The sequence below is a fragment of the Cygnus atratus genome, chromosome 5, assembly GCF_013377495.2.
Source record: "Cygnus atratus isolate AKBS03 ecotype Queensland, Australia chromosome 5, CAtr_DNAZoo_HiC_assembly, whole genome shotgun sequence".
Classification (NCBI taxonomy): domain Eukaryota; kingdom Metazoa; phylum Chordata; class Aves; order Anseriformes; family Anatidae; genus Cygnus; species Cygnus atratus.
Window position 1 is genome coordinate 61,360,898 of NC_066366.1, and position 131,581 is coordinate 61,492,478.

Here is a 131,581-nt window from a genome sequence, read left to right on the forward strand (position 1 = left end):
CACGGGGTGTTTGGAGCCTCTCACAATGTACCTCCAAGGCCCATGAATGATAATGAGTGTAGTTATCAGTGCTGGGCGTTGAAAGATAAGAAGTTCTTCTTCTCCATCCACGAGCAAATGAGTTGTAGTGCAGGTCTGTGGGTTAATATACAGAACGTGCATGGACGGAGACGGAGTTTCCAAAAGATGTTTTCACGTTTCCATAATTGAGTGTGTCACATTTAATTGCAGTAGGCTTTGCACTGCGCAAACCTGGGGACCTCTCCTCTTGATAGCAAATTAGACCTGATTGCCTAATTGCAATTACCTGGGTAATTAGATAGAAATAGAGTATAGCCTTGTGCTGCACAACAGTGAGGATCCACTTCCTAACAGGGTTGGCCTGGCTTCAGTGTGGAAAACTTGGACAGACAGACAGACAACTTAACCTGCTTGTAATGACACAAGAGTAGCCCCAGGGCTTGCTCCCTCAAGAAAATAGTTAAAAATGGCACAAGTCTGGCTGCAAAGAGCCTCGTTTGTGCTGCAGTCTGGATATCAGCAACCTGAGGTATTGGAGAGCAAGGGGGGACACCATGCCCCAGTGTGCAGCTCCTGTGCAGTATCTCTTGGAAGATCTTCCAGGATCCAGCCAGGATCTTGCTCCAGGCCAGCAGGAGATGCTTCACACCTCAAGGCACCAGCCCTGAAGGTGCAGCTTCAGCTCTATGGAAACACCGTGCTGGGAAAGGTTTGGGTGGGATGGGAGGACCTGGGGAAGAAGAATGGAGCCGTATCGCAGGGGTCAGGGCTCGCTGCCACCACGCCTTGATGCTACCATGCCCTGCTGCCACCACGCCTCGATGCCACTGGGCTTTTCTGGGCCTTGAAGGAGAGCTGGCTTTGCTTTGGAGCGGGTTCAAGAAGCAAGAAGAAAGCATTAATAATCCCCCCTCGGCGGGGTGCGGTGCTCATAAATCCTAGTGGCTGTAAGGCTCACCTGGACGCCTGGCAAGACTTGTTTGCCTGAAAGCCCCCTTTTCCCCCCTGCTGGGGACGTGCCAGCCCGGAGCCACGTCCCCATGGGATGGAGATGACCTGCGCCATGCTGCAGCCCCTGGCAAGGAGCGGGAGGAAGAAGGCCTCTCTGCACGGAAGGTGGCTGGTATTTAAAGCAGGATCAGCCCCCTCCCAGCCCCTACACCATCGTTCACCCTTGCCTGGGACAACCTGGCCTTGCTTTGCTCTGAAGGGCCAATTCCAGCCCCGTTCCCCTGTCTCAGCCCTCATCCAGGCCCATTCCCCCCACCCTCACCCCCCACGTCTCCCCCATGGCCGCCCCGACGCTCCCTTTCTCCCCACTTCATTGTGCTGTTTTCTTTTCCCTTTCTCTTTTTTTTTTTTTTTATTCCCTTTCTTCTTTTACCCTTAAAGAGCGAACAAAACAAAACAAGAGAAAGCGGTGCCAATCTGATCCTCTTAGCCCAACGTGCCTACCCCAGGGAGGACTCCGGCGGCGCGCGGCGAAACCCCGGTGCAGTCGTCCTGCTCCTTCCCAGCAACTCCAGCAAATTGTAAGCCACCGCGGAGGGGTGTGCCCCCAGGCACCCTGCAAATCCACTGCCTTTGTCATAACGAGAACAAATCCCACCTTTGAAGTTTTTCCTCCTTGTTACAAGGGGAATGTCTTTTGTTTAATCCATTTTAGCCTTTAATGCCCGACCTGGATCAATCCTGTTGGGTAGATTACACACTGCTCACGCCGACTTTAAACTACCCTACAGGGATTTTTATTTCTCCCCCCTACTTTCCCCCCTCCACCGCCCCGTATCGATGTGAGAATCTCAGCAATAATCAGCATTACACTTTAGGCCGTCGCTCACTTTGAAGGGGGAGACTGTCCTTTAACGGAGGGGTAGGGGGGGACCCTAAATATCAAGCAGATTTAATCAGCTCGGAGGCCTTTCAGTCTCACAGTCATAAGGGATCTTTATTAGTTGTGAAAATCAGCACAGAACTTGGTTGGGCTCTGGGTGTCGCCGTGTCCTCCTTGGCCATTTTGTGCTGTTTGGGACCTCGCAGCCCTCGCGGTCGTATATCTGGGGTAAAGCATGGGAAACACCAACCCAGGACTGCTGCAGACAGCTGGCCAGGGTGTGCAGCTCCCACACCGTGTCCGAACCACGCTGGCCTCCTCCATCCCGCTGCTCATGCAAATGCAAGAGGCTGAAAACTGCCCGCAGGAGGACCCAGGTGCCCTCCCTGATGACCCAGACACGCACGGAGGACAGATCTGTACATGGCCCCATAACCGGGGCTCACAGCAGACATCCATCTGTAGGTGGCATATCTACAGCACCTCTCCTCTTCTACGTCATGTGCTGTAGGTCTCGCTGGCAGTTCAACATGGGTTTTCTTGTTTTTTCGTGCAGTTTGAGGCTAATCTCCAGCCTTGTTCTTGAAGGGGTACAAAGCAACAGGGCCCAGGCTCATGCAGGGCTGCAGGGGCCCTCCAGAGGTGACAGCAGCATTTCCCTGCCCTCCCCAGCCCTGGCACCAGGGTGGAGGGAATATTACTCCCACCAACATTGCTTTGTTCCTGCTGGCCATGAAGCCAGTGCCAGGACCTCTGTTCCTCCTAGCCGGCCTCTCTCCAAGTTACTCACAACATTTTTAGGCCCCAGACTGGACACGGTGCTTCCCCTTGGGCCTGGCAGGGGCACGCGGGGCAGGACAACTCCTGGCAGGGCTCACATGGGAATAAACCCCCAAATGAAGTGTATCTTTTGTACCATATCAGCCTCGGGCTGCAATTTGCTCTGTTTTCACCAGGAGGCATCTCCTTCAGGTTAGCACTTTATGCGTCCCGTTTTCACCCCCCTAACCATACCGTTGAGGAGCCCCATCCTGCTCGCTTCCAGCTGTGGTCCATCGAGGTCATTTGGGATTCCTGTACAAAAGCTCTGGTCTCTCCCTGCCCCATAGCATGTACCTGCTCAGTGTCTCATCCCATCACATACACGGGAAGGCAAATGGCAGAGGTGAAACCACCAGAACATCCCAGGGACAGCTGGTATTGCAGATCTCGAAAAGCCCCAGACATCTCTGTCACTAACAGACCTTTCCCTAGGAGCTGGGAAGACTGGGGACATGAGGACAGCGAGGATGGGACTCCCATCAGAGACAAATGGATGATATGACGAGGTTTCCCCAAAGCCAGGTGACTCGGGGACATCTCCCACCCTCACCCTCAAGCAGCTCATGGCCAGCGACCAGCCGAGGTCACCCCAGCAGGAGGTGGGAGCCATCTGCCCACACCACCATCAGTGGTCCAGTTTGGGGGGTTGCCAGCAGGAGCCACAAAATGCCCACAAGAGCTGGGCCATTTTACAGCCCCCTTGGGAGGGGCCAGCTTTGGGCCATGCCAGCCAGCCCTCGGGAGAAGCGCAGGTTTGGAGGAACATCCTCTTTGGCTGTTTATGAGATTGATATGCTTTGAAACTAGTAACCCTCCATTAGCTCTCCAAATAGCTCTGAATCATTAGGGTCAGTACGTCTGCACTCCTCAAAATGAGCTTTTACCTGAATTAGCATCTCAGAGAGGCAGGGCTCCCTTCCCCTGCACATCAGGATGATTTTCGTGGCCAATCCAGGCCCCGCATCCCAAATACATTCAGGGGAACCTGCTGGCTTGTTTAAAATGTTCTTTTTCCTTCCCATTCTTTACTAAATGGCTATTATATTAATGTTTAAAATCCATTTAAGTTCATCATGGGTGGCTTTGTGAAAGGACACCGGGCTCCGTCATCGTAATTAGATGATTTATTGCCCTCTCGTGGTGACACACGCTAACTAGAGAAGCTGTGACTTAAATTGGATGAGCCTTCCAAGAGTGCTTGAGCGAGAAATAAAAGGAGAATTATTAATACCATTAGGAAGCAGCGGCGTATCCGTGCTAGGGATACACCGTGCTAGGAGAGGGATTAGCCAAAACTCGCTGCTTTGCAGCTGAGCGCTGCCGTAGCGGGTGCCCGGCCTGATGTGGGGCCAACATCTCCCACCGGCTGGCACAGCGAGCAGGGTCAGGCTGGCACGGGGATGGGAATGCCATAAAAATGGAAATATTGGATGAGAGCACGGGGTTTAGAGTGAGAAACCACTGGGAAAGCTTTGCCCTGGGACCTGCTGCTCCACGTGCCCCCAAGCAGGGCCATCTCTGCCCTCCCTCCTTCTCTGCTGCTGGCCACAGGAGGCAGTGGTTTCATTTTCTTTTATTCCAAAAGTTTGTTTCCTCTTTTCTCACTGCTAATAAAAGTACATTACAGGTTTACAAACCTTCTCCCCTCCCAGTGTGCCAGCCTTCCCCCTTGTCCCCGCTCTGGGGAAAGCTGCAAACCACCCCAAGTTAACCCACGGTATGATAATTCCCACCAGTGTAAGGGAATCCATAGCAGCGTTTTTTGCTGATTTAATTAAAAACAAAACATCAACAACAAAAAACAGGCAGGCCTGAACTGCAATAATTTGCTGTAAAACCCAAGTATAGACCTAGCTTGGAGCTGTTATTCAAATGCCTGGGTTAATACAGTGTAAAACCATGAGCACATCCTCTTACGGCGGATCTTAAATCTTTAAGAGTGGCTTATATCAATCTAGTTTAAGTCAATTCCTCACCCAGTTAAGCTAAATTGAAAGAAGCACTCAGACCCCAAATGCCAGCAGAGCCGCTGCCACCTAATCCCCTTGCATGTAGGAATGGCAAAAGAAATACCAGAGACAGTGGCTGGATGCCCTGTGACCACCAGAGGTGTGTGTGCAGATGAGGTCTTCCCAGTGATAAAGGAAAAAAAGCTTTTTTTTCCTACCTGTCACAATTCCTGGAGGCTGCACTTTGCTCCTGAGTCCGACTGCATGAGCTTCGCCATCGAGCTGGGGCCGTGCTGGCTGGCGGCAGGGCCAGGAGCACCCCTGGGGACCTGCACGGAGTTAAACACACTTGCAGTAAATAAATAAAATAAAGCTTTGATTTTTGGTGCAGTCATTAGGAAGCTTCACATCTGGGTCCTGTGAGCACGAGCCTTCGGCCTCAGGCACCCCAGCACCCCTCACCTCTGCCCTGCTCCACCTGGCGCTGAGCAGCAGCTTCCCAAAAGCCAGAGGCAACCCCAAATGCTGTGACCCCAAACGCTGCGTGTGTTCAGCCTTGCAGGCCTCCTGCCCTCCCCATCCTTTACAGACGACCGGGAAGAAAACCTAAAATCACTGCTGGCGAGGTCATCAAACCTCCTGGGTGATCGTGGGGAGATCAAACAGCCACCACCTTGAGGGTCTCGCCAACCAGCCCCATGCCTCCTCTTCCCAGCCCTGGAACTCACTCTTTGAGCAGGCCAAGACCCATTTTTAATCCTTTACCCACTGACACTCATTGGGGTGTGATAACTGGGAGTGCCAAAGCTCACGAAAAAGGCAGCCCCACGCAGAAGTGATCCAGAGCAAGGAGCCCGCTGCTGAGCACCCACACAAAAACCCACTGCAGGCAGCAGCACCGCGAGGACATGGAGACAGCGACCCCAGAGGATGTGACCCGATGGAAAAATTCCCATTTTCCGCACACCTCCCCACCAGGCTGCGGCCCTGGCTATGGGAGAAATCGATTCCTTGGCTTTTGTGGCTGAAAGAGGCTGAGGGGAGCAGTGCCTGCAGGAGGAGGGTGGTTTTCCTACAGATTTTGGGTGTGCTCAGCCAAAAAACCTGACCTAAGGGCATCGGCCACCCTGCAGCCTTGCTTGGGTGCTCTAGGGACGTTATCCCTAAGGGTGTCTGGGGGCTCACACTTGGGCCAGGATTCCTATTTACCTGCAGAAACAAATTTCCTTGGAGAAAAGGGTTTTTTTTTCCTTTCAGCACCCTTTCCCCCAGCTCTGGGCATTAGGTGGCAGCAGCGCGCAGGCAGCGAGGGGCCCCCACTGCAGCAGCCCCCTCCTGACCCTTTTTCGGGGATTTCTGCACGCCAGGGGGTTTTGCTCCTATCATCCCTACAGGGCAGAGACCATTGGGGTCGTCAGCGAGTATTGGGGTGTTTGGGAAAGCGGCTTCGGGTAGTGCATATTGTGGCCGGCGTTCGGTTTGGGGTGGTGAGGGGCAAGGGGTGGGCGCTGCGATACCTGGCCATAAATCTTGATTTTTGGAAGGCAATTTGCAGGAGGAAGAGCAACGCCCTTACGCCAGACGTGCTCCAGCTCCAGCCCAGAGCATGATGGCAGTGAGGTGGGCCGTTTCCTTAAACCCGCTGGCCAGGGAGTTAAGTCTCAGGAGCGACGACGAAAATTGCAGTAAAAAAAAATAAAAATTGAGGAGAGGAAAAGATTTCTTTGCTAATGCTGCAGCTGCAGAGGAATTTATGGAAGGGCGAGGGAAGTTGTAAGGCACAGTATTTATTTTTCTGCCCGACACATCCACTTGCTCAGTCTCGCATTGCCTTATCTACCAACCCCGATAAGAGCCCCGGAGAAGGAAGAAACAGCAGAGAAATTAGCAATCATGAGATATTGCATCGGGTCGGTGTGACAAACGTGGGGACAGAGAACACCACGTCCTTCGCCCCCTCCGAGATAGGGCTGCCTGGAAACCAAAGGGCTGTTTTACCCAACACCGCAGGAGCAGTGTCTTTTCCTGGTGCCACTTCTGCGAAGGGTGGAGGCACCGGTCCTGCTTCCAGCCCTGGTCACCGCGGGGTGCTTGAGAACAAGTGGCTCTCGAAGGAGCCTTTGCTGCAGCAAAACGAGGCATTTTTGGGGCTGCACACTCAGATGGTTTTGCTCCAGAGCCCAGGGGATGACACGGCAGCACCCGGATGCCTCCTGCGAGCACCCTGCAAAGGGGCAAACCAGCAAGCGACAAGCGAGGCTGGGTTAAACAGCTCGAGACTACCCAAATTTAATTTTTATTTAAAAAAAAAAAAAAAAAAGAGAGATTGTCTGTAACCTTCGGCTGTAACCTTTCTCCATCTCGCTGATGAAATTCAGCAGTCTGCCTGCCAAGAACAAGTCGCAGGACTTGCCAAGCGCTATTGAGCAGCGTGCCCCCGTGGCTCAGGGGGATTTCGTGACTTAGCACGTGTGCGCTGCAGTGATTTACACCGGAACGGGGGGGGAGGCAGGAGGTCACATTCACAAATGTCGTGAAAATCCTTAATTACTCCCCCAAGGGCTGCGTCTGAGCTACCAGAGGGCCAAAAAGGAGATTGAAAAGGTTCATTAAGGAAGTTGGCGGACAGATGCGGCCGCATCGCCCAGCCGCAATATGGTCCGTGACCTTAAACCAGCGAGCTGGGGACCTGAGCACGGTGTAACGAGAGGAGAGAGGGGGAGAGCTTTAAAGCAGCACTTGTAACCCGGCATCGTCAGCGAGCTGCCTCGAAATGCTGGTTTTGCTCTGTGCAACGAGCAGCAACGCCAAGAGAGGGCAGCCCAAGCCGCCACATCCACGCCCGGCTCTTCCCAAATCTGCGCACCGAGCCATTAGGATGCTGTGAGCAAGCGGGGCGGGGGTGGGGGGGAATAATTAAATAATAAATAAAAAAGGCATTTCCAAGCTAAATTCCCTGTAAAAAATAAATAAATAAATAAATAAATAAATGCTGGGAAAGAAAATAGAGGAAGAAGGCAGAAGAAGATACAGGGGGAAGCCAGGAGAGCTCCCATCCGGAGGGAGCGAGAGGCTGAAGCCCCAAGGCTGCGACCTGCATGTGACAGATAATTGTAAGAGATGGGAGGCTGAGCTGAATCCCTCTCATAAGGGACCGTGGGGGAGACATGAGCTGAAGCGAGGTGCCCCAGGGCTTTGTTTTCAAAATGTTCTAGGAAAAAAGACGTGGGGAAAGTTTCCTACGCGGGGCGTAACTCAGCCCCACGGAGCGCGTCCTGAGGGTCTCACCCCTTTAGGGGGGACACTGATTTCCCACGCAGATGTCTGGGCTTTTGGTCTCCCCCGAGCCCATTAAAGGCCTCTTCCCTGCAGAATGAGGCAGCTTTGCACATTTACAGTGTCCTTAATAAATAGTGACAATAAAACCCGTGGAGATAGGGAATGGATTGCGTCAACGTGCAAACATCTCTTCGGGGCATTTCCAAGCGAGTCGCTTGATCTCAGCAGCCCTAATTGTGGCTGGGAAGCAGGTGGGGTGTATTACACTAAACACTCGATTCAGGCCGTTTAAACCCAGCATTATTCACAGCCCCGACCAGAGCGCTGAGCTCCTTTCTTCCATTTCAATGCGGATCTGTGCAGCCTTACAAAGCGCGCGCTCGTGGCTCCGGCAGACAATAGCTGCACCAAAACCACTGCTCCCGGAGGGGCTGGGGAAGTTTTGTCCGTGCTCGTGGTGCTGGGCATGTCCCTTCCCAGGGAGAACAAATCCACCAGGCTCTGGCTCAGCTGGTGAAAATCCAAGGCGCTGAGATGAGGATCGGCCCCCGAAGCGGCTGGGCTTGGAGCGGACAAAGTGAATTAATCAGAAGGAAAAAGAATTACCCAGCAAATTCCCTCGACATGTTGTACCAATTTAAAGCAGTGTTAATGTTGATTTATTGATTCAGAAAGGTACTTACATTTATAAAAGCAGCGAGGGCTTGTCTATAGTGCCAATAACGCAAGGCAGACCTTCTGGCTGTCATCGGGCGGCTCTGATCCTGCATCAGCGCAGCAAACTCGTCAGGTGAGGCGAAGGGAGCACAGGGAAAAATCAGGAAACTTTATTTCCCTTGCAAGAAAATATAAAGAGTTAAAAAAATAATAAATAAAGGGAGGGTAAAGGCCAGGATTACACATAGGAGCCAAGTATGCTGTGAAGATCCAGGGAGTTAATGAGGCTGGAAATCAAAGCAGTGATGGGATGGAGCAGCGAGGTCTCCACCAGTACATCTGGGACCCAGGAGGGGTGCACGGGCACCCCCAGCCCCACGGCAGCCCCAGCAGCACAGGGAGGTGTCCCCAGGGCCAGCACTGCCAGGCATTATGGACGGGAACGAGGGGCGATTTGTAGGGTCTCATGTGAGAAGTGATGCTGAACAAAAGCCCGCTGAGCTGTGGGTGCATTTCTGCGTTTGTTTGTGTGCAGAATTTGGTTTCTTTGCCCGGTTTTTGGAAAGCTACGAGGTATTAGGGTAGTCACTCATCAAGAAGACACCTTGCAGTAGGAAGGGATTTGGGGGCACAGGGTTTCTCTGAGCAGCTCGGCAAATCCCGATGGCAAGCAGGGAAAGGTTTTGGGAGCCAAAAGGCCGGTAGATGCTGGGTGCCAAGAGCCTGGCCTGGCCAGGGGACCCTGGGGACAGCACAGGGCTGGGACAGCCACAGCTTCTCTGCCAGGGCACTGCTGTCCCTCTGCTCGGTGGCTCGCCCACAAGGGATCCACGAGCAGGGAAGCGGCAGGAAGAAAATCCCCTTCTGCAGCAAAGGCAAGCCAGCGATCTGTCCCAGGCTCATGCTCGGGAGACACATGGGAATAAAGACGCTTCTCAGAAGAGGAGGAACAACATAAGTCACTGCCCACAGGTCCAGCACGGCCCAGGTGAAATAGGCAGCGCAGCAGGTGCTTGCTTGTGCAAGAAAATCCACGTAAGCTCCCCACGGTTGGACCGAACTCCTTACCGGCTTCTCCTCAAAGCCAGGGGGAAATTGAGCTGCTTGCACGAGCCCTGCCCCGGGGGTTTTCCCAGGCTGGACCGAAGCAGAGAGGTAACACAACCTGGACATCGCCATCCTGGGCAGCTCCTGGACAGGTGCTGGAGCAAAGACCTTGGGGCATCCCCGTGCTCGAGCAGCAGGCGGGGCAGAGAGGGAGAGCAGGGGGTGATTATTTATCCCTGGAGCTGATTTAGATCACAACTGGCCCCTCTGGGCAGCTGGAGCAGGGTCAGGCCCTCTCGCCCCCACACCGTCTCCTTCTACAGCCCCGGCCATCTCCTTCCCCACCTGCAACAGAAAAGAGCGAGGTGGCTCCAGCAGCAGACAAATGGTGCACAAATTGCACGAGCCGCAGAGGTTGTTGCAGTTACTGAATGATTAAAGCGGCTGAGCTCTGGAGCGATCAGGATGAATGTGGTTTAAAAATGGGGGAACGTGGGGAGGGGACTCCTCCGGCATCTCTCCGGGGGTTGTGCCATGGGAGCCCTCCGAAAGAGCTCCAGATAAGTAAGACATCATTAATAAATCAACGACAGGAAAATGAAAATGGAAGTAGATGAATCAGCGAGCTGATCAGGTCACAGATGAAAAATAGCACATCTGCTGCTGCTTTCAGTGCATTAACAGATAAGGCCACTGGATCAGACACACTAATGCTTGGAATAATGAAGCTTCAAGACCGATTAGAGCATAAATCACTTTTTTAAAACGTCGCTGGTCCCTCCCCATCCATCGGGAGACATATTTGCTTTATGCTGCGCGCTTCTGGCAGCTACGTGGCAATGCTGCTGCCCCGCTCTGCTCGGCAGCGGGGCACAAACCCCAAACCCAGGGCTCAGCCCGGTGCCGTGGTCCCTTTGGGGTGCGTCTGATCCAGGCGGTCACCCTGGGGCAGGGACTGACAGCTGACACTTTATCGATTTCTCGATGCCTGGATGGGACCCGAGCACCTTCCTCTGTTCCTGTCGGGTGTGCAGGGATTTGGGGTTTGGCTCAGCTCACGGGCTGCAGAGTGATTCCCCTCTTCCAGCTGGGAACAGGGAAGCTGGGGTCAGACTGGGGGAACTCAGCATCACCAGCTCCCACCAACATCTGGCTCGGGAAGAAGGGATCCGCCTGGATTTTGGGAAGGAAGACAAAGCAGCTTTGCCATGGTCACACAAACCAGCAGCGAGCTGGGAACAGCCCCAGTTTGGCCTGTGGGGCCACGGGACTCGGGGACAGGGCCAGGAGGGTGACGGCATTGCAGGGGACCCCGCCGCAGGCTGGCATGTCCCAGCCCCATGTGGCGAGCTCTCGCAGCATTCTTCCTTCTCCCTGTTCATATTTTCCCATCTCCCTGCTATCAGTCGTGGGGAAGCCACAGCACCCCAAAGCCTCCCCCTCCTTCATCCCCTCCGCACCAGCTGAACGCCAGCCCCAAGCCCACACGCTGTGGGACATTTGGGGGCACAAAGCAGGAGATGCCGGCACCATTTGGGTACCCACGGACCCAGGGGTCTCCCATCCTGGCTGCTCCCCAATTTGTCTCGGCGCATCCCCACCTCCTCCACCCCTTCCTGGGCACAGCGGTGAGATCGATAAGCTCATCAAGCCGCTCCCCTCCGGGCTTGCAAGAGAGACGGATCGTTATTGGTGTTTCTATTTTTGAATAGTGCACGGATATGATAGCAATAGGGTCATCCGTGTCCCCAGCTCTGCCGAATCGTGACCCGAGTCACAGATGGCTGGGTCTGCAAAGAGCTGCAGCCTGGGCGTGCGAAACCCAGCACCAGAGCAGCGACAGGAAGAGCCACTTCTTGGTAACCTCCAGGGGCACCGCTGGAGAAAAAGCCCAGCTATTTCCCCCCCATGTCCCCAAATTCAGGCCGGGCGGGTCGTGCGCGGAGGTCGGGTCGACTCAGAGGTCAGGCAGCTTTATTCCAAAAAGTGGAAATTGCATTTGGGACGAAATATCTGCGCTGCTGCCTTTTCACCGTGGGGATGATGAATTTGTGGCACCTGCAAGCACAGGAGCAGAGCTTCCTCCGCCAGCCCCGTTCAATCCCATTGAAACGAGGGCAGGGCGCTGCTTGGGATTCAGGGGAGCCACGCACGGGATTGCTGCCTGGCAAGATTACCGCCCCATTACGATTTTACACGACTCCGCTATCCCATTACTTAAGTACAAATGCCCCTCCTGCCCGCGCCCATGCGAAATTGCTTCCCATTGTCCTGCCGCAGAGATGGCAAATGCGATTCTCCGGGCTTAGTGCCGGGAGCTGAATTACCAATTTGCAGCCGAGGCAGGGAGGGCCGGCGGGCTGCTGGGCACCGAGAGCCCACGCAAGGGACAGGGCAGTGGTTTTAGCTCAAGCGGTGATGAATATCGGTGAGTTTCCCATCCAAAATTAAGAGGTCTGCTCTCACCGCCAGGCACCCTATTTATTCCGGCAACAGCCGCACGCGTTTGTATTAATATTAAAAGGGAAAGGAGCAGCCAGCTACATTCATTCATTAGGAGAAGCACCACGAGGAAGCCTGCGTGGGCTGAGATCACCTGTTTGCAGGTGATATTCATCACTGAACTGAAAACTAATTACGTGGCTCGCTACCTTTCCCTCTCCCTTCGGCTCCCGGAGACCACCGGCGAGCCCAAAGGAGCTGCGGGAGCGCGGCGGTGGCTGCGGTGCGAAACTGGACCTGGGTTTGTGCGCCTCAGCAGCGCTGCCTTGGCATTAGGAACCGGGGCTGGGTGGGGAGCAAAGCTCCTGGGTCCCCTCCCCATCGCTGAGCCGGGGTGGCTGCGGGGGGAGCCACCGGAGTGTCCCCGATGGGTGTCACCGGGCTCAGCGGCACCTTGGGTGCCTGGCGGGCATGGGGCAGCGTGTGCTGCTCACCTGAGTTTTTAAAGGCAGGCTTTTGCCTTGGGAAGTGTTTAAAAAGGCAGGGTTTGACCTAAAAGGGGCTGGGACAGATCCTTGGGTGCGTGCGTTTGAAAACAATGCTCATTCTTTGAGTTGAAAGGGAAAAGGAAAAGGAAAAGGAAAAGGAAAAGGAAAAGGAAAAGGAAAAGGAAAAGGAAAAGGAAAAAAGGGGAAGGGGAAGGGGAAGGGGAAGGGGAAGGGGAAGGGGAAGGGGAAGGGGAAGGGGAAGGGGAAGGGGAAGGGGAAGGGGAAGGGGAAGGAAAAGGGAAAGGGAAAGGGAAAGGGAAAGGGAAAGGGGAAGGGAAAGGGAAAGGGAAAGGGAAAGCCTGTGGGCAGGATGAGTCCCCGGGGGGCTGGGGGCAGTTTTGGGGTGCTGCCAGCCCCCAGCAGCTTTGGGTTGTGGCTCTCGAGGGGCTGTGTGGCCAGGTCCCTGCGGTGGCCTCAGGAAGGAGCTAGCACTTCTTGCTGCTCCCAGCCCTGTGTCCTCCTCTGGAGCCACGAAAGCACCTGTCAGAAGGGGTTTCGGGCCAGATAAATCCCTGCTCAATTCAGTGCCTGCTACACTCTGCGGGGAGAAGGACGCCCCTGTCCAGAAAGACGCACTCGGCGGTTTTCATCCTTTTGATTTATGGAGCTTCGGGCTGAAGAGATGTTCCTCTCCTCTCCAAACGAAGCCGGCGCTGACAGCTCCATCCATCACGCGGGCTGTCAGAGGCCCGGCGCTTTAAATAAGCTATTAAAGTGAGATCTAGCTGGTTAACAGTCATAACAGACCCGAAATCAGAGAGTTTGCTTACTTCAGCACCCGGCGAAATGAATTTCCTTTTAATGACCGGGGGCTGAGGATGCGATGGCTGCGGTCTGGGCGATGGGAGATATTCCTGAGCTTGCCCACGCTTGCTCTGGAGAGGGAATCCATCTTCGTTCATGATGGCAAAGCCTAATTAAGGGGCTCAGACACCCGTGGAGCTTGGCCGTGGGGACCTCTTTGCGGTGGGGGAGAGCAGCAGAGCCCCCCACATCCAAACAGCGACCAGCACCAGCACCCCCCCAGTGCCTTTTTCTGGTGTTTTGATTTTCTCCGAGCTCCCTGCTGGAAAATCCCAGCGCTTTGGCTTTTTTAGCAGGCTCGGCGTCCTTGTCATCGTTTCCCTCTCCATCCCCACCAGCCTGTTCCATGGGTCCCCACCCGGCCATCTGTCTTGTCCACCTCCTCTCCCCCAGCCCCTCTCCCCGCTGGCATCACTTCTCCTCCGTGCCACAGCTGATTTATTCCAGGGCAGCCTTTTGCTGTGCTGGGCGGGCTGGGACACCTGGAAATTGCTGGGATTTCATTTCCAGCCATGGCAGGGGAGCGAGGGGGCCCGGTCCCCAGCCACCAGTATCTCCAGTATGGGATGCTTGGGGGAGAGCTGCTTTGCTTGGTACAGGGTGTTCAGGTTTCTTTCATTGTGCAGGTGGCAGGAGGGGTATTGGGGGCATTTTGGACACCCCGGCTTGTTGATATATGAATTGGCTTCTCTTTGGGGTTAATTTCATAATTATCTATTGTGTGCTTTGCTTGGTGGCCACTCTCGTGGTGAGCGAGGGAAGTCACGTCCTCGCCAGCACTCCACGGGACACGGGGCCCTCGCCTGCCTCAAAATTAGTTTGTGAACAGGGATTTTGCTGGCATTTGCTCTCAGCCAGGTAAAGCTGCTGGGCAAAGAGTCCAACACGGACCTGCTGTCTCCCACCGCGTCTCAGAGCCTTCCATCCGATACCGAAGAAAGCTGCTTGCCTTTCTCTGCTGGGAGCAGAGAAAATTGGACCCAAGGGTAATCCAAGCCCACCAGTATCTCTTATTATAACTAAAGAAATCTAATTACTGGCCAGCAGGAGCATCGCACTCGCCTGGGCCGTGCCCTGCCCTTCCCCATCTCCGTGAGAACTTCAGCCAACATTTTGCAGGGGCTCCTCGCCCTGCTGCTTGCTGCATAAAAAAAAAAATATTAAAAAAAATTAAAAAAGGGAAAATATCCCAAGTCATGGCACAAAACAGCCTGATCCTTTAGGGAAGGACGGGGGGGCAAAGGGGGACAGGTTCTGTGCAGCATCAGGGGGAGAGCCCAGCAGCAAGGGAAGCTCCCCCAGACAGTGATGAGCGGGCGGGCTGATGAAAAGATACAGCCGTATTTATTACCGGTGGTCATTTCTGACAGCAGCGTGTTAATAGGAATACTAATAGTCAATATTTCTTCGGGAGAGGCTTCATCCATTTCTAGCAGCCTGCTGGAGCCCAGCAGATGAGTTTCTTATGGGCTGTTTCTCGCAGCTGCCGACACGAAGCGATGAAATCTGAGCTCCCCGAGCCGCAGCACGGCGAAGTGGCGCGACTTTATTGGGCTTTCAGAAATCCAATTTTACTGTGTCCGATATTGCGAGTTGATTAAACCTGATTTGAATCGACAAACGTCTGGGCGGGTGGGCGGTAGCAAACTGTGAAAGAAGGGAGAGAGTTTAATAAACAGGCTGGGGAGATAAAAACCTACTTTTATTCCAATAAAACTCCCACGTCAGAAAGCTGATGGCTGTGTGAAGGGCAGGAGAGAGGAAAAAAGAAGTGTCCGAGCCAGAGAAGACTTGAAGATATCAAGAGCACAAGAGATGAAAGCCAAAAGGCAAACACTAGGGCAGAAACCTTCTTGGTTTAAAGGTTTAAGCCCCTGGACTACAGCCCCCAGGGTGCTGCCGATGCTGTGAAATTGCCTTGGGAGTGCAAAAGGAAAAGCCGGCGCCCCCCACTCCTGTCCCACCACACAGGGGAAAGCGCCTTCATCCAGGCTTGGGGTGCAGCTTCTGGGGTGCCAGGCACCGAAACCCCACCGAAACACGGCACCAGGAAATTGGGCATCCCTTGGTATTCAGCCCGCGTCGGTGCCGGTGGCTCTCTCCCAGGCAGCTGAAGATCACAGCCAGGGCTGCTCGGGACGGTCGCTGCAGCTTTGTTCATGCGGAGAGCGTTGTCTAAACCTTCAGGCCTTTTGCAAAAGGCTTGAAATGGTTTTATAGCAAGGGAGTCCAGGTTATTCCCAGTCATCCTGGGGAGATGATGGGGAAAAGCTGATAAATCAGTGCCCAAGATGGTGCTCACGGCTCTGTTTTAACAACAGCACGGAGCAAACTTTGACCAGCACCTCCCATCCCGGTCCCCTTAGACCTTTCCCAGCTTTCTCCACCTCGGCAGCTGGTTCAGATAGAGCAGGGCTCTGGATGCACCCCAGGACCGGCAGGATTTGGGGGCACTCCGCACCTCGTGGGTGGCAGATGGGCACCTCTGCGCCCACCCAGCCAGCCCAGCAGGCTCCCAGCCCCGCTGCTGCCACCCCACCTGTGCCCAAATGTGAATTAAACAGGAACGTGAGTAGCTCAGTGCATCATCACACACCTTCCCTACGGGGTACCCAAACACCCACCTGCAGCTCCGCTGCTTTTAAGGGCTGACCCACTGCGTGACCCAAAGTTTAAGGACTTTGTGTTACGACGGGGCACTGATGATGTTTTCTTTTTGCTGGCACCCGAAGCCAAAGCTGGGAGCTGGCGGCGCTCACACGCCTGCAGCGCTGAGAAGAGGATGGGCAGCCTTCATCGCCCGCTGGGTGGGAGCGGTCCCGGACATGTAATCCCGGCTGTTTTACTGCCCTCGTGGCCATAATAACCTGGACATGAGGCACGGTCGCCCCCCCCCCCCCATCTCATCCTCCCCACCCATTTCCTTCAGAGTAATCTCTTCCCTGCACCGCTTCCAGCTCGCTCCCCCGTTCCCACAAAACCCAGAGAGTTTCCAAAGCCATCGGCTCAGCAGGCCAACACAAGATCAGCGCCAGCACCTAGAAAACACAGCCCAAGAGGGGTCAAAAGGTTCACAATTACGCCTAAAAGTCCATACCCTCCTCATCCCATTGGCACTGCGGGTCTTCAAGATTTAGAAATATGGACGACACGGATGCTCTGCGTGAAAATCCCCCTTTTATGCTTTGCTAAATCCTCTCCGAGTGCCGTGGGCAGCAGCAGGCAGCCCCAAGGGCATCGCTCCCTGAAAGGCAGCCCAGACCCCATACAGCCCCATTACCCTGTGATGGCAAGAGATGGGTTTTAGGTATCCTCGGAATAAAATCCTTTTGTGCCAGGTTGGCTCTGTCTCTGTCTCTGGGGCAAGCAGCTGGCAAAAGGCATTTTCAATGAAACTTTTCAAATCAAACAGTTTTTTCCTGGTGGCTCGCATCCCCGGGGCAGAGATCTCCAAACTGACCCCACCCCATTTTCTATAAGATTAGGGTTGAGCCAAACCCCTACTTTCTCAGGGATAACGTTGCATGGTGGTATCATTTTGCTGCTTTATGGGTTGGGTTTCAGAAAGCCCATACCAAAATCCCTGGGAGGGAAGGGGAAAATTAAAAGAATCCTGGTACATTTTGACCGCAACACTCTGGGGCTCCGATTTTTCACCTCATCTGAGGATGTGAAACCCCATCCCCACCCCATCCAGGCACATTTTCCTGGGAAAGCGGCGTTTTTACACGTGCTGGAGAGCCAGCGCCCTCGGTCCAACCCCAAACCCTTGGAGAAAAGAGAGGGTTGGCTGCCAGGGAGAATAAAGGAGGCGACGGCACACTTGGCAAGCCTTCTGGCCAGGAGGAGCTGCAGGTGTTTGGGGCACCGGGAGGCGTCCCCATGGGGTGGCAGCACAGTCACTGCCCCCATGAGCAGCACCCAAATCCTGCTGCACCCGACGCTTCCCCCCCTGCACAGGAGGTCACTCGGTTCACTTCTGTTTATTCCCTCACTCCATTTTCCAGTCCCCACATCCCTCGGCAGTTTTAAGCCAAATCAAAGCCTTTTTTTTTTTTTTTTTTTTTTTTTTTTAATTACTCATAATTAAGTGATTCTTGGCAGGGAGGCCCATGGAAACAGCATTATCCCACAGACAGGCATTCAGCTAGGAATTTCCTCTCGGCCTCCTAGCCCGAAGTACATCTGGAAAAATGGCTGATCGCTCTATTTACTGTTGCAACTATTTCCTTGCGCACGCAGCCCCCGCGCAGCACCCCGGGACCTTCAGCACGGCACCGCCTGGAGCTGTGCCTTTCTATGGCCATTTGTCAGGCTGAGTTTTTCCTCCTGCCAAAATCACTGGGAAAAAAAACTCTGCTTTTTTTTTTTTTTGGGGGGGGGTACCCTTTTTCGGTGTGTTGGCTGGTGCCAGGCAGGGATGCCTGCACAGGGATGCGCTCTGCAGGAGCCGAACCACCGCGGAAAGCTTGGTGCTGTCGGTGCAGCCGTGCCGATGCTCTCCTGCGAGTTACAGCAGCAGGGACACGTCCCCAGCACAAGCAGCACGGCAGGAAATCCAGCGAGTAAAACCTCTCAGAGTATCGCTTCTGAGAGGCCGAAGGGGGTCTGCAGATGGGATGTCGGTGCGCTCGGGTGCTGCGGTGGTTTTCCCTCTGAGCAAAGGGGATGCTGTGGCCGAGCAACGTTTCTTTTGTGGTCTTGCACCCAGGACCGGCAGCTCTCAACATTCCTAAGTCATGAGACTGGCTTCAAAGTCAGCAGATTGTTAGAAATCCACTCATTCTTTGCTATTATTTGTCTGAATTTTATTTTTTTTAATGTTCTATATTTGGCTTTCTTTTGATGTGCTTTCAGGTTTGTGTCTCTCCCTGAAACCAGATGGGCTTTAAAAAAGGAGAAACAGCGGCAATTCGGATACGTTCACCCAGCTCCAGCTGTTAAGCCTTACAACAAAGCAGCTGTGGAAAATTTGGGACAAGGCCACAGCACCATGGCTGGTGGGAAGCCCTGTGGACCTGCAGCCACGTCCGAGGTCCCGTCTGCGTCTGAGCACGGAGGCAGGGACCGTGATGGGGCTGTTTCGGGTCCCTCAGTGCTCCAGTGGATTGGCATGGGGATTTGCTAGAAAAGCAGATGATGTTTTGGCTTCTGCAGCCTCAGGATCTGTCCACACGTCAACAGGTAAAATCCCAGAAAAATGCATTTTTAGGCTGGCTAAATAAGTCAGAGCTGCTGCCAGGTGCTGGATGGTGCTGGATGGACAAGGTGAAGCCCCATTTCCCACGGCCGCATCCTGCCCCCTGCTGAGGCAAGAAACCACTCTGGTTCCTGCTCCTGTGGGGGGAATTTAAGCACAGCCCCACACAGCAGCCTGGTGAGCATCTCGGGGAGCACAGCAGCGCCCACCCAACCCTTTGCAGCGCTCCCCAAACCTGCACCACGATGGGCAGTATCCCAGGCATCTATTTGATCCCTCATCGCCCAGGAAAACACTTTGCATAATCCGGTTAATAAAACTGAGGTGCTGCTTGGCAGGGAGCAGGGCCAGAGGGGCGTTGGGGCTGGGGGCTTGGGAATTCCCTGTGCCAGGTCACGAGAGATGGAAAATGCAGAAGAAAATGCGTAAAAGCAAACACCTGGGTGGAGAGTGTTCGTGTTATGACAGACTGGGTGGAAAAAGGCATTTATTACTGGGGCTAAGGGCAGAGAAACCTGGAACTGAGCAGCAGCCAGTGCAGTGCTGGAAATACCCAACTGATCACGTGCGTCAAGGCAGCTCTAGAAGCATGGAAAGATGGCTTGGAGCGGGACCGGGATCAGACCCAACGAGGGGGCTGACCGGGGCTGCCCCCATCCCTCCCAGGCAGAAAATCGTGTGCATCTCTGCAGGATTCAGCTCACGGGGAACAAAGAGATGCAAAAACAACTGGTTCCACTGGGTGGTTTTGTAGGAAATAAGCATTAAACAAATGTGCTCTCGTTCTTAATGAGATAGTGCTCAGGTTACTAACTCGGCAACATGCTGCGGGTAATCCAGGGAGGGTCCTACGCCTGTGCCCCAAGGAGGACCACAGCAGCAAACAGCATGTGCAGACTGGGTAGGGAATTAGAAAAGCAAGGAAGAACACAGAAATGGTTTTAAGGCCAGAGAAAATAGCATGCAGAAAGGCTCATAAGGATCTCATCCTTCTTAAGCTTACAGGAAGGAGGGAGATAGGGGCTTGAATCTGTCAGCGCACCTGAATGAGAAGAAAAGGAGGAGAACCACTCAGCCACAAAGACAGCACACAGGTTGATTTTGGGGAAAGCAGGAGATCAGCATAAATATACGGAGCGCTTGCTTTGGGGTGATGGTGCTTTGGCTTTTTCCCAGGCAGAGGCTCAGGACAGCTGACAAGGAAAGCAGGAGGCAGCTCAGTGTGCATTCATAGGTCAAGGGGAACAAAAATGAAGCAAAACATGATTTTAGTAAAAAAAAAAAAAAAACAAAGGAAAAACACACTGAAGTCTCAATGTTTTCTGTGATTTTCTGTGACTCTGCCCCCGGTATACAGCAGCACACAGCTCCATCATGTCCCTCTGGGAAGAGCAGCCGGGGACCCAGAGCTGGAATCTCTCGCTGGCTGCTACCTGGTACACTGCAGGAAACCCCAGCCCCACAGGGTGCCAGAGCCAAACTGGGGCTATGGCAGCCATCAGCTGCTCTGCTTTCACATTGATAGGAGATTTTTTACCCCAAATCCAAGGTTTAATTAATTTTTTTTTTTTTATTTTTTCCTTAGCAAAACCCATCAGTGCGAGGGTACCGTCAGTGCAGAAGGGCAGCACCACCTGTTTTTGGTCAGGACCATGGCTGCCCTACGCCTAGTGACACTGAAGGTGCTCCCTCCTTCCAGGCCAAAGGCAGTCATGCTGCCAAGTCCTGCCCAAATCCCCCCATTTCCAAAAATTTCCCTTAAAAAAAAAAAAAGCCAGACTGGGGGAGATACTGTGACAGCAGCTTCACCAGCATCCACACCCAGGCATGGATTTATGTTTGCTGAGATTAGGGGCCGGAGACCTAGTTTGTAGCAGGCTCTGCACTGATTAATTGCAGGCCTTGAATCCAAAACATGCCAAGTCTTTCAACTCTGCAGACAATGTCTGGGTTCTGCTCCCAGCCCGCTTGTTGTGGTGAATCACTTGAAAAGACTTCGGGCTTTTGAGGAAATTTCTGGTGTTTGCTGGCACACATGGTAATTCCAGCAAGCAGAGCCAAGGGGGAATCATTTACTTGAACATCTAAATCCCTCTGGAAATGCTATCCTACAGATGCTCTCAGTATTTTAATTCATTTGGTTGTTCTAGAAGGAGTTTAAAATGCCAAGAACTTCCACGGAACAGAAAATTCCCAAAACTTCTCTTCAGAAACAGCGAAGGAAGAGCGATGTTTGTTTGCAGAACATACTCAGAGCAAACTTGAGTTTTCTCAGTGGGGGAAACTTTAACCGATTCAGAGGGTTTTTGTACTTAAAACAATCTAACAGGGGAGCTTTGCATTTGTGAGCAACCAACAAAAAAAACTACCTTCCCTGGAAACTGGAAGAGGGAAGGAAGAAATGAGGGGATGAGGAAAAGCAAGCTACTCCTCTGCCTCAACTGCAATAGGCATCCAGTGAGGCTATGGATACCACCTCTTAACTGCCAGGCTATGAATTATTTAAATTTTAATATGAACCTCTTCCTCTTCAGCCTGCAAACTCTGTCCAAATAAAACCAACCAACAAAGATGTCCTACCTCGCAGCACAGGCGAGGTAGGACATCTGGCCCACACGTGTGCAAGGGAGGAAAGATTTCTGCCTTGCAGGTCAGGGACTGCCTGTAACACCTGCCGTTCCCGGCTCTCGAGGCTCTTGGCTGTCTGGACGCTCTCCATTACATGCGCTCAGATCCCTGGGAGTATGGCCTGAGGGCACCGGTGGGGCCTGGTGGGAAGGGAGAGAAGCCTGCCCCTGGGGACTGTGCCCCCCCTGAAAACAGCAGGCTCCCAGGAAATAGGCACATTAAATAAGGACATACAAAAGGATGTATATATAGATATGTTTTCTGCTGCTTGCAAGATGAAAATAATTTTTATTTTCCATCAGAAAGCGCTTAAATCATTGTTTCACACCTCCAGGCAAGGCAGGGCTGGGCAGTCCTGATTCCCATTCCTTAGATAGGGAATGGCAAATTAAAAGCCTCCTGCCCAAGGTCAGAGCAGGGAAAAGCCAGGCCCAAAGCCTGCCGTCCTCAAGGCTTTGCTGCTTTCTCTGGGACTCAGTTATTAGCATTATTAGGCTTTAGGTGCCTATGCTGCATTAGCTGCCCTATCCTATGAGGGCTGTGTGGGCTGGCACAACTTTCAGCACAGACCTAAGTGGTCCCCTCCCTGGCTCCTCTCTTCCTATTTAAGCAGAGAAAGAGCAGAGGGGACACACCACAGACCTGAGGTCAGCCAGATGCTGCTCATTGCTCTCACCAGCCTGCTGAGCTGGATCTGTGGTCTTAGCTTGACAGACAGTTTGGCCCAAATCCCAAATCGCCCTGGAGGCTGAGCCTGGCTCCTCTCATGGCTAACCCAGCTGGCCATGCAGCTGTGTGTTGCTGGCTTTCAGCAGCATGCAGTGCCTGCTGCACCTTCCCCTGGCAGGGCACAGAAGGATGCAGGGGAAAACATCCCTCCCTAATGAGGTCCAAAGGGCCTCTTGCTGCTGAAGCCCCTCTATCAGAGCAAGGGTTCAACACAGAGAATCAGAGAACCATCCAGGCTGGAAAAAACCTTCATGATCACCAAGCCCAGCCATCAACACAACCTACCAAGTCCCAGCACTAAGAGTTGTCCCTCAGTGCCATGTCCCCACGTCTCTTAAATACCTCCAGGGACAGGGACTCCACCACCTTCCTGGGCAGCCCATTGGGTGCTTGACCACCCTCTCCATGAAGAAATTCTTCCTGATGTCCAGCCTAAACCTCCTCTGGCACAACTCAAGGCCGTTTTCTCACATCCCATCACCTGAGAAAAGAGACCAACACCCCCTTCGCCGCAGCCTCCTTTCGGGTAACTGTAGAGAGCGAGGAGGCCTCCCCTCAGCCTCCTTTTCTCCAAACAGTCCCAGTTCCCTCAACTTCTCCTCATAACTCATTTTCCAGCCTCTTCACCAGCTTCCTCACTCTTCTCTGCACATTCTCGATCAACTCCCTGTCCTTCCTGGATTGAGGGGCCCCAGCTAGTCACAGTGTTTGAGGCACATGGGCCTAAGCTCTCCACAGCTGGCCCTAAGCACCTTCAGATTGCTGGGCCCAAGGGTGCCTCCATCACCACAGCATAACAGAGGATTTGGCTGCCAGCAGAGCCGAAGGACCCTTTCTTTGCCTGGTTCATGTGCTCAGCTTGCCCCATGGCCAGCACAGCTCCATTTCTATACGGAGATTTATGAACCAGACCAAGAGGCTGGGTCACTTCTCCAGAAAGAGCAGCAACAGCCCTCATGGAGGAAGGGAGTCGGTGTCCAGCTTCGGCCTTCCTTCCTCCCTTCTCCTTCTCTTGTGGAAGACACTTCACTAGAGGTGGCAAATTTCCACTTGGTTCAAAGGCCAGGCCCTGCCTCTGCAGAGTTCTAAGGCAAATATTCCACAAACTGTGTTCATACTGCATAATTATATATAATTTTAAACACTGATGTAATTGGGGTTCTAATGAACTCCTTCCTGCTGTTGTTTCCTCATCTTGAGCCTGTATTCAGACATGAGATTTCACCGAGTTAAATTTTTAAAAGGAAAAAAAGAATCAGGCTGAGACAACTCAGACACCTCTGTCAAACTTCTGTCTGCCTTACTTTCACATGAAAGAGATTTCTTAAGTTCCCCCTAAAAATATGCATCCATGCAGCAATACCTTGAAAGGGAGAGAAAGGCGGTAACCACAAATGCTCCAGAAACCTCACAAAGATCATTTCACAGCAGCAAAAGCCGCAGTCGCTGCGAAGTGAAGTTTTAAAGGCAGGAATACACGCTCCTTGCTACAGGGAGTGACGAGACCTCAGCATCTTGAACTGCATAATAAGAAAGTGGAGAAAAAGCAGCAAGGGAGATGGTATCTTTAGGAAGATGTTTGGTCCTACTGTCTTGCATAACATGAACTGAGTAGACTTAAAGCCTCCAACTTTCATGCCCTCCCATTACAAGGAAGCCTGAGAGCCCACTGGCAAACCATCACATTTAGAGAAAGTTGCAGAAATCCTTATTTCCCTGTTATGCTCATACCGATGTTTTTTTCCTCGCTTACCAAAAAAGCAATTTATTTTAGCTCATAAAAAAAAAAAGCTTATGTATTCACAGGGACTGCATACCAAAAGGGACAAATACAGATATAAACAAAACAGTGAATTACCATTATGGAAATTAATTTCAAGAGTCACAAGGCATATTATTCCTGGAAATTGTTTTTATTTAGCAATTACGTTAACACCGCAAGAAGGCAGCTGGCATTGAAAACAAACAGTTCAATTTAAAAATCAGGGAAGTGAATTAACTGAAATTTCAGGGCACTCACACCTGAATACACTCCACTACCTTGAATACTTAAGACTCCTCAGAGGCTTAGGTTTTTGTCACGGAATAGAAGAAATGGGATAAAAGAGTAGGAGAAACTTTTTTTTAAGTTATTCATTTGTTTTCGCAAATCAAAATCAAACCCTGACAACCAGCCAGCAGGTGAAGAAACTGAAGGAGTCGATGACAATACTGAGAACAATTTTATTTTTTTTTTCCTGTAAAATGGCTTGTGCTTCCACAGGTACAACAGCAAAGAAATTATTTCAGTCCATTTCACGTGGTGTATAAAAGACCAAGGTTACAAACATACCCAGAAGTTTAACAGCTGCTAACACTGTTCAAAGGTAAACATAACTTCTCCATCATACGGGGCTCACTGTGTGGATGAGGCTTTTCCTATGGTTGGGTCCCAGGAAGAAGGAGCCTTCCAGGGGCTCTTCATCACGTATTCGATCCAAGAATAAAACAATGCCCATCCCTTATCACCACGACAGAAACAGAAGGGACCTCAAGGTGACTTGAGGATTGGCTTGTCCACCCAGGAAAGCGTAAATATGCCCCGGTCAAAGGAAATATTGACAGCCACCAGTTTTGTCTGTAGCTTGGTTGTCCAAGCAGCTTATTTTTGTTCTGCTGCCAATAAACAGAGGCTGATCAACATAAAGTAAAGCTGTATCTTTACTACTTGTCGAGGCTCGCTCTACTGTTCTTGCAATATCAAAGTGTTTGCTGCAGTCGGTGGGACTTGGTTTGCACACTGCGACTTTTCATCCTAGAAACTACCCTCCTCCCCAAACCAGCCTTACCTTCTATGTTTTTTCTTGTAACTCACAAAGTGTAGACTTGTTAAGAGTACTTATAAAATAAAAATACTGAGAAAAACCCGTGATAGACACTTGTAACTTCACTTTGTTTTCCTTGAACAGAAGCAAGCCTGAAGGTATCTCTTAATATTTTCTTCCATGTTTTCTTTTCAAGCTCTATTTGTTTACCTGCAACTACATGGATGAGTAGAGAATGAGAGGAACCAAGAACTCACGAGAGACTGAAAACTGAGCAAATGAGGAGGATCCTTGGCCAGAACTCTCCACAGAAGCTGGGCTGTCCACATCTGCTCAGCTCGAATGCCTGACAGACTTCTGCTTCCTACCTCTTCACATCAACAGCTCTACATATCGATTCCACGGGAGCCGTCACTTCACACCCCATGCAGCAAGTCAGCAACAATCTTGGGGAAAACAGCATTTATCACCCATGACAGAACAACCCTTGACAAAGAACAGACAGGCATGGCCCGTCTCAAAAAGAATATTTGCAGCTCACCTTTAATCAAGAGCAGGAGTCAAGCCAGGTTGGTTTTTCTAACCTATTAAAAATGCGTTTAAACGAAAATCAGTAGTGATGATGGCCAGAACACTACCAACGGTTCTCTAACCCCACAGAAGTGTCAAGACTACAATGTCTGTGAACAGAAACACGACTGTCTTGGAGAAGCTTCCACCTCCAGAACAACAGCTGGTCAGCAAAAGAAAAAGAGCAGCAAAGGTGATCGGCTTCGGCAACAGCACTAAAGGAGAGTTACCACAGTTATAGCCAGCAGTTTATTTTGGGTGGTGTGCAGACTAAAATAGTAAATTCTATTCAGAGACTGTTGCAGTTTCTCAGCAATTCAGGGAAGCCCCCCACTCAGCACCTCTGCTCCCTGCCCTGGCTCTAAGCAGAACCCTTCAACTCCATGAATTGTCCTTAGAACCTCAAGGAACGTTTTCCTGGGAGGACCACCTGTGGTTCCAGCCTTTCCACTTCATCCTGGGACTTCCAACAAAAGCGAGTGCTTTTTAGAGCATGAGCCAGGTCTGAAAGCTCCTGGCATGGCGTTGCTTCAAGGCGGTCTGTCCCTCATGGAACCAGGCTGACAGCAACTTGCGTCTCTTTTGAGCCCTGTTCCCACCCTCAGGAAGAAAACCGATCCTTTAATTACTATGCCAGTACAGTACGACTACTGTACCCGAGGCACAAAGTGACCACACTTGGAAAAAAAAATCTTGATTAAAATGCAGTATCATGCTAACTCCTTTGTGCTATTTGGAACACGATTCAAATAAGAACAACGCTTACCACTGAGCTGCTTATTGAGACTTCAGCACTCTACCAAGAAGCTGCCAGGAAAAAGGAAAGCATTACAGCTCCAGCATGCATGGATATGACAGACTTTTTTTTTTAAGATAGAAAAATACTTTTAGCTGTACGTTATGCAGTCAAAGCTGTTTTTGAAGCATTTAAATAGAATCAACAGTTAACAGGTGAAAAAAATCCATAAAGAATACACTGCCAACACTTGAAATGGTATACAAGGAATATCATCACACTGAAATCATGAAATCAACTTTCAAAACAAAGTTTGAGTGTGGTTCTCAAATTGAGTCGTTCCAAACAGAATTGGTCTTATTTGTCTAGAAATTACTTTTTCCAGCTGAGTTACCAGATCAGTGAAGGTGTGTGGTTATTGAGACAAGGGAAGGAGAAAAGGGATAAGCAGCCAAATGGTCATTTAGTCAGAGCAGCATACATGGCACTAGTGTTTGAGAAAAATAATGCTACAGACTCTCCTGCCTTCCCAGTAAATCCAGCTCTGTGGGCCTCACCCTAGATTTGAATACTGGTTAATGACAAAGTACCTGAATTCATGCAAAGGAACTGCGGAAATTTGTTCCCCAGATAAGAGGCAAGTTTTCCCTCCTACAGTATTTGTTGTTACACAGAATTGCCGACAAAAGAAACAAAAATCTTGCCTAAACACAGTCTTTCCAAAGGACACTTCCCTCAAATACAAACCATTAGCCTGTTTTCCACATCATGCAAGCCAAACAACGCAACCTGATGGTGTGCTGGCATTTCTAGTGAGCATTCCTCTAGCATCACAAATTCACTTTGCACAGGGTACAGCTATATGAAGCCCCAAAGCAGCAATTAATCTGCAACAGCAAAGGAAGCAAGTAAAGAAGCTGGATAATGGAGATGCCTCAAAACCTGCACGTTTACACCCATTTACGCTCAAAAGGAGACTACGCATGCATGTCCTGATCAGATAAAGCACAGTAAAAATAGTTGCCACCCCAGACCAGTGAAGTTGTCATACAGGAAGCTCAAGACTTCTGGCCCCCAGCAGTAACGCACAGCTTGAGGCCTTAATTCAACAGTGAACAAACGTTTCCTGAAAGCGTTTTCATAGCATCTCTTGTGAGAAACAAGGTTAAGTATTTCAGAGTCCAGTAAGAACAAGGTGGAGGCGAGTGCGCCTCTCGCAGATGAGGTATATGCTAACCAGAAGTAATGCTGCAGTATGCATATGGAACCTGAGGAACTTGAGCTGAATATAAACAGGGAAGAGGCACCTTCACATTTATGACAGAAACCATAAAGAAGGAATTGAAGGCCCAAAGGCATTTCTCTCCCACCTGGCTGGGCTGCCATTCTTGATGAAGATTAGCCACAAGGTTGGCTTGTGGGAGTAAGGAGTCAGAGTATGGAATCACAAGAGGATCTCATTGAAAAGGCACTAGAAAGAAGCATATAGTTTTAGGTTAACAAGGTTCGTCCTATTTCCAATCACCGAGTGGGACAAAACTGTACAGTTTGATTTTTAGAGAAAATGCTGCAGAACAAAACTGTTTCTTTACAGCAGCAAAAGAATAAAAAGAAAAGTAAAGCTATTTTCAAATCATTAAAATGCTGAACATTTATACAGCAAAATTACACTAAAAACAGCAGCAGACAAAGTATATCCCATCACCATTGGCAAGGGACTTGTAAAATGTTTATAAGGTTAACTATAAAATAATTTTACAACCAAAATATGAACAGGCCAATTCAAGTATATATATACAGAATATATTAAAATCATATAAATTATATATTTATACAAAGGGCACAAATATAGCAAAAAGCTATAGTTGATTAAACAGAACTGAGCTTGAATGGTCTATTTCATCTAGGTGTTATAATTTTATCCCTTTTTTTTTTTTAAACCTGGATAGATTGATACCTCAGATACCAAGAGTACAGAGAGCAAAAGAAAAAAAAACACAAATCAAAGAGTTATCATTCTGTATGAAATGAAACTAACAGTGGGCGGGGTACATCTCATATGAAATTCTGATTTAATTATCTCCATAGTAAACATTTATCAGCTCCCTTAAAAAGTCAGGAATTTCAAGTGATCCACTTCAGATGCACCACCCTGATACATATATTTGATTACATTTGAATGCTGTTTGATTTGCAAACATTTGAAAAAAATGGATACAAACACATCTCAATCTGCAAAAAAGGTGACAGATGGCAGCAAGTTGAAAAGTGAACAAAACACTCACTTGAACTAGATAGGATGCTCTCCTCACAGCATTTTGGCTACTAAGTGAGCTTAAATAACTTATTTTTAATTGTTTTATTTCAAAACATAACAGCATATAACCACAATCCATTGAAGCACTAAACAGTCCCATCCACGGGCTTATATTCAAACATTAACTAAGTGCTTTCCTGAATTCAGGTCTATGTAGATAAGCTCTGTATAAACTGTACCTAAACCTTCCATCTTGCTGCAGCACTACCCCTTCATTAATGCAGTTTTTAAAGGGTCGCCACATCTCAATTAACCCAATGGTCTGGGCATGCAAGGAACAGTTAGGGCAAGCTAAGTTAAGCAAAAATAAAAAGGCCAGACTACACATATACAGAACACCGGCTTACAAACCAGACCTATTTATGTAAAAAAGTAAAGCAGTTTCACCAGATGCAGGTTAAACAGGGAGGAAAAAATAAGAAAGAAAACCAGCCATATACCATACATAATGAACAGTGGATATCTATTACACTGAAAGGAAATCAATGCAAACAGGATTTCCTCAGTTTCAAGTAATCCTTGATGCCTTTTTGGCCAGCTGTGTTACACCATAATAGATATTTTAATAGCATTTATACTCTACAATTTAGGCAGCTAATTTTTTCTCTTACATATCCAATTATCTCTAGTGAACATTCACCTATGGTTGTCCACACATTCTGTATTAGCTCCTTGAGAAACTATTCAAGTTGATTTATATTGCAAATTAACGACAGTTACATTCTGTATGTTCCTTCTAGATTTGAAAAATAGGTTTTAAAGGCTTGTCAAAGTTTTAGAAGAAAAAACCTTTCCATTAAAAAATCTTAGCTTAAAAAAATCATTAAGACACCTTTTTCTGATCCAGGGTGCTAATAAAAAGATTACAAATATACTACAATTTGACCAAGAAGACTTCATGAATATGCTGCTTTTGAGCATGCAACACCACTGATATCTGTCAAATTCCAGGTATCAATGTATCCCATTCCACCACAGCCCCTCACAATTTCCTTGTCAGCTCCCCAGCCCCACCCTACCACCCTATTAATAACATTATAAAAAAAGGTAAAATCTAGAGTTAGTGGCAAAATCTTCACAGTAAATTGTTAAAGAAAACGTTATTGTGGTCATTGCAAAGTGATATCAGTCAATTGGACCCTGAAAAATTAGCTTGACGCAGTTGTGTTCCCCAGACAGTTGTGTTGCACAAAAAGGGCAGGCAGCATGAAATGCGTGAGTACCATGAGGCAGTGGGATTTGAGACCAGTATTTCGCAGATTTCTCAGAACACACATGTCCACACGGGGTGAAAGCATGAGTCGGAGGACCAGCATCCACATAAAAGCCTGCTTCACAACCGAGCCAGAGAGGCACGTAGGGGCCAATGGTTCTGCACATGGGACATTCCCGCTCATTGGCTTCTGTGTCACTGCGATGTCCCCAGTTGTGATAGCCATGGACATGACCACAGCTGAGGTATGCCCAGGGTTGCTTCTCCTCTACCACATCTTTACGGTTGATGCTGGGAAACGCCAATGTGTTTAACCCGACGGGACACTGCGGCCTGGCAGCATTGATCTCCTGTCGCAGAGCCTCAATGTGTTTCTGAGTTGGAGTGTGAAACAGTCCATCTGCTGTTCTCCACAGAAGGGTGGCTCCACACAGGTCGATCAGGGAGCCATCTTGGAGGACGTTGGTCTCATTTTCTACCTAGAGGTGGAACACAAAGATGATGGTCAGATCTCAGATACCTCTTTTACAGACAGAGTTAGATCTGTAAATGTGTCCTCTTTCTCAAATGGTTACTCTTCCTAGCATGCTAACTAATTTTGCCTTACTGTTTCCTTCTGGAACCCCATTTTTTTTTTTTTTTTTTAAATTCATCTCATCTCTTTTCCTATATTTCAGTTTATAATAAGCATGGGTCTTTTTTATGCTGTGCTTGTACATGAGGTAGTAAATTTACAACTGTTACATGCAGTGGGAATACTAGCTATTATGCACAGTTTTCCTTCCTGTAATTCTTTGGGAAGATATTACATTACACTGAGTTCTTCATAAGAGGACAGGGGGTAATAGTTTTAAAACAAAGAAGGGCAGGTTTCGATTAGATGCGAGGAAGAAATTCTTTACTATGAAGGCAGTGATGAGGCCCTAGCACAGGCTGCCCCATCCTTGGCGGTGCCCAAGGCCAGGCTGGGTGGGGCTGGGGGCGGCCTGGGGTTGTGTCCATGGCAGAGGCTGGAATGAGGTGGGCTGTAAGGTCCCTGCCAACCCAAACCATAACGTGATTTTACAAATACCCCCCACCTCTGAGCATGCTATTTTCCTCTCTCTAGGATTGATCCTTTGGTGTGCCTCTCATGTTTAAGGTAAGTCACCACGGACTGAAGAGGAAAACGGCCATTCCCTTAGGACTGTCTTAGCAGAGCACCCAACTAGCTCCCCTGAAATTCTTTGCTGATGTGTGTTGGCAGAGGGCTGCTCCTCGTGCAGATCTTTAGACCAAAACCAGCTACACCCAGGACAGACCAGCTGTCCTCTCCTCAGATACCATTTTTTGGCTTGTGGCAAGCATAAAGCATTTTGCAGAAGCACGAACTCCCCCAGCGTAGCTCATCAACAGTGAAACACTCTTCCGTGGGTACGTTATAGATAAATGACAAATGCAATACCAGCTACGTGCACAGGCACTTTCATAGATATCACTACAGCAGAGTGAATTACCAGTCAAATATCTCAAGCAATAAATTCTGCAACCAGAGCCACACAGCCTCAGCTTCTGAGCAATTAGCCCCCCACCCCCAAACTAGTTAGCTCTTTATTCAGTGAGGTATTCCATGCAAATATAGCCCCAATGTGCACTGCCTGAAGGCTTCTTTCATCTGAAAAAAAGCAGGTATGTATGATACATTTTCAAGGGGAGACATATTGTATTTCAGTGAAATATTCTCTAGTTTATTTTAATGTCGAAAACATAGGCAAATTGTGCTATTGCTCCCAGTTAAGTAGTGATGAAAATGTATTAAATGAAATTTAAAGAGACAGACCTACTGCCCAGGTTTATACATTGAAAATTAATAGAAAATACCACTAAGGCAAAATAAATACCCTGGAAATTAAATAGGTCACATTAAGTCATCATGTCAGCCTAGGAATTCCATGAATGACAACTGCTTTGGCATTTACATTCTAATCCAGTTTAAATTCACAGATTAACTGCGGATCATCCTTGCACAAAACACCTAGACAGTACAATACAGACTACAGATAAAAGGTCACCACCATAAAGTACTACCAGCAGGAAAAAAAACCTCAGCAACCGAAGTAGAGAGAAACCTTGATCTGATCACTTCTCATATAATTCCTTCACAGACAGAAAAGAAAAAAGCTCTCATCCGCAATGTGTTCAATTCATTATACAGGGTGCATTTGGTTTTATGAACCCAATCAACGAACACTGATCACATCAATACCAGTGTGCCATGTAATTTTTATTTAAATGAGAATTCGAGTCATTTTGGATGCAGGAAAGGGAATTTATTTGTTTTCGTATTGCCTTCTTTTAGTAGCACTAATAAGGTGCTTTGCTAACCACGTACAAAGGGCACAACTGCAACATCATCTGTCCCAGTCCCTGAGGCAACGTTTGCCTCCCACCATTATAATGGCAAAACAATTTATGTACTGCAGGCTGTCTACTGAAAGCAGAACAAAATATTCAAACTCCATTTTCCTAACCCCTTTATAAGCAGTCAGTTTTCACCAAAGCAAGTGGCAAAACTGGAAAGTCAGTTCAGTGCAAACATGTAGATAACTCTAACACTACCAAGCTAAAGGGAACTCAAGGATGCAGCACAAAAACAACTTTGGTCATGAAGAGAGGGATAAAAAAAAATCCCTCTCCACTGCTACTCTGTCACTGTTTGAAGTCTAGCAGCTGAATGATGAAGTTACAAAAAATAAGGGGCATCTTTGTTTGTTGTGGAGGCTCTCAAAACCTCTTGTCTCACCTCAAATCGTAAAAAATACCAGAGGGTGTAAACCACGAAGGATCTTCCAGGTCTGCAGTCGGGACGATACTTTAGCCTAGGCAGAAACTGAGGACTTCTGGGGAACCTCATCTGCCTGAGTGGGAATACGATAGTCTGTGTATTTCACTGGATTACTTCTGCATGTTGGTGTTTGTTTTTTTTTTTCTTCCCCTCAAGGGCAGGTAAAAAAAAAAAAACGGAAGAACAAAGATAGCATTTTTCCTTCCTAAACTCTGCAGATCTTGGGAAGGGGAAAGAACAAGAGTGCTGTGCTCCCTCCCACCTTCTATGGAAAGTGGACACATCCCTTCACAGGAACATCTATCCAGTTATGTATAGCTCAGGTCTCTGGCAGATGAAACTTTTTATTGTTGGTAAAGGCAAAGCCATCCTGCTCCATAGGGTAACACAGTAGCGCACCAGGCAGGGTTTCTCTGATCTTCTGAGTAGCAGGTAAACCACACAGAAGCTGCGCTATTCAAAGTTGTTTTGCATGCAAGCACACTATTAAGATTTTACGTGCACAGGGAGATGCCTTTTGCAGTACTAACTTAGAGATCTTCCCATATCCTAAAAGGACATTTTTAAAGAGGTGGGGATTCAAGAGCAAAGTTTGTTTAGCTTTTACACTATGCTATTTCAGTTGGAAAAGTGACATTAGCAGAAAACTAAAGAGCATTCTATACGAGCAGAAACAGAACAGCAACAAGAATGTACTGTAGCATATGCATACTTCATTGATTTCAGAGCCCTTGCTCTGTTTTAATTACCAGATGCTTTCGACTTACCAGCTTCCCCCGTTGTTGAGCAGATCTGGTTTCCCGCAGAGTGTACACATCACCACAGACTGAGATCTCCCGCCAAACTCCAGGTTTAGACTCCTCAGTAAACCCTCCTTTTGGATGCATGACCAGCACCCCATTAGTTGTTAATCCATCCATATGGCCATCAGGATTTTTCCATTTCGCTGCTTTTTCCTGCATGTGACAACCACACCGGGAAAGAAAGTTTGTCTAAAAGTTTACAGACTGAACTTTCCCCAAGTTTTGCTAGTCGTGTCTAAAATGCAACATTTCCTCACCAGCCAGCAGCTCACAGATTCACAGAAAAAGTATTTTTAAGACAACCTTCACAGTCAGAGTAGCAACACCTTTTGCTCATGCATCTCCAGTTACGATCTTAAATATTATTTCCAACCCAGTGAAGGAACTCTGCACATCAGGTGATACTTGGGGCCTGAACCTCAACCTGACCTTGAGGTCTACTCCAAGGTCAGTAGCATAAATACCCCTGACCACTGCAAAGGAACACCACTGCAACGTGTGCACTGGTTTCCATATTGTGGCCAGTATGTTCCTTGGTCTTCAGCACCAAAAACTACAATAGCAGCTTACTCACAATGAGTATCAAGAATATAATAGACAAACCTAAAGAAAAAACCTTTAATAAAGGCTACTGAAGTAGAACTTTAGTAACTATCACCAAGAGTCCGTGCTGGTAATAAATCTGGCACATAAAACTGCAGCTTCTGCTTAACGCTGTGGCTGGTACGCCGCAGTAATAAAAAAACGAACGATAGGATAAGTCACGGACTCATACAAGAGAATTTTGGGGCTTGAAAATAAAAGAATAAAAATGGAGTTTGCTCACATGTAGCATAATCAGTAGCAGTACTTACACCAAGAAATATATTTTTGGAAGAGTCAAATCCAGCTGCAAAAATCCTTGCTGTATATGGCGGGCTCCTGTCACATACAATCCTGCACGCAAAACGGGATATGGTGCTTTGTGTAATCTGAGTTTCATCATTATTTTGACTTCCAGAAATAGTATCTGTTACTACAAAGTCTATGGGGCTTTCTGTTGACCTGCCAACCTGCAAAAAAAGTAAAGATGTTGGTATAATTTGAAAGAGCTGTAGAAGTATCAGACATTAAGGATCAAGTTATATCAGGGATTTTGTCACGTTAAGGTTGATGCCATTAAGAACCTACTGTCTACTGAATTTCTGGATGACAAGATCCAACTAGGGACTAGTCTGTGTTCTTCACATTTGTCCTAGGTACAAATATGCCACTGGCACCACAAATGTTCAATTACTACAACTGATGCACATGCTTGCCCAATTTTTTCAATTAAGAAAAAATTAGCTTGAAAATGTCAAGTTTTGTTCACGTCCAGTTTCAAGTCAGTTTGCCATGAAAATCAAGGATTTTTATTTTAAACCCAGAACTTGTTTATTCTGATACATCGTAACAAAAAGCTACCCACCTTCATGTTTTCAGAATTTGTAGTTCTAGAACAGAAGAATTTTCAGGTAAAACCCCACAATATGATTAAGCTTATTCCTAATCATGCATATGCACAAATAAAAAAGTTAAAAAAATATTCTTGTCTACTGATCTGCAGTGTTTTATTTCTTCTAAAGAAAGGTGTTTTTTTGTTTGCTCGTTTCTTTTTAAATTTTGCCACCTATGAATTTTAATTCTAAAAAAACTGGAAGCATCTAGGCATCTGGAACAGAAAAATTTGTTACAAAAGGGGACAGTGGGATTAGACTGCCAACCAAACACAATGAGACTGCGTCAGTACTTCTACAAGCAAATTAGCGTTGCGCCAAATTTGAGCATAACTGGGAAAGTAGAGCTGAGGAACAAAGAATGGAAAAATCTTTTTTTACAGACACCTTGTTATTAAACAGAAAACTCAGAATTAAGCACATTTTTCACATAGAACTACTTATCAAGGATCCACATTATATGAAATATCCACATTTGTACGAAATATCCTCCTCACTAAACATGATCACATCACCCCCCCCAAGAAGTTGCACTCAGCTTAGCTTCTTGCTCCTCAAAGCCCCTCACATGTGGTTCCATCATGAATAGCAACAACTCTGCAAACTAAGTTCATTATGCCTGTTTAAAACAGTGAAGAAAAATTATTCAGGAGTTCAGGAAAGTGATATTTTTAATACGTAAGCCTTCCCACAACTGAACTGATAGCAACAGTACAGGGATCTTTCCCGTACTTCTGCTATACTTGCAGTTCTACTTTTCAGTGTTACTCTTAAACACACGCTGAAATTCACATGACACATCCAGTTCTTTCCTCCATATCACAGTTCTTGAAGTAGAAAATGTGATGAGCTTGCCACTGAAAACCACCACAGAAGTACCAAACCAGGTCTACTCAAAAAGTGACTACCAGAATACCCAAGAGACAGAGCTTAGAAACTACTTCATACAGGACATTTCTGATTTGTGCAGCTTGACAAGTTCAACCTAAAAATTATAAAGCTTTATTCCTTTTCCTCTTACAATATTACCACCACCAGGCTCCTCTATCCCACCCAATGCAGCTCCTGCTAAGAGTCAGCACTGACCAGCAGCTTACTCGTAACTTTGGACTCTAACCTGCATGCAAGCTCTCTTAAAGGGTAAACAATAATGAATGTGAAGTCATTCTGTTCATAACAAGTTTCCGCCTGTTGCAGTCTATCAAACATATCAGTCTCAAAGGTTTTAGATGTAGTTAAGGGAAAATAAGACAGGTTCTTCTCTAAAGGATGACAAAGCAAGTGTTTCCCGGCCTCTCATATCCTTAACAATCTGTCCATGAAATCTGATTATATTCAGATATAAATATTAAAATCTATATAGAAAGCTTTTTGTTTTTAAAGATCTGAGATTACAATGAAATAAATTATTTTGGTGCTCAAAATTTACATCTCATTTGTGTTAGATGTCTACACAGCCCCAAATATTTTAAATACTTGTGTTTATTTTTGTCTTTTGAAAGAACCTTCTAAATGATCAGTCCATGTAGTATTGCGCTACACTTCAGCAGTTTTTTCCATGCTCCATATCAACTCAGAATTTTGGATTTTAATATCATGAGAGAAGAAAGCCTTCAGAAACAAATGACAAATTTGATCAACATTTACCAACCAGAAAAACAATTTTATCTCATCTGATGTTGCAGGCAGAGTACCGTCACTACACACCTTCCACTATTCAAAGCTACTCATTACAGACTTCATTATATTTCGTAGTTTTCTTCCATCTTTCTCTATTGCATAGGATGCTTTTCTTTTTACGAATTTTTAGGCTCCATTTCAGGACTCTTCTTCTGAATTCTGCCATACTCCGTATTATTTCACTCAGCTACTTCCAACAACACACTATGAATCTTCCAACTGATGCCTCAGACAGCTTCTGTTGTCTACACCACAGGTTATTGTTAAGAGCTGTAAAAGCCAGGCAGTCAATTTGCTAGTGTCTACCGTCAGTCAAAGAAGTGCTATTAAACCCCCCGCTCCTGAGACAAGGCAAAAACCAGACAACCTGCCAGCAGATAACGTAACTGCTGTAGATTCTTAGTCTCAACAGAACTTCACTTTGATGATAGGGGGAAGCAAACCACGCATTTTCTGTGGCGCTGTTTCTTTCTTTTTTTTTTTTTTTTTTTTTTAAAAGAACACAAATAAATCCAATATTCATATGCAATATAGCTGCTCCTGTATATATCGGTAGTTATTTAGGGTACTGGCTATACACACTGTGGTTCCTTTTAGTAGTACTAACAGGTATAAATTAATCCATTCGTGTCCAAACAAACCACGAAGGAACAGTTTCTACTCCAACTTGATGCATCACCAACAGAATGGTAACTAAACTCTTAAGGAAAATGGTGTGGGTTGCGGTCGCTTTTTTTTTTTTCCCAATATGCTGATTACAAAGGGAACATCTTGCCTTTGGGAGACAGCAGATGAAACATTCGCACATCCTTCTTGTTATCAAATGAACAAACTTTACATGGATATCACTAACAAAGCTCCACAGTAGCATTTGTGCTCAAAATACACTACAGAAATACATAAAGGAAACCAGTTGTGAACTGGTAAGTTACATGCACAAAGACATGTTAATTTTTATTTCATTACAGAAGGTATCAAGAAAATGGATGGTCTGACAGCCTGGACACTGCTCTTCAATTTTCACTGCTCTTCTGATTTTTATCACTGCCCCTTCTATAGTCTCTCCACATTTTCCATATGTGCCTCACTTCTGCTAATATCTGCTCGTGTTTCTTCTTGGTTAGAAGCTTGGAGAGCGTAACGTGAGAAACTAATTCTGCATTTGTAGTCTTCAAAGCTTTCCTGCTTGTTTCTGAAGAACTGCAGAATACAGGTCACCAACACTTCTCACGTCTTCCTTCAGAGAAAGGACTGACTACAGGATCTCAAAGTGGAAGAAGAGAAGAGGTGACAGATTTTGTGAACCGAATCTCCCTCACTTTAAAGAGAAATGAGCTCTAACTGAATGGATTCAATCTTCACGGGTTAGAAGTGGTGCCCTGGCTACGGAGAGAAAGAAAGCAAGAACTCTTCCCTCTGTTTTCCCTATTTCAGGTCCCACTGCCAGCGTTAGTCACAACCCTCCATACATTCCTCAGTGTGGTTACCTCAGTGAGGCTGTGCAGTGCTATTGCCCCATTTTCAGAGGGGAAAGTCTCAGATAAAAGCTAAGCAATCTGCCCAACACAATACACGTAACCAGTGGCTGAGGATAATCCGATGGTCTTGGCATTATCCCTCCCTTTTCAGCTTCCACATCCTTACCGGGGTTCTATAAAAGCCAGGAAAACACATTTGAGAAGAAAACAGCAAGCTCCAAGGACCGTCTATGCAAGCAATGGTTGATCAGCAGTAAGGTTTTACCCTGTGGACCCATACAGACAATTGGAATTTGCCACCAGGTACTACAGGGCGGCACGAGACAGCCTTCAAGCAACTTTTCAGACTGCCCAGAATCCAATTCTTGAGAAAAACTAAAGCCTAGTGGCTCACCTAAATAACAAAAGCCTCTTCAGGCTGCTGTCTGAGAATGGCTTCAGCAACAAAATATTGCCGCAGTCTATCAGACTATTCCTTTTCCCATTTCCACAGCCATCAGGCCCTCTAGGCTGAGGCCTGCAGCACACCAAAGACAGCTACAGACAGGGGAAACATCAACCAGGACACAGAGCTCGAGGGGAAGCTGAGATCGAGTCACAGCATGACACAGCAAGACAGCGGAAACAAACCATCTTGAAAAGACAAATTTTTAACAATAAAGAAGCCATAACCCTGACACACTAGCCATTTGAGGGGTCACCAGAAGGACTGAGATGCTCTACAAACAAGACTCAGCTCCAAAAGTTTTATTGTTATTAAGATGGGATAGTCTGGTCTGTTACAAGCCAAACCAGTCATTAACTACAGATGTATGACAGATAATGGCCTGAACCATAGGCAGCCTCTCAGAAGTGCGTGAGTAAAGGGGCCAAAAGGAAAGCTTGTGTGACATTCCACTAGGCATCCCAGAGCTGATCTGGGCTTGAAAAGCATTATGAAGACGTGTGCTCCGGTGCTGGCCACCCCAGCACAGACCAAGCTGGCTCAGTGCATACTCTGCAAGGTCCTGCTCTGAGTATCGGGATCCTGAAGGGCAGCAGGAGAAGACATGTTAGCCAGGCTATTCTACACTTCACTAGACAATTCCTCTGAGCCAAAAATCCCGGTATAGGTCCAAAGTATCCTTGATTAGCACCCGTAACCTACTGCCTTAGAGAAGAGGCACCCAAGCTGCAGTCTGTGTAGCACTGCTTCATAACGTGCTGCATCTCCACACTTCATGCTGCTAGATTTCATTAGTAACAGCTAATCCCCCCAGCTCATTATTTGATATCCCTCCAGCACCCAAAGCTGTAACTACCACTACGTTATTATATGATCAAGAGTCTTCAATAAAATACAACCAGAAAAGCAGCTGTTTTGCAACTCCTTTATTCATGTTGGTGTATAAAAGAAGCAGAAAAATTCTAGCTATCAAAAATGGCATTTCAAAATTACTGACATACAGGAAGAGTTTCACTGGAGCTACTCAAAGCACAAAATACACCTTGCAGAGAGAAAACAAATATCAGATAGTAACCCAAAAGGATGGGTTGCACTTTCTTTTTCACCAGTCAAAAGTCTATTTCAGTTCATTCGTGAAATCATTTTCTAATGATCCATTCATGCAGCAGCACGTGAACTAAACTGTATCTTCTCAATCTCTATTTGGACCTAATCATGCCTAAGTCACATTGGGAAAGTCTTACACAGAGAAAAGCACAGAAGCCACATTAAGTAAGAACCTTTTCATCTTGACAGAGTCATTTCCTCTTCTGTCAACACCACTCAACTGCTGACCCTTCTGAATTTGAAAGACTCAACAAGGAGGGATAACAATCCATGATAAGATACCCTAATTACAGAGGTCACTGACAAGACAGACCTGATTAGTCTAGAGTGGAAAAGGTTGTGTATGTCTGTTTTCCCCCAAGCTTCAAGTCTAACTTTCTACTGAATTTCTGAAGTCTTTTATCAAGTATAAAAGCAAGCATTACACAATAAAATAGCTTAGGTTACCAGAATGCTAGATGATGCAGAGAAACAGAAATACATATCTGCTGGATATAAGATAGCTTAGAGAAAACCCAGCACAGTCCCCTACACCGTTTGATACATTTGCATACCCTCCAGGAAGACTTTTATTATCCTATCACCAGCTTGCCTCCTTCAATGCAGAGCTCCCACATGCCCCTTCCTCCCTTTGCTTTTACTTTCCCTTTCCTATCCCATGCTCTACTCCTTATCTACTTCCTTTTTACTCCAGTTACTCAATTAACTGGAAGCTGGGGTGGGGAGTAGGTGGAAAGGTACATTCTTGTGCTTATTCATGAATTCAGACTACTCATTTTTTTCTAGTACTTATACAATTGTGACACTGTCCTTGTAGAAAAAGCAAAAAGCAGTGAAAGGAGTAAGGCAGTAAGGATACTGAAGGTGCTGGCGCTGGTTTGAGAACAGACAATGTAAAATTTCAAAGGGCTCTCACATAGGCAACTGGCTTTGGTCATGAAAATTCCACAGAACAGACAAAATACCTGGAAGAACATAATCCAGAACTGTGGTTTCACATGTTGCTTTCAAAAAAAAGGAACTGGTCTTACCTGAAACATGTCTGTGTCTTTATCATGAGTATATTCCACCACAACCGTCTGGTTTCTGGATAAAGTGTAAGAGATACTGTGCTGGCCTTTACAGCTGATAGCCTGTTGAACAAAAAACATCTATTATAGTTTCCACATAAATATTATAATCAAGTTTATTTTACTTTATAAGCACCTTTGCCTATGTTCATAACATTGTATTACAAGGCTTGGTAAATAAATACAGTAGGACTTTTTGTTCTGGTTTTAGTAGAAAATCCCAAGCTGCACTTGTTTGCTTCTAGTTCTAAAGTACCTGGTACCTACCATTTTCATAGTTTCGACTCCAAACCTCAGAAATTTCCGAGGTTTTACCTCGGAAATTATGCTAAGTTCCTAAGCCTCGAAGGAACCTGTAACCCCTTTGAAGACTAGGTCTTGTGGTTCTTCCACTGTGTTTTGTTTTTATAATAAGTGAGCAATACAATTGATTTCCATTTAAAAGTGCCAGGATTTCAGAGGTAAGGAAGTCATTACAGTTCAGAAGATTTCTGGTTACACCAAATAGTCACTGTTTTATAACAATCGTAATGAAGAACATGCACTTTCAACCTGTTTTTCCTCACTCACTAAAGAGTATTTCTTACTGTCTGCCAAAGGGAACTGATCTCTACAGACACGAATACAGTAAAGATATGAATGTATCTACAGATATGAGTGTAGCAAACACTAAATAGTATTTCAGGATTTAAAACAAGATGACAGCTCCTGTTATCCTGCTCAATTTGGTTAAGACTGAGTTCTTTACTTGTCAAGCCTTCCCAGGTTTACATCTCTAGGTTGTCTTTTTCAGAAAAAAAAGATAAGAAGAATGTACCAGTCCAAGAACTAGTTCAAGAACAGAACAGACATCACTCCCACAAAGGAGCACCCACAACTCTGAAAAAAACAGTAAGAACCCTTTTTCAAGGACAAGAGCACAGTTGTCACAGCAGAGAGATAAGAAAGGGTGGGACTGAATGATCTTTTCAGAACCTCTGAGACGCACACAAAATCTCTGCAGCACTAGTGATTGTTTCTCAAGCTTAAAGACTAACACTTTAAACGATTATGCAGTGTCAGTGTAATTGCACTAAATGTACGACGTAAATGCATTGATAAAAGCTTCAGGACAGAGTGGAACATGCCAAGAAACTAAGTCTATTGGCTAACAAGGAAATAAATGTAAATATAAAGTCCATATAACTGCACACAATTAGGAAAGGTAATGACTGTTACTTCCCAGAAAACACTTGCAGACACTTAAGTACTGATTTAATAGGTAAATTAAAGCTTTCTCCACTTTTCTGTTGAAAGGGGTCATTACCTACAAGAGGTTCTCTCTCAGTAGCTTCATTCCTTCCTGTTGCTCTTCATCTACAACAATCACAGCTCACAGCTAGGGATGGGAGAATCATAGAATAAGTAAGGTTGGAAAAGACCTTCAAGATCATCTGGTCCAACCATCATCCTGCTACCAATGTCACCCACTAAAACATGTCCCTAAGCACCAGGTCCAACTAAGCAACTAAGTATGTTCTACTCATCTGTCATCTCTCACAGAAGTCTAAATGATCTTAATGTTACAGATAACTGTTAAACAAATCATTAAAAAGTTTTACTCAGCCTTAGGGGTATTAAAAACCATCTAACTGCATACTAAAAGCCTAGTCAGGGTAAGCAAAAATATTGATGAAATACAAAAAAAATCTGTCATTGTTTTTTCAGTAAACTGAGTATTTGCAGCAACAGATTAGAGACAGCTTTTACAATGTTCCTCTTGCTGAAAGCTCTTTGCAGCTTCAGCACCTGCTAAAGATTTAGGCTTAGGTGATAATACCCAGAGGCAAAGCACTGGGTGACCTCTCCTAGTCCCTTCCAGTACTTCTGTCTGCAAGCTTTTAACACCTAGGAGGTGATGAGTTTTCAAGCCATACAGTCTAGTTTCACTGATTTTATTTCAACAGTCATAATGACCACCAAAAAGCGATGTAAGCAGGATCTGTTAGAGTATCCCACTGATCATGAATTATAAGTTTCTCATCTTAAATGGATAGTCTGTTTTGTAATAACCATTACAACATGCACAGAATGTTGTAAAAACAACATCTGTAGATGCAACACAAATGAAGTCACTATCGCTTTGTGGCCTGACAAAACACTGAATTGCAGGACTGAACCATGTATAAAGAGCTTTTCCTCTTCGCATGTTTGACAGCTAACAATGGGATCTCAAGCCCCAAGCAGCTTTCAGGTGCCTCGAGTATAAGAGAAAGACTAAAAGTGATAAGAGACCCCTATACCTTGCATTTTAATTATGACCTGGTAATGATCAACTGATACTTACATTATAGGAAACCATTTCAAATATCAGAAAGTAGTAGTTTTCAGACAAAACTTCTATTTGTTTACAAAAAAACTAGGCGGCAGCTGAGGGCATAGTGGGGGACAGGTCCATCAGGAACCTGTTCACCTGTTGGTCCCGACAAACTCTAGCCAGTCCATACAGCAGATGGGTAAAATTCCAGGCACGGATGTGTGCCCTAAGCTTCTGCTCTTGTCAGATGATATTGGATCAAATAGAAACCTTGGTCAGACCCAAAACGGCAGTTTTTAAGGTCTGACAAAAAAAAAAAAAAAGAAAAACCACAAAACAAGTGGGAAGGTAAGTAGTACCAGACATACATTTAATAAGGTCATGTCCTCATCTACAGAATTTAGGGCTTAGATATGCTAATAATTCCCACTAGGTTGGCCACGGTCAATATCTACTCTGAAAAACGAAGGTAGGGCATAACCTGCACTTTCTTTTCCCTCCCATCTTTTCTTCCTCATTTTATTTCCCCTTCTCTTTGCCTTCCACTGTTTAAACTCAGTTATTTGCAGCGTGAAAGGCCACATTTTGTTTCCTGGAATTGTATAATCATTTTCCAAAAAGCTAAGAGTTTTATGAGAAACGTTTCGACTTGTGTCCTTTCACCAACAGCTGCTCCCATTCAAAACACATTTTACTGTTATTTTAATTGTCTCAAAGCAATTGACCACTTTCAACTAAAAAAAAAAAAGTAACAGCATTTCAGGAACTACACAAATCCCACCGACTGGCACAGTGAACTATGACAAGTGTAGGGTAAGTATCTTAATAAAACCATATTGTAGGTGAAATGGAGCCACAGGCAAAATCATGAAGGATTTTGACACCTTGAGGAGCTACAGAACCACAGTACTGCAAGTCCCAAAAAAGCCTGGAGATTGATTGCCCCAACCCCCTTGTAATTCTCATTGGTTTTTATCATCCAAACTAGAGAGATTTGTTTTTCACTGCTTTCAGCATTCAGATTTCCAGACCGACTCCTGCCAGTAGGATTTATTTTATTTTTGGTTTTTTACTCCCCAAGTCTTTGAGTCGGAGTCAAAGACTTGGGGATTTCATTTTTTACTCCCCAAGTCTTTGAAGCTGTCACTAATTGCATTGCTCTGGTAAATTCTGAAAAGTCCTGACTCTCACAAGACGTACGGTAGCATCACAAGTTCTAGCAGATGACTTCAGAGATTCAGGCTGGACACCACCACTTCCACCTTCCAGGCAGAATTAACACACAGAAGTACAAACACCAGGCACAAACATTGCCTGGACCTCCCCACCTCCTGCTCGTGGCCGCCAAGACCCACCACAGCAATAGTGCACGTTTTCAAAGCTTGCGAAAAGGCCACCAAGCTTTTGAGTCTGCGGGCCAAGAGCACCTGAATTTGAGAGCAGTTCTCACACCTTTCAGGTCCTTACAAGTTTAGCAAAAATCAGCAACTGAGCACAGGAAAAAAACCTGAACGAGTTCCCAAAAGAAACAACTGATGGAAAAAAAAAAAAAAATACCTTGCTAACATATATAGCCTGAGCTCGCTAAAGAAATCAGAAACACGTGGCTTCAGACTGGCCATAGCATGTGCTGCCTCCTGTCCAGCAGGAATGCTGTTGGGAAGATACAGGCTAGATTAATTCAGCCGCCCACACAGCAATTTGTTTGATATGGTTAGCTGTCTCAGGCTGCTGAATTCAAGTAATCCCTTTGGAGGAAACAGAGCGGGGGCTAATTGACATAAAACCCATGGAGCAAGAGGGGGAGCAAATGATGGCAGTGGGAGATTTTCCAGAATAATTCCACTGCCAGCAGCTCCATGTCCACGCTGGGGCTGAGGGATTTCAGCAAGTCCAACTGCCAAACGAAAGCAAAAGGAGATGACTGGGATGCTGTACTCTGCTTGGCACAAAGGGACAGACTCCCAAAAGCATCTTTTCAGATCAGAGCTCACGTTTGCACAGCAATCCGTTCACCTCCATAGGACTTTCAGTTGAAGGACACTGAAGTAGCTCCAATCCTTACTGTACGTTGGGGCAGTTTACCTTAAGAGGAAGGCTCCTCTCCTCTTCATCACTCCAAGGAAGCCCCGCAGTTAGCCTGGCCACGCAGTGCTCCGACTGCCCTGAGATTTGCATTCCAGTGATTTAGGGACATCAGAAGTGCCACGTATTATCAGAGACCGAAGAGAGGTAGATATGAGAAGCCCCACTCTCCCACCCTCACACTAACATGACCCAAGCAATTCAATTTAAGAGAACAATCGCAACCAACCACCCCCCTCCCACCCCTGCTTTGCTAGCAGCTCTTCAAGTTTTCGGGTATTTCCTTCCCACTGGTTTCAGTTATACCTGGCCTTTTTTCCCCCTTGCTTCCTTACACACACTTTTCATTCTTGCCACTTTCTCTCCAGTTCGAGAGCAAAAACCTCTTCACAGCGCTCTGCACTCACTATCAAAGCAGCAGCTAAAGGCTATGGCTAACAAACCTGCCAGGGCACAGCGGAGCAGAGATCAAGCAGAGCACGTTCACAGCAGCAGCCCTGCAACTCAGCCTGCCCACAACATCCCAGCCCACCCGCACCCTTCGCTCCCCCTCTGCGTCCCCGGAAAGGTGCCTGCTATCAGTTTCACCACTATTTTGAGAAGTGAGAAAGTAAAGTGCCCTCTACCAATACATTCAAACACCTTGCAGGTAAGGGGAGAAAGAACACGCAAAAGTTTCATTAAAAAAAAAAAAAACAGCATTTCTTAGAACTCTTTTTGCTAGCAAAAGATACAGAAGAAGGATGGAAAGCACCATTAAAGAAAACCTTTAGCAGACCAGATGTATGCCCATTTAACCAGGGGCCATGCACACAACCACATCCGCAAACATACAGCGTTACTCAGGAGCATGACAGCACTGCAAGTGCCACCTCTCTCCTAACCACAGACACCGCCCATGGCCACTGCCCCGGCAATAGGCAGACAGGGCAGCGCCTCTGAAAATAAACTTTAATTTGTTGTTGCACAACAGGAAATGGTCAGTGTCAACACAGCCCCAGAAATGCCTTTATTGACCAGCAAGACACAGGGAGGTAAATGAGTAGCAAGCCACCCCTCCCACAAGGGTCTGTAAAATATCCTGACCTAAGGTGGAGTTCTTTTTCAAGAGGTGAACTGCTCCAACGTCAGATTTCTCAAAATACGACAAGGAAACCCATATTTTCCTTCCATCCCTTTTCTATGGGCTGTTCTTTGAGAGCTCTGTAAGCCCGTTTTGCATCCTGCAATGAATTACTGTAATACACTCATTACAGAAGACAAATTCTACAAACGCGACTTCTATTGATGGTCAAAGCAGTACAGCAAACATTCTGGAGTAAGGATCAAACCCAAAGAAAGGCTTGCAAAGTACAGGTGTATTTTTGCCCTCAAACTGTACTAGTATGAGATTCTACATTTACCTACAGACCTCACCTAGAGGGGGGAAAAAAAAAATACACGGACTTCACACCCACCACCAGCCAGATGTTCCCCATCTAGGAGCATCTGCTGGTGTCCGCAGCTCTTTCTGGCACACTGACATTGATGAAGTTGCTCATTTTCCTTAGTCACCTTCAGCCCCACAGTTCAAGAACAGGTCAGGAGCTCACTGCGTGACTGCATTAATTTAACTGAGATCAAACCTTTTGTGCAGGGAGCGTGTCGATGAATCAACTGGAGGAGCAGATCTCGAAATTCTCTCTGCTGCTTATAGGGAGCAGGTCCAGGCCAGGCCACTTCCAGAAACAGAAATGTCGCCGCTTTCTTTGGTCTGCGGACAGTATTTCCAGGACAAAAAATCCCCTGCTTTTGGAAATTTAAGCTTTACAGTCCACTTGTGCCTAACCAGCTCCTCAAAAACCATGAGACAGACTTAGCATTATTACGGTTACCAACTCTTCCCCACTACAGCAGAAGGGAAGGCTAAACCCATTAAGAAAAGAGGCAGATGTCTCGCAGGAAGGGCCGCTCCATTAGAATAGGAACCCTACTTTCATTAATTAGGTTGGATTAGGACAATAAAGTGATTTATGCCAACACTTTGGTTTTCTTTGTCGGTAGTCGAGCTGACCGACACCACACTGACGCGTGCAAAATTAATGACAGCAGCAGTGCCTTCATGAGTTAAATGCTTGCTTTCTTGGCTGCTGGCCTTCAGTTTCTTTTCTAAAAAAGAACACCACTCAGGGACATCAGACAAAAGTTCTTGCAACTTGAAAGCAAAAGGAAGCTTTAGCTAGTGAGGAAGGAGTCCTTCTAAAGTGAAGAACGCATTTCCACTGGATTTCTGGACTGCCTGTCTGCCAGAGCCAGCAGACATCAGCTTATCACGAAACACACACCAAAAGCTCATGATTATGACACATTTTGCCCACATCAGGGAAGTGTGGCCACTTCAGAAGTTTCCCAGCAAATTACGACAATTTTCAGTCCATGCAACATTAACTAAAAACTAGTTGCAGTTTTATTCCGTCTCGACTTAAAACCCGCAGTAATCATCCAGAATTACTCCTTCTGCAGCGCCGTATTTAAATAACACTGAAAATTTACGCTGACCTCTAGCTACTGATACGGCTATTTATATATATTGTCCTCCAGCCTTTTGCAAAGAAAATAAGAGACATTATCATGGAAATTTTATGGGCTCTGTGTGCCACAAGAGGGGCTGAAACGAGGTACCAGAGCCATGGGCCAGCTGCTTAACAAGCCTGCATCTGCTTCCTGCCCAGCGCCATGCAAGCCCATCCTTCAGTGGGCTTCCTTCCTCCCCTTGTCAGCAAGCATCTACACTACAACTGCAACATCTATGCTTTTTTGTTTTTATTATTTTTGGATACCAAGGCTAACACCTCCTCTTACCTCTAATCTTTCAGCTGTCAATATTCTCATTTCATTCCGAAATGGTTAAAAAGCAGCCCTCAAGAGTCAGTAACCACAGGTCAGGAAAATTAATGTCGCCACAAAGAAATGGACTGAGATCTGTACACAGCTCTCAGTACTCATTGCCAACTAATATTTCAAACACACGCAGGTGTTGTGACTACCTACAGGGAAAATTTGTCTTCAGTAGGTGGTAAGCTGAGCACAGCAATGCTGGTCTTCTGTTTCTAAGCTCGTGTTTTTCAAACAAAAACCACGAGCGTGTAAAAATATCACAAGTCCCCTATCGGTTTCGGATAGCTTTGTTTGTTTGTTAAATGATCTCAGTACTAACGGTGACAAATATTCAAAGCTGAGGGGGGAAAGTTAAAAATACACATGTGACAGGTAATGAGATGAACCGTTTCTTTAATGGTTGAAAATCTGTTAAAACCCTACACGCGCGGCACCGTCTGAGCTCATACCCGACCCGCAAGTCGCCTCTCCTCCATTTGCTGAGCACGAGGCAGGCCCTCTGAAACTCAAGGTAGACAGGCTCAGGGCCTGTGCAGACACAATCGCAGCAAATGCTCCAGTTTATTTACAGTTTCATGGCTTTCAAACATGCACATTTACTTCTTCGGAACCCTTTTGTGCTGAGGGGAACGGGGTAGAAGGGACAACACGTTCATTTCTTGGGCACATCCAAGCCACCTGCTCCACACGAGGCTGTGCGCTTCTACTGAAGCAATTTATCATTTTTCGACTCTACAGGCATACATTAAATTACCTTTTCCATTTGCTGAATTTGCCCTTGCGTATAAATTTTACATTTTACACAGCTGGCTAATACAGCGCCTGGTGCCCTTTCTCCAGAGGAGGCACCAGAATAACCCCATTCCCGAAATCCTCTGTTTGGGTACCACAACAAGCGAGGGGCAAAAAAAAAAAAAAAAAAAGAGTATTTCTGGATCAGCTACTGCAAGGCTGGGTGGGTGCTGGCAGACAGCTGACCACACACAGTACACCACCTCTGTGCGTGCCCTTACTCCAGGGCAGGCTGCTCCTCAGACAGAAGCAGGCGTTCGAAATGCACAGCTAGGCTGTTGCCTGAATCGCAGGGATGAAAGAAAGACGGCCAAACCCATCATTACTGCAGCCCCACGTCCTACCTCGGCACCTAGGAGTCCTGACCAGATCTGGTAAGGCAACCCAAGTTGTTCTGCTTTGTAATTCAACATATTAAAAGCAGCTTGAAGCAGGTGCAGGTTTACACTAGCAGGGACAGCTATACAAGATAGTGCCTCGGGATCTGTTTTGAGAGTCACAAACTTTTGATGGTTGTGAATCAACACCCAACCTACAAAACCCATCAATCACTTTCCTCCCAGTCTGACCTTTTAATTTTTCTAACCCTTAAAGGCTTTTAATTTCCCCTTCCATTTTCTTTTAAGTAACATCACATTGCAAGTGACCTTTCAGGCATCTTTGAAACGGAGCCTGTAAGCTCTCTTCCCCTGGCCAGCTTGCTCCATTTCCTCCCCCAGCAGACAAGAGCTGGAGGCAGCTCAGACACATGCCACAATAAGCCACGACGGAGTCAGATGCATCAACCACCCACAGCATAACTGTAAACTCCCGAAGGCTCCTTTGGGCAAATTACTGCCTGCACACTGCTTTTCATTGCAACTGCTCCAGAGCTGCCTACTGTAGTCCTGCACTGAGCACATCACACCTGATTTGGAAGCCCAGCAGACATACATTTACCACCGCCCTGCACTGAGTTTCATCTATTTCATGTGACTTGACCGGGTTTTGAAAAATCCAGGAAGTCTCAGGCTTCCAGGACGTGCATATTCCTGGAAATTTTGCAGATCATGTACTGAGAGCCAACAGTAATTTATTCATACTTAAAAAAAAATAAAGTCATAGCACAATTTCTCATTTATTCCACCATGTATTCTCTTTTCATTATCTTCACTGTTCACTACAGAGAATATGGGACACGTCTCAGTGATGGGACTCAGCAGGTCAGTTTGAGTCCCAGACCTGACGATCTTGAAAGTCTATCCCAACCTAGATGATTCTATATAGAGATCCACCCACTGCATTACAGGTTAGACTTGCATGTACCCGTCAGTACAGGTTGAAGTCATTTTTAATTTTCCTTCCAGTTTGGGGGAATGGTTACACTACTTTTTGGAAGACATCTGTTCCCATTTCAACTTCAACCCACCGCGCAGTCGTATCACTGTCTAAAAAACGCATACAGGCATGAATTCGATGTGTGGATTCCACAGGATATTTTATAGCCATTTGTGCAAAGAAAGCAAAACAGCCCAGGAAAGCAGGACCAAAGAGTCGGGACATACTCCTGTCAACATACTGCTTTTGGAAGAAGACCTTTTACTTTACAACGAACATTTAAGGTCCTCTATCTGCAACAAACAGCGAAGAAAGAGAAATACCTGAGCTACGCCAAGAGCCACAGTTCCTGGTCACACTGCTAGGGCTTCAGTAGAAATAAGGTTCACTACCACGGTGTAATGGAGCTGCTTCTCATCATAGCAAGGACGCCTAAGAAACCTTCCCATTCAAAAGCAAGACAAGCTGAAGAGACTGGAGTTCTGCTAAAGCAGACAATGCAGCCACAGCCACTTTGCGGAGAAATACTAGAAGGCGAAGTGGAATAGAAGCCTACTACACTGAAAACTATACGGAATATGCTGTTTGCTGAACTAAGATCACATGCTGAAGACCACTAAGATTTCCCCTGATGTGTGTGGCCTCCCAAAGAGAATACTGACCCTCAAGCCCCTGGCCTTAGTTCACTAAGGATAGGATTTCTTCTGGAAGACTACAAGCCTCTAAATCAAAACATGATGGCATAAACATGATTTTGCCACAGCAGCTGGAGCACATCCCCCAAAACTGCCGATACACCCACCGAAGTGTCAGTAATTAGAGAAGGATGGAGCAGCGTTCGTAGCGGCCGTTCTGGTGCCAACAGCCTCCAATTCATTTATATACATCACGAACAAAAGCGGCAGATGCCTGACTACTTACGTATTTGGCTATGCCAAGCACACAAAATAGCCACAAATTAGAATCCTTAACTAAAAGCACGTGAAAAAATAGTTAAAGTCCCCTCAAGGGTTTCTATCAATACACAGACTGCAAGATTTGTACACCCGGCGCATCAGCGGTGAATGCTTCTGTGAATCAAAGCACCCACGAGCACCAATCTAAGCCTGCCAAAGGAGAGCACATAATAACAAGATGAGAAGCTGCATATCATTCTGTAGCTTCCAGAAACCATAAATTCAATCTGACACAAATCAATTCTACATTAAGACAGCCAAAGACTCTCTAGACAGTTACCTTAACAGACCTGTTAAGCAGCTGTAGAAAAATCCCTCAAGAGGGAAAAAAAAGAGCTGTGAAGTTACTCTTGCCAAAAAGCCATTTAGTGCTTATAGAAAGCAGTTACATTTTTTAAAGCCCAATAAGGGACGGAAGTTGCTTTCTAGAGTTCACACTACAGCTCAAGTATTGTCCCAAGAGAAGGCAATCTTTGATAGAACAAACCCAAAAGCATTCAGTTCTTTTCTATCAGCCAGGTTCCTACAGAAAGTGCAACAAGTCACTGCAACAAACTGGCCTTCAGCGTTCTCCTTACCACCAAAAAAAAATCCTGCAGAATAATTCAGCTAGTACTTGACCAAGCTGGACAGACGCTGTTGATAGCATCCCTCAGAGGAAAAGCAAATTAAGCCCACCTTAAAGCATCCTGGCACCTTGCATCCTTGCTGTAAGGCGTTTTGGGAGCAGAAGGTAGAGAAGGGGTACGCCTGTAGGATCTGTCTCCTACTTGGATGAAGATCGGTCTGACCAGCAGGCTCTTGGTGTACGTTCAGATGCTAATATCCAAGTTGAAGAAACAGCATGCCAGTTAATGGCATGCATCTTGTGTGCCACTTTTTTTTTTTTTAATCTTTACGAGCCTACAGTAAGAAAAAAGTACTTCTAACCTTTGCAGTTATCAGTTATACATATTCCCAAGCACCTTCCTGTGTAAAGTTCAGAACTTACTCACATTCCTTACACGCAGCTCAGTATATTTAAAAAAACACCAACGCTTTTTTGTTTAAACTGTTTGACTAAGCTACTGAAGTGATTTAAGCCATAAAGTTAACACACTAAACAGGAGTGAAAATGCAATCCTGATTTATGCTGCTGCACAGAAGCTGAAAAATCAACCCGCTAACAAGTAGGAAGCAAGGAGCTTGCTGCACTCTTCGTGCAGTTGCCAAGCTCATTTCCAAACATAACTGGCTGCGAGCCCCTCTGGTGCTGTCTCTGGATCTGCGCAGAACTGACAACAAGTCTGGCCCTGATTCACAGGCTGTGTTAAAGAAAAAGCTATGCAGGGAAATAATTAAAGCCCCTGTCTTCATGCAAAGAGGCAGTGCCATGCCATCTCCTATCTGGTAAACTGCAGAGGACACTGCGAGTGCGAGGTATGCATCCCATTCCTGGTCACCCACCCCAACTACAAGAAGCTGCTAACAACCAAGTTCAGGATTCATTTATCAAAGTGTTTTGTCACTAGCAGTCACTTCAGGTATTTTTTACAGTCCAGGCTAAACAGATTTACAAAATAAATTCAATAGTAATATAGGGAGGTTCGACCGAAAGGCAATTATTTAACACCTTTGCCTGTTTACCAACTTCGGTGTGGAATATGAGCTAAAAATTCAAGTATCAACAGTAAGCTACAGAGTAAAAGCAAGTACAAAAGAACTTACAAGAATGAAAGTACCTGTGCCAAGATATGGGGAATGTCTGCCATTAAACAGCTTCGATATCAGAGCGGAGCCAAAAAACTTTCCCAGTCCAACACTGACCACCTCTGCGACAAAAACACCACGTCCTCAGCCCCACCAGAGCAGAGCACTGGACCTACCTCATCATTTGGGTAAACTTCAAAATTCAGGATGTGAAAGGGTGAGCACAGGGCAACCAGCGCCCAGGGGAAGTCAAGCCCGAAGATGGATATTTAACAGTGGCCACATCTGTTTCACTTCTGTCTGATAAAGACCACCGCAGCCCAGCACTAGTCTGAGCTGGCAGCAAGTCCCTCCCTCTATAGCTTTGGGAAAGAATAAATTTAGCTTACACGAGATTGAACTGAAGGATATTCTGCAGCCCAATTCCCAGTGTTCACAGAAAGTAATTAGAGGATTAGTAGCCTCTATCGGTCTCCGTTCCTGTTATTTCCATCGTGTTCTCAAATTCAAGTTTCCTATCATTTTTCAGTAAGATTGATTCAGATAGGGGTGGGGAAGGAAAATTTATGGCCCTATAATTTAAATGCATTATGCCAGCTTAAAAACTGAAGCCGCAAAGATTTGTTTTAAAAATAGGCAGCACTGGCATTTGGGTTTAGTAGGCTGTGCTGGATGCACTCGCATCCAGAAGTTACCCCTTATCTCTTTGTCAGTTTATTAAAATTTAAAGCAAGCTTTACAGAAAACTTGCTTTATATGAATATGTAACATTAGATAAGAGAACGTCTCTTCAAAATCCGGGCAGTTCACATGTGATTTTAGCACTGATTTGACCCGTGTGCATCCCTCCCCCAGTCACATGCACAGCCTCGCTCAGAAATCAGTGAGACAATCCTGTCCTGTGCTAACACATCTCCTCGGATGCACGTTCAGCGATAAGCTCAAGTTATCTGAACACGGGGTCAAAGTGATATCTCAAACCCTCTAGGTTCGGAAGCAATAAAAAATTAAATACATAGAAGGTACAACACAAGATTGAAGTCACAGTAACCAAATTATGGGATACTTCTCCATTTCTGTGGAAAACAGCAGCTGGATATACCGGATTTTGGATCCTATATTGCATGAAACAAATGCTGAGAAGAAATACTGAAATGACACAACACTCTTCAGAGGCCCCCTCTGTAAATAAGGCACGGTTATGATTAATGCTCTAGAACAGCAATTGCTCCTAAGGATAAAGCAGTCTGCTTTTACATGGAGAATACAGATCTGGGAAACTACATACAGCAGAACGAACTTCAAGTTCTTCCCCCCCACCAGAATGCCTGGGTACAAGTAACTTAGATAAAGGTTAATCATTTCTCCCAGTATTTACTGATTTAAGTCACGTGGTGGTTTTTTGTTGTTGTTTGTTTGGTGGTTTAAGCTACTTAGTTTCTTAAATCAGTTGTTTAAACTAGCTTTGAACAAGTCTGAAAATCCCCACCGCAGTCCAGCTCCTCTCCTGGTAGAGCTCTGAATCCCACTGAGCCTTGTGATCGACTATTTGGCACTCAGTACTCTCAGACTGCCCAAAGTAAAGAACATAAATGACTTCAAGATTATGACTTGCATTTAAGAATTCACAGATTCGAATATATAAGCTACTGTCAAACAGTTTTAGTAGCAACATTGGGCACATTTCAAAGTTAAACTATGTCCCAACCACAATTTTCCAAGTTTACTAGTAGCTGCTTAAAAAAAAAAAAAAAGCAAAATCGAAACAAAACCCCACCCAAATACTTCACTCCTTACCGCCTTCCACAGCACGAGGAGCCTATGACACTTGACAGTACGCCCGCCGCACCACAGTCCAGGCGCAGCTCTGAACTTCCAGAAGCTTTTTCTCCAAGGCTACTGCTCCTGCCCGCTGGTAAGACAGGCATGGCTCTCCCCTGCAGGCACCACACGAGCAGGAGACTGCAGGGTAAGAGAAGAGCATCGCTGCCTACGCACTTTGCGCGTAGCTGAGGAGATAACCGCTTGCTCACTCTCACTTCGGAGCCCATCAGCCCATCTCCTGCCAAAGGAACAGCTTGTGCAGAAGTGCCCTCACCTGTCCGAATCCCAGGGAGCTGAGCAAGCTGCTGCCTACCACGTAATGCGCTTCTGACAAACCAAGTGGTATGAAGGGCAGCCTATTCCATCTGCACAACTGGGTCTGAAACTTTGCCCCTCGACCGCTCGCGTTACACAGGCTTTCAAGTTCATTTGGCACACGAAACGAATATAAATTCGAGTGCTGTAAGCTACGGACCAACATTCGTAAAGTTTCTGAGCTTCGATGACTCTAGCGTAAAAATTAAAGTGTTCCGAATCACCCGATCGATGACTAAGTGTCTGCTGCAGATAAGAACAAAAGATCCCTTCCCTTTTGCAAGCCCGCTGCCAAAAAAGCTCCATCACCGCTTTCCGAAGAGCTGCTGCATAAACGCATTCCAAGCGTTGCATCTGGTATTTGCGCTGTCCCGTTCCTCTGCCCCACCTTCACCTCCAGGCTTCTCTGCCCTCTGTATGCTATTGAGCAATTATCTATTGACATGGGCTGCGTGACTTGGAAAACTAAGCTGCATGTGTGATACGTTAATTATATAACATATAAAAATACAAAGCACTGAAGTCACACGGCCTTGGACCAAATTCCATTACACATTTGGAACATCTGGATGCCATCCAAAGGAATCTTCAAGGACACAACGTACAAATGGTAGGTTTTGGGGTGAAATAGGAACCAGCTATCAGGGACTCCTAGAAACAAATATTATCTACATATAAGAGATCAGGTTATTTAACGCACACAGCAGAAAACTAATAAATAGGCTTTTTTTTTTCCCCACCAGAAGAGATGTGACAGTGAAGATGAACTTGCAAAAATTGAACAGCCACCACTTAGCTGAGCTAAAAGTGATTTAAAAATAGTTAACATGGGAAATCTGCACTGCAACCAACTGGTTCTATCGCAAAGTACAGACGTAAAGCTACAAAACCCAGCAAGATGACAAGATGACTAATTAATGACAACAGATGAAAGTGACAATCCAGATCAAATGCCAGAGAAAAATTAAGAATCTGTTTTTTTAAAGCAAAGATAGTAAATGGAAATGCAACGAAAAATATAATCTCTTCGAAGTCAGTAACTGAAGGACACGTCCAAATTTGCATTTAATAAAATTATAACTGAAGACAGCTTATCAGTTTGCATAACAAGCACCCTACAAGCTAGCACAGATTCACGTATCCTTTAAAAAACAGAACTTAATAACACAGTATTGTTGGAAAAACAGAGACCACACGGAGTGCAACACCAACACAAAAATTCTTTTATATACAGATCATCACACAGGTAGCTAGCTTTATTTAAAGAATTACTTTCAGAAGACCTTACAGGAACTCCTGTTCAGTTCTTCTATAAATACGTAAGGAAGGATGTCAGTCTTTGTCTCTGTAACTGAACGTACTCCCCATCTGCAACATGACTTCAAATAACTTACTGTCCCAGAATGTCTTGTCCAACAGACCCCTTATAAAAATAATTTCTATACTGATTCTCCCATACTTAAGCTCTGTGATAATTTCATTCCACAACTAATTTTTTTCCAACTACCTTAATTTATCCTCATATGTCAACCTCAGTTGTTTTTATATATGTAATATATTCATTAACAAATAAATCATTTAGAACATCTTTTTACCGAAGTATCTTATTCTGGTCTCTTAGTTTCTGTACATGGCAATTGATTGAAAATCAGTTTCATTCAAGAGATTCGCTTTAAGTTCAGTCAGCTAGGATGGACAGCACAGGGATCTGAAGTGATAGCAGATGCTATAGACAGAAGTTTATAGAAGATTATAAACCACTTTACACTACATACAGTACCGTTCCAATTTTTAATCTTTCACAGGTTAAATGCAAGCTTCAGTTTGAGGAGGGGTTTGGTATTGGAATTTGTTCTTGAGCCTCTACAACAACAGCAAATAATCTCTTAAATCTCTGCTTTGTTAAGGACGGACTGCATCTGCTCTGTCTAATGAAGCACCAGAAACAGAAAACCCAACAGCTGAGACTCTTCCTCCACATCCATGGAGGCACAGGCTTTTACCTCCTTCCCTGCAATACGATGCCTCCGCAGAGCTGAACCAACAAATCACATATGGGCTATGAAGCCAGTAGCTTCCTTTAATCTCCCAAGACTAAAGCTTCCCAGGTTTTCCATCCACATTGTGCACACAGATATTACTCCCCCTCGGCCCCAGCCCAGCACTATCATTTTCTACACCTGAAAAAAAGCCTCAATTTTGGCACTTACTCACAGCCACCCTTAATTTGTTTTTACAGCATCCTTTACCCTCCACATCCAGCTTCACACAATGCTGACAGCGCCTACTTTAACACACGGGAGCATCTTCCATCACTGAAGACCACACTACAGTTACTGCGGTATGACTTATTCCCCCCCAAAAATAGACTTCGAAGAAAACAGCAAACATCTGCTTCAGAGCAATCAAATACCTTGGAGCACTTAAGGGCTCTTTTGGAGAAATCAATATTAACTAACTCAGAGTTTAAAATTTATATATAAAATATATCTTAAAGCCAGGTCCAATTTTCCCCATACCAGACATCTTCCAATTTCATCCAGTTGTTCTTGTAGCGGTTTTATAAGCATACTGTTTGGCTAAAATCTTCCTCAAAACTGATCCATGCCAATTTGATCACTTCAAGATGGAATAAATCATCTTCCTTGTTAGCTTGTTCCAATAGTTAGCTATTCCCTAGCTAAAAAGCTTCCCATGTGAGTTGGCTTCAGCGTCTAGCTCTCGTTATCGACCTTCCTGGCAGAGCAGGATGCCTTTCAGCATCCCGTGTGCTCGTGGCTGCAGGCTGCACGCTAACAGCGCTCAGCACCCCGATGAGCAGAGCAGAATGTGCTTCAGGGAGCTTCGGCGTTCTGCCAGCAGCACGCTCAAAGTGCCAGGCAGCTGCTGCACTTCAGAGGCAAACCTGCGAGCCACTTTCTGCCATGCAAGTGGCAGTTTCTCCATAGATGCAGTGAGCGACTTCAAAAGCAGCTAGTTTAGGCCAGCGGTTTTCATTTGGTGCCATACAAGTCAGTCTCTCTCTTCCTGCCTTCACATCAGTTTTGCAACTCCTGTTTGCATCCTCTTCAGTTTTCTGAAATGTTTTCAAAGAGCTGACACCAGAACTGCACACAGACTTCTGTTAAGCAGCCTCAGACTATACGATGCTACCATTCCCTTACCCCTACTTGCCTTTTTATCCCATCCCGGAACTGTTTTACCCCTTTTTACTGATTGTAGAAAAGTCTAGTTTCCAAGACACAGTCCCTACAGCAAGAGATTGGGACCTGACTGAAAGCCTCTAAATATTTAGCTTTGATAGTTGGATTAAAACTAACATGCTTTTCCTTTTCGAAAGCCTACATCACCAACCCACCTAGAGCTCTCTATGCAGCCACCTTTATTATTTGCTCTTCTGACAGATGAGCTGCTACTGGCTTTGTGAAGCTAGGGTAGGTTCCCCCCGCCCTTCAATTTCATATGGTCCATTTAAGGCAGCAAATTGCTTATCTCTATGGAATCCCATTAGCAACTGGCTCAGGAAATTAAGTTTCCTTAATAATTTCTTGGGATTTAAATGAATTAATAGTCAGCTGATAATGGTTAAGATATTAACACCGCACAGCGCTTCTTCCTATTTCTTCTTCATTTCTCATACCAGAATATAATTGGAAAAAAATCTTAAAGAACGAGGAAAATACAACACACAGGTTATCAATCAACTGTCCTCCCATTTCTGTGCACAATCCGCACTTCACAGCATCACACGGTACTGTGGGACACTAGCAGTTATTTCATCCCTCTCAGTTAAAAACAAGTAAGCTTCTTTACATTCCTTCTTTGCATTTACCATCGTAACAGCACATTTAGGCAGCTGAACCACAACAACTTGCTCCCCACTACATGCAAGAGGGTATTGGTACAGTTAACCAGACAAGCTTGCGTGCTGAGGAGCTGCAGAAATGAGCATATTATTGACAAAAGCACATTACCCACAGAGCTGCATCCACAATACACCATATCCTGTACGTGGCATTGTAACAAATGCACCTACGGTCCCTAATCATCAGTTACCTTGTCATGCTCCCAACAGACCACTGAAACTCTACAGGAATTCCCCCACTGCAATCACTTACCGAGCCAGCACCGGCTCGCTCTTTGGCCACTTCAGATTCCTGAAAATACACCCCGTTACAAGTGTTTTTCCTAGTATTCAATAGACTAAGACTCACTTTATAAGCCTCCTGTGAATACAGAGACAACGTTCTGCTTTTTTCCCAAAATACAAACAACACATGCTTGTGAACAGAGATGAAAAGACACTGAAGAGGTGCTGGGCAAGCTTTATCATCCCCACCTGCCTTTGGGAAGGAAACAGAGCCAGGCTCTTGCCTGTTCTTAATAAACTTAAAAGAATGCCTCGTTACTTCGACTATGGGAAAGACACCGTAAGGGGCACAACTAATCAAAATCTACGAGGAACTAGATCACGGCATTCATGCTGTGCCCCTGTCCCCTTCCTCAACAAACAGGATGGCAGAGTAATTTAGAGAAGCACATTTCTCCTTCCTACTTCACGTCCTTTCTGAAAGCGCCCCTTATTGTATCAGCATTTCATTTCTGCAAATCCTCAGCAAATTACAGAAATGCCACAGAGTTTCTTCTCCAGTGATGATCTGCAGAGATTCCTTGCGTTATTCTGTAGGCACGGAAGGAATTTCGCTGGACTAGAACCTGCTGAATGCGTTGCTCACAAATGCTACTTAGCACACTTATCGTGGACCGTCCTTTGGGTGCTCTAAGTTGTCTTCAACCCAGATGACAACCCCGGGTGCCAATAAAGTTAGGGTCATCCTTCATACAGTCCTGTCTTCCACTGAAATGGAAGAATATAGTGTACAACACCAAGGTGTTTAGTTTCCACTGCCCACAGTACATCTTTCCCCTCCTCCTCCTCGCTAGGAGTCTGAGCAAGCTAGGATTTGCATGGTGCCAGATCCATATATTGACATCCTCACCACAACATGTTCTCTTTAGACAAATATTTTGGATAGACTTCCCTTAATTGCCTCTATTTCTAAAAATAAATATTGAACAATAGGTAGCATTCACTTTCCAGGCATAGGCAAAGCATTGTAAGTTGCAAATCATGACTTCAGTAAATTCTTTCGAAAAGATTAGATATTCCTTTGCCAAATTGCTACAAGCATATATAGGAATTAAATATTTGTTTGCCTGACTTGTACTCAGCTCTTAACTGCTGACAAAGATACCACCATACACACTGGGGAAAAAAAGAACTATGCCCCATGAAAATGCATAAGCAAAAAAAAAGAGCAGTCATTAAAGTCATAAATGAAGTTTTAGTATGAATTATATGCAGTTTAATCAGTTTAAAGGGTCTTAAAGTGTCAGACGCCCAACTGACATATCCTTACACAGGGGAAAGCACACGCATCAGCTAGTTTTGGTGCCTATAAACTAATGCATCTTTATTAAAATTTTGCTCTAAGACTCAAACTTTGATTTTGATAGCTAAAATTGTCAAATGAAAGAAGGTTTACAAAGCATTACGAAAAGATAACGCATTACCTGAAAACAACCGCACAACTGTGATGTGTAACTAATTGCCTGCAAGATCTGAAGCATTAAATTCCTACCCTCGGGGCAACAGATTATCAAATCTAAAACTTCAGGAGTCTGCTTGAAGAGGCACTATCCCATCATGAAACTGTTGAAGCATAAGGTTTCAAGGGTTAAAGCACTGAGTACCTGTCAGACTGTATTAAGCAATTTCTGAAATACACCAGTCCAAAGCCATTTCAGAGATGCAACTGTCCCTGCCTTTAGCTGGTAGCAGCAATGAATTGATGCAGCAACACAGTTGAGACTTTTGCTGTATCGCTATCAAACAAGTGGATTTGAAGACTAGAAAGTCTGCCAGAACTTGCACAGATTCTCCTGTTGCTGTAAGAACAGGAAAAAAAAAGATTGGTTAGATGTTCAATCTGCAAGAGTGAAACACTACACAGGAAAATATTTGTTTTGTCTGCTGAAATCCAGAACTCCAGAGCGCTGGGAAACAGAGGCAGCTGAAGAAGAGCCACTTTAATGACACCCCAGGGGAATACAAAGATAACAATAATTGCAGTTTTGTATCACTGCACATCAACCTGAGTAACTTCTGTTAGGAAGTTCAGACTTCTTTTTTCCTCCACAAATTAATGCACAACTGTTTTTTAACTAAAAATAAATAAATAAAATACAAACAAAAATTACACAGCACTCATGGAAAAAGCATTCATAAAAGAACAATGTGTTAGAGTTGTGAGAACAGGAGGACAGACATGCCTCCTGGAGCAAAAAGGCTGGGTTGTTACCATGAAGCTTTCCCAGTGCAAATGCTACAGGGAAAACAAGCTGAAATCCCGTCCAGCTCTGCAAAGACTTATTTTATTTGTGACACCAGGAGATCACAAGTCAGTGTTCTGCCGCTAGACACGCAGATGACTGACACTTTCTGCTCAGACTGGCTTCCAAGCCAAATAATAGTTCTGAGGAAATGATAGCTATGAAAGAACAGCATGTATCCTGCATTTTTCCCTTCAGTAGCAAAAGGCCCCAGTACCAAGAAAAACATAAAGACAGCAGAGGAGCTTGAAGTCAACTGTAACATGTAATTTTTAATGCTTGCTTTGGTGCATCTTAGGCAAAGCACATAGTGATTTTCACTACAAAATAGTCAAACGAAGACAATCTGGTGTAACTAATACTCTGATTACAGGAGTATATTTACGACTCCAAGATCCTTCGTCACCCTTCAAAGAAACACAAAGAAGCAGCAACGCAATAAAATCACCTTCAGTCCTGCAACCTCTTGCTTTACAAAGATCTGTTTATTCAGGAAGGCTCAAATCTAGAAATTCTGGGAAGGTTTTGAGGATTTAAGCCACAACTGGCAGCATTCAGAACTGCTTGCATGCACACAGTCGTTGCAAACAAACGAGTAGGAAAGCAATTTGTAGAAAAGCATCGCTATGGTTTAGATTAAAGTATTCTTCTATGCACGATATTATATGCAACCATTCTGCCAGCACACACCCTTCCCTTTCTGTTACTACATTGCCACAGCCTGTGGTAAGAGACGACGGAAGAAACCTGCTATAGCAAAAACAAGCGTCTAGTTTTGCCAGCTCAAGAGGAAAATAAATAGTCAAATGCTAGCACCACGGAGTGATGGATCGACATGGTGCAAGTGTTAGCGGTACGGCTGAAAACTGGGACACAGCCAGCCTCAATTCCTGAGCAGGCTGCTTTTTTACCTCGTGTACTCCAGTAGAACAAGGCAGTAAAACAGCAGCGAGAGCTAAGCAGCGCATGCATGCTTTAAATATTGAATGCAAAATGAGAAGGAAAAATCTCTTTAAAAACCTGTAAGTAGAGTTTTGACGTTTTTCTCTCCAAAAAGACAATTTTCAGTGCATTTTTCTAAAAAGCTCAGCAAAGGCACCTCACTGATGCCTACAATAGGCCAACTAGGACAAAACCTCATGACCCCTGGCATCCCTTACCCATGACAAAAGAGCACCGAGTAGAGGACCACGAGACAAGCAGTCGACAGGGGATGGGAGTGGGGAGGTGTGCTGGGAGGCAGAGTAACTGCAGAAGGGCTTATTACTACCTACATACTGTATTTATTTTCAGAAGATGCACAGCGGATTATGTGTAAGGGGAAATGACAAACTGCAAGCTTCTTTTTCACCTTATTTCCACATTGTCATCTTGACATAAAAAAATTAGAGTGCATTCTTTTAACACTGTTACAACCAGACCCTGCATTCCAGTTGTTAAAGTATTTAATGCAATATATCCCCCCACCCCCCAAAATTTCGAATGCTTTAAAAATCCTGGCACCTTGGAACTAGCTCCCAGCCTAGCAACTCCGCAGCGATTCGCACAGAGCGCCACATCAGAAAGCAAGCCTTCGCCCTGTCTACACACACAACCAACCCAACTGCATGCTTCACGACAAGACAACCAGCCCCAGACAGGTATCGATCTCAGTTTCTGCCAAAAGCACTTTAATATAACCACATACCCTGTTTTTAAAGGTAAGGGTTTCCCACTGCCCAGTGAAAAGTGCAATATATACTCAGTCAGCAAGGCACAATCGTAAATCAGAGTAATACAGCGCTGACCACGCCAAGACATTCAGTAGGCTTTCAGTCTTTCTGCTCCGCATGCAGTTGTTTGCTGTTGACAACATTATGTTAGCCTAGCATCAAAGAATAACCTCATTCCACTCTGTCTTCTACTAGTCTGCAGGAAAAAGCACTCAGATACCACGCTGGCTGGTCAGCTGGCACTAAAGCAGCAGATTTAAATGCATCAGAGATGCTTCGTGAAAAAGGGTTACAACTGGAAATCACTCGCTTCCACGCCTTGGCTGCAAGTTACCTTCAGCACTAGTCACGTACCGTGGGAACAAGATGAGTGAGGTATCTAGACTAATGCATAAATAAAACAAAGATAAAAGGAAGTGCATAAGCAGCAAACCATCACATCAAATAAAAGTGAACGCTCTGGACAGCAACTGAATTGAGACTGCAAATCCTTACTACTGAAATGAGGAAATTTTAATTTTAAAGAAAATCTTTTCATCTTCATTGTCCTTCAAATACAGATTGATGCACAACCTGAAAAGTTACACAAGTGACACGGAAGATACATTATGTACCTGTAGCAAACGTTACTGAGTGCTCTCTCCTTCCTGTTAACAGAGCCTGAGAAACCCAAGACTGAAGCAAATCTGGAGCCACTGAACAGAGTGAGGGAGCCGAGGCACCTGTGATTTGTCATCTTTCACTCACGCTAATAATTCAGTTCACAAATTGCCAAATGAAAGAGCAGTGAAAGCCAGTAAATCACTGTATTTAGGACAGAACATCCGGCTAATAAAGCCAGCCCTAAATGTGAACAGAGCTATGAATGTTTAATAAACAATTCCGGGTGTGACATTTCCTTGCAGAAGACTTCCTAGAGTTCAGAACAAGGAGAACCTGAATCATTGCAGGAATACATGGGGGGAAAAAAAGACTCTGCAGATGTTCCTCGACTGTTTGGCAGAACAGCTACTGAAGGACAACAGATTGCATAATGCTCCCCAGAATGTCAGACAGCCACCGCACCCAAACTTGCTCGAGTTCTTTCCGGAGTCACCTTCAGTTGTGGCTAAGCCTGAGATTACAGCAGGTGAATTGCAACGACCTTCCGTACGTACCTGATGCCAAAGCCGCTACTGAGCCAGCAGAGCCCTGAGCAAAGCTTGCTGTAAAACAGCATATGCTGCTTGGCCGAGCCTCCTTCACCGAGACAGCAACACCAACTCAGGCTTGGGCATCTCCACGTGCTGCAAGTGTCGACACAGGCACGAGCATCAGACAGCCCCAGTCACAGCAGCCTCAACACCCCAGTCACCACCTTAAACAGGAGCTGCTGAAACAGGTAGGCTGCCGAAGCGCTGGACTACCTCCGTTGTACCTCCCTCTGAGCACTGCTGCAGGGTTTTGTCTTTAGCTAGTACACAGTGGCTTATTCAGAGCAGTGCTAGGCAGGGCTGATACGCTTACAGCTGGGAGCAAGATACTTGGGTATCAGAGATCAGTTAATACACTAATAATGCTCTGCCACCAACACTGGGGCTACGCGCTGTGCGCCAGGCTGAAACAGGCAGGATTACTGCGTCGTGAAAGCTGTAGTGTCTGCCTGTTGAGGCAGAACTATCATTTCTCAGTATTTGCATAGCCTGCAATCCTACCTGAGGCAGATATACTGTTTGCTACATTCCTTTTTTTTTTTTTTTTTTAAGTGATTTGTTTGAAGCCATCTAAACCTTTGACCTAGGAAGATGTCTCTGCACTCCCCTTTCAAAGCACGCATTTGAGTACTTCTAAAGCTACACGTGGTTACCTTCATTGCCACGAAATAAAACAAGTTACTACTACAGTCTGAAAAAGCCTCAGTCACGGTATAGAATGGTGTTCCCTTGTCATCAGTATTTGGTGTTCATATATACATACCTGCACACACAGTCACCATTATGCCTAAAGTTTAAATCAAACTATTTTCTACACAAAACTGAGTGTTGTCAGAGAAAAGTCAGGGCCCTACTTCTTCATCTTAGCAATAAAATCTTCATCTGGAAGAGGATGCGACTGCAGAAAGGGGAAACTCCTCCTAAAGGTGACGGAATGGAAATTCCTCCTAAAGGTTTCATCACTTGATTAAGTGATGAAATGCCTCTGCTTTACCACCGCTATCGCACAAATGTTGATTTCCAAAGCCTTGGACAGTGTTTCACATCAGGAGTCTATATCCAGTGAGCAGAGCCACAAAACAAGGCGAACCGAAATGAAAGCAGACAGGACAGCAGGAAGTACGCAGATACCAAAAGAGAGATCATCAATCCTAGAGCACCGTGGATTAGAATTTAAGCTTGGATGCTACGAAGTACACGTGGGAGGAGCAAACCTGATCTGCCAGGATTTGGGGATGTTCCTCAAGCCCAGTCCTTGAGAAAAAGCCTTCTGAACTTGAACGTCTGGAATTAAAGCCCTGCAGCAAACAGGAAGAAAAGCGTTCTGCCAAAGGATTTAACTGTTAGATTGTAAAGGGGTTTTGTCCGACATCCAGTGCTGGAACAAAGTACGCTACTGTAGGTCAAACAAAGAGCATATACTCCTGTTTAAAGTTAAAGAACCCTCTACCCAAATTTTACAATAACAAGTTTATTTCCATTGATTTAAAGCCACGAATCCTTTCTGTCAAAAAAGCTGTATTATTTAAAAAATGATTTGAATGCTTTCTTTTTCAAGCAGTATTATTTAAGAAATGATTGGAACGCTTCCATTTTTTTTTCCAAATCCCTAAAATATTTCTACAGCAAAAGCCATAAAAGCAGTTTACAAAAAATTATGCTAAACATACATTGCACCATCTACATCTGCACATTACGCAGATATTTCACAGAAACGCTTCTGGAAAAAGATTTCAAGTTAATGAATGGAGCTACTGTGACTCAAGAGACAGATTTTTCACAATCTACTTGAGATCTTTAGTAAATGTAAACATCCAAGGGAATTCAGATACGCAACTTTTCCTCTTTGAAATCCTTTTTTTTATTTCCCAGAAAAAAGAAGTTCCCCAGGAAGAGTCCTGTGTTTTTACATGCATCACGAGGTGTGTAATACACACAGCTCTAGCACTATGTGCTACTCTAGTACAAGGGTACTCAAATGTTATGTTGAAGAACAAAAGTATATTTTGTTGAACAAGTAAACCATAGCTGGTCCTTCTCAGTTACAGTCAAGATTGTATGAGTGACATTTTAAGAGAACAGGGGCAGTCTCTGCAATAAATTGCCAACATTTTGACTTACAGCTTATTTTATTACACTACAACAGCAATAGAGTCATTTTTGTGATTAAACACCACAGAAGAATACGAGAAAGCTTTGAGGGGGAGGGAGAAGTTAGGAAGAACACTTTATGAGCTATTAGTTTTGCAATCCAGCTTTCCAAAGCCAGTTTTTCATCTGGAACAAAATAAGAGCAGCTGCCCGTGCTGAAGTGAGGTCAGCTTTGTTCCTGCCTGCCTCCCACCTGGACCACCAAGGCACTGCCTTATTGCTGACCCGCAGCACTGGAGGATTCTTTGGTGGGCTGAAGCAGCGAGAAAATGGTGTGGAAGACTAAATGCTAGCATACAAAAACACAGAGGAAAGGAGGAAAACGTTTCTGTATGTCTTAATATTATAAAATTCAGACAAAAGACTCACTGTGATGACCAGCATCAAAAGTAACCCACAAAGCCCACCCCAAGTTCATTTCAGTCATCCTGCAAGTTTTGTGGGTTTGTAGTCATTCACTGTCCTATTCAACATTTCCTCCAAACCTGCTCTGGTAGAAAATTAAGAAACTAAAGGTTGGATATATGAAGTAGTACCATCGAATGTGAACACTAGAGAAATCCTACCTAAAGAAATCCAGCCATTATTGTTGAAGATTTTTTGACCATTCGTGCACTTTATTGGCATTCGTGCAACGGATAAAAGAACTTTTGCTTTAGTAACATTCGCCACCACTCTCAAACCTCAAGCTGAAAACTATACCCTTCCCTCACTTTTTCATAACCACATCATCTCCTTAAATTACCTCCTCTGGAATTCTGGACTCTGAAGGAGGCTGCATGCTAAACAGATGCACAGACAGAATGCTGCGAAGGGAAGAGCTTCAAAGAGAGGTCAGGTCGGGTGTTCATCTGCGCAATCAGCTTACGTCCCTCCATCCAGTGAGACTCCAAGCAAGACGAGGTGGAGACCCGGTTGTGGGGAAAAGGCTCCCAGGCTCCACGGTTCAGCAAAGGACTAAAGGTCAGCCTTCACCAGGTGCTGCATCTGGACACGAACAGGAACATCTAGGACTGAACGTGAGCCAGAAGCGTGCCCAGATGGTCAGGAAGGCCAGTGGCCTTGGACATCAGAAAGAATTTCTTCATGGAAAAAGCGGTCAAGCACGAGAACAGGCTGCCCAGGGTAGCGGTGAAGTCCCCATCCCTGGAGGCACCGAAGAGATGTGGGGACGTGGCACTGAGATGCGGGGACAGGGCTTAGTGATGGGACTTGGTTGGTCAGGTAGGCTGTTAGACTTGGTGATCTTGAAGGTCTTTGCCGGCCTAAATGACTCTAGGATTCTGTATTTCGGCAAATGTTATATTACAATGGTACCATGTGACTGAGGCCAATCCTGGGAGCTGAACCATTCTGAAGGCACAGAGTCTACAATGGTCTTAATACAGCTATGAGAATACCACACAAATCAGTATCACAAAACCTTTGGATATTTATGGGGAGCGTCTGGTCCTACGAATTTACTCTTGGCGATGAGAAAACATCATATCTCATTCAAGAATGCGTGCAACTTATGAGGACAGGGAGGGAAAAGGTGGAGTAAACTCTAGATTCAGCTGAAAATAAATCTGAGAAACAGCAGCTTTCTAGGAAAAGCACTGTCTTGGGAAAGGGACAGAAGCTCTTATCCCTAGATGCTGTAACCCCCACCCCAAAACCAGCTTCTATGGAGAATCCTTCAAAGAGATGGAGTAAAGCAAGCTGCAGCAGGTTCAGAAACAAGGTGAGCATCGGGGATGTTAACATGCAAGTTCTGGTCCCATGAAGTCCTGATCCCCATAAGTGTGAACCTACAAAAGAAGGCATCTCCGCAGTTAAACTTAACTGAATTTGAGATTAACTGGCAATAAAAATAGAAGTTTGCCTTGCTGCAGAGCAAGCATAAAACCCGGTCTTTATCACCAGGAGGAGTTTAGTGTTCTTTTCACATTCCCCTGCTCTTGAGGGCATCCTTAACTGAAGCTGAGTGTTCCTGTTTCAGACACAAGAGCTATTCAAACTGCAAACTGGGAATGCTTTGTCATCTAATCATCCCATCAGCTGAGAGGTCTTAGAGGAGAAACAATTCTGCAGCCGAGGAACCAGAGTACCTTTGGTCACATGGGAGCCACGTCAAAAATAAGTAGATCAAGGCTATGTTTGTTTCTTCTTTCCCTGTCCTGGATGAGAGCAGAAGGGGAAGAAAAACATCTCAGTATCTTAAACCTAGAAAACAGGAACAATTCCCAGGGAAATCTCGTTCCCAGAGCTAACATCCAAGGCAGAGAGCAGCATCTCAGAAGAAGTCCAGCCCAAGACAGATCACTGTTAAGACACTGGTCCCATTCCACGAGCAGCCAGAGAAATGCCAGGCCAGTAATCAGAGTGAGAGTTTTAGGGGAGGAAATGCAAATCCGACTTCAGTGCACCATATCCAGTTTCTCCGCTTGACAGGGAGCGATACCTCTCCTTGCTTGCCAATATCAAAAAGCAGAGGAGAGATCATCCATCACTCCCTGAGTGTGGTGAGCTCGGTGGAGGAGAGAGAACTCAGAACTCGCACTGATAGATAGCTGGAGGAAAACTGAGTACTGCGGAACCGAGCAAGCTGGCAGTGCTGGGCCTATAATTAGCTTCCTCGAGTCAGAGCGATAGGCATCTGCTGTTACTGAATTAGAAGGCCAAAGTATATATTACCACGCACATTATCTCACAGCAGGCATCTGCAGAGTCCTGAAGTTCCTGAAGTACTGGCAGAATCACTACGGACAGGAGACATATGCAGAATTCAAAGGCGAGTCTGTACACAACACACAGTCTCATGAAGAGGTCACATAAGTACGAGGTATGGTGTGGAACCAATGGCTGGACAAGCTGGTTTCTACAGAAGGCCACCTCATGGGATGATCCAAAAAAGATAGTGACCTTGTGGAAGTAAATCCTTAGTGCTAAGGAATTCTGAGTTGCTCCCATGACCTCCAAACACTGATTATTTTTGTTAACACTGAAGAGCTTGGAGGGTTCAGTGAATGAAGCATTATCGTAAGAGCTTTGCTATGGCTACATCCCTTCCAAAGTGATCATCCTGATAAAGTACTCCCCATTTTCTAAAAATCTTTGTGACATCTTTGTTGTTGAGTAGAAACGAAACTGCAGAACCCCAAAACGAAGCAGTCCTACATCTAAAATAAAGCAAAAACACTTCTCAGAGACCTACAAACAGCAGAAACAGGAATCTCATAGCCTCGAAATTCAGTCACCCCTCTAGCACTTGTAGTGAACAGATGAAATTAATTGCTCCTTTTACAGATGTTGTAAGACACCCCCCAAAAAGAAACTTGGATTTTGTTCTTTCCATCAACAAAACCTCAAAGCACTCTGGAAAATAACTATTTTCTAATTTGTAAAACAGGAATAGCAGCGCTTTGTTTCTCTGAAAAGTTTCTGTTGGCCCATGAGGCTTCAATCGCTTCCTGTGTTTTCCAAATAATTGCTCCTCTCAACAGACCCTTAAAACACAGGAGTCTCATCTACTGTTTGATGCAGTTCCAGCTCCTCTGCTCCAGGACAGCTGCTCCGTACTGCTGTGACTGAGTACGTGCTACCTCATTTTTCCAAAATACAGCGCTTTACCCATTTAAGGCAATTTCCCTGAGACACCACAGTTTGGGTTACCAGAAAAAAACCACATCCATTATTGGCTGCGTGCTCCTCTTTTCACCGCTTCTTCTTCTGAACACGAAACCACCTATGCACATATCAGCAACAAACGCTCCAGGAACCTTCAATTTCCCTGAAAGACGGTAATACAAGAACAGTATGCAGACGGCCGTATGCTTCCTCACAGCGCCAGAACATCTGCCTTAGCTCTGCGGTACACATCTCAGGCGAGGACAGGCTCTCTGCGTAACGCACGCCATAAATCCATTCTGCACAGCCTAGAATCCAACCGTCTCTCTCCCTGCGGGTGCTTTGCAGTTCAAACCTAACGTGTAAGTCGCACTTCAGGTCTGTGTAAAGTCCCCCCACGACAGAGGTGAGGAAGCATGTTTCCAAAACAGAAGCTGGGAATTCCTGTAGTATAGATGCTCCCAGTCCCAGATGCTGCTAGCAGTTGTATACAGGCACCAGGTTGTTCGCAATCGTGCTGCGGCACAGCCAAACCAAACCCTAGAACACAACAGCAGGTTGTCACTGTCTGTGGCACTCTGGGGAGGTTCTCGCTTTGTAGTGCCAACGTGCGATGATGTGTTCTCTCCTACAGAAAGCTCAAGGAGCAGCACAGCACCACACAGACTCATTTGATCACAACCCTGACTCCGGTTCTCTCTCAACCTTTCAGAAGCTAAGACTAGCCCATGCACCTCTGAGACCAGATCCATTCCAGGCAATTAAGAGCACGAATAAAGGAAGCGTGTAACAGGACAGCTTCACCACTACACCAGATGGCCCAAACTTTCCACTCTGAATCGGGGACAGGAGTGTTTATGTGCTGGGGTGTGGACGGACTTGCAGAACCCACTCAAACTGGAAGAAGTTAGTTTCAACCAAGTCATGCTATCTGAAGCTAAAGTAGTGAAATTATCATCTTTCAGTAAAATAAGTGGCTCTGCTGCCAGAAGCACAGATCCTAGTGGTAGTTTTTCCAGTGGCTAGAGCAGCTGAAGACCTTGCCCCGACTGGCAGCAGCGGTTTGCAGCATCTGATCTCCCACTGCAGCTTTAAGCTCACCTGGGATGCACAGCCTCCAGCTCACCCAGCTATCCGGCTCCATGAGGCTGAACTCCCCCGGGTTATTTCTGACGGGGTAAGGGAAGCTGCGACCTGATTGTGGCAGGATACAGCCTGGCTCCCTGTGGAAAATGAAATGGGAGTGCCTGGGGGGAAACACAATGCACAGCACACCTTCAGCACTTCCTTCTTCCACTTCCAAAAGGACTCTCGAATTCAAGAAGAATCTCCTCTAAATCTTCTTGATTTATAGCAGATGTAGATTAAACAGTTTACAAGGAAAGCATTTTCTGATCTTTTGTCTACCCTCTGAAGGGAGAGCATGAAAAAACAAAAACAACATTAAGTCATAAAAAAAGTAATTGTAGTCCTCAGCAATTTTAATTCCCCTTCCTTCACTAAGCATCTGGTTTTTGTTAGGAAACATTGTAAAGTGATTTTCCAAAACCTTTGACATGCATTCGGTTCAATAGGTCCCAAAAGCCTAGGAAGGAGAGCATCAAACAAAGTACGTTATTTATTAAACCGTACTAATGAAACGGGCCTAACCATTTTCTTCTGCTTACCCACGCCCTACTGTTTTCCAGAGCAAAGGGGTAGGGACTGCACATGCTAGGATGATGCTCATTTAGTAGGAAAGGACACTCAACACTAAGGAAACCCTTATTCAAGCACATGAGCCAGGAAAAAACTGCCTCTGCACAACTCTGGACTTTCAAGACACACGTGATTAAGTTACTTCAGAACAAGTTAGTGCTCCATGAATTGATTACACCAAAAATAAGCCCAAGAGGAAAGAGACAAGCCACTGACACATAGTGCCCCCTTTACAGCAGCCAAGCTTTACAGCTCTCATCCCGAAGCAGCACCAAAAGCTGCAAGCTCCAAAAGGATCAGGGGCCTTTTTGCTCAGAATTCACAAAGTACATCAAAGCACTAGCAATAAGCTGCATTAGATAACTAACCACAAGAATCCGACGCGTTCCTTTTCTCCAGTCACTCAAAGCACACACTGCAGCTCTCTCCCCTGACCTGATAATTACTCGTATGGCTGCATTTTGTTCTTTTCCAGTAGCAGCATGAAACTTGATGTGAGCTGCAGGAACCCAGGCAGTGACTATACAAGCTGCTGTTGTGATAGCACAAGGCAGAAGCCAGCTCGGCAGGTAATTGGACTTGAAGTCAGAAAGATCTTTCCCAGTCAGCTTGAAACACTAATTTCATAGGGGAAAAATACATTGTCTTTATCTACCACAGGTTACCAAAGGAAAACTTTTATCCCAAGGCAGACAAAAAATACCAAGTCATACCTCCACAAAAAGGATATTAAAGGTAGATTTATTTTTTATTTTGTACTCTGCAGCAATTCAAAGGACATTTGCAATCTGCTATCAAGTCAGCATTAATATCTAACGAGAAAGTCTGGGTATCAAAACACAGCAACCCATTGTTAGAAAGGAGCACTTGTGGTACTTGCTGGTTATATTTTCCTGCCCATTGAGTAAAATGCACTGGAAGGTCTCACGCAGCAAGTACGCTACTACTGTAGTTATAGTTAATTCCTATATACTGCTACAATAGAATTCATTCATGCTTCCCGAGTAATCCTAGGGAAACCTGGAGGGCTAATGTCAACCACTTAACTCCCGTGCACAGTTCATGTCTCCAAAAGGCATACTTTGAGTAACTCGAGCGCATGAAGCGCTTCATTTTTCTAACCTACACACCCATGAAAGCGGTTCCAAAGCATTAGAAACCCATAAAGAAACCTAAAGGCAGAAATAACTAGTCGTGGGCAATGACATCACTTGGGCGTTCGGTATTGCCAGTAACCGCACTGCTGGTGCCCGGTGCCAGCAGCCCGTACCCAGGCAGAACTGGAGGAGTCATCTCCCACCGTGCCAGGAGAAGAACTGCAGGTAGCAGCAGCCAACAAGGAGCTCGTGTTGGCTGTGATGAGGAGGAAAGAGGAGCTTGCACAGGGGGAAAGCATTAACCTAACAGCCCGCTGAACCAACAGATTGGATGTGTATGGGAAGATGCACATCTCTGCTTGGCAGAAAATGGGATCAGGGTCTTATTTAGACAGGGCGTATTAGTCACCCACTTAAGATCTGTAAGACAGACATACCGTCCTCAAACATTGTTCTAAGCTGGTTTTGTTTTCAGCCAGACACCTCTTTCCCCTCTTTCCTTGCCAGACATACATACTTATATACCCCAGATGAAAAATAACACCCACCCACAAAACAAAGAAAAAACACAAGAAACCCAGAAAATTCTATTTTAACATCTCATCCTTCCCAGGTCATTATAGTGAGGGGGGATGTAACTTTTCATGAAGTTCCACAGTCACTGGAAAATTTCTGCCTAAGTAAAGCCTGTAACCCTATCACACACCAGCAGACCCAGATCTGAGTTCCATGGCATTAACTATTACATATGAAAGCAACAGTTAAACTCAACCAAATAAAAAAAAACTTAACAAAATTAAAGGCTTTTTGTTTGGTTGAGTTTATTCACTGTTGCTTTCACAAGCTTGACAATAAAACCCAGCAACTCTAACTATGCCATGATGAGCTATGGACAAACTCGCACCTAAGATTTGAGCAGTCACAGAAGGTTTTCATGGCTCGTACGATCTTACCTGGTGACAGACTTCCTCTTCATCAGGAGATCCAAGCCAATGCAAGTAATGGCCTCTCCTGTTCTACATTCAAGTTTTAAGAAGAGTGAGGATACACTGTTTTGTGACTTGATGATTTTGATACAGTCATATACCACAAGCCGGAGACAGCCTAAGAGTTTTCTTGCAATACAACCAATTTTGGCCCTGCTGGAAAAGCCTGTATCCAACAAATGGCCTGAGCTTTGGGAAAGAATGACACCAGAAAATTCCCTGAATGGTGCCTAAGCACAGAGTTAATAAAATAGTTTCTGAAGTATGTAACATTGAAAATACGTATGCATACGTTTTCAGTACTCTGAAAAAAAAAACTTGTGACTTATTACCCCATGTAATAAGTCCCAGAATATATTGCTTTCCCCCAGAATATATCCATACATCCTCAGAAATCCTCAGAAGGCCACACAACTCCAGATTATCTTTTTCAGCACCTCCAGAAGGCAGAGTGGCAAAAAACAAGCACTCCAGGGGAAAAAACAAAAAGGCACTGATTCATATGCAATTATCCCAGCTAAATTTACTGTTCAAACCATTGCTATTCCAGCTGTCCTTGACACCTGCATAGCAGGGACAACGGAACATGACAAGTACGCTCTTATGATCTATTGCAGTTTTCAAGCTGACATGCTAACTTAAAATTGGTGACAGTCAACAGTTCTTGAGCTGCTGCATTAACAGAATTAGCACAAAACCAGCTAGGCAGAGCATTCAAGGATCCATGCCACAGCAATGACAAAACAGATGGAGACAGAGCTTCATCCACCACCAAAAAAGTATCAGTAGCCCAGGAATAACGTGTTTCTTTCTACTCAAAGATTCAGTTCACACAGTGACAAACAAGCAAAGTAAAACAGAGAACTCGTATCTGAAAAGTTACAAGGGAGCATGTAAAGGAGGAAACTTGTAATATCCTGTGCAGTACATGTTCCCACTGTTTTCTCTTCTTCCCTAAACAAGAATTAAACTGAAAGATTGAGAGCAGAACAAAGATTTTTTTAAGGTCAAGTTGCACATTATTTTCCAAGAACAAAGCATCTCACTGTCTATTCTGTAATTCCCTGCATTTCTGGAATCATTTACAGAAGTTGTGTTCAGAAGCCATTCCTGGAGAAACAGATTTAGACTCTGGTGTCTAGGATGTCAGAAAAGCCTAAGAAAAAGCGTTTTAAAATGTAAACGTCATTTCTGTGCATCTGAAAGAGCACTAACTGAAATCCACTGCATCACTGTGCTGGCACACACCCACCAGCCTTGCCCCAGACAACAGTATAAATACACAAAAGCTCTTTTATAAGGGTTCAGATAAAGTGCAAAAGAATACATTCAACCTGACATAGCCACCTGAATCCAGATCCTCGAAGGAAACGCTTCAATGTCTCAGGCCCTATGCTATCTTTATAAGGACATTAATTTGTACAGCACATATTTTATCTGCACTACAATAACAAAGCAGATGTACATTAACCAGATACCTTGTGGTGTCTGTCAGGTGTTTAAATATTTTGAAAATCAAATGCCAAAATACTATCTGAAGTCCAAATGCTTAAGATTATCCAGTGCAAGTATGTGTACACTTCCATCAACTATGTGAAACGTGTTTTTTTAAATTTATTAAATTTTAAGAAACAAACCAGGGTTGCCAACATACACACAGATAATACAGGACTATTTCGAAAGTTGATTTCATCAGGAAGATTTAACTCACCAATACTTTTATTTTAAGAATATGAATGCTGAAAAATATTTACACACACCCGAAAGACTACATATTCATCTACACCATGCAAGCCCTGTAAAGTCTTGAAAAAAACCTGATATGGTACATTTTGACATGCTTGGGTGGGCGCTATGCGTGGTGTCTTATGAAAGAAAACAACATACACTATGCATTAAACAATACTCTTCTCTTAACCACGTTAGAGAGCACACTTAAGAGATCAGAGTATGGTGTCCCTCTCCCCAGTACATATTTTGGGGAAGTGATGTATACCTTGCATAAGCCATCCATTTTTGTGAGGGTCACCAGAGGACTGACCTACGGTTTGACCAGAACTCTACTTACTTTTTGCTTCTGGCAAAAATGGTTTGAGAGAGGTTAAGATGACTTTTTGCACCATGAAACGCATTCTACCAACAGAACTTTAACCAAGACAATTCTGTATGTTAATAAGTTACTATGTTAATATATTTACTGTAATGCTTTTCCTTCTTTCCCTACACTAGGCCTCAGGTGAAAATATACACAATATTATTAGCAACAAAAATGAATGGCCTATAGGGACCACTGAGTTTTTGTTTCATTTTTTGTTGTTGTTTTGTTTTTTGTATTTTGTTTAAAAACACTATTTGAGTTATCTTCCTGAAGAGGAAACACACACTAATCCTATACTCCAGTGAAAAAGAAATAAGTACTACTGGTGTTTGCATCACATGACTCTATGACTCAGATAAATCCATCAGCTTTCTGAACAAGGGCAGAAGGGTCAGATTAACTCATACCTGAGGTTAAGGACTATTTTAAATAAGTAACTGGATTAAAGATACACATCTCTACCAAGAAAATCCAGTGCAGACTTCATCAGAACAAGTATCTGACCACCACGGAATGAACCAACAGCAAGGTAAATCAGGCAGCTGTGATACATGAGTTGTTCTCAACCCAGGATCACTAGAAAAATAAAATATGGCTCACTGCTGCATACCTTGGATGCTTGAGGAGTAGAAATCACGTGAACAGTGCTGGGCTTAACTCCGTTTGCCTTAGGTCGCTTATAAAGGGCAAATCTGCTTTTCCTGCGTCCTCTGTCACCATTAGGGAGGGAGCCATTATACCTAGAATGAAACAAAAAGTTTGTCATTTAAATAAACATCAACAATTTAGAATACAGAAAAGGAAAGCAGTAATTTGGTCACAATATCCTGATAATTTCAAGGATGTGGTTATAAAACAAGTAACAGCCAGAGTAAGCTTTGCTTCCTAAATTACTATGGGCCTTCCAACATTCCTTTCCTGCCAATGGTTGAAGTTTTACTCATCGCTAATAAGGTCATCAACTACAAATGATAGTGAGCTGTTCAGCCACAGAAATAGTTCTTCACCTCTAGAATTAAAGGAATTTGGAAGAACAAGTTCTAAATCTTTTCTGCAATTTCATGACATGGGGAGTTTGAAAAACTGCTCTACCCTACCATTCCCTTCCCCACAGCTCACGTAAGAGGAGAGAAGACAAGTGGAAGAAAAGGAGCGATTGGAGGAAAAAACCCACACAATTTAGGGGCAATTCAAACTAAATGAAATGGAATTTTAGTCTAGCCACATAGGATTTTTTTAAATCTAATCATAAAGGTTTCATTTATTATTAACGAAGGAAGACATGAGTGTTATTAATTCATGTGACTATTTGAGGACTTGTTAATAACAGCCTTTATCAGGTGTAGCACAGTAGCCTTCACCAGTTCTTTCATCTCTCCCAGGACAGAGCCCCAACGGACAAGTTATTCAGAGAAGCGTTAAGCCTCAAGGGGATAATTCCTTCCCCAGGGAAGGAACCAACCGAAGTTCCTTTGCAGTGCATAAGCACGGAAATCACATTTCCCCCTCCCCAAAGATCTAGGAAAGGTAAACGTTTCTCATCATAGCACCTTCACCTGTAACATCCCTGACAACTTGCAACTGATCTGTGAAGCTCTCTCAGGGCTTGGACTTACAGCACAGATGCCTCTGTCATACCTGATCTTCAGAGTTTTCAGACTTTTCCCTGAAGAACTACAGCTGCAATTCCGCTTCCAGATTTCAGTAGTCTTACTGGGAAGGTCTGTTCTATACTAGATAACATTTATTCTTCTCCTACAGCCTTTGAGATTAAAAGCTAACATCACAACAAAGAAAAGAATCTGGACAGGAGAAGGAAAAGGAAGATTTAAAGGTGACAGACTCCCTGAAAAGCAAAAGAGGTTAAAAAAAATTAGGAGAACTCATCTGTTTAAAGTTGCACTTTGAAGGAGTTCAGCTCTACATCCACCACACTATTTTCAGATTACAACAAGTTGTTTGTAGCCCCACAGGAGGCCAACAGTCACCCATTGCTCAGGTTGTACGAGAAATTCTTTGACAACTGCTGACTAGGAAAAAGCAATGCAGTAGCCGTAGAATTATACTTTTCATATCATTACCATTTTGCATGCATACCTACCTAGTTTGTTCAACAAGAAAATGTTCTTGGAGAGATTTGAATCTTTTTGCAAAAAGAAAAGTACAGCGGATGAAACCAGGCAGTCTCGTTGCTGAAGCCCTGCAGCACTGCCCTGCAGAAGGCTACAGCCTCACACAGAAAAATAGTTTAAACTTCTCCTGAACAACATCTGAGTACCTGAGATCTGAGCTGCAGGACCACTGAAAGTTCATGAGCACAAATGAGAACAGATTGGAGATTACAGCCTCAAATTTAAGCTCTAGAACATAAGGACTTAAATATTCTAAAACATTTAAAACCAGACTTGAGGTTTGTTTAAATAAATATTTAAAAACATGATCCCATGACTCAACAAGAAGTTAAGAGTTTTTCAGCTGGGCTACAGCTGAACTTGTTCTCCCACTCTTATTTTCACAGGGAAGATTACTGTATCTGGAATATTAACAAAGATTCCCCCACACAGCAGAACACCAGGAGTAAATTACTTATTTCATGCCTATTCATATCAGAAAACTTGCTATTAACCCTACACACGCACTCAGTTAACACAGGTGATTCTCACCACAAAAGAGACCGCTTCATAGAAAAATACATTAACATGATCCACAGGCAACTCGAATACAAGCCCTCAACACGTGAGTGATTTGATTCTGCAAATTGAATCTTTTCAGATACATACATGTGCTGTCTTTCAATGACGCTATTACCACAAACACGCCAGAAACTCTTACTGTAGGAGAGTTAAAGACAATATTCATCCTACCAGTATGTGTACCTGAAAACCCAAGAAACCGATAACTCCTGAAGAAATCGTATATAAATAGCACCATCAGTAGCTTTATATTCTGTAATTAAACATTTTTGTCCTCATAACTATTTAACAGCACCAAACTTAAGCAGTTTCAATGAAAGTTAAAACCAGGAGGGTAGGGTTATTTTTTTTCCCCCTCATATACACAAAGCAGTTATAACTGGAAAGGCTACTTGATTTCATTTCTGTTTTTTTTTTTTTTTTGCGGAATTTAAACAAGGAAAGAAAGAAGCCACTCAAGGTTAAAAGGCCTTTTGGAAACTTCAAATAGGAAGGAAATGTAAGCAAAGTGAAAGTTTAATTCGCTCGTCCTGATTAGCACTGACAAGTTTTTCACAAAGGTTCTCTTTGTGCCAATTTCTAAATTTCCTTTGTGAAAAGGGCAGGAGGACTCAAGTAGTTTTTACTATTTGTTATGCTTTAATTACAGACTTCTAAGTTTAATTTTGATCCGACGCTGCTAAAAAGGAGATAGGACAATTACCGGCATACCTGTGTGTTTCCCAGGAGAAAAAATTAGCATCAGAATTTGCCTCTTCCCCCTTCACAGCCAGCAGACGAGTTCATTTTTTCCAGGCCACGTTTCTCAAGCTGTGCACCACGGCCCAGCCCTCCCCACAGCGCTTGGGCCCCACCTTTCCCTGCCACCTCCTGAACAACCCCAGTGGCAAAAAAGCCACGAAAGAGTCACAAAGGAGCCAGTTTTAGGGCCACGGGATCTCCCCAGCTGCAGCAGGGCCTGCATGCACCCACCCCGCTGGCCCAGGCTTGTCAGCCTTCTGAGCTGAGCTGCCGTGAGGGACATGGCGGCGTCCACGTGCAGCCAAAAAGCAAGCACTGTGTCCAGCTAGGGAAACTTGTACTGGGAGAAATCCACCTGCACAGAGGGCATCCTGCTCCCTCACGGGTCTGAGGGGTGCTCCTGAAGCCCTCCAGCTGCTCCCACACAGCAGGTGGAAGAACAGCTCCATGCTTCGTCCAAACGCTCCTCAATCCCGGGACAGCTGGCGTTGTGAAACCTCGTGGGACAGCTCTCTGCTGATAGCGCTATTCCTTGCAAATAAGGGAGTGGTGCCTGCACGGGCTGTGGGCACCACCACTAACAAAGCCAGTTCCCTACAGATTTACATCAAACTGGGGAGGACTCTGCTATACAATGACATGCAAACTCCCGTCCCGTTTTTCCCAGGGCCGGGACACGCCACGAGGGCCTCCCCTCCACTCTCCGGAGAGCAAGACCACACACGCTATCTCCCACAGGCCAAGCACTGCGGCAAGTTCCTGTTTTCCACTAGCCTTGTAGCAACCTACTGGTCTACTTCAAAGATCATCAAGTTTGGAAATGTTCATGGGATGCTTATTGCACAAATTGTGTCTTGGGTCCCCACACTCTCCTTTTCTCTTTTCCCCCTTCTCCTTTTAAAAGGAACTAAGCAAGACCCCTGTAATTCAGGGGAAGAGCTCTAGAAATCTTGACCTGCACCTAGAAAAGTTTGATTTCAACTCATGGAAGTCACCCCCAAGATGAGGGAGAACAGCTATTAGCTACCATACACAAAAGCTGCTGCTTGCAGCCAAGTTTTAAAATGCTAGGAAAATACAAACTATGATAAAACTTAAACATTTCTTCATACCTATGCAACTTACCTCCCAGGAGACTGACTACAAACAGGTCAGGTAGTAATTTTCACCAGTAATACTTCCGCTGAGCAAACAGGAGCGACTTCACCTAGCTTTCCTCAATAATACCAAGGGCTCCAGTGCACACAAAATTTTTAGGGGCAAACTATCCCATTTCAGAGCCTCAGCTTCGAACAGCTTGACATGCTACCCAGAGCACGTCCTTGCTGCGGTAAACAACAAAGCCGCAAGAGTATTAGCAACAGCTTTCCTTGTGAAGTCAGGCTTGAGTGAATTTTTCCTTTTAAGTACATTCTGATGTCGTGTTTGGTATCATACAGCAGTAGATGCTCAGCACAGAGCAAAAAGTCAGTTTGGGCTTACACTTTTATTTTAAACCATCACTGAACTCGTGGGGGCCAACACCGCTGCCAAAAGCGGCAGTTCCACCCTTCATTTGCTATTTTGTTCCCATCTTCCCTCCCTGGTTCACATGAGTTGGAAATAAAACCAGATTTATGCTTTAAATTTAGTTTTAAACCACATCAATACCTTGCTCCCCCATTCACTGGGAGGCCACTGAAGCGAAAAAAAGAGAAAGATTCCTTTGGCAGTGCTGTGAGCCTAGAGTTATGATGTCTACAACACTGTAAGTCTAAAGATACATTCACCTTGCCAATATCCAACTGTAGGGCTTTTCACAACTGTAGGCTAGAGTCCTGACCTACTGGAAAGCCCTTTTCTGCTGAAGCATCCAATTTTTACTTTCTTGAACACAGATTAAAAGGAAAAAAAAAGTCCACATGCTAGTTTATAACAAAATGCAAACAAAGTTCCAATATATGGAATATCGACAGCAAAATATACGAACTTACATTTCCTTTTAGGTAATTCTACTGTTGATATTTCATTCTTTACACCACCCCCTTGTACCATACCAAACAACTCACTTTGTACACGGAACTACTGTACTGTTTCAGCATAGTAACTTGAATGGTTTGGGACTTTCTATTTTTTTTCCTTCTAAAAATAATATTGATTGAAGTTTTGGCAGTGAATGCAGGACTGGTTCTTGATTAACAAACACTGTAGTGCTTCACAGATAACTGCCACAGATTACAAGAAAACCCTCTAACGCAGAAGTTCCTGGGAGGTGGGAAGGAGAGTACTATTGCCAACACCCCCCAGAAATAAGTCTACTTATTTCCAATCTGCAGAGGTAGCTCAAGGAGCCTAGACTGACCAAAAGGTTCTCTTTGGTGTTCCGGAGATGCACCCTTCCCTTCTCACCACGTGGACCTTTGGGAAAGCATACACCTGCTTGCTGGTCACAGAATGGCAGAAGATGGAGCTAGACAGAACTGCAGGACGTCACCCAGTCCATCCCCAACTTGAGGACTTGATCCAGTCCATCTACAACACTTCTGTTAACATTTCAGTTAATCTGGAAAGCCAGCCCTCTCCACCTTGTAAACAGTGTTCTGTGTGTCTTCAACAGATGTGTCCTAGGATTTCAATGTCTTCAGAGTTACAACTCTCCCCCATACATGCAACAAGGGAGATCCAAGCAAGCTTCTTGTTCTCCCTGCCAAATCCACCAAGGAACCTAAATAACCTGTTCTCTTTTCCATTTTACAGCAGGCTCGTGTGCTGGAAGACTCGATTCCCATCTGATTTTTCTCTCTGAAATAAAAGCTTCTAAGAAGTTACAGCACTAACTAAAGTAGCTTTAAGTAGAATTTGTTACTATTAACTATAGCATCAAGTAATCTATGGATAAGACAAGGGCTTCCATCCTTTGATTAACAAGAGCCATGGACCCAACACAAGGTTTAAGCAACCTCGGAGGAAGTCCTGAACGAAAGGCACATAGTTCCACTTCAGGCTCTGCTGGCTTAGACATCTCTACAGGCAGAAATGCTTCCTGATCACTCTACCAGCAGAGTAGCTTAATAAAGCAGCCTTCCTGTAGAGCAAGAAAATCCATACAAGCAAGTTCTGAAGTCCCAAATAGTCTCATCTCTTTCCCCAATTAAGGCAATGTTTTTGCATCTGTGAATTTGATTATTCCTGAGAAAGGTATGTCAGAATAGTTAGTTGTGGCTATAATCAGCATTTCCTCCCCCCGCCCCCCATGAGACAAATATTCGTTCTTGTAACTTGCATTTGGGAAGTCATTCTACCCCTATAAAACACCTTAGAAAGCATCCCTTCTCCAGTACTTCTGGAACAGCAATCAATCCTGTGTGCTTACCACAAGGCTCTTGTCCTCAGCACCAGGTTTTAGGACTGCCTGCCTAGCTTAGTGCTACCCGTACAGCCCTAGAGCCTCCGAAGAGGCTGCAGTGGTTCAGTGAAATGCAGCCTGACCTGATAACCCCTGTAATTATTAGGTGGACTGTCAGAGCAAAGGCTGAGTTGGCATGGCTGGCTAGTGATTAGAGGGGATATTTTTACTTGTCAAACTGAGACTACTTGAAAAGTCTGCTATAGATATGGACCCTTACAAATGCTTTTTTACTATACTCCAAAAGATAGTGGCAATTGCTCCTGCTACCATTAAGAACCTAGGAGCCACCTTGACTAAATGCTCTACGCTAACCTTATTGTGCTTTTATGGTCAAATGCAGCCAGCCTCTTTCTCATCAGAGAGGGAAGTGTGGATGAGCTGAACACATGGCTAAACGGGTATGCACACTGTGAAAAAGGCTTTCAGAGCCACCTGCAACACATCAGATATGCTAGAACCTACTTCCCTCCTTCCCAGGGTATTCAGATTAAGCTGAACCTTATCTACCGAAAACACTGCAAGAAGCCACGTGGGAAGTGGCAGGGGTTCTCCAGGGTGACCTTGCTTCTCCTTTAGCATTCCGGAACAGAACTGGTTGTTCTTCTGGTTTGTGCTCCTGGCTGAGGGAAAGAACCTATCCCTGGCTGCTGTGGCCTCTTCCCAGTTCCCCCACCCCACAAAGTCATGAAAAGAGCTGGCACACTATGGTTCAGATAAGGCTGGTTGATCAGCTGTAGCACGACTCCTCCACACATCCCCTCCACAGGCAGCAGGACAATCCTGCCATTGTAGCAAAAAGTTGTCTTTTCTTTTTGAGGAGAGTATTTAGAGAAAACACATCTGACTAACCCTTCTCCGTGTTTAGCTTACATAATATGGGCAACCCGAGAAGATATACACCTGATCTATATAAATTTCAACCTCTATATAAAGAGAAAGGATACTATTGGCTTACAAATACCATATTAATCTCTTAAGAGCTGCTTTTAATCTGCTTTATTCGCACTACACACTCAGTTTCATTCAAACTGCCCAAGCCCCTGTCATTTTGATATTCCCCCTCCTTGATGCAGAAAGGAGTCTACAGAGCAGGCAAACACAGAAGCCAAGTGGCAGAAGCAACCAGTCTCCAAATGAGGGGCACAGGGGTCAGGTTTTATCACAGCAGCTACGTTTAACATATAAAGACTGCATCTGATCAAACCCACAATTTTGACATTTGTGCAAGTGATCTCATATTTCTTCTGCAGTAGGGGGAACTTACTTCAGAAAATTCTTAAACTCTGACCAAATTCTGCTTAACAAGTGGTTTGTTACTTGTCCCAGATAATTTTTCTGGAAAATATTTTGGTTTTTTTCCCGCTCTTGTGAAACCAAGGACAGCAGACCTTTGTCACAGCTTTGAAAGACATATTTCCGTAGAAATTTCAACTGGCATTGTAACATTAATTTGATTATTAAAAAAAAAAAAAAAAAAGATCTTCAATTGCACATATTAATGACAACACGGAAATGCGTATTTCAAGAAGCAGCGGTGGAGGATACATGCTGCATAGGCTTCTGCAAGACACCTATACGAACAGCACAAGAGTTTGATGAACGCTCATACTCTTCACAAGCCCGAAGGAACATGCTGATGCAGACTACCAGAGCCTCAGGATGAGCTTCAAATAAAGTAGTCAAATAGCCTGACTGTTTCAAACAACTTAATAGCTGAAAACCTACCCGAGCAACCCAGTTAAACACTACAGCCAGAGACGGGAACGAGTATAGCTGCACCTACATCATACATTTCTTAGCAGTCATCCACAGCCATCTGGCTGGGAAAAAGAGCAGCTACCTTCAGTAGGAAAAAAGAAAAAAACAGCCACAGCAAGACTCTATAACCACTTAAGACACTATTATCCCAATTCCAACATAAGTAATATGCCAGAAGAGCATTAGAATGCAAGGGGTTTTCTTTCTAGAAAGCAAAGGGTAAGAGAATCAGTTCTTTCACATAATGACTTCCTTAACAATCCTTATTTCCAGCATTTTACTGCTCCCCCCCAGCACTCATTTAACAAGGAGGCAATTTCCTTCAGTGCTTTAAGCCCATCTCCAAAGCTGTCAACTAAAACCATTCACCACTGCATAAAACCAACAATGCCAGTGCACGGTAAAATACAGGGTATAAACTAATCAAGTTCATTTCAAAGCGTGCTTTTTCTTCTAGCTAAAGGAGTATAAAAGGTGGGCAAAGCTCCATGTTTAACGAATCTTCTTTCCAACCCCAAACCTCTCATACTAGAAAAAACGCTATTCATCTGGGAGTTATCTATAATCTAGCCAAATACCAGTGAAATTATTTGATCCAGCATTTTGTTAAACTAAACACAGATAGATATGATAAAGCGAGATCTAGCTTTCACTACATTCAAAACGAGTCAGATAAACAGAAAAATCCTTTCAAAGGAAAAGTACAATGCACAGCTGGGTTTTGATGAAAATGAAAAGAAGTGAAGGGGGAAGTTTGTTTAACCAAAACACCACAGACTTAGGACCCACACACAGTTTTACATGGAAACAATTTACAGTCTCTTCTTAAATAGCAGATCAAAAATGGCTGGAAGTTGCAAAATTAAAACAAATTAAGACTTCACGTAATGCAGGGGGACAAGAGACGACGAAACATACCTGCTCGGACATACCAAGCATGTTCCCACCAACCCATCTGTGCTTCATACATACTTGAAGGTGCAAAAGCAAACTGCCTAAATTTTAGTCTGAAGAATGAACAGGAATAACACCATGTTATGTCAGAAACTTCACTCCATTAAGCACTACGGAGAAGCTACATTGGATGCAAAGCATCATTTGGGCCATTAACCCAAACGCACAACTCAGACAACTCATTTCCGAAACTGCCAAATGCTCCCCTTAAAACACTATCAAGGACTATTTGACTGCTCACATTTTATAACTGAAATAAGAAAGCTATCACTTTTGCTTATCCTCCCAAACATAAGCAGCTGTAATATTTTCGTGATTCCGCAGACAAGAAGTTGCAGGGTCTGTTACTTACAGCTTTTTCAAACACTCAAGCATGACAGGAATCTTTTCAGGTTCATTCCAGTATCATTTAGCGCAGAGGAAGAGGGAAAATTTACATCCATTTCGTGAATCTAGGTGAGCTCAGAGAGGCATCATACTGAATAGAAAGTGAAGCACTCAGCTACTGTATCCTGACCTGCAACGTTTATGTCAAATCATATCCATTTCAACATCCCTCTTACTTTCCCAGGGAAGACAGCCTTACACATGCACGGCTCCCTGTGCCATCCCAGCTGCTTAACAGATCCCCAAATGTTTGCCTCAGGACTAGAAAATAAGTAATTGGGTTTCTTCCCGCGTAGCACCTGCAGACGTTACAGCCTCTCATAACACAGCAGCTTCCTCAATATCGCCGGTGCTGCATCACCACTGACTGCTAGGGCGGCACAGCCAAAGGCAAGGCAATCTGCTGCATGGCCTGCTCCGAGCGGGCAAGTAAAGGGAAAAAACAAGGGGTTCCCTTTCTGCCTTCCAGTACCCAGCAAGATCCGCAGGCTGGAAGTTTCCCAACGGGATGCGTTTTAGAGGGCTTCTCCACCACTGCCTGGTAGGACCAGACATGCCAACTTAGCTGAGATTCGTTCCATGGTTACGTTCAGCATGTAATATTCCGTGTTATTGCCAAAGGTCTGTACTTCCAATTCGTATTCTCCAAACAATACAAACCAAGAACAGGCATTTTATGAGGTAGATATAAAGATAAAACCTCAGCAGAGGTAAGCAAACATTGCTGTAGAGCTGAAGTTATGATTATTTTTTTTCCACCCCAAGTTTTAATAGAGCAGAAATTAACAGTGCAGTAGTGCAGAGAGCTAGACTTCAATATATCTTCTTCAGAATTAAAATACCCTGACAGCTTACTACTAATTCACAGCATCCTTGGGCATTTGCTTTTTATCATAATCTATAACAAAGTTAATCAGTCACCTCTAGCCAGGAAAAGACTTTGCAAGGCTGTTAGATGCTTACTGCTTATCAGAAAAAACAATTCTGATTCCATATAGCTTTATAACTGCAAAGTCTTTCAGTCTTACACTTTAATGCAAAGTTCTTGAGATTCTTCTTCCCTTAAGAGGACTTCCCAAAACGTTACATCAAATAAACATCGAACCTTTACAGACGCTTGATCTCAGAAGACAAACCCCATAAATATTTCGGAATCACAACGTATTTGCATACACTTACTGAGAATGAATCAGTCACACAAGTGATGTACGCCTGAAGTTTTTCATTTCTAGAAGCTCAGATGCTGATCTCCAGAAGAATCCCACTCACGGCTCCTTGCAGATCAGTCAATGACTGCTCAAACAGGAGCCTTTGTAGTGCTCGTGTCTTCAGATGGGAAGGCACGCTGCTGTCAGAGATGCAGCAAGACACGTGCTGGGGCGGTCACATGCCAACTATGCTAAACTGTTTATACCCAGATGCCACCATCGAAACCCTAAAGCCGCACTGTAGGCTCTGCAGCGGCTAAGTTTCTTGGAGGACCACAATTTTCACTAAGTTTATTTGCAGCGCTAATCCAGCCTGCCTATTTCTGGTTAGGCTCTACAAAGTGGAGTTTCAGAAAACCTGCATTTATACATTCCAACTGATACGAAGTAATGCACACAAGTGGCACAATGGTTTGTAGAACAGAAAACAAGTTAAAACCACATATAGTTCTCTCTTTTTCTTCCTTTGGAAATCTTTTCCTTAGCCAACATCCACAAACACAGTCAGCACACTATTACTATTTTTGTTCACCAGCTTTAAAAAAAGCCACCCCATATGTTTTTCTTTCTTTATCTAGATTTCTTTGATTTTAAAGGCAAGGGAGCACTATATAGCAAACCAGACCAAGAACACAGAGGATCTGTTTAAAGCAGCGTTTCCCAAAGTACAGGCTATAATCCCAAATAGTATTACAGGACTTAAAGCAGCATTTGCAAGTCAAATGGAAATTCAGCTGGAGAAGTCAAAGCTGATGGGCCCAAGACTGCAGTTGGAAGTGGATTCCCCAGCAAAGCATTTCTGAAGAGATCTAGTGCAAGGATACAGAAATCAAGTAACCGATTACAGCTGGCTCAAGAGATTCCCTTTTGCCCTCACCAATTTTTATACCTGCAATCAACCTCCATAAGGGTACCTGGGCCATGAGCTGCTGTTTCCAACTGACCAGAGGAGTATATGTTGTTAAGAAATGCCACATCCCACTGCCCTGCCAGCACATGAGGATGTATAAATAAATGTACACACCTCTATAGATTATATGTACTTGTACATACGTAAGCATTTGACAGATACCTACATTTTTACCTCTTCTGCCTTGCCCACCTGAACATATTGCATGTTTATTACAGAAAAAAAAAAATACTCCTTTACTACCCTGTCAAAATTTTGACATTATACTTCTAAGACTGTCTGTAAAGTTCTCCCACAACTGTTTTACTTTCCTCCCAAAGCTCTATCAAAAACATATGAAAGAGCTACAGCGTTTGCTTCCATTATGTAGAAATCTCTTGTGCGAGAGATGCCATCACTTTACCACCAAGCGAGTTAGCAGAAGACAGGGAAGATGTACAGAAATGCATCTCAGCCTCTTTTAGTATCTTAAGTCTGTAAAACTTCAAGTCCATCTCCTGGAACCACCCATTACAACATAACAAGCCTGAAGTCTGATAGAGAAACATTCGTATTTGGACAAATCCCAAACAAACTTCTCCTTTGGGACTTTTGGCCGGTTTTACAAGCACTTAGAAAGTCCAACTTTTGCCCTGCAGAAAATTTAAGGTTTACACTGAGAAACAGAATACTAACCTGGGCTCTGAACTGAGCCCATACACAAGATGCAAACGGATGAGGCTGCTGAGCTACACGGGACATTATCTGTAATTCCCAAAGTTTCCAACTGTGTTCAGAATGCCTCCAAAAGGTTGATTTTCCAGGAAAAAAAGACACTCAGTTTTTCTTGAGGTATATCATTTTCCACTGAAAAAGCACAGATGAGCTGATCCAAAACAAAAGCACGTATCACCACAAGACCTTGCTTCTGCACTGAGCATTTCATTGAGAACACTTATTTAAAGCTTTTCTAGTAACCCACTTGCTACCACAGACATTTTCCATCGGAAGGCACTTGCTGACTTTCATATACAACGCAACAGACATATCTTCTATGCTGAGTTTTTCCTTCAGAGCCACCTGGGCAGACCTCATGGTGTGGCCCAGGCTGCCTGTAGGGATCACAGCACTTCGGCACCCAGACCTCTTCACACCAGTTAGCCGCAGCGACAAATGCCTGCGTTCGTTCCCATTCACTCAAGGTTGACATCCCACAAATATTACAAGGAGGAGAGGTGAAGCAATGACAGTGACACAGAACAGTCAAAAACAAGGAATTTCATAAGCCAAGGAGCCAGCAAAGCATGATTTCCTCTGGGTAACATGCCTTGCAGTTGGATTCCTTGTCTACTACAGTGACAGCTCCAATTGAACTTCTTCCTGAGCAGCGAGGCAAACATGGACACATGAATCCCTGATGTCTAACGAAGGAGGGGGACGTGGGGGGCTGATTTACGTTACAGACTCTCCTTACTAGAGCCCAAACAGCATTGGGAGGCTTTGGAATAAAATCTGTTCAATGACATACCTCATTTCCAGTTACAGACTACAGCCTCACCTGCCACTACCTCTTCCAGTGATGAACACTGAGTGTTCATCAGAGGCAGATGGAAAACGACTGTAACAGGGAGCCAGCAGTGCCGGCAGATTGCGGTGTGGAGTCCTCTAGCAGCGGGGCTGCCTAGGCAGGGGGAGCAGCAGCTCCCTCGCATCTGACTCCATCTGTTTGGGTCATCACCCTAAAGCTCCTTACCCAGTTCTGCCCCTACCCCACGCCTGCCCTTTGTGGCATCAGAGCCTTGAACACTGTCTCACACCACTTTAATAATCCTAAGCAGTTCTAGAGGCTACAAACAGTTACGATGATCAGTTTGAAATAGGCACCTACACAGAATTTCTCTACACTTTATGTAGGCTTAATTTATTCCAAAACAAGCTGCACATCTGAAGTCAGCATCTGGACTTTCCCCCCTCCCCAGCCCCAAAGCAAACAAAAAACAGAACAGAAAAATTAAAAACTAAAGTGATCCCGTCAAGTGCAACATGCTATACCTTTTTTTTTTTTTTGACCAACAGCTATGACTAGTGTATTTTATGATGCCACACTGTGAATAGGCCTGTGCATAACCAAAGCTCCCCTTTCTCCAAAAAAATGGCAAGAGCATACTTAACACCTAGGAGCAGGAGAAGTAAAAAAAAAAAAAAAGTTTAGATTTTCATGTTATCCCTAACCATACCACTCTTTATATTAAGTTAATCATGAATATAGGAAGGAAATGACCTTCACTTAAGCAAACGAGACTACTTCCAGTCACTTACATCAAATCCTCCTACTTCATGCACAAGTAAGAATGGTGGCAACAGGGGCTCGGGGGAAAAGCATAAAGTCACTTAGCACATCTGGTTCTAATGAACAAGCTGTTACTTTTACAAATGAATACACTTATTTTCTGGATATTAAAAAGCATCATATGTGCGCCTACCACTCATTTATTCATTTCACTCAACTGCTTTGCTCCCTTGACTTACGCATGACAAACTGATCTTTAATGCATTTCGCAAACTCCACGCAGCACAAAGCATCACGCTTTTACCACCTGACACACTCACAGCAAGTTTCGTCAGCTCACAAAACTGAGATGGCTGTTTCTTCTCAAACTGCCATCCCTGCCCAAAACTTACAAATCAGCCCATACTCTCGCTGGCTGGGGTCTGAATAGAGCCTGCAGCTGGAATCCAGCCAACCCCAAATCCAGTTCCTTCCTTCCTGCCTGCACTGGCTACAAAATGCCCAGAGGAGAAAGAACAAATCATTTTTGCCACAGAAAGATCCGCTTACTCTTTAACAGAGTATTGCTTTACAGTTGTTCTCCCTATGCTGAGAGATTTCCAGTAGGCAAAGCTTTAATATAAACCAGTTTTCTCCAAGAAGTTTAAGGTGCGAAGTCACAATATATGATCAGTGGCCAATTCCTGCATTGAATTTAAAGTCACATCGCACATAATAAACTAGGAGGGTACCTTGGGCTTGACATAGACCCTGCTAATCGCTTGAACCCTAGCTTTACTTACAGAAGGAACTGTACTTTATATTTTGTAGTCTTCCTGAATCTTTACATGGAAAGGTATTTGCTATATTATACCCGCCTCTGCACACTGTAAACTCACAACTTCAAGGCTATATATCTAGTTTTAATGCAAGCATTACAGCTGGAAATGTGATTGTGCAACCGAGGAGATAAGGCAAAGCTGAGCCAGCAATATAACAACAGTATTTTGTATTCAAACATTGAAAGTAAGGCATAAAACAGAAATCAGAAGTTAAGACTCTTCTGCTCTGACAGCAAGCAGACTGTGAAAACACAGCAAAGAAAGGCTTAATTACCTCTCAGACTGAAAAGAAGGAACATATTTAGAGTGCTTTTGGGAAAGCTCTGTCAGAGTCTTTTAATGGGTGCAGGGGCTCAATACCAAAAATAGTTACTTGAAAAAATCCTTTCGGAGTTGATGACAAACACGGCACACAACCCTTTAAAAAAAAAAAAAACCACATACAAAAGAGCAGCTTGCAGTCTGTACCCCAGCAGCTTCATCCAGACACCCTACCTAAGGGAAGTCTCACCCTGGTCAATGGCTTCTTGTTAATCTGGTGAAGACCAGCTAAAGACAAAAGAGGAGCAAGAAAGCCATGCAAAACCAATCTGTTTGGCTATTGCCTAACTTCTGTCTCCAGATTTAGCTCTGATGGAGGAAGGCACTCAGCTGCTCATATCAGCCAACACTTGCCTCCTCATAGATTGGCCCTAAGATCAATTGGTTTCATTTGCTGGTACTTTTTGCCAAAAGCCTCTGAGGTACTGACAGCCCATTTAATGAAGTCTTGTGGCAGAATCGGATTAACAAACACTCGTGATCAAATCCTGTCCCCAGCGCTGCTCTACCAGCAGGGACAGCCACGCAGCAAGGCCCAGCAACCTCCTCTGGCCACAGGCCGTGACAAGAGGCCGCACACGAAACTTGCGAATTCACAACTCACTCCTTGATGCGCCAGGAAACTATTCCAGCGAGCGTTAAGATCCAGAAAGTAATTCAAACAACGTCTTACATGTCTGTTAGCAGGAAGGTGAGAACAATTACTACAAGATAATGAACCATAACTGCTCCAAAATATTCCCCTCCAAAGCCAAAGTGATTTTTGAACCCAGGTATTGGGTTTCACAGCTGTCTGCTCTCAGAGGTCAAGTGCTGACTAGGAGGAAGGTGAGCTGGAAGAACAGCCAAATGGAAGAACATTTTGATTTATTAGTTAATGTTCCATTAAAATACATGGTGATCTATAGAGATGGGCAGAATCCTGCCACAGGATGTGTGGGAACTGTACGACTCTCGGTATCTTTCAGCAGTCTGGTCTTTCCTACGAAAGAAGCACACGCACACTACTTCTGTTTCAAAGACTACAACCACGCCGTTACTAGATCAGACAGCAACAATCAAAATAAAGTCATGCTGCTCCATGTGAAGAACTACAGCTGTGCTTATATCAAAGTTTCAGCCCATTAACTTCTGTGTCTAGACTAAACATTTCTTTCACTCTTCCTAAAGGCACGTGCTAGAGAGTTTGCACATTTGGTCTCCAGTTTATTTGGAATATGCAAAAGGAGATTTAAGCTTTTAGATGCTTCAATTTTAGTTTATTTTCATGCAGTGACTAATTGTCTTCAGTCAGTATCACTTTGTCTTTGTCCATGACATTTATATGCCCTACGAGGATATACCTCGTAAGTTTGAAGCTTACCTGTTTAAGCATTACTAAAGCCATCAAGTTTAGAGAATAAAGTTCTTTCATGATAATTTATCAATTTACTAGATCCTAAAATGAAGACAGCATATGTATTTCAAGGTGAGGAGTAATCTGAAATCCTACTAACCACATCATTACACTTGGACATGACTGCCTTCTAAAAAGTGTTGTTTATCAACCAGAGAAAGATGATGCCAATGTTTCTCCTTTGTCCTCAATTCATTAGATGCAAGGAGGAAAGGAGAATTTCACAATAGGGATTAGTTAGCATTACAGTACTCAAGGAGAGGACTAATGCTTTTAGGTCTTCTCCTTTTTAACACGCTGTCAGCTATCTGTGTTTTCCTGCCTGTCCCCACTCCTTTGGGAAGGCAGCACAATGAATTGACATTTTAGGGATTTGTCTCACTGTGCAAATGACTGCTTTTGTCTCTACTTAACACAATTAACTGCTACAGTCAGACATGTAGCTATGTTGTAGTTAACATAAGCAATAAGATATAGCAGATGAGTATTAGGTCAGGATATACAGTGTACTTAAGCCCTATATTAAAGATGATATTATTAAACAGGGAAAAATCAGCTAAAAATAAATCCCTTCCAGCAGCACAAGACAGGGCTTGCTCAGTTTCCCTGCCTACCAGTGGAACAACCTGCTATCAAGAGAAGCGTGCCCAAAAGGTCCTCAACAGTCAGCATCTTCACATCGTGCCTAATCAAGCTCAGCTCAAAACTACTTTGTTTTTAATAAAAATGAATAAATAAAGCATTGTAGATGTTGCCTGTACCCACTTTCACAACTGTTTATAATCTATTTCATCTTTAGAGCCCTTCTATTGTGAAACAGGAAAGTTTTCAGGCGAATTGTTCTTTCTTCATCCTGACCTAATAACTGACCCTATAAAGCAGCAGCACACACGCTTCTGGCTGACCTCATGGGACTTTATAGTCGAGCCCTGGAAGAACTGAACAAACCTGATGTGCAAACAGTCAATACTTGCCCATCCTGCCCAGAAGGGCCCTATAACTAGGCACGGAAGTTGTACTAATCAGAAAAAGAAAAAAGCTGCACCCAGCCAATACAAGTCCAGTGCCACCTCGTTGACACACCACTCATAACCCAACTGTACTAAAACCCCTTATTCTCAGGCCACCCAGCCCTTCGGTATCAAGCCCTTCGGTATCAAAGACTCTAAATGTTGCTACTACTGCTGTTGAAGCTTTCCTATGCAAAGATTTCCTATAAAGACTTTCTTGCACCTTACACTCTGTTATCAGTTCTAGTCAACCAGTGCTGTTTGTGGCAGGGGCTGTAGGAAAGACATTTATTTTGAAAGAGCTAGCCAAACCCCCAAAAGATAGGCAACTCTTCCTGCTGAACCCCCTGAGCTATGGTGCCCATTGTGATATGAATAAAACCCCACAGACAGCTTTGTGCCTGCCACCCTTCCCTCCGCTGGTCTTTTTGTTTCTAAATCACACAGCCAGAAACTTGCCGATTATACAGACATCAACAGTACAGAGACCCAGTGAGAGTACTCACACCTGTGGCCACACTACAAGGCTAAATGTATACGGGATATCACACACGGGGCACATCTGATCACCCAGGGAGGACATATGATGGGGTGCCAGAGCTGGACAGCACTGCTCCGGCTATCATCCTGCCCAGCACCCTCACCTGCGGCTCTGGAAGACCCTCCTGCCCTTGCTTGGTGTGAGGAGTGAGGCCTGTCCCAGGCCACTGAGTAATAGGATTATAAAAGTCTAATCCCAGTTACTTACAGCTTGCCAGAGAAGTTACAAATTGGTCCCCCACAAAGTATCTGAAGAACATGATGATCTCCAGACCCAGTAATAAACTGCGTAAAGCTCTACCAGTAGCTGTCTAAAACATGAGAATAAATAATATTTATCTTACTAATAAAAGGAAAATTGTCGCTCCTCTGCAAGAACTGACAAGTAGCTACCAACTAAAGAAGAGTTTCACACCTCACTAAAGCAAAGACCTGTTAAATAGTAAACAGGAGAAAGGAGCCCTGGTACAAGCGGCACACATTTATGTAGGCATGGAAACAACCTTTCATCTAATTCAGAGTGGCCAGACTCTTCCCTGCTAAAAGAATAAAAGGAGCTTCAGCAGAAATAACCCAGGACTAGTAGAGATTTTAGAGAGAAAGAACTGATGGAATATCCTAGCCTCTACTTAAAGGGAAGTATAAAATTCTGAACAGCTTCTTGTCCAAAGGGAAATAAGTCAGCTGAAAGAAAAAGAGGAACCCCTCCAATGCAGCATTAGCACATGCAGGTGATAGAAGTGAACGGCATGAGACCACCACTTACTGAATTAAGTGTTTAAAAAAACAAAAGTGGGTAGCTTTGTCTTACAAGTCTTTCTGGAAAGACTTGCATCCCTCTTCCTGTTGCTCAACGTCTAGGCTTGGGACAAACCTCACATGAGCTTTTCACTGCTGACCTTGGAAGGGAGCGAGAGCAAACACCAAGCAAATTTCTTGATAAAATAAAAATTATCCCCAACGGAAATGAGATTTCGGGTTATCGGACAGCACAAAGTACACCTGGAAGCCAACAAGAGCTTCTGCATGAAGCTGGGCACTCAGACTGAATCCCCCCCAATTTCCCTTGCCTTGCTGACCAGTAAGAGAGCCACGTGTAGGACAGTGCAGAATAACCAAACAACCCCAGGTGACACCAGCAGCACTCCTACTAAATGTGAGGCCGTACTGCCACCTGATAGAGGTGTCTCCTTTACAAGACTAGGCTTTGTACCCATACTAGTCACAGACAGGAGGCAAATTCAGAACCAAAAACACGTGTGGCAACACCAGAAAGAAAAAAAATGACACAAGACAAGAGCTGGTTCAGCCCACCTTAACATCTTTTTGCCTACAGGTGTTTTGCAAACAGCTGTAAGACTTTTTCTGCTGGCATTCTGCACTGATAAACCCTACCTTCAGCAAGGCGTGTTCGCTCAGGCTCAGTGCCACGCTCCATTAACACAGCCTGGAGTACAGGGAAAGAAGGCTGCATCTTCCCAAAGCATCAAGCTGATGTATGCTATCACTACTAACGAACAAGAATTAAGCAAGTTAAAGGGCAGCATTAATTCGATAATAAATGAGTATAAAACAGCCATAATTTAGTTTGAACCGGATAATAAAAAGTTCCTGACTTCTTAGGAAAAATCTGTTCTCAAGCAACCTTGTAATCACAGTTGAAGAACAGCCTGCTGTTAATATGGAGCATGAAATAGCTTCAACAAGATGCTGCTTTCAGCAACGAAAAACAAATCTTAATAGCCTAGAAAGTCATTCCTAGTTTTATAGGCACATTTTTAAGTAGAGCCAAGTGGACTTTCATAGCATCTACTCATTTATAAATTCCAGTTGAAAATGGAAACTATGAACCCCTGGTTCTGCCAAGGAGGGAAAGGAGCAGTTATTTGGCTCTACACGGGAAGTGCATCAGTCAGAGGCAACAGAGCCTTACATTTATCATACTTGTTTACTCGGAGTAAACAGTCTGTTTTCCGTATTTAAAAAAAATAAATAAATAGTCTTCTGCATGTGACCTACTGCCTGTACATGCCAGAGGGATTACAGCTTAACTTCCCAAATGCACCCAGTTTCCTCTTTTTTTTTTCCTCCCTCCACAACAAGCATGAAACTCACAGATGTTTGATGCTCTGATTTGCTTCAACTTAGATAGATCTTAACTTCCCGAGTTTGAGATTCCTGCTCTCCAATTTTACATCGGGATCAAGATGCGGTGAATGCAGCCAACAGCTGAACACAGATCTGCACTCCTACAAGTCTGAGAAAGTCGGAAGTACTCCAAGGAATATGATAGTCACAGAGAACCGACTCGGATGTGTTTTCTTTCTTAGTGTAAATGAAGCAGAACCTTTGCTCTACCCAGCTTTCATACACAAGCTTTCATTGAAAAAAATCCACCAATCTTTCCTCAGATGTAACCTCTCCTGCTATTTTTTCCTACCCCGCAGTTAATGTTCTATTCAGACAATATTTCTGGTGTTTGATTAATCTACCCACAAGCTCTGAGCTGGCACTGATCACATTCTCAATATGTAGCACCTAAGATCTAACAGAATAGAAGCTTGAAGGTGTCCAAGAAACCACCATCAATATCAAATACACACACACACACATATATATATGTATCAGTTTCTCCAGAACGGCAGCCTTCCAGCTATGACTGTTGAAGCAAATGATTCCCTGGGAGAATCATGACCTTGAACACATTTAACGGGTGGCTACCCGTCTTTCCTATACTGTCCTTTAAATGAAGCCTGAAGTACATTTTAAAAATAAGGTTCAAAAGTTAAAATAAGGTTCAAAAGCAGAACCCCGGGTACCTAAGCAGTTCCACTAATATATATACACAGCATTGCGAAGAAAATTACAGGATCACGAAACAAAGCCTCGGGCTCGCATCCAGCAGCAAACCCATGCAAGTGCAGCGTAAGCCCCCAGCACAGCACCGCAGCCAGGACCAGCCCTCCCTCTGCCTTCACCGTAAGCAGAAGGAAACGGACACCAAGGACGAGCAGAGAGCACACTGCTCCTGCACCCGACAGCATTGCTGGCACCTTGCAGCAGCTTCTCTCGCTGTGCAGGTCGGGAAGATTAACAAAAGGAGTTCTAAGAAAAGCCAAACAGATAATTTAACAACTGGAAATGTACTTGAAAGTAGGAAACACTTAAAAGAACTTTATTTAGCTCATCAAGAAGGTAGTGATTAAGGAGGAACTCTGATCAGTCAGAAAAAGGCTGTGCGAGAAAGAGGAGTCTAAAAATGAAGGTCCCTTCAGATTAACACAACGGCATGTTTCAAGTCTAAATTGCTCAAAGCATGAAGCAGTCCATCAATCAGAACAACTTCCCACAGGTTATGATCGATTTATCACTGTAAACATAGATCAGAATTTCATTTTTGAAAAAGGTTAAACTGAAGCAGAGCTGCAGTCTGTTTGTCCAAGGATATCCAATGGTCCACACCAAACAAAGCTGCAAAACAACTCACAGCAGCTCTTTGGGCAACACAATTAACAAGTTCACTCCTTCATTTACTGTAATGGCTGCCTGTGGAAAAGTTATATGTAAAATGTTGACAAGGATTTCAAAGTGACCACCATAACAAGACTGAGTGGCAGCCCTTATTCTTGTTTAGCAAGATAAAGTAAGATTGGGTACTGCAAAATCCACGAAGTCTGTAAGAAAGTTTTCCTCAACGTGCTGCACTTCCTTGCTAATGAATAGCCAACAGGAGTGTTTGGTAGTAAGAAATATTACACCTACACGCACATACCTATCAGAAACCCCTAGAACCGGTGGCAGGATACCAAACGCAGCTCATGTAATGTCAGGGCCCAAATCTTTCATTGAGAGAGAACTCAGCCACTAAGACGTGCGTTTGGTGCTCCTCATTCAGCTGACCCCACTAACCACACCGCTCATCTGAGAGGTCACAGCTGCTCACCAACACCATGAAACACTGGAGAAGCCTGCAAAAGGTGCACGCACGGCCTAAGGTATGTGCTTACACAGTCCAAAGGCAGAGACCTTACAAGCAGCAGCCACAGACCCCACTGGTGAACGCCGTGCCCCCACTGCCATGGGCCTCAGGACAGGCACCTTGTGGGGGCTGCTTGGTTTTGTCCAGCCCAGAGCTGAACCTTGACCCGTTCTGAGTCCCTGACCAGGCACACCAAACAATCCCCTAACACCACGACACCCTGCATTCAGCATCTCCTTCCCAAATCCCCCAGCCCCACATCCCAACAAACACGTAATGGAATATTACTTCAAAGGGGCTTCAAATAATGCTCTAAAAACAAAAAAAAAAAAAAAAAAGGAAAAGAGACTACAAGTGTTTCTACTTCACCAAGAAATCCACAGCCTTTTGTGAACAGATGATGCTACGAGCAGATGTACACAGCCAGATGATCTCTTCTTTACCAGCCATCTTGACCTGCCTGGCTTGATTTATATAAACTGGGTTTGTCCATGACAGCATTGATTATGTAAACCTCAGCAAAACCTTAACCAAACACGAACCGCCACAGCACTTACAGAGAGCACGTAACGGGCTACTGGGAGAAATGATTAGAAGCACACTCGCTGCAGCGACCAACTGCAGACACCTTTGCCTTTACCCTCTGCAACGCACAGACAGGATCACAACCACCACGAGACAACGTGGTCGCGGTGGGAGACCCGCCAGGGGATACCTTCCCCTTGATGTTTACGCCAAGCATCAAAGCATCCTACTTTAACATTAAAGGCAGAGTAAGTTCAGAAGACGAAGGGAAAGTTTTATCATCTTAAAAACAGAGCTCTCAGCAGTTCGCCAGGTCGGTCAATTTCTTTGTTCATCATCATTTTCCCCCACCCAGCGTAAAGGTCTTACAGCTCAAGACAGAAGTAATTCATCAGCATCACAACCAATGCTTTTTTTTTTTTTTTTTTTTTTAAAAACACTCCAAGGTATCAAAACAACTTTTTTGGGGGGGGTCAAATTAGCTGTGAGGTCGTCCTATCAATTTAAATCAAGCAGTTACGACAAGAGCTGCAATGCTAGGCTTTTGCAGTTGATGGGTCTCGGTCTCACTTTGACGAGCAGAGCAGATTTACACTGTCTTATCTACGCTGAACTCCAGATTGAAAGATTTTGAAATACAAAACAGGTATTTATATATATATTTTTAAATGCTACAGAACAGATGCTTAAGCTGTTCCAAGAATTCCCAGCCACAAATGTTGAGTCACCAAAGAAAAAAAAAAAAAAAAAAAGAACAAGTTTGTCTTATTTATGGCGCTACCGATCACATTCAAAACATCCGATTGGAAACATGGCAATCAACCCCGAAAGTGTGAAACGGCCCTTAACACACCAATCCAAGTGTAATTACCGAAGTTACTGCACTCCCTGGATTGTCCCCATCACGTCCACCTCTTCCTACATCACCTCCACGAAGCGCACCACGTCAGTGCACCATGCCAGCCGGTGCCTTACCGCGTCCCATTGCAGGCTACGCAGACGGACCGACCACAGACACACTCAGCTGCCAGCTCGCAGGCTTCCTACTACAAGGATGAGAAGATTTGTGTGCTTTTTCTTTTTTTTTTTTTAGTACATGTAATACCCAGGCAATATAACCTCGGTAGCTTTAGGGAACAGCTGATAGGCAAATAACAACTACGCTCGGCGATAGGAAGTTTATTTAAATTTTATTGGCGTGTTTCAACACACTGCAGTGAAGATCAAGACCTTGGGCAGCACCGACAAGCCGAGATCGATGCACTTCCATATGAAAGGAAAAAAAGCACGCCGCGCTTTGCTATGGTGAGACCGGAGCCAAAACATTTCATACTTCTGTACTTTCAACGGCGGCTAAAAATAGTAAAGCAACAGAAAGGAAAACGCTTCCAGCTGTGCACAAAAAGCCTCTGCAGCACAACACCAATCTACGCGCTCCGATGTAATTAAAGATTCAACGTTATACCGCGACTTTATTGTTGGAGACGGCGTTGCCCAGCTGAGGGTACCCTCCATTTTCACAATTAGAACGGCGAGATCGTTTCTTTATCGGATTTCGTTTGATATAGACGTTCTTCCCCAACCAAGTTACTTAAATTTGAGCCTTCGGAGTGCCAGGCGTTCCATGTTCTCGCCGGCAGCTGAACGTTGTTCCCCGGTACCTATATCTTGACCTACATCCCCGCGAGGAGCGTTCAGCATCCCCGAAGGGACGAAGGCACGGGGCTGGCCACACGCCTCCCAGCCCCGCTGCTGCTCCTGCCTGCTCCTTGCCATCCCAGCAGCCGCCCTGCAGAGGCGAGCCCAGCTCGGGAGGGCACCCCTCGAGCACAACACCAACAAAAAAAGAGCCCGAACGACCGAAAAATAAGGGTTTTCCGTGACCTCCCAGCGGCTCCGGCACGGCTCCTGGGGGAGGCTTGGGGAGGCTTCGCACGGGGCGCCCGGCAGGAAACCTTAGCGTTTCCATTCCCCCGACCCCAAAACAATCTTCCCTGACCCCAAAAACATCTTCCCTGACCCCAAAAACATCTCCCCCCGCCCCCAAAAACACCCCCCCCCCCCGAACCCAAAACCCACCCCCCCCAACCCCAAAACCAACCCCCCCCCCCCCAATCATCCCGCACGGAGACCGGCGAAGGGAAGAAGGGACAAAATAAATAAAAAATTTAAAAATAATTAAGAGAAAGGGGGGGGGGGGGGGGGGGGTGAAGCGGCCGCAGGACGAGGATGATGAGGGAGGGATGAAGAAGCACGGGGTGCCCCCAGCCCCCCCCCGCTCCGCAGCTCACCCCAGCACCACCAGCTCCCCGTACTTGACGGGCTCCTTGTTGGGGGCGCAGTGCTCCTCCTGGCTGGGGGAGAACATGGGGGCGCCGCGAGGTCTCGCCCCCTTCTTCCTCCCCTTCCTCCCCTTCCTCCCCTTCCTCCTCCTCCTCCTCCTCAGCGCTCCCCCTCCCGCCGGGGCCGGTCCCAGCCCGCTCTGCGCCCGCGGCCGCCCGGCGACGGCCACTACACCCCGGGAGGGGAGGGGAGGGGGGGGGGGGGGTGGAGCGGGAGGAGCGCCCGCGGGGCGTACCAAGTGCGGGTGAGTGGGAGGGGCGAAGCTGACGGCTGTTCGCCGCCCGCTGAGGGGGCGGGGTTTGAAGGAGGCGCTGGTCCCGTCCCGTCCCGTCCCCCCCCCCCCCCCCCCAGCCGGGAGTGGTGGTGGTACGGGCGTTGTGTGTTATGTAAACATAGAGTAAAGGGGATGGGGCTGCTCTTAAAGGGGCCGCGCACTGGGGGGGGGGGGGGGGTTGCAGATCCCCCGTGATCCCAGGATCCCCCGTGGGACTTGATCCCCTCAGGGCCAGGATCCCTCACAACCAAAGCCCCAGATCACCAGATCCATAGGTCCCAGCCCCAGGCACCTCAGGCCGTCCCGTCACTGCCCTCAGGTCCCTCGGCGAGCAGGCCGGCCGTGCTCCCGTGTCGCGCCATCACCAGGCCTTGTGCGGCGCAAAACTGGGCTAAAAAGGCACCGGGGAGCAAAAAAAAAAAAAAAAAAAAAAAAAACCCTAAATTTTCTGTAGTGACACCCAAGGGCTCGCCACCCTGCGCTGCTCACCAAGCAGTCCCCGCACGCAGCCATCGTTCAGTTTCCTTCAGTTCCCAGCCATGGAGAAACCCCACAAAATTAGCCCCAACACGATGCCTGTGGAGGATGGGAATTCCCACCGGCCCTAAATCGAGGTCTCCGCACCCCGTTCGAGGACAAAGAGAAGTAATTTCAACGGCCTCGATGCTGCTTGTGGCCCTCGTTGGAAATCTTCCCTGGCCGGAGCCATGGGCTGGGGAGCAAGCCCGGCTCCTCCTGCCGGGAGCTTTCCCCTGGCTGAAATTGTAATTAGCTATTAATTTTCCTGGTAATGCTATTTTTCTGCCATTTCTGGTGAAGAGGTGAAATGGAAAAATCCAGCCAATCTTGCAGGGCTGCAGGATGGAGATCTTCCCAGGGGCTGTGCGAAGAAGACAAGGTTTTATTAAAGACAGAGAGCTGAATTATTACAGATTTATCTTCTTTATTGCCCTAACAAAATAGAAAAGAAAGCCGGGCCGTAAGTCACTGTCAAAGAAAACAAATACAGCTTGGAAAACAGTGTGAAAAACAATCCTCCTGGCTGCATCCTCTTCAAGTCCTTCCCTTTCTCCCCCCGAACGCAAGACCTTCGTGTTAGCTTTGCTTTCACACGGCATAAACAAACTGAAATGGTCTTCCAAGGAGCGCTCCGAAACAGTTTCAGACTTCCTGTAAGCCCAAAGTCCCACTGTCCAGCTGGATTTACAGCATTTTCTGCTGCCCCCTTGCCCCCCATCCCCTATGGGGATAGAGGATGAGGAAGGACCTTGAAGATTTGTTTTTGCCTGTTTCCTTCTTTCTCATTTTCTTACAGTGTGCGCTCTTTGGAGAAGAGGCCAAAATGGACAGAGCCTTGCACAGAGATGTTCGTGAGTGCTATCGCAACACGATGGATGAAGAAAATACACCGGTTTGCATTGCTGAAAAAAAGAAAAGACAACTGCAGGGCTGAGAAAGAGCTGAGCAGGCTTCAGGGAGGTGTATTCGGTGGGATAACCCCTGGGCTCTGGGTTAATGCAGGTTTTTTTCCCTGGGAAATGCGACTGTCTGTTGTTTTGACAGTGACTTACGACGCAGCGAGGGGTGAGCGGCAGTAACAGCCTCTTCATTTGGCAGTCCCACGTTGGTTATTTTAGGCTGAAAAATGGCGAGGGGAGGTGCAGCCCCAGCCCCACAAGGTGTTAAAGGGCCTTTCTTCCTAAAGCGCTGGTTTTCTCATTGCAGCTCCCAAGGACCTACTGCTCCCAGCACTGGAAACCTGCTTTTAATTTTCTAATGAGAGCAACGAGGTGGAGACAGGGGCAGGGAGCTGCTTTGCCATACACTGCACGGCTCCATGTCCTGCACCAACACCAGCACCAGCGCTTCCTACAGCTCCAAAAATTCCTTTTCGCAACTGGAGCAAACAAACCGTAGCTGGCATTTTTCCCCAAATCCATTGAAATAATGGAGAAATGTACCTCCAGCTGCATTCAGTTATTTTTAAGCTCGAATTGTCTTGTGCTCTCGCATTTGGGATGGCTCCACGTAGCTCCTCGGGGCAGCTTTTTGGGGAGCATCCCCTGAAGTAAGAATTACTGATGACTTTGAGCCCCTTCCTTGCGAGAGGCAGCTCGTTCCCGGCTTTATTGTGAGCAGCTGCTTGGCCAGGGCAGCAGCTTGCAGGAGGGCTATCCAGCAAAGCCAGGAGAGCATTAAAATCAGTGTCCAAAAAAAATCCTAGACACGGTGAAATAGTGCGTGCCCGTTTGTTTTTAAAATGTAGTAAAAAGTTATTTTAAATACAGGAAGATTAATAAGGCTCTAATTCAGCAAAGTACTTACAGATGTGCTGGACTCGGAGTAAGTACTTCAGTGCTTTCATGAATCGGGGCTTAGGGAACAAGCTTGAAATATAAAGTATTGAAAGACATCAATAGCCCTCCCACCATACGTGTGGCTCACGTTGCACATGAACCTTCCGAGATGTGGGATCAGCTCTGTTAATAAACAGGGGCACAGGTTTCCATCACCAGCCCAATGCTCCTGCAGGGCCAGGTCTGCGTTCAGCCTTTGGGGCGATGGCTGGTAAGAATGTGCTGCTGGGCTTAGCACAGCACCAGGGCTCTTCCAGTTCCCTGCTTTACATGCGGGGTTTGGTGCCCAAGCCAGACTGAAGCAGATTTGCATTTCTTTACAATATTTGGGAAGACATTTGTATGCTTTGGACCTGGTAACGTCTTAATTGTCCACTTAATTTTAATTTACAGTAGCACCTAAAATTTAGAAAGGGCAATGACATCAAAAATAAAATGGAAGAGCTGAAAGGATAGAATGATTTCAAGTATCATGGTGGCACCTTAAGAATGTGTTACAGGCTCGTGCCCAACACATAACTCTTTAGTAAAGACCCTAAAGGGTTTTTAAAAAGCAGAGTAGCTAAGCAGAGTGAAGAAGGCTGTTAGGAGGCAAAAAGGCAGTCATCAAAAGGCTACATCTAAATGAGGAAGAGGGAATACAGCATAAACACTGGTGAATACAAAACCACAATCAGACAAGAAAAAATGATGTTACAGAACAATTTGCCAAAGGCATAGAAATGCGCAGAAGAATATATCAGGGACAGGCTGGGGACAGCCCACAGTGCAAGGGTGAAAGAAATAGGGATAAAAAGGGATAAAACCACGGTGGCTCAGCTTAGTGAAGCCTCTGCATTGGGACGGGATCTGGAGGCTCCCAGAACAAAGCTGTCTTGGTCAGGGCTGGGGCTGGGGAACTCCTTAAATACCACTGTCAGCAGCAGAGATTTTAAAATAAACAGGTTAATTGAGAGCAGAGCAGATTGCTGGGGTGAGATGTCACTGGCCCAAGGGTTGTAAAGAGGTTCAGGTATGACAGGGCTGAATTATGAACAGCGTTTGTCTCCAGCAGATGGGAAACACCAAATTTGACATCATGAGCAAGCTTGAGAGCTGTGATCCACTCGGTCTGGCTTCTGTACTGGCAAATCTGTAGGAAATCCAATAAAGAGCAGGTAAATATGGATACTTTGGGATGCAATTAATAAACCTGAGAAGGCAACAGGGGCTTTTGCAGAAAGAAGTCAAAGTTTGTAACCCATTCATACCCTCTGAAGCAGCCAAAAAACATGATCACATACCTGCATTTCACGAGAGTTTTGCCACATAAGGGCTGTGAAAGAAATAAAAGCAGCATGAGATAAGAAAGAAAGTGCTTCACGGAGTAGCAGCAGGAGAAACCAAAGGCTTGGAGTTCTCCTTTTCACGGTGGGGAGAGGTTACTGCCGGGACACCGTGGTGGTGTTGTGGGACCTTGGCCGGGCAGCTTGCTTATAATGGAAATGTTTGCTGAGAAGCCAAAAATTTTAAGCTGACTGCAAAGAGTTATAGGAGGACCTAGCAAGAAAACGTCCAAGTAAAGTACGTAGAGAAGATGACCTTAGCCATATCTACCTAATGACTGGCTCTAATTGAGCTATTATCATTCAGCAAAGACACGCTGAGATTTTAGTCACTATAGGTCCTTCTCTTGCAACATTAGCACAGAGATCAACAGAAGTCTCAAAGACAAATAAAATGTGCCAAGGAGCTCCTAGACTTAAACGTGTCTGTCTTTTCCAACAGCGTGGGTTATTCTGAGAAAATCTGCGACGTCCCTGGCTGGGTGGTCCCCATCCCTTTCCCTATGGGGTAGAGCCAAGGGCATTGCTCTGCCCCATGCCCCAGCAGCTCACCCGTGCAGTTCCTCTCCTGAGGGGCTAGCTAAGGGGGAATAAACACACTTTGTATGAATCTGCCCAAATCAGAAGCACCAGCAACCCAGCTCTCAGCATCGCCTCTCGATATGGGACTGCCTGCAGCCTCGGAGCTGAGTACCCTCTCATATCACCACGTCCCCTTTGCGGGATGCTCTCTCCCACCCCAGTTGCTCACCCATGAATGGCCTTTCCCTGTCCAAGATGTTGCCCTTTTTCCTCTTAACATCCTCTCTGTTCAACAGTTAACACTAAGACAGCGATGATGGGAGGTAGGAAACGGGGACAGTTTCCCTTGAACCCAATTTGTGATAAATTCTGCTACTCCAACCTTCCTCCCAGCAGACAAAGCTGGTGAGACCAGTTCCCAGGCTTGGACCACACTATCCTAGTGCAAAAACTATCCCCAGCAATGACACTTCCCCCTGGGAAGGCCCGGAGAGGAGCTCCTGCAGCAGATGGCTGGGTCCACATCCACAAAGAGACATTCAGCCAGCCCATAAATCAACCAGACCTCATCCATCGGACTTAATGTGAATGCCCAAATCGCTGCAGGGGGGAGAGGAGCTTCTCTTTTCCAGTGGAAAAGCTGGGATGCAACGGGAGCTCTGCTGTGCCAGCAGGGTGAACCTCAGACCCCAAACTTTCACAGTTTGCAGCCGCTGAAGGATTTTACCCAGCAGCAATTCGGGAACACCCACAAAGCCACTTAAAATCGAGCACCATTTGCACGTATTTCCACGACAGAGAATGAAATGCGTTTTAGAAATTATTGCGTATTAGAAAGGAGAGAGGGTCCCCTGGCTGCTGTTCAGGCAGCAGATCACCAGCACGTTGCAGCAGCAGCCTCCGGCGCGATCCCACGCGCTGCTCCCCAGCAGGGAGCAGCTCCCAAAGCCCCATGCCCAAGGGGTCCTGCTCATCCTGCAGGACCACGCCGTCTTTGTCTCACTTATACACGCACCTGATTTTACAAGAAAAGGAAAGCACCATTTTGCTGAGGTTCGTAGGATCTGCGGTTAATAACTACTCTGAAGTTCAGACTTCTCCAGCAGCAAGAACTCACAATTAATCAGTTTTCTCCTCTGCATCTGCTTAGGGTAAAGAGGGGCTGGGTCACAGCAGAATATGTTAAAAGCAGCATTTGGTCTGCAAAGTATATACATCAGTGAAGTCCTGTAACCACCTCCTAGCATCTGACATTCTTTTCATTACTATAATTTACTAAGTGAGTGCATTGCCAGGTGCTCCTGGCAGGCATCCAGGCTGCCTTCAGCCAGGCAATGGATAAACTCACACACAAAAAAAAAAACACGCTGAAACCCCCGAAACCTTGAAATCTAAGCGTGAGGAAAGAAAGAAAAACAAACAAAACCCCAGCAAAACCAAACAACAGATGGGCACAGATGTCAGGAAGATGTAGCAAAAGGAACAATGTCCTGCAACATCCTGTTAAGGCACTGTGCAAGGGCAGCCCCCAGCACTGCCTTCCTCCTGGCCGTGGGAGCGTTTGCAGTTATCGATGGTCGCTTCTCCTACACCTGCACGCTGTGGGCAATTATGAAGTCATTAGCTCTGTAAGCTGAAAGGATCGGCATCGTCGGGATCAGCTGAGACGCCGGTTGAGTTGTCATTATTATGGGCACTTTAGCAGATGGATGGCCGAAACTGTATTTCTCAGCAATAAAGTAATGACTGAGAAATGCAATTCTGGTAGCCCCCTGATTGCTGCTGGCTTTCGCTGGCATCATTAGGAGATGAAGATGCCTCGTACCTCATCAGATAATGCCTTTCCTTAACAAAGGAGCGGAGTTATTTTGGAAGAGGGCGAGAGCCCCTCACCTTTCGGGCCAGGAAAAAGGCATGGCCGCAAGCTGCGCTGCTGAGATTTACTAGTGACGTTAAACTGGGGGAGTTTTTGTATGGGAACACGAGAAGAAGCTCTGAAAAGACCATGAGACTTTTTTTTTTTTTTTTGACAGTGAGAGGCACAAGATGAATGAAAAAAGCCTTTGAGCTGAAAGAAAATCAACACGGATTCATTGCTAAGTGTTAGTGGCCATAGATATAGCATACGTCCAACCAAAGCAATGAAAAATACATTATTGAAGGGATAGAAAGAACAGGCAGCCGCTTGCTAATAAAAATTACCTTTTGGAATGAAGGACTCTCTGTTTCAGATATTTTAGTCAAAAATGAGGCTGCCGGTCATTTCTTCATGCCAGAGAAAGCACCTGTATCCATCCCATCTGGACAGCGAGGACCCACGGAGCCGGTGGCAAACCCTCACTGACCTCACGGGGAAGGGTGGGGTCCTACCAAAGGGTGAAACCCCCACCAGGCAGCACCCACAGCCCCCTGCCCAGCTGATTATTTGGCAAAAACACCTCAAACGTGCCCTAAGGAAAACACACGTGGACCATTCTCCTCTCTGCGGGCTGTAAAACCCAGTGCAGGGGAGGCGCTGAAGCCGACGGTAGGAACACGCTGGCATCTTTATTAGGAAGAGCAGGACGTGACAGCCCTGCATGAGTTACTTGGTGCTGCGTTCGTGTGATTTTGGGAACAGATGGGAGCGGGGCCATGGGAAGCCTCCTCGCCCAGGAACTGGCCCAACGTGCAACCCGCATGGCCGGACCCGCGGCTCCCCCATCTGCAGCAGCCAAAACCTGGGTGAGCTGCCAGCCCCCGCCTGCAAACCTTTACGTTTGCCACACGCAGCCCATCGATAACTTCAGGGCGTGAACGGAGCATATGGAGGCTGGAGCGAGCGGAACAAAGGCAGAAGCCGCGGGCGATTTCCAGGATCAGGAACAGAAAGAGTCCCTCACTATGCAGAGGTCAGGGGCTGAGCACGGCGAGACATTTAAATATTTCAGCGCGTGCTGGATCCTCTCCGAAATGTCTGTGTGTGTGTGTGTGTGCGTGCAGGCAGGAGCTCCTCTGAGTCGCAGCAGTGTCTGGGGTAAGATAAGGGAGCACGGAACAAGTGCAGATGTCCCTGCTTGGCACCACGTGAGAACTTTAAAGCATCCCGGGGGCTTGGGGCTTCTTTTCTCCCCGTGCTTACTGTGCTGATGCCTTGAGCCCTGGTACCCTGCACAGTTTCCAGCACAAAGCTGAGACAAATGCTTCTGCCTCCCAAAATCCACATGGGCTCTGTGCGTACCACCCGCAGAGGATGGGTGCTGCAGGGTGTCACCTCCACCACAGCCACCCCGTCGCCTCCCCTGTGCCCGTGGGACACGGCTGGCACAGGCAGGGTGAAGGAGAAAATGTTGCGCACTTTTGCCTCCTCCTCCTCCTGCTCTTCCTTCTCCTCCTCTTCGTGAATGTGCAGCAGTGAGAGGGGACATTGTCAGGCAGCCCGTGGGAAGCACAAAGCGGTGGCTGTGCTGACCTCCTTATAAAAATTCAAGGCTGTCCTCATTTTTCCTGGAGGTTTTGGTGTTCTCGCACACACACGTATCTTTGTTGCTCCCCCACCCCAACGCTGCCTTGTCCGAAAGCCTCCGGAGCCAGACCAGCCCCACCGCCCACCCAGAAAATAGCAAATTTTGATATACACAATCAAAGCGAGGACAATTAGGGAGAAATTCTGAACATTCCTTCCTGGAGAAAAACCTTACTGCTGTTTCCAGCGATGTTACCAGTTCAGAACTTTAGCTGGGAGCGCTGGCAACTCAGTTTTTCCCCCAATCCATCCCTTGAAGCCTCTCCTTGCCGTGAGCACTGCAAAGGGTGAGATTCTGGGTTTCCCAGGAAAATACTTAACATGTGTGATTTGGAGATTTTCATTTAAATACATAATCCTTGACCATGAGGTCCCTTGGCTGGAGTCCGTGACTTTTAACAAGGATTAATGATGTGGGAGCCTTCATCCAGATGCCCCAAAAGAGGTTCAGACCCGGTTGTGTGCCCTCCTATACCTTCAAATCCCTTTTGCTTTTCTCTCTCCAGCCCTATGCTAATTTTTTCCCCCTTTCAGACATTTAAACTAGAGGTTTACACAGGTATACACAGCTTTTTAAAGATCCCTTGATTTAGCAGCCCAGCAGCTTGTACAAAGCCCTGCAAGGCGCAGCTGCGTGGCGAGGACGGGCACCCACGGGTGCTGTTGGTAAATATGGGCTGTGCAGGGGCCGTGCAGGGCTTTTCCCTTAGCCACAAACAGGATTAAGGCTGAAGAGCTCCTTCCTGCCAAAAAACAGGGAGAATAATCCTGTCATAAGCTATTAATGTGGAGCTGTGCTGGCACTTGGCAGCAAACCACCGAACCCACAAAGTTGTGTTTAATTTGCTGTTAGAGGACAGACCGAGCCTTCTTCGCTCAATTATACCGAGACGGTATTTCAGCACCCAGCCCTGGAAAAAAGCCACTGTGCAGCCCGTGTCAGCCCTGTGTCTCCATCCTGGGGTCACCAGGATGCCCTGAACCCCTGGTCCCCAACTCGTTGTGGCCCTACGTGCATGCCAGGGTAGCAAGGACAAGCAGCAATAACCCCGTGTCCCTCCTGGGAGAAGGGCTGGGAAGGGGGATTTTTGTCTTTTACAGGGTTTCTTCGTCAGTGATGGGCTTTGCTTGTGCCTTCCTGCTTCCCCGGCTTCCCCCTCATGCAGGATGTCCTTTCTCTCTTTTCTATTTTTACTCAAATCCCTTTAACTTCTTGACATCTTTAAGGCAGCAGCCTGGAGGAAATGGATTATCCCGGCGGTGGCACCACGCGGCTCCAGCCCCAGGTGAAGCAGATAAAACTCCTTCTTCCCAGGGCTCGCCACATTCCTGACCTGGCCACAGCTCCTGCAAAATAGGAAATGCAATGCCCATTAGCTTTTGTTTGGTAAAACCTGATGATTAGTCATCATATCCTTCACGTCCATGGGAAATGGCAAGAAAGGAACATCTCTTGCTGCATCGACACGTTTCAATGCACACAGCCTGGGAGGCAGCCCTATCCTTTCATCTCAGCTTGTGGCACATCTCTTTGCTTGCTCAAGGCCCATCAGAGTCAGGAATCTGCTTCCCTGCCCCTGCAGTCAGCCTCCGGCGCGTGGTGACAGCCAACAGGGCACACAGATGCAGAGGTTTTTTTGCAAACTGCAGTGACTGAAGCAGGGGCTGCTGCTGGTGTTAATTTTTCCCCATGCTCGCTATGCAAAATACGAGCTTGATATTTCCCTCTTTTTGTTCTGCAACTGCAGGGCCCAATTTTCTTTCTTTTTTATTTTTTTATTTTGAACAAAACAGCTGTTGTGTCCCTCTTTCCCTTTGTTTGCAGCACGCAGGGATGTGCAGAACAGCCACTGCCTTAAGAGCGTTTAAAGGCAGCACCAGGAGAAACTCCAGAGCGGCTCCAGGGAGAGCTCCCACGTTCCTGAGATTCCTCTTCCAACGCTCTGCAGACAGGCTCGCAGTTTTATTTGCAAAAACTGGGAAAGCTTCCAACTCCCAGCCTGTAAAGCCTTCCACTAAAAAATAAAATAAAATAAAGAAAAACAGGAAAATGACATTTTCCCCCACCATGGAGCAAGAGCTTTGCAAGCAGCGAAGCCCCTGCTGATGCGCCCCGGTGAAACACCGCACTGCGAGCGCTCACCACCGATACTTGGCTTCCCAGCAAGGGTGCAGGGCTCAGGAATTCAGTTTGCAAGCTCTGGGTTGTGTCTCTTCATGCTCTTCATCGGCAGGAAAATTCATGGTGGGAATACACAGAGCTTGCTGGGAGCGCTGACGGAGCAGGGGCCCTTGGCTGGGCTCTCACATGTGTGAGCAACGGCCAGGGAACTCCTGCTGGTTGCAGGGTTTTGCACCGTGGGCTCAGGGCTTTGTAGCAGACTTGATTTTTGTTCCTTCATGTTTTATAGGATCATAGAATCACTGACTCATTTAGGCCAGAAAAGACCCTTAAGATCACCAAGTCCAACCATCAGCCTAACACTGCCAAGCCCACCACTAACCATGCCCCTAAGCATCATGTCCCCACGTCTCTTAAACACCTCCAGGATGAGGACTCCACCATGTCCCTGGGCAGCCTGTTCCCGAACCCAACCACTCTGTGAAGAAGTTTTTCCTAATGTCCAATCTCTTATCTCACCAGAGCTCAGAAAGGCTTTGACCTTGAGAGCACACAGCTGCCCTTCTCTCAACGTCCTCCCTTGGTCAGTTGGTGACACCAACAGAGAGAAATAAAAACCTAAACCAATGGGCATTACATGGTTTTAACCTAATTTGAAACATCCCAAGCGCTCGTTCACTTGGCCAGGGAGATTCTTGCAGTAATCTCCTTTTCAGATGGGATCTACTCCAGCTTGCTGCAGCCTCACCTGCAGGCTAGGGCTGGAAAGTGCCCAAGCAAAGCAAGACGAATGGATGGCACTGGTGGACAAGCTGTGTCTCAAAGACAGGGAAGCCACAGAGGAGCTGGGCCAAGGCCAGGGCCACCCAGGCCTCCCTGCTGGGTTGCATGGCCTCACCGTGTATGAGCAGAAGCGCTGGTGCAGGGAGGTCTGGCAGGCCCTGGTTTGGAGGTGTTGAGGCGCTAACACTCACGCCAGGGTACGTCCTGCATTACTGGCAAAAAGGAACCACTCCATGAAATTTGCAGGGTTTCTCAGTCGGATCTTCCAATTGCTGTAACACAAAACAAGCCCGGCACTGAAATCTGTAATCAGATCTGCGGTGAGGTGCATTCATTCAATTGCAGATAACCCAGGTTAGCAATGGAGAGGCTGCAGAGGCTGGCCGAGGGGAGCGCATGAGGCTGGGGCTCCTTGGTGGCCATGGCCAAGACCAATGTCCATGCCGGGCCCAAGCAGCACCAAACCCTGCACAGCTCAGCCCCAAAGGCTGGAGTTGCTGGAGGACCCCATGAGCAGCCCAGGTCCGCAATATGGCTTGGAGGCAAGATGGAAAAAATGCATTTTCCTGCCCTGTGCCTCTTTGCTAGTCCTCTCCACACCCAAACCTTTGCTCTGTCTGGAGCTGGTACCTGGGCACCATCCTGCTGAGGACCAAAACACTCCCGTCACCTCTGGGTTAAGGTTTGAATACAGACTGTGGAAAAGGGGTGAACCTGACATACTCAGATCCTGCAGGAGAACCTAGGCGCCTTCGAAAGCCTCCCCTCCTGGGTGCAGTTATTGCTATCGCTTTGATCCGAGCCGCCCGACAAACAGCACGCCAGGTCCCCCACCTCCAGAGCGAGATCCGTGCCTGCACAGTGCAGCCAAGCCCTGCTGGAGATGTTATCAGGAAAGGGAATTATTTGCTACTGGAGAATGTACTTGTGCCTCGCAGCTATTCGGCTGCACAAATATGCGGAGTGTTGCCGATAACTCACTAAGGGAAGTCTGGAAAATGGATTCTGCAATGAGATAATTCTGCTTGTAGACTCTTATTTTATGTATTTCTGTTTCCTTCCTCCCTCCCCCCCCCCTTCCAATTTACATCTAAATGGGATCTTTGTTTTTTTTCTGAGTCAATATTTAGTCACTTGTTCCCCGTTCAAGCCTCCGAGCTCGGTTTCTCAGAGCAGAGCCTTTCCCAAGGGAGAGCGGGGCAGGGGCGAGATACTGGATCTGTGCCCCACTGCTCCTCCAGGTACTCACAGTCCACCCTTGGCATGACTTTTGCACTTGGATTTGTAACCAAGCGAGCCAAACCTCCTTACTACAAGCACCCAGAAATGAAAGCCACATCCCGTGCACTGATATCAATGGTATTTGGTGTTACAGAGGTCTGGGATTGTGCTCACCTTTAGCACCGATGGCACCAGCAGATGGAAGTTCACATAACTTCAGATACGGAGACATTTCCCAAAGACCCTTCTCAAACAAGAGTGTGTTTCCAGCTAATTGCTTCAGATCCTCTGTCTTGCAGATCCTTGCACTAGTTCCAGGAAGAGTCAAGGAAGCCTATCCGTTAATGGATTGATTTCCACTGAGGTATCAGCTGCTCTTCGTCCACTATTGTCAGACCAGCCGATGGGGCTCGGTTGATGTACAAGGTTCCAACACTCATGCTCATTGCTTTTTCTTGCTTTTTGCAGTAAAGCCACAATATACGTACTTAGGTTTGCTTCTATATGCAAAGGTATTATTGGCTTGTCTATATGCAAAGGTATTATTGGCTTTTCAGCAAGCTGAGCTACACCCACTGGAATGCAAAGCACCACTTGTCATTATTTTAATGGAAGCCCCTCTTAAATCACATACTCTAACTAGATTTAATTTACGTTTGTAAATAAGCAGATACAATAAGAAGGAAAAAAACAGTTCTTGGTTTCCTCTTAGTTTCGCATAAAGCACCCACGCAGACTTGTGCTGAAACAAACACAGGTTGGGTTACAACCCATGAACTTGGCAGTTTTTCCAGCCATAGACCCAATCGTAATTTTTCAGTTCCACATGGAGAACCTGTAAGGTGTGACATCAGATGGATTTCACCAGACCTCATGCACACAGCCACATGGACCTTTTGGGTTTGTTTTGCATGCCCTGAGCCTGTTCTGCCTTTGCCCAAATCAGCCGGGAATGGGACTCGGCTGCACGGCAGGAGCTGACTTCCTTGGGGAGCAGAAGTTGCCAAAAAAACAGGGGTGCAGAGGTGAGCACAGCTCCTGGGTGGAGGTTCCAGACACCATCTCAGTGCCCTGCCTGTGTTGCTCTGTAGAAGTGTCCTCACCTTATGGATCAACAGGAAAACAGACGTACTGGAGGGGTTAGGCAGAAAAATAGATTTGGTTTTGGTGTGAGGACACCAAGAGTTGTCCAGGCCATGGATGATCCCAAGTTATCAGCCCACATGACCAGCAGGATGGAGGTGGGCTTCCACCTTTCCACCAGAAAAGAGCAGGGAAGAGCTTGTGTGGGGACAGGGAGCGGAACGGCTGCCAGACAGCCACAAGGAGATGCGGGGTGCAGGCTACATGCCATGGTGGCCAAGGAGCTGAGGAGGATCTGGGAGACATCCACATAGGGAACAGACAAATTTGTGCTGGTGGATGATTGTTGGAGACAAGGTGTGAGCAAAGAGACCCACATCCTGAGTCCTCCTGCTTAAACAGCTGGTGAAAAGAGGAAAGAGAATCAGCATCTTTCAAAGTGAAAAACAAGGGAACAAGTGGAAAAAAAAAAAGAAAAAAAAAAAAAACAAACAACAACAAAAAAAAAAAACATCTCACATGCTCTTTCCATGGGGAGGTTTGGTGCAGACCAGAAGGAGGAACACCCACCTCCTTCAGCTGAGCTCTCCCAAGGACACACATGCATATGCACACATATTAATAGGCACACATATCTAATTGTAACCAAAAGTAACTTGAATCTGAGAGATACCATCTAAAAACACCAGGCTGGCACCTGGCTCCAAACCCCTTCTGCCTCCTAAGCCACTGAACACAGAAGGATGGTTTTGCAGCCGGGCTCAGTGTAATTCTTCTGCTTGCTGTCTTGAAAACACACGGAGATTGAATTATATAACAATATTGTTTAAGCACTAGCAAAATGCACAATTTGATTAATCTCAGCAATGCACCAACTCAGAGATCTAAAAAGACAGCTATGTGCATTTTAACAAAGTTAAAGCCCAAAGCTTTTCATTTCATCCTAATGGATAGCAAAGGTCATTCTCCATTTGATAAATGACGACAGCACTGCTGCATTTGTCTTCTGGCTGGCAGTGCCGGATTCCTCTGAAGCTCATGTTAATGAGATTCCTCCTACCACAGAAATGAAATCCTCCAGTGAGGCACTGGCACTGGATTTATCACCAAAAGAATACCTATTCCGCATGCACACAACAGGATAAATGCAACTTCCCATCTTGCTGGAAACATGCCCACGGCAGCTATGTCCTGATGGAATGACGCTGTCCATGACATAAATCCCAAGTGGTGGGAACTAACTCTGCAGTGAGACATATTTCTTTTCCCCATGACTCAGCTGAGCAACATTTTTCACAAGGAACACATATCAGCAAAGAATTAAAGGGTACGTTCAATATTTCCCCCTTGGGGATAAAAAAATGCCTAAAATAAAGCTATCAGCCTGAATCCAGGAGGGGTGATATTTATTTTGCTTGCAAAACCACCCGGCAACATCCAGAATCCAAGGGGTTCCCAAGCTGGGCCATAAATTAGCAGAGGCACGTGCACATGCTTAACGGTGCTCCTGTGTCCTGTGCAGTGAGAGGTGGATGAATTAAAGCTGTAGGAGACAGAGGGCATCTCTTCAAAGGGTGAGCTAGGAGCCACAGGGGAAAAGGGAGACCAGATGAGAGAGTGAGAGATGAGAGAGTATGGAGAGTGAGATCCTGCCACAGAGGAGAAGATCATGGTCAGAAGCTCTGGGAGCAGGCAGGGGTGCTGTACAACCCCCAGAAGAGCAAGCACTGTGTGACAGCCCTCTTCCTCCTCTTCTTCCTCCTCCTTTTCCTCCTCCTTCTCTTCCTGCTCCTTCTCAAGGAGCCCAGCAGACCACCAGGGAAGCTGCAGGAGGAAAAGCCCAGGAGGAATCTCCAGAGGAGAAATCATGGCTGGAGCATCAGCTGCCAAACTGGGCATGACTAACCTGACCCCTTTTGTTCCCAATTGTTCCCAACTCTTTACCCAAAAGCATGGGTTTTGAGGGCTGCTCCAGCAAGGAGACAGACTTTCTCCGTGTCTTGCTGTGTCTTCACAAGCATGTACAAGCCCCTGGTTTCTTATGCTCTCAAACAGATGCACACATAACCTTTCTTGGGATGGAGACAACCACTGCGATTTTTCAAGTTTAGACCAGAGCCTCAAAATCTTGAGGCTGACACTGAAAAACTAGCAGATTCCAGAAAGCACTCTCTTTATTTTTATTTGACAGCGTTTTTTTAAAACTTCATATTTTGAAACTGCTCAGCACCCATGAAAAATGAACTTTCCATTTAAATAGCACATGCAGCTGGGATTCAGTGCTTTGTAAAAGATGAGCAATGCGGTGGCTGGCCACGCTGTGAGTCTAGAAACCATCCCCACGACGGACAAGCTGATTTCCACTGCAATTCCTCCTCCTCCACAAATGTGAGTGCTGCTGTGAAGGGAAATCATGGGCCGTGGTGGGTCAGAGCTCTGACTCCAGCCCTGCCTCCTGCTGGGTGTTTTCCTGCCTCTCCTCAGACACAACACCCTTCACCCTCTGTAACGGCCTCAAGTTGCACAAAGAGAGGTTTAGACTGTACATCAGGAAGAATTTCTTCATGGAAAGTGTGGTCAAGCACCAGAACTAGCTGCCCAGGGAGGTGGTGGAGTCCCCATCCCTGGAGTTATTTAAGAGATGTGGGGATGTGACACTGAGGGACAGGGCTTAGTGTTGGGACTCAGTAGGTCATGCTGATGGTTGGACTTGGTGACCTTGAAGGTCTTTTCCAGCCTGGATGGTTCTCTGATTCACAGGGCTGTTCTGAAGGTGGTGGAGGAACCAAGTTAGACAAGAACCTGCACAGGTACCCAAAAGGAGTTTTATATTTTGACATCTCAGCAGCACCAGCTTTAGTGTCTCCAACCAGGACAGCTCACGGGCAGCAGAATGTGCCAAGGAGAAGCCTGGAGCCACCCGGCTGCTGGGTGAGCAACACAGCTCATTGTACCCATCATCTCTGGGGACAGTCCCCTGGGGTGTCTGTAGCATGAGAGAGGCACAGCACAGCCAGCAAGTGCAGGCCAGATAGGAGCAGGGGAGGTTTTAAAACAGCCCATCTGTTGCTGTCATCTTACCCTGCTGGGGAAATGAGCCCTGCTGGGTGCCCAGCCTAGCCCATGCTGGGTGCACTCGATGGCTCCTTTCATCTTGGCCTCCAAAAATCACCTCCCTCAGGCACACACAGCCCTGCTGGCCACCACCCTTGTGATTTCACCGCCATCCAGGCAGGAGATGTGGTCCTTCCCAGGAATCCCCACAGAGAAGTTCAAAGGTCTGCTCGGAGAAGCCTCACACCGCTCAGCCCGTTGGGCTTGGGGTCAATATCTGCACCCCAGAACCCCGAAGTGTGCCAGGGCTTACCTCTCTGAGCTGCTGTACAGATAGAAGCAACCAAAAGGCCACCTGTCCTGCAAAACAAGGGGCCTGTTTTGGGTCAGACGTGTGTTTTGAGTTGGACACAGAGCCATGAGGTGCCCAGGGCCAGACCCAGAGGCCCTGGGCCTAGCGCAGAGCCCCGGCAGCTCCCCCTGCCTCTCAGGAACAGGCTGCCCAGAGGGGCTGGGGGCTTCTCCTTGGTGAGCTTCAAAACCTGTCTAGAAGTGGGCACCCTGCTCGGAGAGCCCTGCTGGGCCCGGGGTTGGGCCAGAGGCACTCAGAGGTGCCTCCAGCTCGACCAGTGTGGGATTCTGTGGTTTCATTTCAGTGCAGGAGCTGCTGCCATCCCCGCATTGCCCTGGGGGCCTCCCCTCACAGCCACGGCCCCGTAGCTCCAGCATTGAGGCCAAGGGCAGCGGGGTTTAAGCATTAAAACATGAATCACATTTGGCTGAGTCACAGGGATTTGCCTGGACACAGGCTTCCTCCCCAACACACACAGATGCTGCTGTAGAGGCTGGATGTGCTTCTTGGGGGGATCCTTTGACCCCCCAGATCCACCTCCACGCTCCCTACAACAGTGCTTCAGCTCCATCCCGGGTGCTGCTAATAAAACATACAGCTGTATTTGAATATGAAGCTGCGACAGTGTCTGAGACTCGTTAAAGGTTATCACGGCTGAATCACTCATCCCGGGGGCAGGCGGGGGGAAGCAGCTGACTCACATCGCGGCAACGCGCGGCCGGGGAGACCAGAGTCCTGATTTTCCCCCTGGCCCAGGGCTGCTGTATGAGCACAGGCTGTGGTTTTCCTCCACAACTGCTCTTTTTCAGGACTGGCCTTACCACATGAAGCTCTGCTCCTGGATAAATGACCTGGGAAGTACCAGGATAACAGCAAATTAACACAAAAGCAAGAGGGACCAGATTACCCCCTTGGTTATGCTGCTTCAATCTACAAGCAGAGCTGTTAAAGAGTGTGATTATCTGTGCAGTGACACACCAGACACTAAGAAGCCTTGGTCCTAGCCCTGAATTTTAAAGGTTTGGTTTGAGTTTTTCTGCCACAACAAGAAGCCCTTTGCAGGTATTTGCAAGATGCACATCCCTCACCATTCACAGTAGAGATGCTCTTGCAGAGCCAGCGAGGACATGATAAGAGGGGACCTGCCCGAACGCTCTTAAACCTGAACTCCTGGGAGAGGTTCCCTCTGGTTCCTCCCCATTGCAACAAGGGAAAAAAAAAAAAAAAAAAAAAAAAAAACAGGAAACCTAGGAAACAACGGAGCTGTGACAGATGCAGGAAGTTTTTCCAAAACGTGTTTCAGGTGAAGTCATACCCGCTTGCTGCTCCTTCATGCCATGCTTCCACTCCACCCGCTGGGTGCACGTCCTGCACAGCACGCCTTGCTGCAGAGGGACCACAAAGCAGATGAGCACAGAAGAGGCTTGATTCCCTGTGTGCGTGCTCCTTTGTAGGGGTACAGCTACTTTTACACCCCAATACTCACCTCTGGCAGCCTCGAGTGCCTCACGTAGCCTAGGGGTGCCTGGTCTAAGCCTCTTCCCAAAGCAACCCCACAAACTGCACATCCCATCCTGACTCCTGCTCACATGTTCTGCACTTTATTAATGGAAAAGCCAGCCAACAGGCATGCACGTAAATTTTAAAAAGCCATTAACTCTCATCACAGCCATAAACCTCCAGTCACCCTAACAGAAATGCCAGACCCCTCTGCCTGCCAGGGTGGGCTCAGCATCCAGATGTCCAAGGTATCTCCAGACAAATGGGCCCAAAAAAACAACCACTTCTTTCTTGGAGGGGGCTTGGTCAGGGTGTGACAACAGGCTCATGGGATCTGTTTTTCCCCTGGCCTGACCCTGCAGCCTTGACTACTTTATAGCAGCCATTTAAAAACATCCACGATGGTCAGGCAAACACCGTGGGTAGCACCTCCTGGAAGTGGCATGGCTGTTAGAAGAGATTCTTCTAGCTTTCCCCATGAGATGCAGCAAAACCCCTCTCCCAGCAAAACAGCCACTCCTGTTTTTTCCAGCCGTCTCTGTTATTTTTGTGTCACATTGCTAGTTAAAAATACCCCTTGCCAGCACGAAGGGAGTTATTTGGGGCGCCCTTGTTTATCTTTGTTTGGGAAGAGCTCAAGCCTCCATCAGCTGCTGCACTCCTCCTGAAAACTGACTTCTGCAAAAACCATCGATGCTCTGTCTGGTCCACAGCCCTGGAGGGATGCTTGTGGCCATGCGTTTAGCCAGGCCTGGTGTCACCAGTGAAAGGGGACAAGGACATGAGTGCCCATCAGATATAATGTGGGGGACATCCCGTTGTCCTGGACATCAGTTTGTGGCTTTTTATTGAGTTTCTGCAAGCACATGCTTGGCTGCAGGAAAAAGCAGAGGGAGAAACCCTACAGCAGGCACTGGAGAACTGCACGGCCGGTGTCCCAAAGCATCCTCCTGGCCCCTTGCCACAGGCACATAAGGAGGGGGATGGGGACACACCAAGACCCTCCAGGGTCCTGCAGCCGACAGAAAACACAGCGCGTGTGACCAATGATGGTGACAAAAATGCTTAGGTCAGGGCCTCGCCAAGTGATCCCCCCAGCCCCAAGGCAATCCTTCCTTGCTTTTATTTACTGCAGGATGTTTTATGGCCCAAAAGCATTCCTGGGGAAACTGTAGCACCCTGTTTGCAGCCACAGCCTGTTCTCATCAATGAATCAGGCCTTTCTTCATGCCCTCCACGGTGTTGCTTTTTTTTTTTTTTTTTTTTTTTTTTTAACAGGCTAAAGTAATCACATAGTAAAAGTCTGGAATCCAACCACAGGGAGCGCAAAAATATTTAACCAAGCTGTTTTAAATCAGGGCCCTGACTTGCTTTCGCGCTGGCCTCCTTGCTTTTCCTGGTCTTGCACCATGCTTTCGATCCAACCCAAGGACTTCCAGCGAGGCTCCCACATCCCCATGTCTATCTGTCCGTGGGAAGACCCCAGCAGGACCCACAGAGCCCCAGAGGTGACACTGGTCCCCCGGTGGCCTCTATTTCTTCTTTTTGTCCCCCTCTCCCTCCAGGCAGCCAGAGGGGCCAAGTGCCTCTGCTCCTCCATCCTGCTGCCCGCCACACCACGGCCTAGTCGCTGAGAGCTGGAGCTCCCTGCTTTCCATGGTAAATAATGACTTTAATTAGGAACTATGCATAATTAACTGCACTGAGCTGATGACTCAGCTGGCTGTTAAAAGACCCTGCAGTCCCCTTTTTGCCCTGATTTTTTGAGTTTCCACAACTTGACTCTGGGCCTTTCCCCGTGGATGTAAGTGCAGACCTTCCAGCCCCTGCGAGAAGGTGTCACCAAGTCCTCCAGGTCCACCTCAAGGCAGGACACCTTTTTGAGAGAAGAGGGTAAAGCCCCTCTGCCGCAGAGGAGGGCCAGCCCCTGGAAATGAGGTTAATGTTGTCCTCATTTGAATTTTAAAATGCAAACAGGCTGTGTTGGTTCAGATGTTACACTTAGACTCGGCGTTGTAAATAATGCAAGGTTTGCTCTTTTTATCAGCTTGCTCGGCAAATCAATCGGAGGACTCGAAAAAGTGTTGTCATCATAAACAAACAAATTCATTAACGCCCATTGTGTGCCTTCATGTTTTAGTGGAAAGCAAAGCAAACACATCCAAGCAGCGTGCATTCAGCCAGGCAGCCCCAGCCGGGCTTGACAAGGATCTCCCATGGGATTTATTTTAACCCCCCGGGATGAAAGGGGAGCTGGGTCTGGGTGAAGACGACCGGCAGTTCAGGGACTTATATCTCCCCTCCTTTCATATCCCAAGGGAAAGAAATTCCTCTCCTGAGCATCTTATCCAAGACCACCAATTCCTAGCAGGGCGGGAAGGTGTCTGGATGTGCTCCCACCCTCTCGAACCCCTCGTCCCTCCGGTGGGAGAGGTTTCATCCCATCAAAAGCACCCAGACAAAGCACTGTGTGCCAGAACTCTATTTCTTTAAGCCATTTCTGCCCTCTGACAGCCTTCCCTTTCTATGAATCACCACAACCCAGCCAGGGCAGCTGTGCTGCTGCTTACACGTGCTCAGTAAATATGCTGTCTGGCAGTGAGCGGGGAGGTTTCTTCACAGCACATTGGATGTGCAAAAGGGGAAAGATGCAGAGCATCAGCTCCCTCTCTGTTGCATGGCTGCGAGTGGTTTCACGAGCAATAACCCATGGGACATCCAGCTGGGACGTGCCCAGAGCTCTGTGTCCCCCACCGCGCTCAGCCCCTGATACCTCTGGGTCTGGAGCCAGCTCTGGTGTCCCCCTGCAGCTCAGGGGTCCCGCAGACCCCAGGACTTTGGCCGTGGCAGCAAGGGAACTCCAGAAGGGCCACAAGCCCATTGCAAGGACGCCTCTTGCCAAAGGGAAACGTGTTCTTGTGCAAGCCCCAGAACATCAGTCATCGCACCGCTTCTTCGCAGGAGCTCCTTAGTCACCACCATGTACCTGATATTGCAGCTAAATTACACAATTTCATAGCATTTGCTAATTTTTCAGGTACCTGCAACCACAGCTGGCCTTACAGCATTGCTCTAAGGACTTAAAATGTTAAAAGATTTGTTTTCACTCCGCTTTCTCAGCAACAGACGTGACCCTTGGGCTGCCCCTGGCATGTCCTCCTGGCATGGCCACTACATGGGATTAATCTGGCCCCGTATAGCGCCTGTCTCATCCGAGCTGCTGCCAAAACCAAGCTCATTTGCACATATTTATCGTAAGAAAAAAAATAGCCGTTCACTGATCCAGAACATTCATCTCTAAATATTTACAAAGCATTATTTATCCGAACGAAAGAGACATTTTTCCACTCAACAAACCAGGCATATGGTGGTAGCAGGCGATAGGAGATGAATTGCACAGAGCAATTCTAAACAGATTTAATGCCAGCAATAATTATTTTTAATCAGACAGAAAGTTCCCTGGGTGATAACTGAACATCTAGCATTTTAAAGCGATTGCGTTGGTCCCACATTGTTTGATACTATTTGTGCAATTAAGCTTGCTGTGCCTTTTGATATTCCGATGCGACTTTGCCCCCTTTCCCCCCACTTTGGGGGAAAATAAAAAAAAAAAAAGGAAAAAATACACCAAGCCCTCTGTCATTTATTTTAAGCATGTCTTTTAATTACAGTGCTGCACTGAGATGGTACACACAATATTCCGGGCTGGATGCCTGTTTCGCAGACTCCCCGGTTGCTGCTCGGAGCTGCTGGGCAGAACAGAGTGAATCATTAGCAGCTCTCCCACTTCAGACCGTACCGGGGAACACGGAGAACAACATGTGCCGACACAAAGCGTTTAACAAGGGAAGGCACGGGAGGAGGGATTTTGCCAGGCTCGTTTTTTTGGAGGGGTTTGGCAGACGAACCTGCAGCCCTTAGCCGGGCTGCTCACGCCCCGTCACGCATCGGGGGGCAGCAGCACAGGGGATGGTCCCCTGCCACTGCAACAAGAGCAGATCCCACGCTCAACCCCCAAAAGTGGCATCCCAGGAGGGATTAAGTTATCTTTCTGGCATGGCTCACCGTTTTGCAGGTCCCCTACAAGTCCAGTGACAGCTACAGGGCCGTTAGGGTCTGCAGTGTAGGGTCAAACTGCAAGGTTTATTCGTGCAGTTTCCTGCTTAAGGGAATTTTGATTGGGATGTAATTAGCACCCGGACCTCATTGCCTAAACCTTCACTAACCTTGCACAGGGCAGTTTTGGGGTCCAAAAGGAAAATATTTGGGGTCTGATGTGCCCACAGATGCTCAGGGCATCCTTTTGCTCATCCCAGAAAAAAACTCATTCAGGAGACCCACAACAATCCGCATCATCTGGGGGAAGACACCTGGCTGGAGACGTGTCTCAGACCCTGGTGCCCTTTTCAGCTTCACCTGGGGGATGCAGCACAGGTGCCATGAGGACAATCCCGCTCTGTCAGGCTCCAGGGCTCTCCTCCTTCCTATCTGCTGAAGTATTTCTGATAAATCAAAGGGGGTGCACACCGGAGCCAGAAATCCAGACGATGAGAAGCAGGCATCTTCACTTTTGGGACTGCTAACAAAAAACATCTTCAGAGAAATCTGCCCCCTGCATGCGAGAAGTGCTCTAACCTGCTTCTAAATGGGACGGACATGCTGGTTGTTTTAATATCCCTCCCAACCTCTGGCATTCAGAAAAGATAAATGGGATTTTGCCTACATCCAGAGCCTTTGCACCTCAGCTAGTCTGGAGCACAGCAGCCGGCACGCACAGGCTGAGCTGAAACACAGTTTGTTCCAGCAAGCAGAAAGCTCAAGGGGAATCGTTTGCTGCCTCTGAAGTGATACCATCAGGCCAAGAAGGTCCAGGGCTGGCGTTTAATAAGCAAGATTATTCTAGGCAGGAAAAAGGCAGTGCAGTTTCACTCCAGGGACTTGGCCAGGCTCAAGGAGATGGCTCTTGACTTGTTCTCCACCTCGGCTCGTGGCAGCTCTGGGCACTGGGGTGCTTCTGGGGTTAATTTTGGGGGTGCTGGAGAAGGTTTCCCATGCAAATGTGGGAATTACATTCCCATGTAATTATTACTTTGAACCGTAAATAAGCCCAGGTGAGACCCACCTGCCCAGGGCAGCTCTGGCAGGACACGACGCACAAGCCCTGACAAAAATCTCCACGATCTCCACATTGACCTCGACTCAAATAATCACCCCCTCAGGGCCCGGGGGTGGGTTTTGCCATGCAGCTGTCCTAAACTTTGCAATTACACACAGATTTACTGGCTCTGGGTGAAATGATGGCTGCTCATTGCCGGCATCAAAGCTGCGGGTGCACGCAGCGCAGCGCTATCAGCGGTTCATTATCCCTCCCGCCCGCCCGGCCTCCTCCTGCCCTGATAAGATGAGCAGCAGAAGAGAAAGGCGTCGTTCTGGAGAAAGCTCTCGGGATCTGTTCATCAGATTTGCCCTTTTATAATAAGAGCCATCTAATTTACATGCTCATTTAACGCTGTATGCAGGCATGCGTCTTAGAGAACCTTCCAGGTACTTTATTCCTTTATCTGAAAACCAACCCATTTACAAAAACAGCACTTCCCTTAAACCATAATTAGGTCACAGTGACCCCACAGAAGCTTTATCAAACCCCTTTTGTGTCCAAACAGCACAACCTCACAAATGCTTTATCCAAGCATCCCCATCACAAGGTTAGGCGTATTCCAGTCCCATGCATTAACAGATCTGCAAGCTTCATCTGATTAGCAAAACCGAAATGCCTAGGGAAAAAAAAATGGGGAAATCATTCCTAGTTCTATTTATGCTGCAGAACAACACCACTTCCACCCAGGGAAACCTCTCCTGCTTCCCTTACATGACCCTTTCCAAAATCCTACATGTGGGAAACCTCCCAGCGAGGACCTTTTCCAAAAAGCACCAAGAGGGCTCAGTTAGTCATCAGCCTGGGGACTCCCAGCCTGCAGGATATTCAGACATTCGGAGTAACTGGAGGGGGAAAAAGTCAGTTTTGCCAATTTCTGGGCTGCTGAGCACCCTCGGTTTATGAAGCACTAATGCAACATTGCGGATCCAAAAAAACAGGACGACCACAGCAGCTCAGAGCAGTTTTGATCACCCATGCATCCTTCTCCCAGGCAGAATTTTTTGCAAATAGCATGTGATAGACGGAAAAAAAAAAATCAGAAACCATGCAGTGCTGTGAACAGTCACCACTAGCACTCCCATACGCTCGGGGTCACCAGGACACGGCGGGTGCAAAGGCCAGGATCTCCTGGTAATTCGCACAGAAAGGGATTTCCCAGCTCAGCTTTGGCTCTCCCGTCGGATCCGTCATCCGTTTAGCGGCGCTGCCTGGAAATCAGCTTTGTGGCCGCTCACCCCGGCTCTCCCCGGAGCTGCGGTGCCCCAGGACCCCAGAGGCAGGCGCTCAGCTCCTCCTGCATTTGTCTCTCCCAGTTCAGAGCTGCTGGTTTTTCTGCTGATATCGCCCTTTGCTTTCAGTCTGTTTGCTCCCCTCCCCGGTGTTTACGTTCCTGCCGTATTTATAGGCAGGCGTCGCGTCCTCTCCCAACCTCCCTGGCCAAACACAGACGGCACTCTTCATGCCCTCTCCCAAAATAACCCCCTTTCCCTGCCCTTCCCAGCCTCCCTTTGCTGCACCTGCTGCGATTTAAACGCTTCTTTCAGGGAGCACAGAGCAGGCCTCTGGGGCACATTCCCAAAGGGATTTCCCGATGTTTGGGGAGCAGGGAGCACCACCAGCATGAACGTTTCCATACGAGACTCTTGAGCCAGGGCTTTAATTTCCCCTTAGCTCATTAACTCACCCAGCACCTAGCTTTGCTGCCCACACTTTATATCACCAATTATTCCCTCCGTCCCCTTTCATCCTAGCTTATGAACTCAAGAAAAAATAATCATCTCTGGCTCATGGCTGGCTCTTTTTCCCCCTTCTCAAGTCTTTGCCACTCTCCAGGCAGACGATGCCACCTCCAACTCCTCTGTCCACAAAGGGCTACCTTAAGTGTTTGATGCGGACGCTGCAGGGAGGCATACTCCCTCCGTTTCAGGTTATTATCTCACCAGAACACCATACATTATCCAGCAATCTCCAGCCGAGCAGGGGGTCTGTGGTATCATCGTGTTAGCTTGTTTTGAGCACACAGATTGCTCGCTTCGTGTTTCTGCCCACAAAGAAGGATACATAAAAAATAAAAAATAAATAAAAATGAAATAAAATAAAATAAAAAAAACAACACAGAAAGCATCCACTTAGGCTTCAGATAATATCCTGGTGGAAAAAAATAAACTGAAGCAATGGCTGATGGCACAGGATTTGTCGCAAACGTGGAAAGGCTGGCCTGGAAGCACTGGTAGGGGTTTGCAACTAGGGAAAAAAAAAACAACCCTGCAGCCCTTGGAGCACGCCACGGGTTGTGATGCTCTGCATGACTGTAGTGCTTCGTGGCTGTGATTCTGCAGGACATTTGATGCACGCGTGCCAGTGAAGGATGCAGAGCTGCCCAGCAGAAGGCAGAGTGTAAATGCCAATGCTGCTCCAATGGGGCTGTACTGGGTCGGGCTGGGATGTTAACTTTCCCTGCAGCAGCCCATACCGTGCTGTGCTCTGCACTCGTAGCTAAAACAGCAATGGTATCACACCAGTGTTGTGTCTGCTGCTGAGCAGTGCTGGCACAGCATCAGGACTCTCTCTAACCCCCCTAGGGGTGGGCAAAGATGTGGGAAAAGAAACATCACCAGGGCAGCTGACCTAAACCAACCAAAGGGATATCCCATACCATATGATGTCACACTCAGCAATAAAAGGTGGAAAAAGGAGGAAGAGGGGAGGGGTGGGCTCTCGTGAAAACGTCTGTCCTCCTCCCGAACACCGGCTACGTGCGTTGAGGCCCTGCTTCAAGGACGTGGTCAAGCATCGCTCATTTGTGGGAAGTAGAGAGTAATTTCTTTCCTCTGCACTTCCACATAGCCTTTACTTGTTTTGTTTCGTTTTCCCTTTCCCCCTCCCTTTTCCCCTTTCCTTTTCCCCTGTAGTTAAATTGTTATTTTTTTAGTTAAATTGTTTAGTTAAATTGTTTAATTAATAATAATCTTTTCTTAATAATTATTTTTTTTTCCTTTAATTAAATCATCCGTATCTCAACCCGTGAGTTGTTCTTTCCTTTACTTCTTCCCCTCCTCATCTAAGGAGGGGGAGTGAGAGAGCGGTTGTGGTGTTCAGCTGCCTAGCATGGTAAAACCACCACAGGGGCACGGCCCCTCTTGTTCGAGGAGGCAGGGAGCCCTGGTTTTCCTCCCAGAGCTCAAAAACTTCACACAGTTTTTAAATACACCCTGTCAGACACCCAGCACCATGGGCTTCTCCTGGGACAAGTAACCATCACTAAAGACATCTCCTGGCTTTCAGCATATTTGGGACTCATTTCTCAAGGAAGGGACCCCACGAGCAGCCAACCTCCCCGGCACAGCACATCTCAGGGACCTCACAAGGACTTCCCAACTAACCTGGCACGAGTCATTTATGGGTTTAAAGAGAGAAGAAAATTTACATGTCCAAGGTAATCAATTCCTCTGCTCAATTAGCCTCGCAGATTTAAGAAAAAGATGGATCTTACTTCTCGAGCAAAAACCATCAGCATCTTTGTGGCACGGCAGCTCCCGGAGGCTCAGCACAGCACCAAAGAGCAGCAGGACCTTGGTGTGAAGGTGGGAAATGAGGAGAGGGCAGGGGCAGAGCAGGACAAGGTCCTGACCCAAGGAAGGGGCAAATTCACCCGCCGAGGCACCTCAGAGCAGCATTTCCCCAGGACCAAGCGTATTTTACTGCAGTTGCTCTGCACCTTCCACTTGGAGAGGTGGTGGGAACCCCAGCTCCATCCCTAGGAAATTTGCTTTCCCATACTCATCAGTGCTATCACAGCCTCAGATTAAATCCCTCTGTGTTTTATAGAGAAATAATTGGTGCTGATCCAACTGCAAGCTATTGCTTTTGGTAAGAAAAGGCTCTGCACCAAGCAGCATGATGCTCCAGAGCAGTGAAGAATGGTGCTGTTATATCCCAGGAGAAAAATAAATTGTGAATTTGGATTGGGGGAAAAAAAATGAAAAAAAAAAGGTCATGAGGACAACCTGACCTTAGGGCAGCCTCATATATAATGTATAATTGGGGCGCAGCAGGACAGCGTTTGAGCAAAAGGTCAGCTCGTGCCTGCGGAGGAAGAAGATAGCCGAGGACACAGCTCCTGGGGGTTTGAAATGAAGAACAAAATCCTGCGGGGCTGAGCCTTTGAACAACCCCACATGGCCAAAGCAACTTTGCAAATAATTCTTTTTTCTCTCTTCAGAGACACCACCTAATTCTGCTGCTGCAGCTGCCTCTCCGCAGAGCGCCAGGACAGCCAGAAAGCTAATCACGTTCCCAACAGCCACGTGCAGGGGAACAATGTTTTACACCAGGAGCCATCACTCCAGGGCTGCTAAAGCTTTGCAAAGCTTTGCACGGAGCAGCTCAGGCTGTAGGTTGCAGGCTGGGCTGTGCTACGTTGGATCCAGCTTCCACGATCCCCCCCTGGAGCCAGCGGGATGCCACCTAAGGACCAGTCTGTGATGCTCAGGGATCTGTTCTTGTCAAACACAGTTTAAAAAACCACTAATGCATATAGCAGTTACTGTATATAAATGCTTTTAGAATCCAAACTAGACCGTATATAGAACACAGCCCACGTAGAGCACGTGGACTGTATATAGCACCTGGGCCATGTATAGCACCCAGCCCCTATGCAGCTCATTTCTGTGGCAGCGTTCGTGCAGGGAAGCAATTTGAAAGCAAGAGGACTGCAAAAGCAGTAAATGTCACTGGAAAAAGTATCCATGGCACAACAAAGCTGACCAGATACACGGATCGTAATTTAAGTTGAAGGCTTTGCAGAATGCAAAGGTGGTTTGTATTTTCCTACATTCGCAGCCAGAAGCAGGAGTCACGGCAAGAGGGAGGAAGAGGAGGGCACCACAGATTCCCAGCTCACCTTCAGGTTCGGTGCAATTGGGTCTCTTCTCATTAAGTGTACCTGAAGCAAAAGGGATGCGTGATTTTGCAGTCCCAGAAGCTAATTAGCATTTTGCAACCTTTGTTTTTTTTCCTCAGTTTTCCAATACTTTTTCTTCCTTAATAGAACTGGCTGTGCTGGCTTGGCTTGCTGTTCTAGGACCAACTGAAACTTGTAGACTAAAGAAATAATTATTAACTAAAGAGTTCTTTTCACATGATTTTATTGAATGAATGCACTTCGCCATTCAAATTGAGTAATTTTTGACCAGCCTGTTGACAGTTTCTGTTGGGGGTACTGCTGTTTTACTCATGGATGTGTCTGCACACATACACTAACCCTTTCCATCTGGGAACAGCATCTTACTACGGTAGGTTTATCACGCAGAGAAGTAAACACAGTTGTCAACCTTTGTAATACAGATGAGAGCTGTGGTGCGGATCCAAGCACAAAATACTGCCGCAGATCCCCTACTAAGCTGAATACTGTCAGATTTCTCATGTGCATATCTTTCTGTTCCCTTTTCCAAGCCCTGATGGAAAAGAAGCCGCAAGGATGAAGGAAAAGGAAGAATGCTGCTTCACCTACAGTGAAAACAGATTTTTCTTTGCAAGGAAAGCCATGCAGTGGTGGAGTTCGGATACGCTCACAACCAGGGAGCGGCTCATTCCAGACCTCAGCCCCCATGGGGCCATACAGGATCCTCTCCATTGCTGGAATTGTTCAGGATTTGGGGTCCAAAAGAGCATTTCTGTGCTATTTCTGGGTAACTCTAAGTGTGGACTGAGCTACTTAGTTCTAGGCTCCAAATTCACATGTGTACTCCCAATGGACTTGTAACCACAGGAGAGCCCTAAAGCTTTTAGGTGGGAGCTGGGAGCAGTGGGCTTGCCCAAGCGCCCCTTGTCCCCTGCATTTTGCCAGACTGCGACTGCGTGCTGAATGGGGATTTTGAATTTATTTATATTCCAGTGGGCAGCTGTATTTCTTCTGGTTTGATGCACAGAAGTGTTATTCTTCCAACAGAGCCGCTCCCTTCATGTTGGCCCTTTGTGTCGCCCAGACCCTGAAACGCTCCCTCCTGTTTCCCACAGCCCTGAGCAAACAGGACAGCAAGGCAAGCACCGTGTCGCGAGGGCGCTTATCGATGCTGCCAGCTCTTAAAAATGCTGGAAAAGTGCTTTCTGTGCACTTTCCTGTCCTGCTGTGCTAATGCAGGGTGGGAGCTGGGGGTGTGCCCCCAGCCCAGGCGTCTGCCCTCGGGAAGGGAGCATCGTCTGGTGGTTGCGCACGGTCGGATCCTGAGCTCCCCGCCTGCCCTTTTCAGACAGCATGCCGTGCCAGGAAGGGCATTATAAATTCAATTTAATAATTTAATCTTCTCTCTCTTCGAATTAGGAAGGGCTTTCTTGAACTCCCCGATGATTTTGCTGCGCCGTGGCCAGCCTGCTGTCCTGGTGTCTCGCCGGCCGCTGGCTTCAAACACGGCACAGCCAAATGGGAGATGACACATCTCGGCACTGCACATGACCAGAGGCACAGCTATTTAATGTATTTATTTTAAAGCCCTTTTTACTGGTCCATTAGTCACACGCACGTAAACCAGGCACGTTTCTTGGGACTGGCTGGCAGCACGGACAGGCAATTATCTGCCCTTGGCTACCAGCAGCAGCGCTTGCTGCCCAAATTTGTGCCAAATTGGCAAATCATCCCTGGGATTATTTCATTTGTTGAGTGGCTGTGGCTGAAAACACAAGGAATTTTGTGAAATAGAGATACCGTGGGCACAATGTAGGATCTTGGGATCCCTCCAGGTCAACTTTGGAAACCTCACCAGAGGCCCCAGGAGAAACCCTAACCCAAGGGACGTGACCAAAAACCCCTCTTTGACCTCAGCAAGGCTGGGACATCATCTCGCACCCCTTAAAAAGGTTTCACCCTCTTCCTGAATCCTAGATCAGCTTGACTGGGGATTCCCATAACAGTCCCAAAGCTGGTCCTGCTACGGAAATACACTGGGAGGTTTTCCAAGGAGGACGAATCCCATTTGGCACAGGTTCTCCAGCAGGCTCAGGCACCCACAGAAAGACTGCTTCTCGAGAGGGCTCAGCAGCAGCAACACCAAGCTCAGCCCTGGTTATTTGGGGATGGCTGCAAACCTTCTTACCCCCCCTAAATCTGGGAAAGGCCATGACAGGCAGAAGTGGGTCTGCTTCTGGGTGCATTTGGAGCTTGTCACCAGGCACAGGGGAGAAGCAGCAGAGCGCTTGCTGGTGCACGCAGCCAGCTTGCCAGCCGAGCTCATCCGTGGCAGCCAAAAGACAGAGGGATGGAGATCTGCAGTAATTGAATGGAATAATATACTGTGCGGGGATTTTAAATATTTTTCATTCAGGGATAAATTAGGCTTTAATTAAACGGTGTCATTTAATGCACTGCCCAATAGATATGGCAATTGCTTTCTTTTCTTAAGAGGCAGCGTGGTTATAGTTACTCATTCGTAAAGTGCCAGCAATGCTAATTCAGCCTGGTGGATGTACAGACAGACACACTGCGCGTCGCACTCCGGCAAGACCAAACCCCAGAGT

The 131,581-nt window shown here is 46.2% G+C and overlaps 1 protein-coding gene across 1 annotated transcript; it reads right to left on the reverse strand.

The window, feature by feature from the left end:
- Positions 1-23,865: 23,865 nt before the first annotated feature.
- On the reverse strand, positions 23,866-100,960 carry PELI2 (pellino E3 ubiquitin protein ligase family member 2). The gene is made up of 6 exons (XM_035551363.2): positions 100,762-100,960; positions 76,181-76,310; positions 40,444-40,545; positions 34,082-34,279; positions 33,192-33,380; positions 23,866-30,079 (listed from the first exon to the last, which is right to left on the reverse strand). Exons 1-6 carry the CDS (start codon positions 100,836-100,838, stop codon positions 29,513-29,515), a joined length of 1,263 nt encoding a protein of 420 aa, XP_035407256.1. The 5' UTR covers positions 100,839-100,960; the 3' UTR covers positions 23,866-29,512.
- Positions 100,961-131,581: the final 30,621 nt, after the last annotated feature.

Excerpts from the sequence above, each read along its gene's own strand:
- PELI2 (XM_035551363.2), bottom strand. The coding sequence starts at position 100,838 with ATGTTCTCCCCCAGCCAGGAGGAGCACTGCGCCCCCAACAAGGAGCCC. Across the intron at positions 40,546-76,180 it reads CTACTCCTCAAGCATCCAAG|GCTATCAGCTGTAAAGGCCA; the intron begins GTATGCAGCAGT and ends TTTGTTCAACAG. Across the intron at positions 34,280-40,443 it reads AAGACACAGACATGTTTCAG|GTTGGCAGGTCAACAGAAAG; the intron begins GTAAGACCAGTT and ends CTTTTTTTGCAG.